The sequence below is a fragment of the Xenopus laevis genome, chromosome 9_10L (assembly GCF_017654675.1).
Source record: "Xenopus laevis strain J_2021 chromosome 9_10L, Xenopus_laevis_v10.1, whole genome shotgun sequence".
NCBI classification, from domain to species: domain Eukaryota; kingdom Metazoa; phylum Chordata; class Amphibia; order Anura; family Pipidae; genus Xenopus; species Xenopus laevis.
In genome coordinates, this window is record NC_054387.1 from 33,678,849 (window position 1) to 33,792,211 (window position 113,363).

A 113,363-nucleotide genomic window follows, 5' to 3' on the forward strand; every position below is an offset into this window, starting at 1 on the left:
CAGGCCTGTTGGCTGGTCACATGCATAAGCCAATAAGATGCCAACTCCGTCCCTGTATGGTCGTAATAAGGGGCAGATCAAAATTTGAATTTGTGCAAACCTTGTGCAACTTTTTCTCTCGATTGCTAAGTTATTTAAGAGAAAAACAAGACAAAATATTACCATATGCATTTTTTCGTGGAAAAAGAACGCCTGCATGCTAGGAAATAAATTGGTCCATTCATTTTCAATGAGACGAAAATCTTGAATGTTTTAATAGACTGGGAAAATAAATTAATAAGTTGTTCCCAGAGAATATTCCCATACTTGCTGAGGTTTTTATGGTGACTTTTTTTTTTTGTTTTTGTTTAATAGATTCCAGCTATTTGGGGTTTCATAAGATACAAATTTTTTCACATCCACTTTTTTTTCTCCAGTCAAGATATATATATATATATATATATATATATATATATATATATATATATATATATATATACGTGTACATGTTATTCAGAATGCTCGTATCCTGGGCTTTTCCACATAACGGATCTCTCCATAATTTGGATCTTCATGCCTTAAGTTTACTAGAAAATCATTTAAACATTAAATAAACCCAATAGGCTGGTTTTGCTTCCAATAAGGATAAATTATATCTTATTACAGAGAAGAAGGAAATCTTTTTTTAAAAATCTGGATTATTTGGAATATATATATACCCAACACAGGTGCACACCAAACAATTCAGAGCACAATTAACCAGGTAAAGAGAAAACAAAAAATAATAAAGAAAAAAAATGTAAATATCTATCTTGATTCTTTTCGAAAGACTTGTAGATTGCAAAATGATAGATAGATATGTTTTATTGGGGACTGAAATGTATATAATAAAATGTTCTGTTATGGGAATTTTATATTTTTCTAGTTTTTTATTGTTTAGCCAGAAACCTGACCAGCTCAGTAGGAGTGAGTTCACAAATATCATTAATATATATATATATATATATAAATATAATTATTTTAATCATCAGAAGTGCTGCTATTTGTAGGGGTCATAGTTGTGCCCGGTGGTTAAAATTCCATTCCAGTTGAAAAACGCATATCTTACAAAGACATGTTCAGAAATAAGTAGGAGATGCAGTGCATCATAAATCACAATGGCAGTCTTTATTGAAACTCCATAAAAGGGTAACGTCTTATCATAGCAAAATAGTCACTTAATTTGAGGATGTTAATATAGTGCAAGCAATCTGTGGTCTCTGCCATCTACTTGTAGGGGCTCATAGGTGAAACCCTCCAGAATGAAACCGATACAGAATTTAAATGACGATATGCAAAAAAAAACATGTTTTCATTTATTCTGAAATACCAGTCCCATTGTCATTTTCAGAGGTACCAGTTACATTCTCATTTAGTTCATGAATGAAAAAATCTATATTCATCTAGAACCAAGGACAACTCTCTTGTGGTAGAAACCCCTGCCTGTAAAGCCAGTTCGTTTGTATATATAAAGAGAGAGAGAGACATAATTATTGATTTGCTGTAGATATGGGTGAATTTGCACTAAAGCTGTGTACAACCATTTTATTTTTATATTTGGAACAGCTAAAACCTTTTGTTGCCCAATATAGTTGCGTACGGAAAACCACCCATGCTTGAAACTGAATGAAAAGCATCTTTCAAGGGATTCTTTCATGATTTTATGTGTATAGTTTTTATTACTAAACTACACCATATACATTGAAAATAATTCATTCTACCATACAATTTTATTCTTGAACTAATGTATTTTTTTTTTTTTTTTTTTTTTAACATTTGCATGTTGGCAGCCATGTCCAGTCATATTGCCGCTTTCAGATAGAGCAAGTGCTGCACTATGGAACTGCTTTCAAATAAGCTATTATTTCTTGCACTCTTGGAGTCATGACTTGGGTGAGCTGGACTTTGGTGATTTACTGTTAAGTGTTAGGGATGGACGAATTTGACCCATTTCGTTTCGCCAAAAATTCGCCGCCGCCAAAATGTCGCAGACGCCCATTAAAGTCTATGGGCGTCAAAAATATTTTGTGCGGTGAAATTGTTTTGACGCGCGTCTTTTTTTTTTTTGACGCACGCCACCATACAAATCTATGGGTGTAATTTTTTCGCCGAAACTCGTGAAAAAATTCGCCCATCCCTAGTGTTATATGTACCACTTGGGCATGGAAGTATTTTTAGCAATGTAGGTGTCAGGTAGCTGTTATCTTGTTACTTTACAATTCTTCTCTTGATAGGCTGCTGGGGGGTAGGGAGGGGGTTATATCACTCGAACTTGCAGCACAGCATTAAAGAGTGATGTTTATCAGAGCACAAGTCACATGACTGTGTGAACTTGGCAAAATAAGAACATGTCTAGCCCCATGATAGATTTCAGTATTCAAAATGTTGTGCCGGATTCTGCTGGAGGAGGGCTATTAGCTTTAAAAAAAAAAAAACATGTTTTCCTTAGATGGAATCCCTTTAAATTACACTAAATCTAATTCACTGGAACCTAAATTAAATTATGAATCTGAAAAAATTGCATAGTTAGTTATTGCACTCGGTTACAAATTACAGAAAATATATTAGGATGTGTGACAGACAATTCTGCAACACCAGCCAAGAAAATGGAAAGCCCTTGGATTAAATATACATTTTGGTTTGATCATTTTTCTTCTGTGGTTCAGAGAGGTAGTTCCAAGGTTCTTGACATGACTCATTTCCTTCTATTTTTGGAGGATCATCCTGCTGGCCCTCAAGAACCAACAGGGTAAAACAGACCAGATCACTTTGAAGATGCTTAGAATCCATGGACTCATCCAAGGATGTTATACAAAATGATTCTACATTAGAGATGGCAAAGTTAATTAGGATTACTGTAAATAAGTCTTTGATTGGTTTGTATTGTGATAATCCACTTTCACCGGCTTTAAAACTTCTCCCAATATGTAAATGGTTAGACCATCAGATAGAGCCATTGTCTCAATGACTGGGTCTCATCTCCAATATTTGGGCATAATCGCTGAGAGTTCTTTTACAACCTATTCATCAACTTGTTTAGTTACACTACAGGTTGCCTTGAGGTGTCAGAATATCACACATTCCAGAAGGATGCTTTTTATATATGTTGTGCTACAGTGCTTATATACCAGTATGTACCATCAAGAATCAATCATAAAACAGGCTTTACTGGATAGGGGGATAGGTGGACAATGGGGAATTTGTGGTTTACAGTATATTTGTTTGCTTTTTAAAATACTTTTTTTTGTTGGCAAAATGGGTGAATTTGATGAATATTTGGAAAAGCTATGCCTCCCCAAACCAACACCAATGAACCTCCTACAACAAACAAGATAGAAGTTATTATATATGCAGTTAGCAATGAATATATCCTGCCATATTGGAGGTATATATAAAACGGGCTTTACATTTATTCTTCCAAGGTGTTCTGGGAGGAATTTTACAAGAAATTGTCTCTGCATTTATCCTGATGTGTTTTTGGTTATTATACATGGATTAGGTCTTGGCTTTCTCTCCCTTAATCAGTCGTACTGGCTGATACATTAATGGAAGAATATTGGAAGTAGATATAAGAAGAATATAAATAGATACAAGAAGAATATAGTAAGAAGATATAAAAGACTAGGAGCATAAAAGAGGTTAAGGAAAGGTGGAATAATAGTTTGGAAAATTGGCCCATAGTCTTCTGTAGTAATAGTCTTCTGGTGGGCCCCTGGTATCCCAGTCCGACACTGATTCAGGGACTTGTCCGATTGCCATATTGGAGTCAGGAAGGAATTTTTCCCCCTCTAAAGCAAATTGGAGAGGCTTCAAATGGGTTTTTGCCTTCTTCTGGATCAACTAGCAGTTAGGCAGATTATAACAGAGTTAAAAGGTTGAACTTGATGGACGTGTGTCTTTTTTCAATCTAACTTACTATGCTACTGTGAAGAAGTGTGTGAAGAAAATGCCTTTAATTAGCCTTCCCAAACACATAGGGGCGAATTCACCAACCTCCGAAAATTCGCCAGCAATGGCTACGTTCACAGTGCAACTCTTCACCACACGTAGATTCGCAAGTACAATGCTAATTCACTAAAATCGCTAGCGTTACTGTGTCAAGCGAAGCTGCGTTAGCGTTGTCTAATTTGCATACGGCGGGAAGTTAAAGTTCAATGGACGTATATGTTGCAGCAAATTCATTACACTACAGAAGCCCAGGAAACCTTAATAAAATAAAATAAAGTTGTTAAATTGCCCTACACATGAGCCCAGTGTATAGTTTATGTGCCATATGTTAGGAAATGTAGGGGGGAAGCCGGTTACCCCAAAACAAAATTTACGCTCTTTTGCAGGCTATCACCCTGAAAAAAGGAAAAGACGCCACCGTTTTTTGGGACTTAGATTTCAGCTATTTTTTTAGGAAGTCCTATCTACTCTATTGCACTTCGCCTGGTCTGAGGTGGCGAAGGCAAGTCTGGCGCAAGAGGTAACGTTCAGTAAAATCCGTATCTTAGTGAATTTGCATAGTTGCGTCCATTCGTCAGAGCGCAAATTCGACTGGCGTTAGGGAGTGAATTACCTCTAGAGTCTATCTCCTTCGCTAGCGAATTTACGCCAGCGACCATTAGTAAATCGGCGAAGTACCAAAATTATGTCACGCTGGCAAATTTTAGCCCACGATAGTCACTTCGCCTTTTAGTAAATTTGTCCCATAGCCTCCACCCATGATAAGCAAACACTCATTATGGATATGGGAGAAAAGAATAATTTTGAATGATGATAAATTCAGTAAAAACATTTCTCTTTACGTTGCTTTGCAGCCAATCATTTATTGAGGAATGGTACAGAAACTGGACCAATTGATATGGTAGAATGTATTAATATACAGTGATTGGAAAAGGTCAGGACTGGACAACTGAATGAAATTGAGACATGTCATAAAATAATTTTCTCCAGAATTGAGAATTTGCCACTAAATCGACAATTTACCCATTGGAGAGTATGACATATGTTGGTAAAGTAACTTTATCAAGACCACAAAAAAAATTAAAATAAAATAAGAGTTTTCATGAAGTTTAGTCTGGGGATCTTATAAAGGCAGAGCAGCCGTTTCTACATCTCATTATCTACAACATCATCTCCTCCATGCTAATATTTGACATATGTCATTTCTTTATATGTGCTGGCGACTTAAAGCAGAGAATTTTCGCCAGCAAAATTGTGGCACAGACAAGGGGAAAATGTGTACTTTTGTATATATGCCCCATAGTATCACATCCCACTAAACGAGAAGAAAGAATGCTGAATACTAAGGGGAAAGTTTCAAAGAAAGGTAATAAAGGATTAGAATTCTACAGTATATGGCCCTGCAGAGAGCAGGGGAATCTTTACCTATTCCAGTAAACAGACAGGAAAAATGGGAAAGCGTTTGTGTCCTAAATACATCATTAATTCCGGAGCAATCAAGTGTATAATTATGGGACACTGGGATATTTTAAGTAATAATATGACTTAATTGGCAGTTTATTTAAGGCTAAGCACTTATTTACTGAATTCAGATTTTAGCAAACTTTAAGCAGTGAAGATCTGTTCATCCTAATATGCCCCAGTAGCTCCCCATCTTCTTTTCAGCTGATTCACTGCACATGCTCTGTGCTGCTGTCGCTTACTGAGCTTAGGGACCCACTCACAATATATTGAATACATATATAGAACATAAAAGTTACGATACAAGGCTAATTATTAATTCAGATTCAATGGCATAACTAGAGTGCGCCGGGCCGGGCGCACTCCAATCTCTATCCTCTTGTCCACTTCCCATCTGGACTCCGCCCACTCCCCACAACGACTCCACCCATTCCACCACCCAGACTCAGAGAGAAGGATACCGGGTAGACTTATTAAAGTGCCCCTATTTGACTACATGTAACATCAGGGTAACGATTTAATATCACTCTGTCACTTTTTTGAAAATGCTTCAATGTTTAATTTGTACAGAATGTTGGTTGACAAGCTGCATTGTATTGCATTGTATTTAACCCCGTTTATTATTATATTTCTGAGCAAGGAAGCTTTGGATAATTTGTAGAAATGCTTGTAATGAATTAATGAGGTGTTTTCTCGTATTTATTTTCTTTTTTGTCTCTTTACAGCACAACTTGGGACACTTTGGATTTTTTTTTTACTGGAACCAAACTGGGTAAAGTCAGAATTTTATTTCTTATGTTTATTTGGTGAACCGAATGTTTAAAATAATTATATTCACCGTTCTCCCATATTAGTGGTGACTGGATTGTAATAAGTATTTTAAATCATTGACTGAAATAAATATATTATGTAAAAATGACTTCATAAACCTACACTCTCGAAGCTATAGGGCTCGTTTATGGCCACAACTGCAATCGTCACTGCACAAAAACTGATGTCCAAACATGCTTGTTGCACTTCTGCGTAGTTGTCCCACCGCCTGTTCGCAAGTTTGCTGAAGTGTTACCTACTGATGCTGAGGAATCTTCTCCCTACAGGCATCTCATGGGTGGCACAGAAACCATTTTGAAAATGAGTGACAAATGAAACAATCTGAACTGCTGCTTTTTTACCCATGATTCCAGCATAATTGTGTCTAAAAGAGCAAAATGTCACCTGCAATTCCACTTTTGAATCGGATGCAATATAGTGAATATTGTATCTGATTCAAAAGCGGAATTGCAGGTGACATTTGGCACATTGGATTTGTACCAGTCACATCTCACTCTTTCAGACACTGATGGAATCATGGGTAAAAAAAGCAGCATTGTGGTAAAAAAACATGGAAACCATGTGTCTGAAATTGCACTTTGCACATTGTAGTTCCTAGATTAGTCTTTATTACTTGAAAATTGCACATAGGTAGGGATAGTATTAAGGAGGGTCAGTATGGTGTTATGCAACGCCACTACAGTAGTCAGTATCATAACTCAAGACAGGTCTCGGCCCAGAAGGTCTATGACTCACTTTTTAGTTGTGCCTTCAGCTTTGCTATTTCTGTTCACAGCTTAGACACACCATCCCTCACATGAGAGGTACTTAGAACTTGAGTCCAGTTTTATGCCCAGAGTCCTTACAACATTTTGGTCTCATTAAAGAAAAAATAAATCCCCTTTTTTGACATGAGCTCATTCAGTTGAACTTTAAGAAACAAATATAAATGTATTTGTCATCTACACAAACACACCGGATTCCACAGATTGAAAGGAATCCATGATACGCCTACTAACAATTTCCCAGCATCCCTTAGACACACAGTGAAATACAACCCTGCCATCACCACTGTGAAGTAATGAATTCTGGGACATGAAGTCCCCCTGCTTTATATTGCAAGTCTGTGCAGCACCTACTATGGAGTCCCAGAATCCATCACTTCACAATGCCACAAAGTGAGGGAAGGATTGCAGTACAGTGTAAGCTCAAGGGAGTCTACAGAGGTAGACTATTATGGTTTCCTTTGAATCATAGGAAATACAGGTTTTGTTTATAACCTCTCCACTATAAACTCAGTCTTACAATTGAGCGCTCTTATTTTGGGCACTTCTGACCAGGTCTGTATCTGAGCCCAATCCTAGGCCTTGATTTGTGGGCTCCTCTTCCATGGCTCTTCTTAGCAGGTTCTCTCCTCCACCTTCTTCTTGATGCTTCTCCTGCTTTTTGGTAGAACCTCTTGCTGCTGTCTTTTAGGAACTACAGGTGGCCAGAACTCTGACTCTGAATCGCTTAAGACCCACATTGCAGATCTCCACAGGAGCAAAATGGCCTGATGCAGTATAGAGATTACTGTTATAAGCAGCTTGAGTTCTGTATCTATGTTAGCATAGGAAAGGATATCACCATGTAAAAAAAATGTTAAAACCGTGTCAAGAATCAAAAGAGTCGATGTTCTCTTGAATAGAGCACATCAGCTTGTGAGATTACTGCTGTGTAAGGAGAAGATTAGATAATGCTCAGAGCTACCATCCTCACACTGCAGAGATATATGTGATATATTAGAATCTTATGCTTCCTCTAAAGTATTTTCTGATGCAGCACACCATTCTTTGCTCACTATGCCAATAAGTCATTGCAAGTTGCTTTGTCATTCATGCTAAAATCAGCAAAATATCACTAGCACCTAAAGGGGTATATGCATGGATTTAATTATGATTATTGATGGTGTATAGTACAATACAACACAAACTGAACCAGAAGGCTCATTTATTAAAACTGTGCAACGTAGAATAAAAAAAAGCTCAATTCTCGATCAACCATTTTCCCCAGCATATCATGCCATGTAAAAAGTGGCATGTGGGTGGTTCATAGTCATCTAAATCCTTTCATTCATAATGTGCTTGCTGCTTCGGTGGGCAAGAGTTGGAGTGGACATTGGAAGCCCTGTACTTGAGAAATAGATAGATAGAGATAAAATGTGATATATTATAGATTAGATAGATAGATAGATAGATAGAGAAAATTAAATTGTTTATAGATAAAATAGACTAATAGATTAGATGGATAGATACAATTGGATTGATTATACTGTAGATAGAATAATATAGATTAGATCAGAGAGTTAGATTATAGATAAAATAAATAGTTTAGATGGATAGATTATAGATAGAATTGGATAGAAAATGGATAGAATTGGGTAGATTATAGATAGAATTATATTGATTAGATTGATAGAATTAGATACGGTAGATAGATAAAATTAGCTAGATATATTACAGTAAGTATCCCAGAAAGCAAATATCCATTCACCCTGAATGTCACCCAAAGTGAACGTCAGCCTTTTGCTGTGTGACCCCACCCTCAATACAGTGGCAACTTATGTCAATGTACATTGCATCTTTCATTTTTTGCCCTCTTTGTGCTGCAGTGCTACTATAGGGGAGCTAATGAGGGTTAGAACTTGTCTAGTACTTAACAACGAATACACCGCCAAAGTCCTGTTATTTTTCTCTTATGCATGTACATTTCAATGTCAGTCTATGCAATGGTTCCCAACCAGTGGCTTTGGAGCAACATGTCACTCACCAGTCCCTTGGATGTTGCTCCCACTAGCCTCAAAGCAGGTGCTTATTTTTCAATCCCTAGCTTGGAGCCACATTTTGGTTGCATTAAAACCATGTGTACTGCCAAACAGAGCGTCCTGTTAGTCTATTTAGATGCTGTCAAATGGCCAATCACATGCCTTATTTTGCACCACTCAGAAACATTGCCCATGCTTGTGTTGCTCCCTGGCTTCTTTTACAACTGAATGTTGCTCATGGGTTAAAAAGGTTGGGGACTATTGATCTATAACTATTTATAATAGATGTTTGGGTTTATTGTAGAAGCAGGTGTTAATTATGCAAAATAAGTGACTGAACACACAGCCTATTATGCATGGTATTCTGACCCTAGCTATACAAAAGATGATGATGAACTATGATGACAAGGTGATGCTAAAAGCATATGGCTTTGCTTAACGGATGGCACCTTGTTAACAGTGTCGTGCCTCTCAGCCACTAAGGTACTTTAGTACAAAGCTCAGCTATAGCCTGAAAAAGCCTCTTCCCATTGTGTGATATGACATGAAAAATCCTGGTGTCCATTCTGTTTTTGTTGCCTGTTTCAGGCTGCAGGAATCTGTTACAGTGTTTTGGAAATTAGATAATCGATTTTACACCGTGGCCACAATAAAAGCCTGTTGGTAATGTCGAGATCTAGGCTGACGAATGGTGAAAAATAGTTTTCTTCGCTGCAGAAGGAGAGGGCTTATTACAGCAGTGGCTGTTTAAAAGCTGTATGGGAATATCTTGAGTCTCTGCCCCGAGGCCCTCTCGGTTTTGATGGTGTTCGCATGTTGCCAGCTGGACCCGGCTGGTGTGAGGTGTGAATTTAGAGCCAGTGGTTTACACTGCAATGTTTATAGTTTTCCTGCTGCAGTTAGAAGACGTCACAACCAGTGGCGTAACTAGTTGTTACTGGGCCCCATAGCAAATTCAATTTAGGGCCCCAAAATATTTATAAGTTGGCCTATTTTACCAAGATATATTAAAATTGCTAATTAATTAGGGTCTCACTGGGCCCCCTACACTCCTGGGCCCCCCTGCAACCTGCTTCCTCCATAGTTACGCCCCTGGTCACAACTCATTTCCCAGCGATGCCTATTGCTCTCTCTCCAGCAACTCTCCGATGCCTGCCTCCCGCCAAATGGAACTCAGGCTCAAATTAAATGTGGCTCAAGGAAGTGGTGGACTGGGAAGAAGCAAGTGGCTCCCCTTAAAATGCAACTCTACAAAACTGCATCCTTTCTTAGTGTTCAGAGCAAAACTGCAGGGATGTTCTCTGCCTCTAGCCATGGCCAGACCTGACGTTCACTATGTATATACTTCCTGACGCTGATGCCGGACAATTACATTTATATAACAAAAACACATCAAGCTTTTATGATCTTTCATCTCAAATGGTGTTCCTAGACGTAGAGAACATGCACAAAAACCCCTGGACCACACTTTGGGGTAACTGGGGTGATTGATAAGATACACAGCTCTTGCAGTAAATGCACTGTACCATTACCTTAAGCCAGTGATCCTCAACCAGTTGCTCGCGGGCAACATGTTGCTCACCAAATCAATGGATTTTGCTCTCAGTTGCCTCAAAGCATAGTAACATAGTAACATAGTAACATAGTAAGTAAGGTTGAAAAAAGACACATGTCCATCGAGTTCAACCTTTTTTTTTTTTTTTTTTTTTATTAACTACCTTTCTGCCAGTTGATCCAGAGGAAGGCAAAAAACCCATCTGAAGCCTTTCCAATTTGCCTTAGAGGGGGAAAAATTCCTTCCTGACTCCAAAATGGCAGTCGGACTAGTCCCTGGATCAACTTGGACTATGAGCTATTTCCCATAACCCTGTATTCCCTTACTTGCTAAAAAGCCAGGTGTTTACTTTTGAATTCCTGGCTTGAAGGTTTTAGTTGCATAAAAAAAACAGATGTACTGCCAAACAGAGCCTCCTGTAGGCTGCCAGTCCACATAGGGGCTAGCACATAACACATCGCAGCCCTTATTTGGCACCCCAAGGATCTCTTTTCATACTTGTGTTGCTCTCCATCTCTTTTTACATTTGAATGTGGCTTACAGGTAAAAAAAAAAAGGTTGAGGATCCCTGCTCTAAGGCCAGACATACCTGAGCATTATACTCTCTATGGGACCCTTACAAAATAATTTTAAAGAAAAAAATTACTAATTGCTCAATCAAAAAAGGAACCTAAATACATAAATAATTATACAGCTCACATTATTGTTTCCTGCTCCTCTCCCCAGCAAAGCATACAGTATAGTTATATCTAGCAATTTATTGTTTGGATAAGATTTAGGCATTTTCTGGCTGTATCAAACCCTGGGACAGTTTCTACAAAGGACAGAAAGATCGAGCCTCCCAGTGGATAACTGGCTCCAGCTGCTAAACTGGACGCAGCAAATAGTCAATAGGTTTAATTTGTGGCATGGATCCGGCTCTCCCCAAAGCCCCCTGGGTGAGCACTTAATTCAATGGTCTTTTTCTTGAGGTGCTTCTTAGGAAACATCAAGCAAATAGGTTACGCACAGACATCAATGATACTGAATATGTTATGGTTCATGGGGAGATGTCATCTTTAATGCTAAATCTGGAAAGCTTATATTTGTACATTTATCAGTTAACCAATAGACAGTATATCCCCACTTCTTTTTTTTCTTTTTCTATGGCAAACACCAGTTACAAGGCCCCACAGCAAATTATATTAGAGCTCCCCTGATCTTTGTCTTCTTCTGGTGCATTCTTCAGGTACTTGCCTATTAGCCAGTTACTTACCCCCCCCAGCAGTCACATGATCTGTCCCTCCTATAATTAAATAGGACAACAACTCCTTTTATAGAAACTTGCTAAACTGTTTATTTGCTGCTTCTCAATTCAGAGCTCTGTGTGGATCGAATGCATGGGGCAGCACAGCTATCAAGCTTAAATAAATGTATTATTGCAGCTACATGCATGTTCTTGCATTAAGAAGATACAATCTATACTCCAGCTGCCCCTGCTTAGCCCTGTGTGTCCCCTCCTGTTTGCCACTATCCATTGCTATGTCTGTAGCTTTCAGCATCTGGACAGCGCACATTTCTCCCAGCCATTTGCCGGCTTTGCGCAATGCATTTACTGCGCTCCTTTTCTTGGCACAGTCATGGTGTATAGTGGAATGAGGGTGCCGCCTGTGATTTTGATTTGGGGTAGCTTGTCCGCAATTGTAGTTTCTGTTTTCTGTTTCTAGCATTTCCAACACTTTTTTCATAGCACCTTAGCAGCAGCTTTTGGTGACAGATGCTCATAGTAGCACTTCATCCAAATGATATGGGGTCACCACTCTGGTAGCAGGACAGGACAGTGTTTGTGTGGCAGATTGTGGGCATGTGTATGAGTGTGACTATTTGTAGGCTGCAGATGGTGGTAGTTGTGAGTGGAAGTGCTGACAAACTGGAGCTGCTGTAACTGCAGTGCGTGCGCTGTCCATGGTTCTGAACCTGCGCCTGCCTGTGTGCTCTGCCGACTTCTATATGCTGACTCTAAAGCACAGCAACGCAAGGCACTTATGTACATTCTCCTGTTCCAGCTGACAGGCGCAATGTTGCTGATATCCCCTGGTGGGATTGCACTGTGCAGATACAGTGCCATAAGAGGAGTGCTTTAACCAACCAGCAGGTACAACTGCTGTATTGGCACTTACAGGGTTTAGGGTTAGTTAAAGGTTATGGGTAGCCCCCCCATTCTAGGGTAGGGCTGTGGGCAGTTAGACTGTCAGCTCAGTTGCTAAAATGGTACACGTGTACTATCCTACAGCAAGTTTGATAACTGATACTAGAAAATTCGGGATATCTATAGCAGGTAAGGGTATCAATGCCAGGGCCTTTTATTGCTCAAAGGGGTAACAAAGTGTCACTAGGCAGCTGCTGGCTGTTACTTCTAGGTCTCGGTTTTTATAGGTCGGAGCAGCCGATGGATATTTGATCATTTATGACACAGGAGCAAGAGTTTAGCCACTGGAGCTGGGGTTGTCTGTACAAGTGTAGATTGACAGTCCATGCAAAGCAGCCCTCCCCAGATGCTGTTTAACTGCAGCTCTCATCATTGCCGTCAACGGGAAGATCTGTCTCTCTTTCTTGGTGACTGGCCGCCTAAACCAAAGCTGACTGTCACTTTCTAATGGCATGAAATGCGTGAGGCTGATGCTGGAGGGAGTTTGCTGTCTGACCCCTTCCTCGTTATTCAAAGCCGGAGGGCTCGGCCGCTGTTGCGTGAGTCCTACTAAATGGTGTAAGGGGTAGTGAAAGGGGTTAAGGAGTTAGATCAGCTTTCCCTGCGCGATTCCTTTCATTTTATACAGTTCTGTGTTTGATGTTTGAATACTCCGGGGACTCCTCCCTCCCCCACCTTTTTTTTGTTTCCTCCAGTATCGACTCTCTCTTTCTACCCCTTCCCTCCCCCTTTTATTGCACTCCCTAACACACACACACACACACACACACTGCTTCTTTCCCTTTCAGTCTGCACAATCCCCCTGCCTTGCCCACTCCTTGTGCTCTGGACTCCGGCAGCCACAGAGAGAGACACTGGGAAGAGACTGAAAGAGAGCATCAGCAGCAGCAGAGAGAGAGTGGGGGGAGCGGGAAAGAGAGAGAGAGAGGAAAATACCTTGACTAACGTAGCGTAGAAGGGGCGGGTGGGGGAGAGACTGGGCTGGAGGGAGGCGCAGAGGTGGAAGACAGACTGGGAGACACGAGGGAGAGAGCAGTGTGTCTGCAAGAGGAAAATCTGACTTGTGAAGAGCAGCTCGTGTGACCTGGCAGTACATGCTGTGCTCTATGGCTAATTCTGGCTGCCTCTTGCTCTCCAGCACTGCCATGATCCCCCACTCTATCTCCGGCCCCCCGGCATTCCTCTACCTCCAGCAGGTAAGACGCCCTCATCAGCTTTTGATTTTTTTTCCCATTGACCCTTCTGCTTCTAGTTCTGAGCCCATTTACCAGGCACATGCCAATAGCGTTTAGAGAGGGTGCCCCTCTTTCACAGGAACAGGGTTTCCCTTTTAGGGTTGGGACTTTTGGGGTTGGGAGGGGGGCAACATCTATTTCTCAGGTGGGATAAGTTAGCCGGGTCTATTTTGCTGCAGTTGGTGCTCTCTTCCTGATGTCAAACTGGGGAGTGGGTTCCAAGCTGCCAGCACTGATTCCCACCAGCAACAAATGGTCCTTTCACTCTCTGGCTGGTGAGATCCTATAGCAAGTTGTTGCAATTGGAAGCTCAGCTGGTTAAGTTTGTTTGCCAGACCTGTGTTTTCCCTTCACTGTCCCTGCACCAGCAAAGCCCTATGTCATACTGTCAGGCAATGTGTCAGTCCAATGCAGTAGCATATAGAGTGCAGGGAGTTGCAAGAATGTATGTACCGTCACATATCTGCTGCAGCATGAGCCGCCAGTGCAGGTGAGAGCACCTCCGTTAGAGAGGCAGGCACTCCCCGCCAGTGTAGAACCACCACCTCAGAGTAAGTGCATTTATGTTGGCATACAATGACATTGCAGTGCAACATGCCAGGGAACTTTCTGCAGTGGGCAGTGATACTGTCAGGACCTGGGGTGCTGGCATGCTTGTTGCAGCACACTAACTGTAAACACACATTGCAATGATACCCTAGGAGGTATAGATAGTGTGTGTGTGTATGTATGTATATATATATATATATATATATCAAGATTTCCTTGATAAAGGTTCCTGTGTGGGACTGAAACGTTGTACGAATTACCCTCATTTGCCTATTTTGTACAAATCCTGTGAGTGCCATCCCTGTATATGCTGTGTGTATATATATATATATATATATATATATATATATATATATATATATATATATACATACATACATGCATACATACATACATACATACATACATACATACATACATACATACATACATACATACATACAGGCATGGGACCTGTTATCCAGAATGCACGGGGCCTGCGGTTTTCTGGATAACAGTAATTTGGTTCTTCATAACTTGTCTACTAGAAAATCATATACACATTAAATAACCCAATAGGCTGCTTCTGCTTCCAATAAGGATTAATTGTATCTTAGTTGGGAGCAATTGCAAGGTACTGATTTATTATTACAGAGAAAAAGGAAATAAGTTTTAAGAATTTTGACTATTAGGATAAAATGGAGTCTATGGGAGATGGCCTTTCCGTAATTCGGAGCTTTCCGGATAACGGGTTTCTGAACATTGAGAGTTGCAAATGGTATACGTCTATATCAGAAATACATAATGTATTCAACATGTAATAAGATTATTTAAACGATGAAATAAAAGATAGAGAAAAGTAGAATAGGCACAAGAAGAAGACATAACGTGACCCCATAATTGCTAGCGACTTAGGGTGCTTTGAGCGAGCTGCCATGCAGTGGATTTTATTGATACATGTTCATTTGTTTCTATACAGTGTGATAAAGTAGGCTCCACCAGGAAGCCAGTAGGGGGGTAACTTGCCCTTTATCTGCTACACTGCATCATATCATGCTGCAAAATATTATTTATTGTCCATTACATTCTGTACATATTGTAATATTGACAGCTATTGAATTTTGGGGCTAATATATGTGAGTATGGATCCATATTCTCTAAATGCTGAGCCAACAGCAATATTCCATGGAGCTGACTTTCAGGAGCAGATGGGCTGAAAACTATATGCTAATCATTTTTCAGTTCAATCGCAGCTAAAGGGGATTTACAGGATACTCTAGATTTAATACATCAATAGTAAAGTATTTTTCGATTGTGCCTGAAAATGCAAATACATTTGATTCCATTCTGGAATTAGGGGTCTTTTTAATTGTTTGACTCAGGATTTTGGGTCATTTTAGTGTTTTTGTGGTTATGGTGTAGCTTTGGATTTGTACAGAATGCAGCCTATTCCTAGCTATTGCTTTCAGCCATTGTAGTGCTCTGGGATCATGCTGCTTGGCAGAATACACACCTCTATCTGAAATGTGTATGTACATCACCTGTTTCCCACAAAATAAGTGTTCCTACGTACTATTTTATTGGCTTTTGATTAATAAGCATAAGTGAAATTATTTCACTATCCGGCGGTATAAAAGCGCAGCTTTGTGAAGGCCATGCTGTAGGGAGACCTTTGACTGCAGATCAAGCCAGGCAATGAGTTAATACTCAGGCAATACCTCTGGTTTTAGTTTGAAAGCCCACAATTAGCCAGCATCACCTCTGTGTGGAGACATAGGCAGCATTTAGTGGTTCTAACCTCTTCTTGAGAACCATTAAAGGGATTTCCAGGAAAAGTCTCCTAATCTCTTCAATTATTCCACTCTACAAACTGTTGAGTTCCCTCAGTCCCACAGGATGGGGAGAGCAAAGTGTGAGGAGAACACTTAGACTCTATCTGCTGGTAGCATCACATTAGCCGCACGGTAGGATTAATGCCAGCAAACCCGTTAATAGTTCCTCTGTCAGTGGCTCTCAGGTCACTTACACTACTTACTGCATTTTGCCTCCATGAAAATAGCAAAAAGCCAGAGTAATTGTCTAATTTACATGATTGGAAATGGCAGATTTCTGTCTGCACAGGCGTGGGAAGCAGGCACAGTCATAGTTCATATCTATCTATCCATATTTATCTATCTATCATCTATCTCTCTATTATCTATCTATGCATCCGTATCTATCTATCTATTTATCTATCCATAGCTGTCTAATTCTATCTATCCATCCATATTGATCAATCTGTCTATCAATTTATCTATCCATCCCTATCTATCTATCTATCTATCTATCTATTTATCCTTCTATCTAATTCTATCAAATTCTATCTATCGATCTATTAATCTATCTATCTTCATTCGCTTTATCAATATACTTATCGTCTATCGTCAGTCTGCCTTTCTATATGACTATCTATCTATCTGTCTGTCTGTCTGTCTGTCCATCTATTATCTATCTATGTATCCGTATCTATCTATCTATCTATCTATCTATCTATCTATCTATCTACTGTATCTATCTATCTATCCATATCTATCTATCCGTCTAATTCTAGCCAACCATATTGATCAATCTGTCTGTCTATCAATTTATCTATCCATCCCTATCTATCCATCTATTACTATCTATCATCTATCTGTCTGTCTGTCTATCTATCCATATCTATCTATCTATCTATCTATCTATCTATCTATCTATCTATCTATCCATATCTATCTATCTATCTATCTATCTATCTATCTATCTATCTATCTATGTGTCCATCTGTGAACCTATTAATTTCCATTTATGTTTATCAAACTATTTATCATCTACCTCAGTAGTTCATTGCTTGTGCAGCTATAGAATGTGCGTTGCTTCCCTCTATACAGTGTGCATTCACAGCTGAAGTGGTTAAAAGTTTGTGCTGTGTGGGATGTATCTTTTGATCTAGTTGCTCCTGGATGTTACTGCAGTAAAGCACTCTAGAGTTTTCTCTCACCCTGAGCTCATCCATCAGTCATCAGTTGCTGAGCTCAGAAGGTGTGTGTGTTTAGAGCCCAAAAGCTGTGCCAGATATGTGTGTGTGATATTCAGAAATCACTAATTCCGTGCCAGGTTAGCCCCGAGCAGCCTTGTAATATGCACAGGAAAGAGCATCCCTCGCAATGACAGCCTCCACCAAACAAATAAACCCAAACAGTCGCACCACAAGATCCGATTTAGTCAGAACAAAGGCCGGGTTACAATAGAATTACTGATAAGTTAATGGTCCCCCGCACACTTGTTGTTCAGTAATTAATATTAGTTAATCATATTAAGCATGAAAGCAAAGCAGCGTATGTATTTCTAATAGGTCTTTATGCTGTAGGTTGTTAATCCACAATCCCAACAACACAGCACATAATTAGCATGGCATTTGCTCCCAACTGTTCTCAATCACGTTACTATGTTGGGCTGATATATATCCTTATCTGCACAGAGATTCATAATTGTGCTGAGAAGTGCTAAGTGAATCCAACAGAACCTATGCCATTGCCTCCATCGGCCTTATAGGAGTGCATCACATTTCTCTCCCAACTGCAAGTTTACATTCTTCCTGATACAGTCATGGAACATGCTACCTGCCTGTTCTACTAACTGTCTGGGCTTAAATGTCATCAATGAAACAAGCTTGGTTTGGAGAGCAGACCTCAAATATTTTAATGGACTTTAATAACATCAAACATAAGTTTGAGGAACCCTTATCTGCTATGCCCATTATACTACCCTCCAAATTTATTACATGAATCACAAGCAATATAACCAAGCCATTGATCTAACTCATCCCATGTAGTTGTTGTAGAGATAGCATCTCTATTAAATGCTCCAGGGCCGTGCAACTGGAGTCCGCCAAAGTCGGTTTTTTGTTGACGCTGTTCGCGGGTTCCATAGACTACTGTGACAAGTCATTGTCTCTTTAATAAGATCATGTTTGTGAGTGTGGGGGTATAGCTGAACGTCACCCGTTGGTAAAGAAGAGGGTTGAAGCCACAGTTTTACATTGAGAGCGAAGCTCAGGTTCAGCAGGGGATTATTTATTACTGATTTAATAAAGTGCAGAAGAACACAAGGCTACCAAGCTAACATAGCTACGCGTGCTCCCTACAGATACACTGGATGTATATTATTTCACTTGCATCTTTGTGCTGTATAAAAATGCATTTTTAATATATTTTTCTTTTACTTTGTGTGCATTGAGCTGATGGTGCTGCCGCTCAAGGACCAGGCGTTGCTGAGCTGCCACTCCTTAAAATTCTGTTTAGGGCAACTGCTTGGATTTAATTTGTAATTGGGAGTCAAAGGGATTATTTTGTATAGGACTCATCCTTTCGGCAGAGAGCCACATACCTCTGACACAACCGCACTGCTTGCTGGGTAAACAAACTGCTGCTCAGAGTTCCCAGCACCCCAGGGCCACTTTATCGTCTTATTCTCCCCTTTTTATTTAGCTCTTTTGAAAAACGCGTTATGTAGACTATCAACAACAGGTGCACTTGTTCTCTAAACGCACAATAACATGACACACCCCTACGCAACAATCCTCCACAACTTTCCTATTTAATAGTGACTTTATGGAGGTAGGGGAACTCATTAAAATCAAAGTTCACATTTGCTCTAGCTACTGTTACTGCATTGTTTCATTTTATTTTTTGCAGACATCAGAATGGTTTCTTTGATTGTCTTTTAATTAATATATGGTATTCTTTGGGTCTGATTTGGGCCTTTCTAACCCACATACGTCAATGAACAATTTGACTGCAGACAAGGCGAGTACTCAGGTGCTGAGAATGTATGGCTAGCTATTTATACAAGTGCTGCGTGTTTGATAATGCCGCCGCTTTGTTTGGGGTTTTTACTTTTATAACAGCAAACCCCCAGGTGCCGAACTCTGATTTCAGGGGCTTTATTGTTCTGGGTTTTGGTATTTTAGTTGGCTGTGATCTCCTGCGGAGCTGAGGAGGTGTATGGTGTCTGCACACACACTGCCTATGTCTGTAAAGCTAATTCTGCCACAAACTCACTATGTTTCCATCCCATATTTTTCTCCAGCAACAAATTCAGCAATGCAGAGCCTGATGCATTTCACGGATGTGTACATCAGAAAGAAGCTGCAAAGACTATTGCACTGGGCAATATTAATACATTAGAGGATGTGCACTTTTTTTTATTACTGATACAGAATACGCTAATGCTATTGAATTGACAGGTGCCATTAGATGTTGCTATAATATAGGTTTCTGGCTACTGTTTGTCGTGTAAATAGCAGAAATTCCTAGTTTTGATAATTAATTTGAATATTTATTGCAACATAACCAACTGTGTAATATAATAATTTCTGTCACGGGGAACAAAATTAAAGATGGTAATATTAAGTGGTAACCAGTGGAAAGGGATTTTTGCCTGCCTCTAGTAGAATGCTTGTGGGCACAGGGGAGCCAATAGGAATAATGTGGTCACACGGCAGACTTCTATTAAGCCCTGAAGATAAGACATTGCAGATTGAAAGAGCACAGGCATGCAGGTTCTGGTGCTGACAGTATGATAGGATGGTGGATACGGCTGCCACTGGGATTTTGTGGAATGTCTTGTATCAAAGCTTCAGTAATACATAGAATTATCTGCTTGTTCTCTGATAGAGAGAGGGCCCCAGGGGACGCAGACAGACATGTTCACTTAAGTGTTTCTGAAGCTCCAGTGCAGGTCAAGGCGATACCGCATCAGAGGCTGATGTCGCAACAAACAGACGTGTGCAGCCATTTAAATATTTACATTTTAATTTTCTTCTAAGTTGTTTGGATACAGGCAGCTTTGTCTCAGGTTATAGCTTCCTCCGTCAAACTTCAACTGCTGCATTTTCACCAGGTTCAAAGCAAACCAGCTTAGGTTCTTCTTCCTCTTCTTTCTTTTCTTTCTTACCAGTACAAAGTACATTTTGGTCTATTTTTGGAAAAGCTTGTATATATATATATATATATATATATATATATATATATATATATATATATATATATATAGGAATAGCAGTTTGTATTATATTTCGGTGTAAAATGTGGGAATACATAAAATGACGCGGATGTAAAATTGAGACTTCACGCAGTAATATATATATATATATGTATTATTATGTGTGTGTGTGTGTGTTTTTAATTAGTTTATTTACAATCTATGTACATTACACAGAACAGAAAGTATGGTACAGCACAGGGGCTCGGTGGTTAACCCTTCTGTTTTTTCATCCTGTCTTGATTCCAACCAGAGAACTGTCTGCAAAGGGTTTTCATATGTTCACCCAGTATTGCTGTTAGTATATACACATTATATACTGGTCATTTAATTGGTTTCTAGTGTGTGTGTGTGTATTTATGTGGCAGGAGTAAGTTCCATAGGGACAGGAGCTAAATGATGAACAATCGCTGTAGAAGAAAAGAAAATTCTGAACAAAAAGTACAAGTATTAGGACAATAATTATACTGTATGTGTGAAAAACAAACACATAGGGGCACATTTACTAAGCTCGGGTGAATGAATAGAGTTTTTTGTGCTCCTCGACTATCGAATTGGCGTAAATTCGCCTGAGTAGAATGATTTGAATAGATCGAGCGAAAAAATGCTGCGACTATTCGCCCATTCGATAGTCGAAGTACTGTCTCTTTTAAAAATCATTAGACTGCCTACTCGCCAGATTAAACCTACCGAATTGCTTTAAAAGCCTATGGGAAAGTCCCATAGGCTTTTTTTCTAAGTTTTTGATCGAATAAAAAGGCATGTGATCGAATGAAAATCCTTCGATCGAATATTCGATCGATCAACTATTCGCCGGGCGAATATTCGCCCATTCTCTGGTTCAGCCCAATAAGCTTAGATTCCCTCATCTTCATCTGTGTAGAGAGGTTACTTAGTATCAGTTTTATTAAGGACTTTTTTAATATTCTTAATCGCATAGTTAGTGGAAGCCATGATGTTTCACATGACAGACAGAAGCAAGAGGGGGGTACGTGTGCAGAAGTCAGAAGGCAAGTTACAGCCGGATTCATTCGACTTAATTTGATTTGCAGTAGGAGGGAAAAAACGAAACTGCCATTCAGATAAAATGTGCTTATAATGCTTACATTTACGCACAGAAATGTCTGTGTATAAGGTTGATCTCTCCTCGAAAGGGGATATATGCCTTACAAAATGGCTTTAGTTGTAACAGATAATAAACACACCCCTCCCAGTAGGCAGCAGTTTCCTTGGGGGCCTGTGATGCAGTTCCAGTAAGTACTTGGCTACCCTGTCAACCTTCAAGAGAGTTTATATCAAAAGATATAGGTCCCAAGGCTTTGAAATAGTTAAAACAGAAATATTTATTTAATTGAATCGACATTCAATGGGGATTAACCCTATATTCTCAATATCTTATTGAGAATATAGGGTTAATCCCCATTGAATGTCGATTGGTTTTAAACTTAATGGGAGGGTTTAACAGGGTACAAATACTAGTTGAAACATGCTGTTAACAGAGACACCTATGATTAAGTGCCGGAGGGTACGAAACGCGTAATTTGGACCATGTGGGGTCAGTATGTATCGCTTTTTTAATGTAACGTAAATAAATATTTCTGTTTTAACTATTTGAAAGCCTTGGGACCTATATGTTTTGATATAAACTCTCTTGTACGTTGATTGCCTATGGAACTGGGGCGAGTCCCTTTGGCTTAATGCATATAGAGATTAATTGTGGACTTCCATTCAAAGATTGAACCTTCCCAACCATTTCACATATAGCGTTGTGACATCACAAGACAGGACAGCGTGGGCTGCTTAGAATAAAAAATAAAAAAATTCACCGACTGTATTGTATGTGGGCAATCACATGTACACTGTATGACGTTATAACTGCAATGTGGGCGGTTCAGAGCTGTCAGTCCAAAAGGCATGATTTTTATATATATATATGCTCCACTCTCTTCCAACTTTCTAAGTGTGGGTGAAAACAGCCATGTTGCTGTAATACTTTATATAGAATAGTAACTGCACATCTTCTAGAAATGCCTCAAAATGTGCAGGAAAATGAATTTACATACTATATATGCCAGCAGTTCTAATATTAACTTGTATTTGCGACCCAAACCCTATTATTATTGCTATACCTGCGCTTGGGAGCATCATGCCTTAAGGCTACTAACAACAGTTAATGAGGCAAACATGGACCGTTTTATAAATGTATAATCATTCAAATACTTCTACACGGGGCCCATTCTTTACTGTTTGGAAAGGGCTGCCTCCTGTTTAAGGGTTTTGATCCCCTTTCTTTAATTAAGGGTAAAGTATATTGTGAGAACACCAGGGCAAATGGTTTACGCTCATCAGACAGGACAATATAATTATGACCCAACGGACTTCACTCTGAGTGTATGCTTCAGACCTAAACACCAGATCAATAGTTAGACATGCTCATCCGCTTCTCTAGGGATATTACACCTTATATATCAAATTGTGTCAAATGTTTAACAAACATTTTCTGCTGCATTCCCTGCAGTCACCTGTTCCTGTAATCTTTGGACCGGCAATCACCCGCTTGTGCATCCCAAACACAAGGGCAGGGCTTTCAGCTTACAACTGCACTGCAGAGGTTACAATTCAAAAGAAAGACATTGCGAATGGTTGCATTTAAGGAAAATAACTGTCAAAGATATTTACATAGGAGGATAGGGGGTATTTACCTATTATCTGATCATTAGGCTGAAAAGGAACAGTGAAAGGTTCTGTTAATGAATCATATACTTGTCTGTACGATATGTCAGAATCCTTCAGCACTGGCCGACTGTTACCACCCGTTTGTATACAACAACTTTTTGGTACATTTCTTCTCCCTTCTCAAGGGATATAGTGGTAGAGATCATAAAACGCCCATATTTTTACGTTTTTATCATTACAGTATATATATTTATGGCATTTACAAAATTAGAGTTGTTCCTAATAAATCTGTCAGTCATTAGCAGCAAATCCCCTTTTTGTACCTGGGAGTTTTTGTTATTCTAGACTTTGACAAGGGCATCTCAGAGAGACAGCTGGCATTTTCTAGCTTTGATGAATGCAGTTTTCTTTCCTCTTTCCCGGCCTCTGTGCACTGCGTGTACACAGTGTGTCTCCTTCCATCAGCACATTATTGTTTTGTTATCCTTTGAAATATACATGAAGTTTAGTGGATGCACTGTTTACAGCATGAATATTTAATTATTGCTCAGCTCTGAACTTGCCAGGGAAGAAGAACAGACCTCACAGGTGAGAGCATAGGATGGGGGGACACTTTTTTTGAGGGTAATTGTTTTTTGTATAGATAAAATTTTCTAGTCAGTGCCTTTCAATATTTTAAAATATTTTAAAATAATTGTCATTGTAAATCACAATTGTGTGGATATGGAGTATGGAGAGCTAGAACTAGAATAATAGGAACAAGGGGATAAAGTAGAAAGACGAGGGGTCATGGAATAAGGAATGTGGTGTGCCGCAAAGAAGTTAATGGAAAGAACATTTACAAAGAATTATAAGTGATGGGTAGAAACAGACATGGCGCCAAGAACAGGAAGAAGATGAGAGACAGGTAGTCATCTGAGTATATAAGTAGGAAAATCAAGTAGGTTAGAAGGTGCAATAAAACTTTATGAAAAACATAGAGAAATTGGAAGATGTGAAAATCTTGGATTTAGCATAAAATGCAAAAATAATTTTTAAAAATCTGGATTATTTGATTAAAATGGAATCTATGGGAGACAGCCTGTCCGTAATTTGTAGCTTTCTGGATAACGGGTTTCCAGGTAACAGATCCCATACCTGTACCACAATTCTTGTTGATAGAAACAATGGCATAATGACCCCTACTTCCCAGTTGTATATTCTAATCATATGGCCTAAGCTTTCTTATTAGTTCAAGAGATTTTTATGAAGATAGTCCATACATAATAACAGATATCATTTTGTATGTTTATTATGAAAGGTCTACTTGAATTCCCTAAAAGGCATCTAGTGGGGTTACTTTTCACATGTCTGCCTGGGCATCTAAAAGATAATGATAATTACGGCAATTAGTATAAAGAGCCTGAGCAACATCCAGTTTGTTTCCATATCTATAAAAATTAGAAACATAATGGTTCCAATAAAGTTTTTTCCTACTCTTTGTTGATGTGTATTGGTTTTGCGACAACAATGAAATCTGTTTTCCTCTGGCCATCACTATACAGAGTCTAGCAGGAGTTCTTAATAGTGATGGGCGAATTTATTTGGCAGGTGTGAATTTGCGAATTTTGCCACTGGCGAATAAATTTGCGAATTTCCTGCAAAAATTCGCTGGCCTCAAAATGTTTGCCAGCGTCAAAGTTTTTTCGACGTTGGTGCCGGCGCCAATTGCGATTAACGGACGCCCATTTACTTTAAGGGGCAGATTTATCAAGGGTCGAATTTCAAAGTGAAAAAACTTCGAAATTTGACCATCGAATTGAAAAATTCGATAGTCCAAGTTTTTTTTTTGTTTAAATTTAGCTCGATCGAATTAAAATCATTTGATCGATCGCAGAAATCGTTCGTGCAATTTAATAGATCGATCAAATGATTTTTTTTAAAAAAACTTTGACTTCTAAAAACTTAGTCAAATGTTGCCTATAGGTTCTAGGAGGTCCCCATAGGCTAAAATAGCAATTTGGCAGGTTTAAGGCGGCGAAGTGTGGAAGTCGAAGTTTTCTAAAGAGACTGTACTTTGATTTTTGAATGGTCGAATATTTTTTTTTAATTAAAAAATTCACTTCTGCAAATTTCTCACCAGTTTCACGAATTTCGCGGGTAATTCACAAAATTCGTGGTGAAGAGGGACAAATTTGCCTATCACTAGTTCTTAGGATAAGTGGGAGTGGGAGTGGTAGGGGAATACTTCCACTATGTTGGTACTCAACCTACCTTAAAGGAGACATATAGGATACATGAAAAAAACCTAATTTGAAGGCAATTATGAGTAACATATGGTGTTGCTTTTACATAGTGCTAGAATTAATATTATCTTTAAAAATAGCCCCTTATTAGAGCTCCCTATAGATGTTCTCTGGTCCCTGTCTGTGTTTCAAATGAGGGGTGGGCGTGCCCTAATGGTGCCTGCCAGAAGCACAGTAGGAGGGGGACAGCCAATCACAGCCCTGCAGTCACACAAGCACGGACAGGCTTCAGTTCCCTATCAGGTCCTGCAGCTAGCTGAGCCTGAGAATTCAGGGAGCAGGAAGTGGAAGGGAGAGATTATTAAGGTTTTTGCGAAATATTCAATAAATCAGCCTGAAACACTACTTTTTTTAAGCACAATTCTTCTATATCTAAATGAGTATAACGCACTGGTACATTCTTATTTTATACACTGAATGTCTCCTTTAAGACCTAATGTGGGGTATTTGTTGGCTGATGACTTCTTTTGGTACTTGTTCCAAAAGTCGTGCCTTTTTTATGACAGTATATATTGAATTGTGCAGACTATGGATAGCAAACACATAAAAAACATTTTTGTATAGCCATTGAAAGTAAGATTGTTATATTTTATTGAGGCCAAAATCCCATTTGATACAGGAAAGAAAAATGTATGCGCCAGCCCTTAAAGTATTGTAGGCCCTAGAATCCTGTGTGCCTGTAAAGCAGAATGAAAGCACACCTTGGATAGCCGTCAGGTTCCGCTGAACATAAAGCCATGCCAAACACTTGAGCTTCATGAGGCAGTGGGAAAATGAAAAGATTATATAGGTCAATCGGCTTTTATCTGCTGTTAAATTCTGTGTGAGTGGATCTTTTGTTTGTGCTTGTTTGATCATAATCTTACAAACCATATAGATTTGGTGCTATCAATTCCAAGCAATCCCATTACCGGTCGATAAATACTAACACAGGCCAGGTCTTGCATCTGATGTATCAAATTAACAATAAAACCAATTTTTTTTCCCTTGCCTGCATGATGCTTATGTGCACGTTAATGAATCCTAGTAGCTGCAAATCTGATCTACATTAACCTTGAGATATTTATTACTTACACTCTCTATCGGTGTTTCGGTTTCTCAAAATCTATTATATAGCTTGGGAAATTTATAAGTGATCCACTTGTTCTTCAGTTTGCTATTGTTTTTGCTTTTACAGGAACATTTGAAAAGCAAATAATGCTGGTCATGCTCAGGTGTAGCCTTTAGACTTTTGTTTGCCTATTTACTAATACAGAAAAGGAGGATTTAATATGGTAATTGTATTCTAGCTTAATTGAAGTTCTTTTATTACAACCTACTTACTGTGCAAGTGTTTGCAGGTGCCACACGCCAACAATATGCTTTGAAACAATTCTAGAACTGTTTTTTGGAATACGTAGCATTTTATCAACAATGATGAAACACTACTGCCTAACTTTTTCCATGCAGTGGACTGAATATTCCCTATACCATTTGTAGTAGGTTTACAAGCTATTTTACCATTAGAATGTCCAATACTGGAATTTTTTAGAAGAAAAGGGGAAACAAATTGAATTTGTTTTAGTAAAATATGGCTACGTTTTTGTCAATCCAATTGGCCCAAATGCCAATTTCTTACAACATAGCCTGCAAGGAGGGTGGCCATTCAACAATCTCAGATGCCAAGGGCCCACCAGAAAAACTAAGGCTTAAGGCCCACTTTGTAAACTATTTTTACTCCTCTCCTGACTTAATCTCTATATTCTGCTTGTTTTTTTACTTTACATTCTATAATCTATCCTTCTATTTTTCCCCTTCGTCCCCTTACAGAAATAAGTAATGGCCATGAAATAGGCCAAATTGTTAGGAGCAGAAGGGCCCACTGACACCTGGGACCACCAGGAGTTATCCTTGTATCCTGGTGGGAACGTCCAACACTGCCATGAAATATACACTAATTAACAGACTGATTCATCAGTTGGTCTGCTTTTCTGTTTTGGCTGATCAGCTTTGATTTGACGAATACAGTATTTATTAGAAAAAGAGGCACCAACTCTTCTCACTTTAATTATTCCTCAGACGAATACAGTGATGATCAAATAGACAGACTAGTCCTCACCAAGCCCTTAAATAAGATAAAGCTAATCTTGCGTGACAAATAATGGACAGTATTTAGTTAACAAGGGATAAGCCAACATAAAGAAGCCATGTGTGAAAAAGCAAGAGCATTAAGTAAATGAAGCCATGTACTGATAATTAAGTGCACTTGATTATTTGGTCATCAGAAAGTGTTACCTCCTCAGCAGAACCTTTGGCAGTTTGGTCTGCAGAATTCAGATCTGTGTTAACACAATAAATTTAAAGATTAAATAACTGAGGAATTGTAAAATTGTAAAAAAACAAAAGCTAAACCATACAATGCACAGGCTTCTGTCAGCTTGTTAATATCAAGAGCAGACAGGACAATATGGGTTTCAACTTCGGGAAGAACTGAGACCAATAGTCACTTGTGTGGTCTTAATTTGTCCCCATTGTCTCCTTTGTCAAAATGAAGTGGTGATGATGTGGTGATGATTTGTTGAGGCTTTGCAGCAAGAGGACCTGATCTCATGATGATTGTCCACTATAAACTCCACCTATTCTAGGTGGGTCCATCTGTACAATACATAAAACCAGTTTTGAAGTTCCAGGCCTCAGACTAAATTAATTGATCTCCTCGAATTGGGTATTAAATAATCCTAAAAATATTGCCCGCAAATAGTTTACTTAAGTTATGGAAATATTGGGTTTGTTTACTCTTTTACAAATGGCTTATCCACGCAGGATTATTTTTGCAGAATACAACAACATTTGTTGTGTTTACGTGATTTTTCAAACCCCCGGTTGTACATTACTAAGTGGCTAACGCTAGCGTCAATTTCCTAGTGTTACTGCCTGCAGGGACATCGCCAATTTACTAATGGGCACAGGCGCCAATTCGCTACCAAAAGAGCCCAGCGCTAGTGGTCATTCTCACTCTATCGGCAGGTGACAATTCACTCTGGCGAATGGACGCTATTCTGCAAATTCACTAAAATGCGGATTTTACTGAACGTTACCTCTTTCGCCAGATTTGCCTTCGCCAGCTCAGACCAGGCGAAGTGCAATGGAGTACATAGATCTTCCTTAATCTTCAGTCACTTACATCATATTCTGTGAGTGGAAAATGCATCAAAGTTCAAAAAACACTGGTGACTTTTCCTTATTTCAGAGTGATAGGCTACAAAAGTCCTTAAAATGGACCTGTCACCAAGACATAAAAATCTGTATAATGAAAGTCCTTTTCAAATTAAACATGAAACCCAAATTCTTTTTTTCTCTAAAACATCCATACATTTTACTAAACTCATTTAAAAATTTCAGCTGTCAATCAAATATTGTCTGCCCCTCCTCTATGTCTCGGGCATAGAGGCGAGGCAGTCACTTACTTTAACTTTCCATTCAGTGCTTCCTAGATGTCACTGCTCTCCTTACATTTCCCCTTCCTTCTCATACTTTATTATTGTGTAGGATACCATGCATGGGCATTAGGTCCCCCATTCTGGCACAAACACAAGATTTTGGGGTGATTCATAACTTGCCTTGTCACAAAATGGCATCTGCCTGCTTACTATGATTGACTTTCAAGACTGAAGGAAACAATTTTTAAATAATAAATATAGTTTGAGTAAAGTTTATTTTGCACAACCAACATGATAGAAAAGAAATTGGATTTATTTCTTAGGGTGACAGGTCCCCTTTAAAAAGTATTTTTTGGTAACCAGATTTCTCCATACATTTTCTAACATTAACTTTACAGTGGGCTCATGTGTAGGGCATTATAACAACTGTATTGTCTTTATTAAGGTTCCTTGGACATGTGTAATAAACAGTGTAAATGTAAAGTATTTGCTGCAGCATATAACATAAAGAAGTCCGTACAACTTTAAATTTCCTGCCATATGCAAATTCGCCTGAGGGCAAGATCTCATTTCGCTATGCAGAAATGAACGCTAGTGTATCTTCGCTTTCAAATGCTTGCATTACTGAAGTGCAGCTAGCGAAAAGTTGCCAGCGTTCGGTGCCCAGTACAAAACTCTGCATGTTAGTGAGTTGGCGTTGCCTGATCGAATTTTCGTCTGGCGAAGTGTTGCGCTGGGTGCGAAGTGGACGCTGTCGAATTTTCTCCGGTTAGTAAATCTGCCCCTATGTATAGAGCGAACTGAATATGGCCCTACCTTATGAAAAGAATATAAGCAAAGAGTGCAAACATCACAAGATCTAGAAGGAATCCTAGATGATCATCTTAGTAAAGTTGTGTAAGGACGTTGTTGTTTTGGAACAGTAATGACTCTTAAAACCAATCATAGCAGCATTCCGGTCTTCCCTCAAATAGTTGTCTGGAGCCAGAAGATGGCAGTCACTGGCATTTTCTGCCGTTCAGGAAGGTTTGAAGAATGATAGTTCGATAGCACTGTTAAAGAACACGCCCAGCCTTCACTGTTGTTAACTTGCTTCTCTCCTTGATATGGAGAAGCCTCAAGCAGGCAGGAATTAATTGCAGTCTGTCCACCTGGGGATGTCTATTAAAAAGGGAGCTCACAGCAGAGAGAACATGTGTCAAACAGGGTCAGTTCCAATGCTAAAGAAGGGCATGCCTCTGTCAGGGAACTTGTATGCGGCATATATTATGCATAACATTTATGAATGAAAGGCTAGGGAATGTATTACAATACAGATAGTATAACTAATAAACCATTTAGGCAAATTCTCTAAAATGTGCATTGAACTATCCATTTAAAATATTTACTATTTAAAGCAAAAATAAAAAAAACAGCGGAATGATTTCAGTTTTTAAATTAGTATATTGGGAAATATCATTTCCATAGTCAGCAGCCCTATACAGGCAGGTCTGTACTGGGCCTGTATACAGGTATGGGATCTCTGATCCGGAATTACAGGCAGGCTGTCTCCCATAGACTCACATTTTAATCAAATAGTCCAAGGGATTTCCTTTTTTTTCTGTAATAATAAAACAGTTTTCAATTAGACAGCACCAAACAGTGACGTTTCTTTAAAAGGCCTTTATTAAAAAAGGGCAACAGCCTTTCCTCAAGCCTTTCCTCAAGCCTTTCCGCAAGCCTTTCCGCTTGAGGAAAGGCTGTTGCTTGCCTGAAACATCGCTGTTTATCTGTGCCTTAAGTATGTAATCCTTGACCTCTTATCCTCAATAATAAAACAGTACCATGTACTTAAACCCCACTAAGAGATAATTAACCTTTATTAGAGACAAAACATGCCTATTGGGTTTAATTAATGTTTTGATATTTCTAGTAGACTTAAGATAAAAAGATTCAAATCATTGAAAGATCCCTTATCCGAAAACCCCAGGTCCAGAGCATTCTGGATAACAGGTCCCATACCTGTACCTTACTGTGACCCAAACAAACCTTCTGATATCCTCATCCCTCCTTTTCTAAGTTCTGGTCTTGCCATAAATCAGTATTAAAGACAGAGGTACTAGTAACAGAGGTTATAAATGTGGTTTTCTCTGTTCTTTTGCAACTGGGAGATTTATTTGATATTAAGTTAAAAGAAATAATGAAGCTAATTATACCAGACCTACACATGCCTATAGTGATGTGCATTTGAATCTCAGCATGAATGCGTACAAAGGAACGAATGGAACCCATATTAGTCTATGTTAGAATGTAGAAGGGTTGCTCTATTTAAACAAACACAGCATGACATTTTACATTTATTTGATGCATATCAAGGTTGTAGTACAGTCTATTAAGGCACATAAAACCCCTTAAATATTATAATATCTAGCCAAAAAGAATTCTGGTGTATTAGCTCCAATACTCTTGTAAAAAAATACCTCCATGACCCAGTGGCCCCAGCAATCTATGACACAGTGAACCCAGAAATATATTAGATAGTGACCCCAGCACTATATGACACAGTGGCCCCAGCACTATATGAGACAGTGACCCCAGCAATATATGACACAGTGGCCCCAGCACTATATGAGACAGTGACCCCAGCAATATATGACACAGTGGCCCCAGCAATATATGAGACAGTGACCCCAGCACTATATGACACAGTGGCCCCAGCACTATATGAGACAGTGACCCCAGCAATATATGACACAGTGGCCCCAGCACTATATGACACAGTGGCCCCAGCACTATATGACACAGTGGCCCCAGCATTTCATAACACATCGGCCCTTAAGGCTGTTCATTGAAAAATAAAATATTTCATCAGGAAGTAATGATTCAGATGTGTAGTGGTGCCCTGCGCTGCTGTTGATTCATTGAAAATGAATGTGAGAACAGTCATATAAATTTACATATTTATCAGTTTCATTGAGATAAATCAGAAAAATGAATGCTTCTGGATTCCCTTATTAGATCTTTCATAAATCTGCCCCTAAATCACATCTATATTGATACTTTTATGGTTGATACAGTTTGAGACTGATACTGTATGTGCTGAAAAGAGTAGGCTAGACATTCATATTTTAATGCAACTGAATAGTGTTTTGCATAATAAATGATATTGACTTTTAGACTGACTTTAGTACCACTTTGTATATTTTCAATGTATATGATATAACTGCATGCATTTGCACTGGATATTAGGGCAAATGTTTCACTTAGTATATCCAAGGAACTATTCTGATATCCTACAGTGTCACTCAGAAAAGTCTTTACAGAATTTGTATCTTGGCTAAATTAACAAGAGACCTACAACTATGCTTTTCTTTTTCTTGTGAGAGGGAGCCTGGCAGCTTTAGTCTCCTTTCCTTGCCCATGTGATTAATGAATTATTTACAGGTCATTGACTGCCAGAGGAATGATAGAGATCAGATTTTTCCTTCCCATTCATTCATTCCACATCATTGACTTTGCTTCATGCCCAAGCTCATTAGCAGAGATGAGTGAGTCAATTCATGTTGAATTCGGATTTAGATTCATGTGCATTTTTTGCAGTTTGGGTGCTTTGAATTATTGTGTGAATTTTAGATAATTTGTGAACATTTAGTCACAGGTCTGCACTGCTTTGCAGAGTAACAGTCAGTTGTCTGACTGTGGCCAGTTAACAATTCTCTGTGCAATGAAGAACTGCAGAAGAACGAAGCTGGTTAGAAAGAGGCGCTCAAGCAGAAGGAGGGATAGAGAATATAACTGGATGGGCAACATTTGTTTATTGCAGTGATATACCCAGCCAAGCAGCTCCTTGCTTTAATCATTTTACTGCATAATGAATGTAAGGTTTTGTTCGGCTGCTATAGGTTGCTGCCTTGGGACATAATTTGAACAGTTTTCGGAAATGGGCCTCACAGTGTCATGATAGATATTTGCAAAATAAAGACTAAAATACAGATTGTCTGGCCATACATGGGCTAATGTTGTCTGGTACTTCAGCCACTCCTGAAAGAGTTGACCATGACTACACCCACAAAAAACAAAAAATCCCTGTATCATATATGTTTGGGGCTCACATAGATGAAGAATGTTGTTGAAGGAAAACTGCACTGGGCCATGGACGCAGTCTTCTCCAGACAGGTCACTATTGACCCCTAATGCCATCTGAAAAAAGGCCAGAAGATAAGATTAGCCAGATACAAAATTGGGCAAAGAGGCTCTCATTTGGCAACCTGCCCAATTGAAATGTAAAAATATACAAGTAGGTTGAAAATCTTTTTCCCCCAAATCAAATATTTTTCTATTTTCTAGATAGTAATAACTAGTATGTAAATGCTAAGTAATAATTTTTCTATTTTGTTTTAATCTTTTTTTTGGTTTAATTTTCACTTTAATGTGCAACAGACTGACTGACAGATTGTTTTGTAAATTGTCAGGTGCCTACACTCCAGTATCCATAGGAAATTCCAGTGTATCACATACATGTGATTTCCTACAGAACAATAAATTGCTCCCACCTTGGATTCAATTGGGCCAGTACAGCATGGTAGAAAATGTGTTTTTTTTTTCCATTATAGAATTTGTGGCATTTCTGTTTCTTTAAAAAGGGCAAATTGAGAATTTTTCAAAAAAATGACATACATCTGGGGGCAAATTTACTTAAGGTCGAATATCGAGGGTTAATTAACCCTCGATATTCGACTGTCGAAGTTAAAAGGATTTAGCGCTATTCGTTCGATCTAACGAAATCCTTTGATTCAAAGGATTTTAATCCATCGATCGAACGATTTTTGTTCGACCTAAAAAAGAAGGACCTTCCCCATAGGCTAACATTGACTTTGGTAGCTTTTAGGTGGCGAACTAGGGGGTCGAAGTTTTTTCTTAAAGAGACAGTACTTCGACTATCGAATAGTCGAACGTTTTTTAGTTCGAATCGTTCGATTCGTAGTCGATGGTCGAAGTAGCCAAAAAAAACATTCGAAATTCAACGTTTTTTTTTATTCATTCCTTCACTCAAGCTAAGTATATGGGCCCCTTAAAAACACACCAAATAATTATTTTTTTTACCATCAACATATTACACAGCAACAAGCAAATTCATCATCCACATCAATCCCTTCCAGTGGAATTATAATCTAAGGTACCAGCCATGGGGGGCAGGTTCATCAGGAGCCAATTGTCCTGCCTCTATGGTTTTGAAGTGGGACGAAATATACAGTACATCGGGAAAACTTGCAAACTCCATGCAGGCACTCCCCCAGCACTGCAAATGCTAAACACTGTCTCACCTTTGGATATACTCATGTTTATTAAGTAGGGAACCTTGAGTTCAAGATTAAGGGCAGAGACAGGTGAGAAGATTCGGGGAGATTAGTCACCTGGTGACAAATCGCCTCTTCTTCGGGCGACTAATCTCCCTGAACTGCCTTCCTGCCGACTAGATTCGAAATAGCCGGCGGGATGGCACTCGGAGCACTTAGTTTTCCGAAGTTGCCCGAAGTTTTCCCCTAGTCTTCTCGTCTGTCTCTGCCCTCAAACTGTCCTTATCTCAGCCAAGAAAACATACATCTGAACTGCTGAGAATAAGGATAAACACTTGTAAAAGTTCACTGCTGATAACTGTGCCCAATAAACATTCTGGATAATTCTGCTGGCAGTCATAAAATCCTTCTCTCTGTGGTTTATTAACACAATTACTTTCTTTCTAAATGCTCATCTGCGTAAATGTTGAAAATATTTCTTTTTTTCGGACCGTAAATGTAAATCGAAATTCACATTTTGCCTGATAAATATCTGGGGAGAAAAATGCAAAAAGTTTTGCCAAAGAAACGCTGTAATTTTTAAAATACATTAGATTCCCGTCTTTGTTAAATTAGATGGAGACGGTGCCGAGCCGAGAATGCTCCTTATTGCGAGCAGAAAAGCAAGCTGCTCGTAAAAGTCAGTGCAAAAGCGGAAAACTCTTGCCCTGATCATAATTCATAAACATTTCTCACACTTGCTGACAGTGCACAGGATAACCAGAAGTACCGGCACAGTATTGGCGCAGTATATTATGTTTTATGGCTGCAGTGCAGATGTTTGCACTTTACCATTATAATATACTGTATATATGTATATATATGTGTGTATATATATATATATATATATATATATATATATATATATATATATATATATATATATTAGATTCACTGGGACTGCTCAAGTTCATTGGATATTTTGCAGAATGGCCAGTGGCGTAACTAGATATTACTGGGCCCCACAGCAAATTATTTTTCAGGCCCCCAAAATGTTTAGAGGTTGACTTGTTTCTCCAATATTTATTGAAATTGTATATGAATTAGGGCCTCATTGGGCCCCTATACCTCCTGGGCCCCCCTGCGGGTCTGCTTCCTCTATAGTTACACCCCTGAGAATGGCTTGCAATTCCAATATCTATCTATCCAATTATTATAGGTGGGCTATGCCTTCGCCCACGTCAGCAAGATAAGTATTGACACACCCACTGTACAAACTTCTTGGTCAAAATGTAGCCATTTAGGAGTTTCTGCATCAAATGAACCTTACAGGAGCAGCTCTTTTTTCTCCAAAGTAGATCCCAAAGCCCTCAAACATTCATCATACACAACCAGTGTCTCACAAACATCCATTACATATAGTGCCTCACAGTGAACCCTAATGCACATCATGGTGACTCCAAATGATGCATGGGGCCATTACAATGGCTAAACCTATTGGAATCTTTTTTTTTAAAAAAGCATCATGTATCTTGCATATGTGATGCCACAAAACACTTTGCCATGCTGCCATTCTTTTATGAAGCAGTTGGGTTGACAGCTTTGAGATACACTCAGTACAAATGAGAAAGTAGAAGGAGCTAAATGCTGAAATTCTAAAGCCCCAACCCAGAGCAAATAAGATCAAGGACGGGGCAAGGTGTCAATAAATACCATTCAAATGCTCAGGTTAATTTAGGAGCTGTGAAGTGCTCTAGAGATCCAGATCCAATATCCATAAAGGCCTTTTAGGTCCTTTCACAGTTTGATTCTGGCATTACCATGAAATTACCGTCATCTGCAGCTGTTAAAAAAAAAAAAAAAAAAACAGCAAAGAGCCTCCTTGCTTAGCGGTGAAGCAGTATCTTTTTGTAAATTGAATCAGTGTGGAAAACAGTGAAGCGAGAAGTTTGGGCACTTGCCAATCTCCTGCAATGACATTTAACGTGCCCATTGTATGATTCTCTATCTTAGTGGCAAAGATTGGCGGGCTCTGCACATTTCTTTAACTCTACAGTATTTTATATTGTTATATAGCAATAATGATGCCACCCTGTATATGCATTGGATGCCTTCATACATGTGAACTTTTAAAGCATATCTTCTATACTGCTTTGTAGCTTACACCATGATTAAATGAATGAATCCATGCCTTACATTGCCGGCCAAAACCCCTATTAACTTAGCAGCAAACTTCTTCTTTACGAGACCAACCATTTATATGCACTGTGCAACTTAAAGGCATACTGTAGTCTTATCCCATTTCTTTATGTTTCCATATGTTTGTAAAGTGTATGCTGAATGGTTTTCCGTCAGGTGTTCGTAAAGTTTTATATTCACAAGTATCTCTGATCTTCTCTGCTTCTAATGAGACCAAGTATCTCTGTAGTGCTTCTATAATAAGGGTGTGTGTATTTGTGTTTCTTTTCCAATGAGGCCAAATATAGCTGTAGTACTTTTGTAATGAGATGTTTTGATGGTGTTTCTACGAGTTCAATAGTGTTCTTATAATGAGCCTGTGTGTGTCTTTAGTGCTTCTACAATGGGACCAGATAACTCTACAGAGCCTGTATAACGATTGCAAGTATGTTTGTAGCGCTTTTTTAATGAGTTAGTATGTCTATACTTCTTGTAAAATAGGGCTGAGTATCTCTATACATAATGAGACAGATTACTTCTATAGTGCTTCTATAATGAGGATTAGTATCACCGACGCGCCCCATTAAGGCTTATAATGAGAAATTCTATGCTACCCATGTATTGAGATTGAGTATACCTATAGTGCGGTCGGGTAAATTTGTACTGCAAATGATTCCATTGCACTTTAATATATTTATAGATACCTGAATTCTGCACCTTATTTGCCAACAGATGCCATGGAGCAAACATGAGTAGTCTGATGGATTCTGGGAAAATCTGCAAAGTGCGTGTGGCCTTTAGAAACGATTGGTAAAATATAAATGCAGTACACCGGCACAGCTGAGTTAGCTTTAATATATGCAGTCTGAATCAGCAGTGTTCAGTGTCGTCATGTACTTTGTTATTACAAGTTATAGAAGATGACCATAGTAGAGTCAAACTGGTAAGTGAATGTTTTTTTTTATAGAGATGGGATATCTCAGCACCTACAAGAGTTGCTTTTGTGTAGCTGTGGTTTGCTTGGTACTAATCCTGATCCATTCATCCATTTTGGAAAGAGCCATACCTTTTCTCATCTGTCCAGTGAAGTAGCTTCATCATGATCTGCCAGACCTCAACTGATTCCTACTGAAAATTAATTAACTGAAAGGGGCAGATATGGACGGCAGTAGTTCTGTACCATTTACTCACAGTATACAACTGGTTGCTGGAGGCGTCATCGTTTTTCTTTCTTATACTAGAATTTTTTTCTAAGGGTTCTACAGAAATGAGAGACCATTTGCCTCTTTGTTTTGTAAGCTTTATATCCATAACATATTGGAATCAAGAAGCCATGAGGGGTATAGCTTGATAATAAGCAGTAATGGAAAAATGCAGGTATAGCTGCAAATCCCCAACTCCTTGGGGCATATTTGTCTGGTTAAATTGTTTTTCGCACTCAGCTAACCATTTAGGGACCATTCATACTATGGTTGAGTGGGTGGGTGGGTTGGGGGGGGACTGTCATGATATAAATCAATCTCTGTAGGATTAGTTGCAGATTTACATCTAGAAATCAATATACAACAGCGAAAGACCAGGGAAAAGTAACCCTCCCACACACAAAATGAGAAATGCTTTGCACCATATTCCATCTGTATTCCATTGTTTTACTGTACATCTTTCTATTCATGTTTCTCTTCTGTTGTGACCTCTTTTCTACATTATGCTCAGGCTCATTTCATTCAGATCCCTACATCATATTGCCAGTGCCAGAATGACACAGTGAAAGACCTCATGCAGGAACATTTGTGGCCCACTCATGTTTTAAAAATGACTAAAAATCTATGTTTGCCTATTTAGAACTCAATGAGACCCTAAAAGTGAAGCTGCATCTCTACTCCTCCTGTATCCCGACCTATAGAACTTAAACTTGAGTTACATTTGGTCGCATTTCAGTTTTGATTTTCAGGAGACCTTGTTATTGTTCTCTTTTTTGGCTGCCACATTCTCTCTACCTTTCTAGCAATCCAGCAACTTGTGATATTCTAGGTATTTATATTTGTTTGCTCATTGGCTTTGTTTATGCTTCCTTTATATTTTTTACATCATTCTGCCATGATGTTGTACACCTTGGGGGCCTGTTATTCAGAGAGCTCGAGACCTGGGGTTTCCAGATAAAGGATTTTACCATAATTTGGATCCTCATAATCTACTAAAAAAATGTAAACATCAAATAAACTTCAACAAGGAATTATTTGATTACAATGGAGTCTATGGGAGATGTCCTTCCAGTAACTCGGAGCTTTCTGGAATCTGGATGACACATTTCCAGATAACGGATCCCATACCTGTAGTTCTTATCTGTCCCAACAGCAAGTTCCTCTAGTCCGTTAAACCATTTGCCTTGCAGGGGACCATGAATACATTGGGCTTTTATGCTGGATGAATCACTTCTGCATCTTCTGCTTTTTCCTGGTGCCTAAATGTAATTATCCCATAATAGTGATTTTAGCTCTTTTTTCACACACGTCAGCATTATTTAAAGTCAGTTCCTGAGGTTTTCTCTGCCGGTTTTCAAATGAGCTAATGTTTCTACATTTATAAGGGCATGTTTTTTTTTCCCTTTGGTGCAGAGGTTAAACTCTATTCTTATTGTCGGGTGTTTTAATGTAGTTATATCCAAACCCTTCTCACTAAGCTTTGCTGGCTGATCTATCTGCCACTTTCTTATTTGTAAATTTAGGTTAATTTAACCTAGGCTTATTCACTGTTGGAGAGAACCCCTCTCACCCACCCAAGTATTTTGGGGTTTAAGGCATTCATAAGATATTGGGTGCCTTGATTGAGTTGTTTAATATGGATGTTCAAGTGCAATGTCAATACTTATATTGTTTTTGTAGAAAGGCTACAGGCATATATATCTATATAATTAGATTTTCAGCCGTTCTTGGTTGTGCAATTGTGATATCAGTCTATAACCCCTGTATGCATGAAGACCAGCGAGAAGAAGAGGCATATTCATGACATATACATGTCTGTATTCAACGACCATTCTGTCTGTATCAATCACACAGCTTAAATGAAAAGCAATTGTCTGCAAAAGGGAACCCTATCTAGATATAAGGAACACCTCAAAACTAGGAATGGAGACTTGGTTGTATACAGAATGTATGGAAATCTGGAGTGATTGAGCACCCTACATGAAGCCTACTATTTAAACATGAATCGAAACCACTACTATTGTTTTGCAGCAAATCAGGCAAGAAAGAAGAATTGTTGATTTAAACTGTAGACTATGCCATTGCCAGAGCTCTCTGGATAAAAGCGTTTCCAGATAATATACAGCATCCCAGACCGGCACAAAGCAGCAGGAGCTGAAATAACTAAGGGGTGGGTTTTGTAACTTATTTCAGTCAGGAAGAACATTGAATGATCACCAAGTCTTGCCTTATCCTTATGTGCCCATTCATATGTATAAAAACAGCTTTGCGATAGCTGTCTTACTCTGCTTCACAGATGCCACTGGCAGCCGCATAAGAGTGTTAAAGCACAATTATGTCTTGCGCTGATTCAGAAGCCAACTGCAGTTTTGCTACTATTAGGCAGTGCCTGTCAAAACAGATGAATTGCTGAGCAACACACATGATAAATAGCTACCACCAAAAAGGGAGAGAAACTATTTCCAATGCAAAATATGCAGAGATTAATGCTGAAGAAGCAGAGCATCCGGGAGAAGGCTTGGCCCGCTCCCCATGAACGTTTTCTGACTTCAGGACGTTGGTTATCGTAGTCAGTTGCTTTTAAGGTTGTGTTATTTTTGTATGACGAGTGACCAGACTTGTGCACATCCTAGGTACAGAATTTTTTTTTTTTCAAATCCTAAATCCTGATGAGATAAGGGAGAACATTTGCATAAACTAACTGCAGTTATTGTAGTCCCCTAAATATATTTGGCAGCTGATTATCAATTTTCCCAAATGAGTAGGTTCCAAATCAAACAGTTGACCACTGTGAGAATCACCTAAAAGCTGCTGACTTGTGTGGATAACGGGTGTCCAGGTAATAGATGCCATACCTGTACAAGATAATGATGGGTGTCAGGGTTATACATCCCATACCTGTACAAGATGACACGTCAGGATAATAGTACCCATACCTGCACAAGATAATGCAAGTGTCAGGGTAGCTGATAACATACCTGTAAAAGATAATGACGGGGTCAGGGTAATATATCCCGTACCTGTACAAGATAAAGGGGGCAAATTTTCGCCTGCGAAGGATTCACCACACTTCGCACCTCTTCGCCAGGTTCAAATTTACTAGCACTACTCTAATTGACTAAAATTCAAAGTTGCGTCTCTGCAGCCAAACACTAGTAAAGTTTTGCGAGAGTAAATTCGTCGGTGTGAGCATTTCATAGCAAACTTTCACTAACGTCCATCTCTGCCTAGGGAAACTTTTGGTACACTTACTCAACTTGAATAGGACTGGAAAATATAGGTCATATTTATGTCTTTATTAGTGATGTTGGTGCAAATGCTTGAAGGGATCACTTGTTAAAAATGTTCAAGGAAGTAAAATAATAATAAAAATAAGCCCTCCCTAAAACAAGTGTGGCATGCCCCTCAAATGGTTAAAACAAACATTTTTAACATTTACAACTTATAAATATTTTAAAAATTTTTATAACTTTCCAGCATACAGGATATGATGTCACTGACATAAGGGCAGGGGCACACGGGCAGATTTGGGGAGATTTAGTCTCCTCGCAACTAATTGCCTCGACAATGTATTTGCAGCGCTTCGATTTCCGAAGTTGCCCGAAGTTTCCTCATGAGGCAACTTCGGGAATTGAAGTGCTGCAAGTGCCCGTTGCACTGGCGTTTTCTCATTATAGCTGGGGGAAGGCAGTTTGGGGAGATTGTCACCCTGAAGAAGAGGCGATTAGTCACCAGATGACTAAATCTCCCACGAATCTGCCCGTGTGCACCTGCCCTAAGATTGAGGAGGATGTAGCTTCATCTTATCAGTTCACTAGATCTAAGCTGGTGAAGGAAACTCTGTGGAAAGAGGTTACGTAATGGAAAATTCGCACTTTAGTGAATTTCTGGCAAAACGATTGTTCACCTGAACGAAAATTCGCCTGGTGAAACTTTGTTAGCGTTGTTCTCTTTCGCTAGCGAATTGTCCTCTACGACTGCTAGTAAATTGCCAATGTCCCTATGGATCGGAATACTGGCAAGTTTTCACTAGCGACGGGCGCTTTGCCCTATAGTGAATTTGCCACAATGACAGGTATTAGGGTGATATATATAATATACAAGTTAATGGCTGGTGTCAGTGTAATAGTTCCCATACCTGCATAAAGCAATGAAACTGCCTTTATAAATTGTAAAACAAACAAAGCAAAAAAAAAAAAAAAATATGGGAATGTTCCTGGATGGCCTTAAAAAAAACATGTAGAGTGTATGTACATGTAAGCATGGTGCGCATGGAGATGGGACATTTCTGGATTCTCTCATGCATGTTAGGCCATTGTTTTTATCTTCATAATTTCCAATAAATATGTAGTAGTTTTTTTAATACAGTGGCAGAATGCAGAGATATCCTTGCACATACCCAAAACCTATTCTGCCGTGCTTATCTTTCTCTTTTTGGTTGCTTTTCCAGGTCTAAGAGCTAGTTAAGCTACCTGATCTGTGTCTTGCGGTACTTACACAGGTTAGAAAGCTACATCTTGCAAGAAGGGGGGATGGAGCATGTGCTCATAAAGCCTGCAGTGCTGAAAAAACACTGAACATATTTAAATTGGCTGAAATACAATAAATTGCTATTCCTTTGGGTAGCGCAGTAGTTGATATCCATCTGCAACCATGCACTGCACAAAAACGGATTTCTCTCTCGCTATAGCTCATTTTGAAGCTTGCTGGTCAGACATGAATGCATTCTTTCTGTGTGCCCAAAATGAACACTGAAATGAGAATGTTTTATAGATCCAATTTTACATTTCTCCCTGATATATATATATATATATATATATATATATATAGAGATATAGAGATATATATATATATATATATATATATATATATATATATATATATATATATATATATATATATATATAGATAGATATATATATCATTAAACAAACAGGTATAACAAGGCTCTAAAGAGCCACCTGGCTGTTCTGCAGCTTGTTACCTATCTATTTAGCTACTATGTTATATATACTTGAAAATACCTAGCGTAAATATTACCGACCCATGAAAATAGAAATAAAATGTGGCTCGGCAGGTGTAGATACTGAACTGAATTACTAGACGGATGTTCTAGTTTCAGTCCAGTGTCAGCTTATTGGGCTAGTGTCCACGTCACCTTATTTGACTCTGCCTCAGGCACCAGACACTAAATTTGAAGGTATTTTGGGACATGGTTTGACTGTGGCTATAACATACTGGAAGTAAAGCTGAAAGGTTGTAGCCCCTCTAAGGCATCGGCGCTCTCTATGATAAATGAGGGTTAGTGGGTTTAGTTATTATCAGTGCTAAGAATAATGTAATTATAAACAACCTTACAGGCAAGTAATAACAATTCTCTGCCTCTCCAGACATAGAAATAAACCGTTGCAGATCTCTATCCTTCCCTAGATTATATGTTCCCACATGTAGAATACTGTATGTCGATTAACCTGACAGTTGCTCGGCTGACGGTATGAGAAGATGCTAGGCAGAGAACGGGTGCTAATAATCTGACAAGACGTTAGCCAAGGAAGGTAATGTGGGTTTAAAAAAGAATAAATCTCTTAAAGGAGGACTGAAGCCTAAAAAATAGCAACTAGAAATGCTGTATTTTATATACCATATACTTACTGTACTAACCCAATTGCCCCTATTACAGTAATAATCCATGTCTTCAGTGTTGTACATATCCAATTACCATCTTCTGATCCATCTTTTTGAGTGTCAGCGACTCTGCACATGCTCAGTACACTCTAGGCTGCTGTTAAGAAATGAGTTCAGGGGTTGTTCAGAATCATCATCACAATAGCAGAAAGTGGGGTCGCAAAACGAATTCTGCAAGCGCTAGTTTTTGTACTGTCCTGTTATTACTAAGCAAGCCTTGTGTTGTGAATTTTATATTGTGAGTCGGTCCCTAAGCTCAAGTAAGTGACCAGCCCAGAGCATGTGCTGGGTATTAGCAGAAAAGAAGATGAGGCGATACTGGGGGCATATTCGGAGGCACAGATCTTCACTACACTATTCGGGATGGTACAAAGGCTTGTAATATAAGGTATAGCATTTCTAGCCAGGTTCATTGGTTTGATTTCATTGTTCCTTTAAATTTAGCTTTTATTTGCTAATTATATAGGATAAATCATGCATTATTATGATCATCCTTTATTTACAGAACACAGATCTTTACAGAGATTATTCAGTAGGCACACTGTAGCAGGCAGTTCAGTATAGCAGCTATAATAATGCCTGTGTGTGTATAAATATATAGAATGTATATTTATTTTTGGCAGTTCAGACAGTATTTATGCACCTGTTTTTTTACATAAGCCCAACGGAATGAGCTCATGTCAAAAAGGGGGTTGTTTTTTTCCCTTGACTTTATCGATTTTAAGCTCCAATCTGAATGTGAATTCTAATTTTCGTAAAGTGCTGCATAATAGCTAAATAAATAAAGGATAATCGTAATTACCGTCTCAGAGATTCATGAACGTGGAAAGACCCGAGCGCAACTTTATAAATAAGTATATGCAGTCCATTTATACACAACCGACGCCACACTGCATAAGACCGTAGTTTAATACTGCTTACTGCAGAGCTTAAGTTACTGTGTATCCAGTAAAGCAAATCATACGTATTACTTCCAATTTCAGCCACCAGTCCTAAAATAAAAAATGAAATCACTTAATGCTGAAAAAAAAAAGATTTGTTGTCGAGGCTCAAACCCAATCATTGTTCATTCAATGCACACACAGTTGTTGCCCCTATAGACAGTTATAGACGATTAGGGAGCGTCAGGAGGCCACAGTGGGGTTCTGCTGCCTTTTCTGGTGCTGGCACTCAATGCAGAAAGCAGCATTCCCTGGGGAACAAGTTCGCACTACGGGATGTTCTCTTGTGCCCCTTAGCGCTCTTGCACTTATACCCCCGGGAATGAAAAATGAACCCTTTTGTATGCTCTTACCTCCCAACATTTTAGAAATTGAAAGAGGGACAAAACATTTTGGCCATGCCCATTTTTGTGACCACACCCCCTAATTACCATGTTTATTTAACAAAATTTGGAAGGTTATGAAAGTTTGAACACATTTCTGCGGTTTTTATGTGCTATTACAGTTTCGCTAATGAAGGTGAATTGCCCTTTAAGCTGCAGGTCAGTTTCCCCAACAGACCTGCTTATCTTAAATTGTTACACTTGTTTCTTTGCTTATCTTAATTTGTTACAAATAAGTGCACCTACAACATATTCTGGGCTCTCTGCCAAAAGCCAATTAGGTTTTAGAAAAATATCTTTTTCTGGCTGTTCAGTGCAGTAGATCAAAGAGAAAGTCCTATTCACCGATATGAGGAGCCCAACCTCTACATTTTGGCCCAACGTCATCTTAACACCCACCATTGAAATGACCTATAAACCTCCCACAATTTAGAGGCAGAGGGGTGTGGCCAGAGGCGGAGCAGACCGAAACACACCCACATAAACATTGTGTTGAGTTAATATCTCTTTAGTGTTGCTGTAGCTCTGGAATATATATATATATATATATATATATATATATATATATATATATATCTCCTTCTTTGAAAACCTTTTCTTTTATACTTTCAGCATCTTTCCTGAAGCCCAGTACTATTGTCATAATTCTGTTATATAAAATACATTCCAACACAGAGCACATTAAGTCCTTGGCCTATAAAGTTTCCAAATCTGCCACTAGATGAGTCACCATAGGGAAATTCTTCATAACGCTACTCTTCAAACCATCCCTTTATCATTTCAAAGAGGCCATTAGCTCCCTAATTCCTCAGCCTTTATATGCTGCGGCCTTCACTCATCACCTTTCTCTATAATGGAGCATTTATGTCACTGTTCTCTTATCTATTAAATAAAGGTGGCCTTCATCAAATATTGAACTGGGGAGTCCTGATAGATTCCCAGCAATTTACTATTTTCACCATTTATGGACTTTCCTGACTGTCGTGAACATTTGGAACTGCTAATTAAAGGGCGCTTTATTTGGTTCTGTGCTTTTTGCTCAGAATGGTGGGGTGTGAAGCATTTAAAGGGAAAATTAAGATATTTACAGTTCAAAGTTCAAATCTGCCATTTTTATTCTCTAGTTATAGGACATATGCACAGGCTAGAGTGATCTTACAGCTGATTGGACAAGAGGGGCTGCTGGGAAGTTGATTCAAAGTGTATTGACGTTGCAGTATGGTATAGATTGATGGTCTTCTCACATGGCGTTGCTTAAAATATCTTCTCACCATATTATTTGAAGTTGAATTTAAATGGTTAAGTGTTAAGCAGCGAAAGCCCTGAATAGCTGATAACCCAACAGACTTTATTAGAATAACTCTTTGTAGCAAAACAATTCTGACATGTCTCCTACAAGCAGGAATATGGAATCAAGCAATGCAACCAGATAGAATTAAGCCCAGTGATTCATATTCTCATGCCAGTAAGTATGCGACTACATTAAAAGACGCGGGAATAACAGCCTTAATGTCCTAACAAAAGTCTTGAGCAAACAGAGATTGCTTAGAAATGTTAGTGAATTGACCCATGACCTTGAATAACTGGCAATTAGCATTATACATCAATTGAGTGCAGTATGTGAATACAAAACTTGACCTTTAATCCATCTAAAATACAGTGCTACTACCACTGTCTAACTATATGAAGTATGACCTCAGATGGCCAGCAATTGGTTCTAAAATGACAGATTAATGAACGAGTAGAGGGCCTGAAGGTTATGATAAAATGGCTGTTATGGTAGTAAGGGACACAGAAGATGATACATGATGAGAAAGTTACAGTAGGACGAGGAGTGGCTGAATGGATGTTTAAGGACTAATGTAATGGGATACAAGCGTGTGGTTAGTAGTCAAGCAGTAATGGAAGGCAACATTAATAATGGAGGGAAATGAAAATGTATATTACATAGAAAAGGCCTTTACTGGGAAAGGCCAACCTGAAGAAGAGAAACATGTTTCAGCAACTGCAAATTAACTTCAAAGAATCAGTCTTGGGAAGATAAAAATATAGGGAACTAGAGAAACCAAACAAAACCGACTGTATAATTGTACGTTGAGTGGAATGGAGTACATGGAACAGAACCTCCAATAGACAGGCACATTCATAAAGTGTTATTGACTAACGTTCGCTGTTGCAGAACCCTGGTCCTCCGCTTGAGTCTCTCACACTCCAGGCGATCATATATAAATGAACACGCAAAAGGGATCATATCTAAATAAGTATTCACAAGGTATGGCTGTATACCCATTAGCATCGATCATTACTACAGGCAATGAACTTCTGTGACACGCCATTAACTTGTTTGTTAGATCAGATGTCAGAGATTCAAGCAGAGTGATGAACTAGAACCTTCTGCTCTAGGTTATTAAGGTCGGACCAGGGAGAATAATATACAAGGAACTGGCATTCATTTTAAATAGATTCTAAACCCAAATGTAAAATTTTGAGCCTAATGAAAGTATGTTCTCCAATATACATTTGTTACACAATTTAAATTCTGATTACATGAAATTTGGGGTTTTTTATCCCCTTTTAAATTAATATACTTAGCCAGGAGACAGTCTGTTTATTTATGAACAGTGCAGAGGGAGTATATTGAAACCTTCATTGTGGCCTTTGTTTATTGCAGGTCTGGCTCCAAAACAGTTGCATTATGTAAGATCTTTAAACCGACTACATTTAGAACCACATTCTTCTCATGTTTATGCCACTTAACATTAAAACACACATCTGTTTTCCTTCTTTACATGACAAGTAAAGGCCAAATTAAATAAAGGTAATTAGATTAGTATTAGGGCCTAGGGCTGCTGTGCATCTTCTCATAGCCTGCAGGCACGTCTGTTATTTTATAGTTTCATTCAAGCAGAAGTTCCCCTTCTGTGCTCCTCCATCATGGCCCATCTCCTTCACTTCTGCACATGCGCCACACCTGGGACTTGGGAAAGGAGGGATATGCCAAAGGAGCCTGGAAGGTAAGATCTGTGTGCCTTGGTGGCTTCGACTGAACTATACCAACCAGTCAACAGTTCGTAAGAGTAGAGTAGAAGTGTCTCAGAATGAAAACAATTTAAAAAATCACTGACGTACATATATCCCTTAAAGGAGAACTAAAGCTTAACTAAAGAAGTAGCTAGAAATGTTGTAAGTTATGTTTTGGGGGTCTGTACCAGCCCAAGGCAACCACAGCCCTTTAGCAGTAAAGATCTGTGTCTCCAAAGATGCCCCAGTAGCTCCCCATCTTCTTTTCTGCTGATTCACTGCACATGCACATCTGTGCTGCTGTCACTTACTGAGCTTAGGGACCCACTCACAATATACAGTACACATAGAATAGAAATGTCACAATATAAGGCTGATTAGTAATTAATACAGATAATTACTACATGGCAGCACAGAAACCAGTGCAATTAGCATCAGAATCGAATAATCAGCCCTGTAGCATCATCTTATATTACATACAAGCCAACCTCATTTTCTGCTTGATAATTTGCGATGACTCTAAGCTTAGCTTCTCAAATCATAAGGAGCATGTGAGAGTCGCAGACACTTTCCAAGATGGTGACACAAGTTTGAAGTCCTGGATCATGGCTGCTATTGAGAAGCTGAAACTTTAGGCTGGTGCAATAAGTTTAGTGTGTAAAATATGGCCTGTTTAACCATATTCACTTTTAGGGTTTAGTTCTCCTTTAAGAAGTCGTTTTGGCAGAAAGTCCTGCATACCCTGCAGATAGCTTGTCCAGACAAGAGTTTACAGTCTTCCCTTGCCCTCCATTGGTGAATGTGGGGATGATTGGCTGACCCAAAACATACTTCTCTCTCCAGGCTCCCTTGACATTGTCTTGGTTGGCCCCTACCTAAATTATGAATTAGGGAATATAAATAAAACCTTGTTTTTAGTTCTGCATTTTCAGCTTAGTCTCACTGTTTTGCTAAAAAATGTTACATGTGTTTTTAATCCCAAACCCTATAACGCTATTTAATTAAAAAGGAAAATGACACCAAGACCACATTTAAAAATAAATGCCATCATATAAAACATTTTTACAGCTTTGCTGTACCTTACTTTGTTTTCCTCCTGTGCTCGGAGTTTATGATGCTTTTTGCATATCAGTGGACAGCTGAGATAAAAGTTCCCCTCAGTCTCTTCTCCTGAGATTAGATTGTCTGTATATTCAAAGCAAGACCCATAAGGACAAGTTCACCTTTAATTATGGGCTTAGTCTCCCTTTTGGATTGTGTAGAGCCACTCTCTTGTGTGCTCTACACCAATACGGTTTTATAATACACAATATGGCCAGGTAGACACCTGCCTGTCCAACATCTTATTCCAAAGAGAAGAGTATTAATATCAAGTTGGTCTTTCCTCTGCTGCTTGAACAGCCTTCATCCTCTGCTCTTCTGGAAAGACTTTCCACTAGATGTTGGAGCATTGATGCTGATCTTTACTTAAAAGGTTGGGCACTGATGTTGGGCTTATGTTGGCATTCCAATTCATCCCACAGGTGTTCAGTTGGGTTGATGTCAAGGTGTCTGTGCAGACCTGTCAAGTTCTTCCACTCTCATGTCTGTAAAACTATTCTATATGAAATTGACTTTGTGAATGGGAGTATTATAGTGCTGAAACAGGAAAGAACCTTAGCAAACTGTTGCTGCAAAGTGGAAATCATGGAAGTATCCAGTATGATTGTGTGATGTAATGGCAGCAATGATGGGTTATGCTTAAATAGACAATATTTGTAATTAGGAGAGGTGTCCGCATGCTTTTAGCCATGTAGCGTTTATATTATATATAGATTCCTTTTACTCACAGTGAGCTTGTTTGGTCTCTGCAGAGTTGATTAGCTAATGGGGAAACTTCAAAACAGATCTTACTTTTTGAGTGTTCATGGGAGAGATATTTGATCAGATAATCAAAGCGAGTTAAAAGAAAATTCTAACGTTTTATAGAAGATGCCGCTGATTTTTCTCCGACTGAATGTTTATAGCTGATGAAGTCATACAAAAAGTGGAAAGATCCTTGGTGTTTAATTGCTGAATTGTAGATTTTATTTTAGGCCAAGTCGGTTATAGATATGTACATTCATTTATACAGTAATTATAGTTTAGTTTGTATTAAGTGGTCCTCATCATTTTCATAGTAACAAAACATACTAGGAATGCAGCAAATCCACTATTTGAGATTCAGGTGAATCCCCGAATCCTTTGTGAAAGATTCAGCCACATACCGAATCAAATCCGAACTTGTATATGCAAATTACTGGCGGGAAAGGAAAAAGTGGGGGGAAATTTGAACTTCCTTGTTTTGTGACGAAAAGTCACATGGTTTCCTTCCCAACCCTAATTTGCATATGCAAATTAGTATTGGGGTTCGGCCAGACAAAAAGATTATTTTGTCTGGCCGAATACGAATCCTGCTGAACAAGGCTGAATCTGAATGTAATCCTGGATTGGGTGCATCCCTAAAAAACACATGTCCATCCAGTTCACCTTTTAGGTCTGTATATAACCTGCCTAACTGCTAGTTGATCCTTAAAAAATTTTATATCAGTTGTGTAAGAATGAAATTTTCTCATATATCTCGAAAACCCTTTATTATAGTCTCAGGACTACAGAGGGTATACGTCATTCTGAACCATCTGTTTTTCTGTAGGATGTGTTTAAAACCCACAAAAGGTGCTTGAGGCAAGCTGAAGCAAAGCTCAGGGTTTGTACACAAATAAAATCATTACTACATGGAGAGGAAAGGCACAAAGTCCCTACTTACAGTTCAACATTTTTAAAGCAGGGCTCCCTAGAAGGCAAATGTTTTTCCTTCAGACTGAAGCTGCAGGGATGCATTTTGCAGCCTACAAACTACAATCAATCTATTATTTCCTTCAACTTCTTTGTTGCTATACAGAAATAGGGAATGACCACGAATTAGGCCAAATGGTTAGAAACAGTAGAACCCACTGACTCCTGGGCCTGCTGTGAGTTTTAGTGAAGTGGGCCAGTCCAATAATTCCTTTGTCTTGTTTTGGTTTCCCTACAACTCATTAATGCTCACCCCCTTTATCTTTTTCTTCCCCATTGCAATTTATTTTGTGCTGTCCACATCTGCACCCCATGCAAATCCACCTCTGCACCCCCTTTTCCCCCAATCTTCAAACATATTCTCCTCTTGTCTCCCACTCCTACTCTCCAATTTACTTCTTTACCTCCCTGTTCTCCAACATCTCCCTGCTTCCTGTAGAAGGCCAAATAAAGATCATTTTCAGATGTGAAGGATTTTCATATGAATTGAGCACACCCGTAAATACATAGCTGACTTGTCTATCAAATGGAACAATGGGATGGGAGCACTGTGAGTGATAGATCCGGGAAAACTGTCAGCTTGCAAGAAGGAGGGAGCCTCGAGCAGCTCTTCTCGCATACAGGTCATATTCAAACTGTGAATCCGGAGAACAGGAAACAAGACAGTATACATCTACAGCATGCAGTCAGTATTAATGTCATTATGATAACTGGCAGTATATTCTTTATGTTTGTAGTCTATGCCGTGGTCTACATCCTTACATATACCACCAATGTTTGGCAAGCATTAAAAGCAAATAATAGCTGGACTGCATCAGCTTGAACACTGACTATTTTCTTCTGAAACCTGCAATACTAGTTATACTAGTTCTCCTTTCAAGGCATGATGGGAGAAGAGGATATAGGTCCTCTTGAAAAACAGTATTGGTGGGATGAAATGTCACTAATGTATAGCAGACTGTGTAAAGAATTATTATTAACTCTGTTTTGTTTTCTGGTCACCAGCTAAGGGATCATTTACACCCAAACTGTGAGATATTCATTATGTAAGCAGAAGGTTATGCTAAATTAGACTCCCCCCAATAACCCCACTTCCCGTGAGCTGATAGTGCTGTGCTGGGAACAATGTACCTACATTAGGAGCACACGCAAAGACATTTTCCTTATTAATATTTCAATTATTTTATGGCCGCCTGCACAACATGCTACAATTTCTATTTCTACAAAAGCGTACTTTCTGCTTTTCAGTAATCTGGGGAAAGGCAGTTTAATTTAGTCTCATCCTTACCTGCTGCGTGTGCCATAGATGAATTAGTCTCAACATAAAGAAGAGGGGAGTTCACAGGATAATAGCTTTTTGCGGCAAGCAACTGGGTGTTTTTTTTTTTATCTCAAATTAAAGTTTGATATCATTCACCATAAAAAATACTTACAAACCTATTGAAAATGGGAATAGTGTACAGGTATATTTAATTAGGGGAGAATTGTCTTTTTCAACATATTCTGCAGGAGAAAATGACTCCAGTCCAGAAAATTACGTTATTGTATATATATTATGGAGAGAGAGCATCTTTAATTACCATTTATTTGTTTAATTACAAAAAAAGTCAAATATTTAGCTGGTTTAGTTACAGTCCTCTGTGTATGTACCCAATTGGCGGCCATGGTGGAAAGAAGTTGTTCGCTGAAACAATGACATTGGTTTATGCCAGTTATTTCCAAACATTTCCTCAGTAACCTTCGGCCCCCAAGAGAGCATGTTTGCTGGGTATTCCCAGAGGACCAAAGTTAGATCTGTCAGAATTAATCATCTGTTTATTGATCCACGTATGCTCATTCCGCTATCTATTTACACAAGTAAGTCTGGGTTCATTGCTTGTATTCTGCTCCTTGTGATCTTGGCCGAGTCATTTAATCTGCCAGTGCTTCACGCAGGAAAGGTTAGGTTATCAACTCTAGGGGGCACAGAATTAAATGAAGACAATCTTAGCTACAGGTATGGGCTCTATTACGTGCCAGGCTTGGAGCATGGGGTTTTCCAAATAATGGGTTACCATGCTTTTAAGTCTACTGAAAAAAAAATCCATGCCACCAGCATAAATCTAAGATAGCTTAGTTACTATCAAGTAAAAACTGCTACTTTATTATTATAGAGAAAAGGGAAAAAAATAAGACGAAATCTGCTTAAGTCGGACTGGATAATGGGTTTCTGAATTACAGATTCCATACTTGTATTGGTGTATTATAATACAGAAAGCTGCTGTATGAATACCCACAGACAGCTTTCAAAATGTCCCCTCAAGTCCCCCTGTATTTTCTCCACTTCCCTCCCACCTCTACTCTCCACTTTACTGCTTTACCACCCTGTTCTCCAACATTTCCCTGCTTCCTGCAGAAGCCCAAATAAAATGACATTGTTAGTTTGCAGCCTCCCTTACAAGTGTATGCCGTGCTGACACAACTAGATGGGCACTGGGCAGCTAAGGTGCATAATGCGTTATGATATGTGCAACTGCGAGTGAGTATGGATAAGCAATGGCAAAGGAAGTGGAAGCAGTGTTGGACCTGAGACCCAAGGGTCCATGTGTTGACCTGACCTCCAGGGCCCCTGACCACATCCACCCTCCCCCATACATATACCTGCTACATGGACCTAGTATTTTTCCAGGTGTCCTAGTGGGCCAGTCCGACGCTGATTGAAATGAGCTGAGACGTGTGATGGACATCTTGCAGTGCTGGGTTGTTGTGCAATTCTGCAAAAGATATAGAGCATTAGTTATCCTCTTCACAAGACCAATTAAAACGGCTTATATCTGTATTATAGGGTAGATGTATGCAGTGACTTCTCTGAGCAAACATCATTTATCATGTTAAATTTTAAATGAAACTATAGGAGTGATATGGCATATAACCAAGAACAATTTTCTCAAATCAGTATCTATAAAATACATCCTATAAGGGAAGCTCATGTTAAACCTTTGGGTTTTGGTTCTACAATATGACCCTGTAAAAATGGAACCAGGTTAAACCTTACATTTGCATATTTCCCAGGAAATCCAGAATGTGATTAGGAAATCAGAAGCCAAGGTGCTTTCTGTCTGCTTGTGTTTCGATGTTTTTTTTCCTACGTATGTCCGATTCACATTGTGATCCTTGGGTATGTATTGCTGGAGGACAAAGACACAAAGGAGTAGTGCATGCAGCATTTTTTAATCTGTCATAGCTATAGCTATATTAATACTCTGCCTTCCTGCAATTTATCATCTGCTTCCAGTAAAAGGCCTGCTATCTGACATGTGTTAGGTGAATGCTTGGAGAGAGAAAAAAAAATCAACATATTGCCAAAAGGCCAAAATGCTCCGTGGACAAACCCTAAATAGAGTATATAAGTGTGCAATATTTATGAATATTTAAGCTTCGTGTCCATAGAAAGATAAATGTATTGATGCATATTATGCAATGTTTCAGTGGTTTATGAATGCCTCTTGCTTAGTCTGTACTTCCAAAGGCATTTCTCTTCCAGTTTGATTTTAATCTATCATGTAGAGTTTGCTTATCAGTGTAACCATGTTTTTTATTGGATAGTCAAACCCACTGAATTATTTGGAAATCTGTAGGCTTTGAAGCAGAGCTTTAGAAGAGCTGACCATTGAGCAAGTGCAGTTGAAATGTTGAAGGGGCCACAATGGGGAAGCCAGCAGTTCTGCCTGCGGTCATAACACAGCATGGATTGCCCTTTCATGTACAAGGGACCTCTTTTAAACTCAGAAATCATTTCAACACAAGAAAGTATGAAATAACTTTTGTTCATATTTGATACTTTGGTGGGAAATGTATACCTGTAACTTTTTGCAATCAGTGCAATGTGCCAGAAAGGGTGCGAACCAGCATGTTCCTCAATGCAATATTCGGGAATGGTAGGCATAGGATGGTACGTTGACGCTTCCTTGGTCATAGTCATTTAGACATGCTAGCAAGGGAGTGTCCATGCGCAAGTCACAATAGGGCCCTGTAATGCCTGTCTATGCTCCATGGATGGGTAATTACTCTAGAACTTGTAGTCCAGTATGTTTAAAATATACAGCAAGAACCAAGGGATAGGGATAGGGCTAGGCATACCAAATGGACCCAATTTGAGCCATAGGTAATCCCTTCCACAAGTGGATGACACAGTAACAGCACTAGTCAGGGGATAACCCAACGGCTCAACATTATTTTCAATAAAATAAACCGCAAACCTTACAGATCGAGTTGAAAACAATAAACACAAACAAGAAGCCAAAAGTAAAACGGAGTCCGTTGTGTACAAATTGTCCTTATTATACAAAATCTGTAGCGATTCTCTTCGGGATACAAGCAGAGGTTGCTTCCAAGTATTCATCATTGATGTTCTATTAAGTCATTGTAATTCAGATCATTGATCCCTCTCCTATGACATAATTTCAAACAAGATACAAATAGTTTCTTTGTAATAGTATGAATAAATGATATGTTGTACATTGCAGCTTGATCAATCTCGCTGCGGTTGGGTAAAATAACATGGCCAAGGAAAGAGCAGCTTGTTCTTTGGTGCCAGGGGCCAGCGCTGAAATGGCTGCTTTGTATTAAACAAGAAAAAAATAGAGAAGATGAACCTTGAAGAACTGTCAACTGTTGGTAAATAATAGTCCAGACTTGTAGATCTACATCCGTCTGGCACGTATTACAAATAGCAGGGGGATGGATTGGTATGATACCGCAAAAAGCACTGGCTGAATGTTTTGTCATACCTAACTGAACCCTGCCGTCTATAGTAGAACGTTTTAAGATTAAATATAATCTTCCATTTCACATCACGTTTACAAAGTTGCTTTTGCGCTTTCCGTTGAGTGACAAGCCAAATGGGGCGTGAAAATAAAGGGCAAGTAAGCCTTTAGATTGAAAAACACTGCCGCCAAATCATCTGCTTTTTCTTCCAAATGGTCAAAATTAACATTTTATTAGTGTTTATTAAACAGGAAGTTTTTTTTCTCTAGAACCTACTAAATTGTGCAGTTCTTTCAGCTGATTGTCAGTTAACTCTAGAAGATGCTTCATATAATAGCTATGTACTACCACAATATATTATTGGCAGCTTTGTTCCTAGTAGTACCATTTCTCAGCTGCTCTGCCTGGAGGTGAATTCTCACCATATGTTGCTATACACACACATTATGATCCATTGAACAGGAAAAATACTTATGAGTTGCAGTAATAGTTTAAGATCCCTTATTTTAAGTTTGAAGGGATCAAGCCAGTATCCAGATACGGGATATGGGACCTGTTATCCAGAATGCTCGGGACCTGGGGTTTGCCTGATAACGGATTTTAATTTGGATCTTCATACTGTAACTCTACTATAAGTTATGTAAACATGAAATAACCCCAATAGGCTGGTTTTGCTTCCAATAAGGATTAATTATATCTTTGGATCATATCTTTGATCTTTTGGATCAAGTACAATGTACTGTTTTATTATTACAGAGAAAAAGGAGATCATTCTTAAAAAAAAAATGTCTTATTTGGCTAAATTGGAGTCTACAGATTTTTAAAAAGTTTAAATTATTTAGATAAAACTGAGTCTATGGGAGACGGCCTTTCTGTAATTCAGAGCTTTCTGTATAATGGGTTTCCAGATAGATCCCATACCTAAATATTATCCTGTTCTGCTTGTAATCATGTACTGTTGGCCAGACAAAGTACCCAATCATGACTATAGCAACCAGGAACACTGACACTAAAGGGCATAAGGGCATATTTAGTAATGTCTCTATATACAGTAGATTTGTTTATTTTGCATGCTAACAGCTGTGACAGTGACTCAGCCTGCTAATATTTCCCTGGGAATAAGGACATATTTTCCGATAAAAAAAAAAATAGGGGGAGAACAGTACATAAGCAACTGTGCAGTGGTTCAACACACAAGACATAACAAATGAGAAATTCAGAATCAATAAGATGAAAGTATAAACCTACGGCCTCAGCATTCTGCGTCATAAAGGACAATTTGTTATGAATTCCACAGAGAGGGATGCTGTGATTTCGGTGCATAACCCCTCATTACACAACAGAAAAAAAGTATAAGAAATTAGAGAAAAAGAAATCATGTGATTAGATGAGTCATTCTACACCCATCAGGCAGACAACTATACACATGGCTTGAATTCTTGTTGCCTATGGGGAAGGGAGCAGGCAACTCTGTTTTGTGGCTTTTCTTGCCGTAGTTTAGTAAAGATTAATATATATACAGAATTAGTCCCATATCACCTTAGTCCATATACAGCAGTACTGGTAGTCACCATATTCTTAGAGAAGGAAAACTCTGTAAAACATATGGTATAGCTGTCCATGTCAACTGACCAGTCAAGGGATATCAGCGCTTTAACCACCATCAACAAAAGTAAACTATGTAAACCTTATGGTATAGCTGTCCATGTCAACTGATCTCAACTCAGTTGACTATTTAAGAAAGTTTCTATGAGAGTAGGTTAAAATAGCATCTTACAGTCTCAAAATGCATGCCTAGATTAATTAAAGCTGTACTGTTGGCTCTTGGTTTCCCTATATCCCATCACGGCACTTGTAACGGAGGGGGGGGATGTAATAAAAGTCAGTTACAGAAGAATATGTGCAATGCAAAAAATTATTAATTGCGTGGAAGATATCAAGGTAATAGGAAGCTTGGTCCAAAGCAATTCTCATATTGGATCGCTTCCAAGCCTCTGCTGTGATAGGGATACGATCGATCGATCAATCAATCCAGAGTCAGATGCTTAAGCTCGGAGGAATTTCTAAGGTAGAGTAAGGGGCTGTATAAAATGCAACAAGAAAATGAACTTAAAGGGGACTTAACATCCAGAGAGAAAAAGCTGTGTAATTAAAGCCATTTTGACATAGAAGATAAGGGTTGGGTTTTTTTCCGGGCAAAACCGCTAAACTGGGCAAAAAAGTTAGTTTATCCCTTTTGGTTAGCAGCACCAGCACCGTGTTTGGAAACACATTTTTTGTTGTATGTTGAAAACCATGCTGCAGAAGCCGGCAGTTTCCCCTTTATTTGAGCTTACTAGATCATCTGCAGTCTGTGCGTTGGGAAAGTGTGCTAGTCATCATCTGCAGCTGCTCTGCACAGGAGGATTTGGTTACTCCTGAATGCAACTGGCTTTGATGGATTACCTGCCGAGCACTGCAGATGCACACAGCTAAGCTGGGAGCTAGCAATGGTGCTCCGAATGGATCTTGCCTTTCTTTTCTTGGCGCTCTTTCAATGTGTAAAACATTCCCTTGCAATTAATACTGCCTTCGTTATTTTAGACACGAGGAATATATATATAATAAAAATATATATGGTCAGCTTTTAAATCACTCAGCTGAATCCCAAATAGAGATATAACATTAGGACCAGGTGAAATGTTCTTGACGTAAATTGCTGGAATGAACCGAGTAATATAATAATAGTAATTAAGCCCCTTCAAACATAGATGGACAGTTTACTTATGCCCTTGATTTAAACCATTTTTTTTAAATCATTGATTATTATGAATTAATTTCCTTCCCTTGTGATGGTTGTGCCAGGAATAATAGGAGCAATAGAATGACACTGTCCCCAGCAATGTATGTTCCATGTAATAGCATTCATGAGTTTTGATCACCATGCATAAAAACTGTATGTAATGGGGCTTAATTTGCAGTGGTGCAGCCGCATTGCCACTAATACAAGGGACACAGTCTCATTTGTGAACACAGAGCAAAGTTGCCTTAGTACAGTAACCCGAGCCTCCAATCAACAATAAGCTTTGATTAATCGTTCTGCAGATATACAGAATATTTCATTGGTTGCTATGGGTTAATGCACTAAGGCAAGTGCCATTGTTAGTAAATCAGCCCCATGTGAGTCAGCAGATGTGCTTATATTCTTTCCACAAACACTCTGTTTCAGCTCTGTGTCTCTTTAAGCAGCTCTGGTTAGAGTTAAAAAATAACAAGCCAAATAGTTGGTGGGTGCATTATTTGTGCTGCTGATTTTCCCTCCTCTGGACAGTGGACCAAAAGCAACTTGTGTCATCTCTAGATGCTGTGCAGCTCGGCGCGCTCTGCTTTATATTGATGCCCGGAGAGTGCCGAACTTGAATTTTGTTTTCTGTCTGCGTAATCTGTAACTTCCTACTCGTTGAGCCTTTGCCCAGAATTGCAGGGAATGATATCGGGCACGGTTAAAAATCGATGACTTAGTAGTGCACAGTAGTTTCGAGGTATTGATGTTTACATGCCTCTCCATCAAAGCTTCTCTTGTTCATTGAATCTCACCTAGCGCTTGGACATTCAAGGTCCAAAGGTGTCAAGAACCCTCTGCAACGTATAATGCATTACGTATGCTCTAAACAGGATGCCTGCAAATACACAGAGTCATTAATAAATACATTACAAAACATTAGTTTCTTGTGCACAACATCTGTTCACATAGAAGCTGGGAACACAGTGTAGTATGCAGTGCAGATGGGTGGACTTTTAAGATGGGGATTAGGTCCGGTTGGAATGTTGCCCACGGGACTATGGAAGCTTAGATACCTGTTACAAAAATGCTTAGAAATGGAGCCTAGTTCAGGGGAAACTTGAGTTCAGTTCCACTTATCTATCAGCTAATAACTAACTAAATAGTTGTCACACAAGAGAACCAATCTTTCCCTTATTCATATACACACACACACATAAGATACGTGATCTGCTCTCTAGTTGCAAGCTATACTGTAAATATAGCTAACTTGTGCATTGAGCTGTAATTTTAATTAAGGAAATCCATTTGTGGCTGTTGCTTTGTTTACACAGGTGATAAGTGGCTACAATTGGAGCTACTCATGCTTAAAAATTCCAAGTAGAATAACAATGTAAACTGTTAGGGACTTTGAGAGAGATGATTTATTTTTGGAGTTAGGATAACTGTGACCATATAATTGACTTTTGCAATTGTTTTTTCATGTAAGCTGGGCCTGCAGGCGTTGCCATTACGGTGAGTTCCCTGCTAGCAATATGTTAATCAACAACAGGGGGCAGAAGGGTGTGGGTTGCATATAAACCCCTTACACTTAGAGGGCCTGGCTGTATAGTAGAACACATTGAGCACCAGTAGATATAGTATAAGTATCCAACAGGCTTCAAAAACCTGCACTCTTAGGAGGCTACAACCCACTCTCAAATCGGGGAAACACTACTTCAGAGGCCAGTTTTGGAAGTGGGTTGCGCACCCTCTTACCCCTTCCTCCTCCCTTTGACCAAGATCTATATAAAGAGAAGAAACAGACGAGGCAGGAGTTTTTTCTCTAAAATGTGGACCAATCAGTCTCAAGTTCTAAGACGTCTAGATATGGGATCCTATACTGGTATAGTAACAGATTTATAAGAGAATCACTAATCAGTAGAAAACAATCCACCATTAGTACCAGAGCAGTCAATAATTACTTACAAATATATGGAGTAACTTTTTTCTCCATATACCTCACCCTGCTCTTCATACACACTTGGTGCTCCTGTGATGGTGGCCCTGCCTATGGGGTACTAAATGCACTATAAATCCTGAGTGGGATATAGGCTTCTTGTGTTGCTCACTCTTAACTATCTTATGTGTGTAGAGCATTTCAGCATGTATATGTAAACTTATTCAGGCTAACCCTTTTTCTATTGGTGTCCAAGCTGGCTTTGGAGCTTGTCTACCTTTGGAATCTCAGTACTGAACAACCAAGTGAACAGTCTACACAACCAGCGTTCTTTATGTAATGGATAACACTGTCCTGGTGATATGGGACACCAGACCTTCCCAAAAGTATACACAACAATAATAGGGCTAATTTGTGCCCCTTCGCTACTATTTCTGCTATAGGGAAACACTCATCCAGTCTGGGTTATATGTTCAATTAACCACAGTAATGAGTCTCAGACATCTAGACTACATCACCTTGTTTAAACCCTGTTTATTGTTATTGCACCATTTTGTTTTTTGTTGGTTCTAATTCTACATCTAATTTTATGTGAAAACACTAAAGTTTGCATTGCAGGTAGAATAAGAAGGTCTCTCATTGCCCAGCCAACCAAGAGTCAGAATCTGACTTTGATTCCAATAGCCAACTGGTTCACATTTCCAGCTGTGCTTTTAGTTAACCAGTAAAGTTTATTTTTTTATAACTATAAAGAGAACTGTGATGTTATCAAAGCTACAGAGTACAAACTGATTTGAAAGCCGATGCACGCAAGGAATGCAACTTTTGGAAAGCCTTGTAAACACTAATTTATGTGTAAAAATTCCCTAGTGCATCATTATAGTGTTTCAAAACTTCAGCCAAATATATGACTCTCCAGATGCAGTATGGCTTATTCGGCTTTAAATTAATTAGTGAAAATAGTATTCATTCAAGGATGATTTTTGGATATTAAGGGGCATATTCCAGAAGATTTCATTACTCACAAAAAGTGTATAATTTGGCATTATTGTGTGAGTATAAAACTGTGGAGTTTGAAATAGTGGTTGCCATCTCCTTTTCCTTATAAACACTCTGTGGACAACAGTTATAAGGACAACGACAGTGAGTTTGGTCTCCTGTGGTTGGTCACAGCAGAAGAACGCTCAAATTTCCTATAAGTGTGTATTACAAACTCCGGTCTTTTTCAATATGTGGATAGTGGCCTCATTACAGTAGTCATAGAACATTATACCTTTTAGTCTTGTAGTATATCTTGCAAGCCGAAATTAGGAATTAGGTTTGGTAATTAGGGAGACTTGCACCTCTGTTCCTCCTCACAATGTAAGACTAATGGATGAGCTACAGTAAAGTTCTACTCTTTGACTCTGACCTCAAGCAATACATCACAGATATTGTCAGGGCCGTGAACAAGGATGATAAACAACTTGGTGCTGTGGACAGGTCCCCTGTGGTTAGTGGTAATTCTGCTGACTGTTAACTGTCACTTCATGCTTTTATTGAAGAAACATGGAAATATAAGTAATGTTTTTATTATTAAATAGTCTCATGGGCATTGTTGGTCATCCTGATAAAGGGTACACAATCAGACTCTTACAAAAGCGACTACAGGCCATGGATGCCCTCCTTCAAGATGTAGTTGAAAGTATAATTACCAGGGAAGAGTTGTCAGACAATGCTCCTTAGATACAGCTTTAGAGCTTGTGTCTCCCTATGATCCTCTCAACTGCTGGACAGCCGTTTAGCATAATATGTCTAGAATTGGTGGAGCCACGACAGAACATATAAAAGTTTTTTTACTGGGATATTTCCTAGGATAGTTTTATCGATAAATGAATTCTAAGTCCTAATTTTCTTTGGTGGATCCTTCTATCCCTTAGACCGGGAGTCCCCAACCTTTTTTACCCATGAGCCACATTCAAATGTAAAAAAGAATTGGGGATCAACACAAGAATGCAAAAAGTTCTTTGGGGTGCCAAATATGGGCTGTGATTGACTATTGGTAGCCTCTGTGTGGACTGGCAGCCTACAGGAGGCTCTGTTTGGAAGTACACATGGTTTTTTTGAAATTAAAACTTGCCTTCAAGCCATGAATTCAAATAGAAACACCTGCTTTGATGCAACTGGGAGCAAAATTAAGGGGTCGGAGAGCAACAAGGATCACTGCCTTAGTAGTGGGGCACTTGGTTCTACTAGTTATTCTCGTACTCTTGTTTGTTACGTGGGTTCATGAAGAGTGCTTGGTTCTGTAAAGGGAATATAGTGTGCAGCTTTGAAGCCAGTCACAATTCTCTAGGAACACTGTCCCTATAGAGTCAGTCTTGCAGGTAAACCAGATAACCCTATGTGATTTAAGTGGCCCTTACATGGCTCATAGAAAAACAAGAGCATATCCAATGAACTATTGGTACCAGAACTGAAAAATGTTCCTTAACAGTTAAAGTCAAAGCTCCGTGGTTGGTCCCACCTAATATAACATATTATTACCACCTTCTGTAGGTCTTTCAGCAGGACGGTCTGATGTTATTTGTTAAATGTACACCTAAAAATTGCTTTATAATGAGTACTTAAGGTCTCTAGTAGGAAAATGTTGTGTATATTAATATTATTGTTCCACTTTTATTACCTGAAGTGTTAGGTCACAGAAAGTTTACAAGTATTTTTCCATGGATGAATCTCACTCGTAATTCATTAGATCTTCCTTTGCTCTGCTTATCTGAAAGCTTTGTTAATTACTTAAAGGGATCCTGTCATCAGAAAACATGTTTTTTTTTCAAAACACATCAGTTAATAGTGCTACTCCAGCAGACTTCTGCACTGAAATCCATTTCTCAAAAGAGCAAACACGTTTTTTTATACTCAATTTTGAAATCTGACATGGGGCTAGACATTTTGTCAATTTCCCAGCTGCCCCTGGTCATGTGACTTGTGCCTGCACTTTAGGAGAGAAATGCTTTCTGGCAGGCTGCTATTTTTCCTTCTCAATGTAACTGAATGTGTCTCAGTGGGACATGGGTTTTTACTATTAAGTGTTGTTCTTAGATCTACCAGGCAGCTGTTATCTTGTGTTAGGGAGCTGCTATCTGGTTACCTTCCCATTGTTCTTTTGTTTGGCTACTGGGGGGGGGAGGGAGGGGGTGATATCACTCTAACTTGCAGTACAGCAGTAAAGAGTGATTGAAGTTTATCAGAGCACAAGTCACATGACTTGGGGCAGCTGGGAAATTGACAATATGTCTAGCCCCATGTCAGATTTCAAAATTGAATATAAAAAACTCTGTTTGCTCTTTTGAGAAATGGATTTCAGTGCAGAATTCTGCTGGAGCAGCACTATTAACTGATTCATTTTGGAAAAAAATATTTTTTTTTTCCCATGACAGTATCCCTTTAAAGGGTCTGGCTGTAGCTTGATATAATTAGTCTGCCCCAAACCTTGTACTGAATGAATATTTTTACGTTAATGTATATGTTTTTTTAAAAGGGAAAGTGATAACCTAAGTGTGTCAGTGTCAAGGAAGAACTGAAACTGGTATTATTGTTCCAACCAGTCCTTGGCATGACAGTAGCTCTATGGTCCCCCTGCACCAATGCTTGGTGCAAGTGTGGGGAGCATGCGTAGGCACAAGTACCTTTAATAACTTGGGTGAATAAGTGCAGCAACTGCATACATTTTTTCACAACCACAATTGTTATTAAGGTTATAGGAGCCTACTAATCTGAGATTGATAGTGATTGGACCAGGGTGTATTTACTATACAAATACACCTAGGGTGGCAGCTTTAGGGGGGGTGCACTTGAGTGCCAATATGGTAAATGAAAAATGTGCATTAAAGAAATGCTTCAGTGGAGGGGTAGGGGTGATGGTACTTGAACTCAGTGATTGGCGCATGCACAGTATACTAGCTCCTCTTTCACATGGGCCAATAAAACTTATGGGGGTGTGGCTGAGGTTCAGTGTCTATGGTGGCACCAGACTGATATACAGTAGAACCCCATTTTACGTTTTTCAGGGGACCAGAAAAAAATGGTGTAAAATCCAGGAAAATGTAAAATCAGGGAATGGTATTATGCATAATCTATGACCACCAAACAACAATGTAAAATGAGGGAAAACTTAAAATCAGGGGCTGTAAAATGGGGGTTCTACTGTATAGCCTTAAATAAGACCAATGCAAAATTCGTATTGTACCCTTACCGAAAAAGGTGACTCAGTTATTGTAAGTAGAGCTCCTTATATCTCAGTTCTACATTCAGTCATTTACTTAAAGATTTAATTGAAATATAAATAAAATGAGAACCAGCGCACTCTTTGTAATGTGCATAATAAAATATATATGGGGCATTACACGGCAACATTTTGATCCCCTTTGTCGTTTATTTTAGAAAGGTCCTACTGGGAACAGAAACCTCAAATTTACTGTATCCTTTATATTTATATATATATTTTATTATGTGTTATAGTACTGCAGCACCCTGTGTCGTGGGTGCTACAGTAAGTGGGTGTTGGCTCTGCAGATCTTCTCACTGATGTGCCTAAAAGCTGTTTGGCCTATGGGTATATGGGGTTTGATTCTAGTTTTACTGTACAGACTGAACATTCCAGGGCTACTGATGTCCTGATATATGAACCAAACAGATTAATTTGACCCAAGTCGTAAAGCTACTGGCCTGGGCCTGATTGCAGAAAAGGAAAGAACATTTTTGCAGATTCCTAATTAACCATTTACTTGAAATCACTCTGATGCTAATGAAGAAGCGCAGCTATTCATTAGAGACTTGCCAGCTCTGCTTATTAAAGGTATAGTGCTTCATTACTTCAGGGCTAATTGTATTAAACCTCTTAAATGTATCTCTTTGATTCATGTGGGCAATTTATCACTCTCCCAAGAGACCAGCGGCATCTGAAATCACCTGATCTCCTCGCTGCATCTGTTTGTCCAGCAAATGTGCACCGAGATAAAAAGAAATTGTGCAACCGCTTGAATGCAGCTCTGCACTGCTAAACTATATGGCTTGGGCTGCTTTCATATACAGTTTGTACTGATATAGGGGAAATAGGGTGATTACACATTGGGAGAACATAACAGCGAGAGGAGAAAGATTTATTTTTTTTTGTATCTGAAACACTTAGGATGGAGAGGCAAAGTTGCCCCTGTTCTATAGGAGAAGTTAATTTTTCGGTTGCTTTTGACACATAAACTCATGGCAGTTAACGTTAGTGGAGGCAAAACATGAGATTTTGTTAACGTGCTTTCAAGTGGAACCATGCGACTTATACGTTTGACAGTTCTCCTTGGTGATTACAACAGGGGGTCTAACATGAAAAGGAGATTCTGCATTATTGAATTACCAATGTCACTGTTGGATATAAAGGTTTTCATTAGGTTGTGGCATCATTTTGTTTTATTGCAGCCTGGGAATATGAGAATATAACATTTCACACTAGTATTAAACCGCAGCACATTGCCTTTAATCAGAAGCCAAGGAACTCTATGCTTTTTCCGTGTGGGAACAATCTAAAGTACCGGGAGAAAACCAAAGCAGACACAGAGAAATCACTCCTTATAGGTAGAGGCCAAGCCAGAATCAAACTTAGGAACCCAACGCAGAAGTGCTACCCACTGTGGTGCCCATGCCTTCAGGCTGTTCAAAGGGTGCACACAGTAAGGGTCACTTGCACAGTTTAATGCAGTGTGTGAAGTGCACAAAAGCACACATTCAGGCATTTGTTGTGATATTTTACACACTGCAGCTGACTTGGTTAACCAGTGCTGTATTGGCCAGGGTGAACATGTAGTTGTCCCCCTCCCATCGCCCATCCAAATTAGGGAGTGATAGATGGTGGCACGGTTTGGCTGTTGTGCCCCTTAGCTGTTGTGCCCCTTAGCACTCTAGCAATCTAAATGACCCCCAATATATATTGAGCTCCCCTACCTCTCTGGCACATAGATGAATCCCACCAGCACACAACTAGAAATAACTCCATGAACCAGCGTCCCAATGTAGACGATCTCCAGGGAAATTTGTATTCCGAGCACCTTATTCCAAAGGCACGTGCTTAACAATATACATTTAATGCAGAAAATGGATTCCAAGGAGAAATGAGAAACTCAATTGGCATCTTTTTTGTCTCTAGTAAATTCAATTTCCAGCGTATAGGCAAGTTATATAATGGATGATGTGCATGCAGGGTTTGTTCAATACAAATGCTGGTAGATGATGAAATAGAGAGACGGCTTGTAAAACTGCTCTGAATTGGGCAAATCTTGGACTTTTTAAGCATTAGCGAGGATTTTTAGGTGAATAAGGGTGATTTTAAATGACTGTAATTAAAAGCTATGAGAATACGTGACTCAGTACAGGCGCGAATTTGTATATGTACTTATTATTACAGACATGTCCCTCTGCAGTGGGCAAAATCTCCCAGCATTCATAGCCAAGCAATGCTTAGGATACACTCCTCTACATTGCATATGCACTACTCATGGGCTGAACAATATACGTGCAATTATGCCAAATAAGCAATACTTATTATAGTCACTAGACCGCAGGCCAAATGGAAGCTCACAGGTTGCTTGTGGCCCTCCAAAGGTAATATAATGACCCTCCAAAGGTAATATAATGACCCTCAAGGGTTCCGTAGGCTACTTTTTAATACATCATCATTTTAATAATACAGTCATCAAGCATACGGCTTAAGGAAAAATCAACCCATATAAAAAACAAAAAACGGAACAGCATTGCACTAGGCCATACCTGTATATGTCTGGCTGAGCAGCATGTATTTATAAAAACATAATGCTGATGCATAATGTAAGCTTTTTTTTTCCCAAAGAATCAATAATTTCCTCTTTTTCCTTTTAATGCATGTTTATTACACGCTAGCAAACACATACATTAAATATACATCAATAGGTTGTAGACATAAGAGATGTGTAAGCCTGTCATAAGTAATGTTTGCAATTTTTAAAATGAGAATAAAATGGCTTTTGCTGCTCACAAATGCATCGCAATGGCAAACAGTCAAATTGACTCCCTAGCTCGAAATCTGGATGGGCTGTGCCATATAGTCTATCAGTAGCCTGATTAAATCATCTCATGCCAGATAGTCCTGGCTTTAAAGTAACTTATGTATCTTATATTCTGGAAGTAGCAAAGATTTATCCTTTATGTCAGGGGTGTCCAAACTTTTGGCTCGCAGGGCCACATTGGAAAAAGAAAAAATTTGTCTGGGGCCACACATGATATACACAAACACGTTTGATTTGTAAAAGTAAAGGAAATACACAGAAAAGAAATACAATGCCAGTTGGATAACCAGATGGAGCTATATACTGTAATATGGGACACCTGGATATTAAATAGACTTATTATTATTACTAACTGGACAATGGGCAGAGTCCCCCCCCCCTCCTCCTATATCCTTTGCGACATGACGTTTCCTCGGGAACCAAACTGGGCCGCATTCATATGCATCCTGGGCCGCATTTGGCCCTCGGGCCGCAGTTTGGACACCCCTGCTTTATGTATTTTGAAATACTGAATTGTAGGCTGGATAGGAAAGGTTAGATGCAACAATGTTCCTGCCTCCGTAGCAGTTTCGTTAGATGTTACCCATAGAGAACTGTTCCGTCACCAACTGCACCTCCCTGGCACAAAGTAAAAACTGCATCTTCTATAACATTGTTTTTTTCTTCCAAAGATTGTTTAGTGTTTTGAAACCAAGTGCATTTGAAAGAACTGCAGCTTAGAATGTGGAAGATATATGTTTTGCATTCCTCTTTGATGTTCTAAGAAAATAGAGGAATTGAAACTGATGCATTACTGTCATTTTCCAACCCCAAGTATTAAAAAATATATGTCAAAATGTTTAAAACATGTGCCTTGAAATACCTGCCTTCTCTCACCTAGGGTAACCAGGACACCTCCGCACCTCCAGAAGCAATGGCACAACCATATTCTACCACACAGTACCCACAACCCCCACAGAACGGGCTTCCAGCAGAGTATGCCACCCAGCACCCTCTTCCCACGCCGGATTACTCCGGCCAGACTACAGTATCGGAGCATGCACTGACCCTGTATACAGCAGGACATAGTCATGGAGACAAACCTCAAGGAATGGAATGGTCAGCACACAGTCTGTGCAGGGACCACAAACACCATGTACCCGGTAAGACTTTGGCCACATGGTAATTAACGCCAATTTAGCTGTGATGGTGACTAACCGACGCCAGCTTGTAGTTCAGCTCCAGGTAAAACAAAGCAATGGTGACGAAAGCTAATGGAGCCAAAAAGCTAAAAAAAAAAAAAAAATCCCACGTTCTCCTCTACTTTGGTTTTAGCAATGGATGCCAGCTGTCCATCTGTAACTTTTGCACCATACACAAACCACTTAATGCCCGAGACATCTTCCCATTCCTTCAGCTAACTCCGTGAATGGACAGTGACTGTCACTCTGTCTTTTCTTATAGTCTGCTTGGAAATAACACCATCAAGCAGCTGCTCGGATTGTCTAATCGTCTCTGAATGTGTTTATAAATGTTTTTCTATGTCCTCATAAATTAATACAGATGAGTATCTGCAGGATTAATCTTTCCGAGCAAGTTTTACAAATGGAGTCGGGAAGCGGGTTCTGTCTCCCAATGTATCATTTATTTCCTTTTGCAGATGTTTAAGGATGTTAGACAAGTATTTTACAATAGCGGTATTCCACAGGCCATGTTTTTTATGATATGTTACAGGGCGTCTCTGCACTGTGTTCCGAGTGTTTAACACTACGTGAGATGTTTCTGCATCTGGCTCCTCAACTCATTCTGTGGTTCACAAATGAGACTGAGAAATAGATGAACCATGGAGAGCAAGAGGGGCAGAGAAACATTAACACCTTTTCAGAGAAATATGGCTTCCAGAATTCGGACAAAAGCTAAAAGATCAAGTGACGGGGAGCGTATTGCTGAAATTCATTCCTCTCCAGTATAAATCACAGCCTATTAGGGTCAGTTTTCTCTTTAAAGGGATACTGTCATGGGGAAAAACATTTCTTTCAAAATGAATCCGTTAATAGTGCTACTCCAGCAGAAATTCATTTCTCAAAAGAGCAAACAGATTTTTTTTATATTCAATTTTGAAATCTGACATGGGGCTAGACATTTTGACAATTTCCCAGCTGCCCCTGGTCATGTGACTTGTGCCTGCACTTTAGGAGAGAAATGCTTTCTGGCAGGCTGCTGTTTTTCCTTCTCAATGTAACTGAATTTGTCTCAGTGAGACATGGGTTTTTACTATTGAGTAGGGATCTGTTATCTGGTTACCTTCCCATTGTTCTTTTGTTTGGCTGCTGGGGGGGGAAAAGGGAGGGGGTGATATCACTCCAACTTGCAGTACAGCAGTAAAGAGTGATTGAAGTTTATCAGAGCACAAGTCACATGACTTGGGGCAGCTGGGAAATTGACAATATGTCTAGCCCCATGTCAGAATTCAAAATTGAATATAAAAAAATCTGTTTGCTCTTTTGAGAAATGGATTTCAGTGCAGAATTCTGCTGGAGCAGCACTATTAACTGATACTGTCCAATGACAGTATCCCTTTAAAGTGACTACAAGCTTTGTCCAAATTTCTTTAATAACTGTGATTAACTCAGAGACAGTTTCATAAATGACTTTATATGATAATGATGTTTCTTCTCTCAACAAGGACTCGTGTTGAATCTGTTGGGGGTAAAATTTCTTAAATATTAAAAAAAAAAAAAGTTAGAGCCATAGGCCCATTATGGTTTCCAGATCAAGAAGCCTTTAGCCCAGCATGAGAGTTGGTGGATAAAATACTGGGCAGAATCAAACGCAAATTAAAGAAGGGTGGTTAACTTGAGATTTTAGTATATGTAGACAGTGATATTCTGAGACATTTGGTAATTGTTTTTTCTTTTTTGTGTTCTTTTTTTTTTTAATCATTTAGTCTTTTGTTCAGCAGCAGTCCATTTTGGAATTCCAGCAGCTATATGATGGTTAGGGTTCAGTGTATCCTAGCAAACAGGTAGTGGTTAGAATGAGAGACTGGAATATGAATAGCAGAGCCCTTGAATAGAAAGATAAGTATATAAAATTAACAGCAACAATACAATTGTAGCCTCACTGGGTAGTAGCTTTTTGGCAGGTGGGGGTCAGTGACCCCCTTATTTGCAAGGGTATAATTTAGAAAACAATACAACATAAAGACCTATGGAAAAATTGCCAAGAGTAGGACATTCTATAACATGCCAACAGTTTATATCATGTAATGATCCAGTTGTCCACAGCAGTTCCAGATCTTGTCCGGCCATCTTTGTGGGTGTCAGTGGCACTGCACATACTCATAGTGCTCTGGAGTGAGAAGCTAGATTATGTATGTGTGTATATGTGTATTCTCATACTAAATACATTGAGTCGGTTGCTAAGCTCAGGTAAGTGACTGCAGCAATGCAGATCATGTGCAGTCAATCGGCAGCCAAAAAGATGTGGAGCTACTCTTCAGAGACATAGATATTCACTGTTAAAGTCTTCATAGCCATAATCAGAAGTTAATGTATAACATTAATTTATCAGTTCTGTGAAAACAAGCTAACCTCACATCTCCTTTTATTTGGTGGAGATACCAAGAAAACATTGCATTGCAGATGCATTTCCAACAATGGAATGAACTTATTTGCAAGAGTGATGTAAAACCATGGCATCCTCAGGCAGGAGGTACCCTATTAGCAGCACTTTTTCTCTGCGGGCAGGAGAAGCTCACGGGAGCTATGTGCATGGAGGTTTCCTTATCTGTCTCCGGTTGCAGGCAAGCCTATCTGTTCTAATCGCTTGTAATCGACCTGCTTGGCCGCTCTCCAAACAGATAGCTTCAATTATGTGTATGTACTGCAGCTCAGAGGGGAAAAGTGCTGAGCCCAGCACTGCATAGTCATTGCACAGTAACAAAGCCGGAGCTCTGTGCCAGCCTTACTTTCTCACATTGCCACTTACATTTGACTTCTCGCAGTTAAATGAGGGGGTGATCACCCCCCAACTACAAACAGCACCAGATAAACAACTAACGCAGAGGATTGCTAACCGCTAAATCATTCTCTGTTGCACCAACAGATCGGTTGATTATAAATTGGCACCTCACTCTATAATGTAGACGTTACCTTAATGCAAAACCCAACCAGCTGTATTGATTGGTCCATTTACTCTGTGCTGTTTTCCTATACAAATAAACATGCAGATTAACCAAACAGATGGGATTTATACATCACACCCGTCTTGTTCCTCACCGTTGGGATATATTGTGTCTTGGCAGAGTTTTTGAGAATCTGAGTCCATACCTAGACTCAAGAACGTTTTGTTTTGGTAGGCATAGACTTGCACTTAGTAATTAACATAAGTGATCAACCAGAGATCAAATATTCTCCCTCATAAAGGTACATAATCATCTCTCCCTAACATCATTTCTACTGACAAAGGGGTGTTTATAATGATCATCTATTTAACTTTTTTATTTGCCTGAGATAACTGAATCTACAGCTTGACACTAAAATACCAGCCCCATAAATTATACATTTCCAGGTTTCCTGCTAATTCATGACCCAATCCTGCTGAATAAGGAGTTAATGCATGCTTTCCTTTTTACAATATATTTTATCCCATTCAAGGGCAATATGAGCTACATTCCAACACACATACATTCCTTTCCTAATGTCTTAATCCTATACCCTTGGAAATAAAGTTTTTAGAACCCTGGATCTGTAGCAATGCAAATGGGTTTTTTCTATATGATTTACTACTATGCTACAAATCTCACTGAGCTCCTTGTACTTGAAAGCTTAAAGCATGTGTCTGTTGCAGGGATCCTCAGGACCCAGGCTCCTTATGAGGGACATTCAAACACTCAATTGGAGAAAATGGCTCTCTTTATTAATACAAGTGACAGATATTTTATCATTCAATGTAGAGAATGGGGATTCCAAGAACCCTTAAATCATATCTTGTATGATAGGCATTTCTTCTTACTTCAGCAGTCCATGGATCAGCTATGTTCTGGCATGTAAGAAGTTAACTCTGTTTTGGAGCACTCCAATGGAATCACTTAGGTTCTCCTCTTAAATGGGAGAATTAGCCCTTCCTATAGACAAGTACCCTTCAGGCTGACAGCTGAGCTTGTTGTCTTTTAGCTGTGAAGGAGTTCTGCACCTGGTGACCTCTGCCAATGTTTTCTTTCCCTCACTAGTGATTGTTCCTTTTCTATTTAAAACAACTTAGCAACACTGCTGTGCCCTCCATACACACTCACAACCTTTCGGGGACGTGCCTTCTCTATCGGAGGCACAGCTGTACCTCTTAACGGAGCCTCAATGACAGAAGTTGTACATCTCATTTGGTCTGTCCTATCAGAAACTTCTCCTAGAGATCTCCTGGACATACCACTCTCTTATTAGGCAGCCTGTCTTATGTTTACAGTTCGATCTAGCTATTACATGAAATAAATAGAAGGAAAGGAGCAAATCATTTCTCCCTTTTCCACTTTCGTATTATAACAAATTGAGCCATATGCTATGATGGGGTTATGGCTACTGGCTAACCCTTGTGCACTCGTGAAATTGTCCAAGAAGCATATTTCAACTCAGCATAATCTCACACACTGTCTGTAAATCTCCACTGAGGCTTTATATGAGTAAATGATAGCAAAAGGCCTCCTGGTGTAATTGGATAGGTTATCTATTGCTGCAGCACTTGTATAATGTAACAACATTAAGCAAAGTTGCTAATTCTACAGGATTGATAGTGGATACTTGATGTCTGGATTGGTTTATTAGTAGAAGAGGTGGTAGGAGAAAAATCAATCTCTAAGACATTTTAGAGGCTTGCCGTAAAATGAAACATTGATCTTTCTGAGACAGTTATCATTGATCTCTTTTTAGGTTATCAAATCGGATGGCCCACAAGCCAAACAGTCATTCACTGTGCTCTGTGGTAACACATGGATGTCCAAATTGCATGGCTCTCGTGGGTAATTGGTAGGATGGGTCCCTGTCAAATCCTAGTTGGTCTACACCTCCCATCATTTGCATGGGATGTATCTGCAGGCTTGGACTACCAAACCAGCTGGCTGTCAAATGCCTCCCACCCATACATGCAACATTCTTTGCATAAAGTGCATCCAAAGTTTTAAACAGAAATGACCATTAAGCCTGTTTCCACCCTCACCCTTTCCTTCTAGTCAAGATCTTGTATGGTAGTGCCCAATTCTGGTGACCTATTAGTCATTTGTTCACTATGGGTGCCACTGTGCAAATACAAAGGATTGCTGACCAGGCAGGGATGGCCAGATAGGTGGTTCTATGTTAGAGAGACCAGAGGGCAGAACATCAGCTGCAGGAGGCTAATTTAATTGGGCTAATATACTGCAATCCTGTGTACAGAGGCGAACCTATGGGCAAAGGAGTTTAATAACTGAGATAAAATCAGTTCTTCAGAAACCATGGAGGCTGGCGATTGGTATTTCTGGCAGTAAAAGGATAGCAGCTGATTTGTTTGATAAATGGACACGATTTATTGTATCTTTAAGCTGATAAATGACCCCAATTCTCATCTACTTTACCCGCTTTCCCTTGTTTAGAAATACTTTGAAGAACTGTGAAAGAACATATGTGGTACTTTGTGATAAATGACACCAGGACAGTATGAAATTTGTGTGGGAGGATATTTGTAGCTTGCGGCCCCCACTTAATTTAAACTCACAGCGTTCAGAAAATATCTATTGCACAGAGATGAACAGGCCTTACAATTAGTCACAATGGTTGCCAATAGTGTGCATTCCATCATATGCCAGGGACCCCTTCTGTATGAGCCTTTACAGCGTTCTTTGCCTAGCCTCCTTTTTAAATCTTTTTTTTTCTGATACTGGCACAAATAAATTATGTATGACTCTCCATACGGCAAGCACGAGGCTGGCTGTGAATTATTCGGAATCTTGCAGTGGCTGCTAACAAACGGAGGTAAAGCATGGGCCTCTAATAAAGTTGAGGTTGCACAAAGGCAATATATATATATAATTAGAAATGCCGGCACAACAGGTATACTGGTATAAGGTGCCTAGGTGCAGAGCTATGTATTAGTATTTACAATGGCTCAAAAGAAGGTAGCACACACAGGACTTATGGAGAAAAAAAGGTTTTTATTTTAACAGAAAAAAACTGTTTTTTCTGTTAAAATAAAAACCTTTTTCTCCTTAATTCCTTTTGAGCCATTATATATATATATATATATGTATTTGACTATATATATATATATATATATATATATATATATATATATATATATATTTTTTTTTCCAATGAGTATCCGCACTCCAAAGCTGCTGTTAATGGCGGGGTGCACGATAATTGTGTATGTATCAATTATCTTCAGACCAGCATTCCCTTTAAAAAACTTGGTAATTTTATTGTAGCATAGTATCAAATACCCAACGTTTCGGTCCACATTTGGACCTTTTTCAAGGATATTTATATATATATATATATATATATATATATATATATATATATATATATATATATATATATATATATATATCTCTGCGATCAGCACTGATTGGTCCTTCCCCCTCCTGTTCTGAATTGATCATAGTTGTGCCTTGTAACACAATCTAACAATGGCGTTACCACCACCTCCAAACCAGGGAATAGCTCCAGGGTTCCCACAGTGGAACCATGATGACTGCAGCTGGTATTCTAGGGAAAATGCTGCATTGTGGGAAAATATGGCAATATTATGGCACTCAAAATTATACCCCCCTATGATGTTTATGTAATTATTATCTGGTATTATCCAGAAAAATGTATCCAGAGTTATATCCAGAAAGATCTAAAATACTGCAATGCCATTTCCCATAATGCCCTATTAAAAGGGGAACAACCCCTCCTCCCTACTTTTCTCAGTTGCATCAACCAGATTCTCCACCCAAAGCAAGTCCACCCTATGCCAGTGTCAAATGCTATCTGAGGCTTTACAAACCACGGAAAACATATTGTGTGGATGCTGAGATGTGATGCAGCCAAACATCTTTAAATCTTTAATGCAAATTACAAGTGAGGATTAAGGAGTCAGACAAAAGCAAAACATTGGATTTTGCAGTGGTAATACCATCATTACACTTAGTAAAAATTGCCCAACGTTGGTAAATTGGCCCCTTAGGGTTTTTTTCCCTCCCTATTAGCTATTTAAAAGAAAACACATTTGTCATAGCCGAGCAAATTCTTTGTGAGTCGGTAAATTCAATGCCTTGTAAATAATATTCTGACTTAGAAGTAAATAAGGACATCTATTATTGTAATTACACCTGTACGTATGTATTAAGATAGAGCTGGCCCAAGAGTCAGGGTATTGTATTAGCAAATGTAGCCTTAATAACATGCAGGGCAGTGTAATAACTCACAAGGTAATATAATGTATGTATAGCAATGTTCTGCACACAATGTCCCCCGGGCAATAGCAGGGCTAGCTGCCTATAGTTCACCAGAAACAAACATAAAAACCGTGTTGTTTCAATGCAATTTTATTAAAATGTAAATATCATAAACACCCTCTTGTCTACAAAGGACTCAGTGTGAACTTCTCCTAGCGCTTGGCCGATGACCCTGGAGATATGGGGCATTTTCTAGGGACTCGTATTCAAATGTTGCCTGGTGCTCATACACTTTATTTTTGCTCTTTGCATCACAGACAGATGAAGTATCACAGACAGACAGCAGTCAGCAGCTACAGTGTCCAGAGAGCACAGACAAGCAACAACCCAAGAGATTACATGTGTCTAATATCCCTTTCCGCTTTCGAGATCCTGACCTCCGGCAGATGTTTGGAGTAAGTACCTTTCTCATAGAACTCGTACCTGGCTTTGCAGCCTGAGCATGTAGGCTTCTGCTGCTGCTATACTCTTCCCTTTCCAGCCATGGAAGCTTCTTCCCTTATAAGAGGAATTCATCCATATCTTCTCATCAAACCCCCACCTGCAGAGCCAAAGAAAAATTAATTGTTTAGCTTCAATCAAATGGGAAGTTTATTGTAATTATGAATCGCTGTCCGCAGAGACTGATCAGTGAACTGCTTCTGTTTATTCTCTAAGGAGCTGTTAAGATTTACAGCGCTAATAATCTTCTGTGTGATGCATCTCCACCCCCCCCCCATCCTTTGCTTTCCCCAGGTTTCCCTCTTCTTGCTTTTTTTCTTCTTTGTTTATTCTGTTCCTGCTTAGGGATGTTAGCTGTAAAGCTCTATTCATGTATGGGTATTGTATCTGCCAACGTTAAAAAGGTTACAGTTAAGGACCAAGTCCCAAAATAAAACTAAATACCAGTTTAGTGTTGGACTGCAACACCAACATACCAGCAGAACTCCCAGAGGGCCCAGTCAGTAGCATTTCCTGCTTCTAGCCATTTGGCCTATATCATGGTCATTCCCTATTCCTGCATTGTGAAATAGATGGAAAAATAGATTATAGTATGTATATAAAAGAGACTAATGGGGTTATGTAATAAAATGCGCTAAGTTTGCCCAGGAGCTGGAACCTATAGCAACCAATCAGCAAATAGCATATACTGGTCACCTGTTTAAAAGCAAATATCTTATTGGTTGATACTGGTTACTGCTCCTGGGCAAACTCTTTGCTTTATATTATATAAGGGGGTAAGCGAATAAAGAAATTAGGTGAGGAAAGAAGGAAGATAGTAGGGAAAGTGGGTCTATGCTCTAAGGTGCATCCCAGGCCTGCAACCAGTGTAAGAGGGTTTAATTATAAATTAAGTCTTTTCTTTTTATGGCTTTATGTATTCCCTGGTATACAGCAGCACCCATGTAGCACCTGCAGAAAACTGAGAGGTGTTAACTTGCTGGAACCCGTCTTTCCTCTCAACACAACAAACTGTAGTTACATAGCTCCTTATTGCGAGTTAGCAAATGTTGTTTTGATTAGACCCAGTATTTAATCATTTGTTCTCCAGATGTAACAGAGGTATATCTATGCTGCTATACTCGTAGTATCTTAATGAAGTTAGCATGGGATCATATTCACTATTGTGAAACAGTTATTGTATGACACTACATACTTTAATCTTGTGCCCATACTTTAATCTTGTGTTAACTTCTACTACTGTGCAATTTCTTTCAAAATAGTAAATTATATTGGAAAAAGACACCAACCCATTGCATAGTCTCATCATTTGATACCTATCCCAAGAAACCATCCAGGCAATTCAGCCTCACTAAGTTGAAAAATATTCCTTTCTGGCAGTAAAGAAGCACTGCCCATGGTGATTTTGAAACTTCAATTTCTTAAGTGAAGTTCTTTGGACATTAGGATTTTTATTCTCGGCGTGTTGGTGAAATCTCCTCTAAGTTACTAAGTAACCTTAGTTAATCAAGTTTTTCCTTGTACATTACATTGTTTGAGAAAGAATACTACATCTTTCTGAATGCACCTTCCCTTGTGCTTCTCCTTGCTCTTCCAGCTTAATCTTCCTGCATTTAATGTTTGTGGCAATTCCTTTCCCCTCCCTTACAAATATAGAAGCCATCCTTCTCTTTTTTTTTCCTGCATGTACATCCTTGATTTATTTTCTTTAGAGTTAGACCATTACCCACATTTAGTGGAAACGATGAACGAGAGGCAGGCACCAATCTGGAACACCAAAAGTAGAATCCAGGAGCCTGTAGTTTAAATAGTACAAACATTTTTTATTTGACATTATGTTTAAAAACAAAAGCCAGACGGGTTTCGTGTCACCAAATGACAATTATAGGCATCATATGGGCTCCTGGATTCTTTAGGTGTTCTGGATTAGTGCCTGCCTGTTGTTCATAGTTTCCAGTGATTTACTTACTTACTATAGCGGTAAGTCTACACATTTAGTCCACTGTGCCGAGCTTCCCATACTTTTGAATGTATTTTTCATCCACATTTTCCCAACAAACCTACCCTGGGTGGTCTTCATCATCTCCAGAGCTTCCTATTGTTGTTTTCTTTGGATTGAAGCTAAGCAGCAGCCAATTAAGCTAGACTTGCCCGGGGTGTACCAGTTGCTATAAAGGTTTTTATTGCATTAACACGGAAAGTGGAGTTTTTTTTGGTTAACCTTATATATATATATATATATATATAGATTCCCTCCAGTGACGGCACTCCAGGATCAATCACACTTGAGTCAATAGATGTCAATCGTAAAGGTTTATTTAAAGTGGACCAACGTTTCGATACCACACAGGTATCTTCGTCTGACGAAGATACCTGTGTGGTATCGAAACGTTGGTCCACTTTAAATAAACCTTTACGATTGACATCTATTGACTCAAGTGTGATTGATCCTGGAGTGCCGTCACTGGAGGGAATCTGCATGTGTTTACAGACTGGCACCCGGCCCTTACAGCATTTATGGTTGTGCGTTCCTGCTCGGTTCGGTATATATATATATATATATATATATATATATATATATATATATATATATATATATATATATATATATATATATATATATATATATATATATATGTATATATATATATATATCCTGTTGGCATAGGTTAAAAATGTCTGTTGTCTGATTTCCACACCATATTTCTAATATAATGACAAATGCTATATTTATTTGAATGCAAATGTGTGGAAGGTTTCACTCTGTCTTTCCACCGGCTTTATTTTTACATCACACAAATGATAAACCCCTGTTCACATTGATGCCCCTGTAAATGCCGGTAGTGTTCTTTTCCTGTAACTGCTCTCATTTCCTTGCGAGAACGATACTCTGGCCAGGAGCCTCCCACATGTTCTTTGATATGGCAGGTTGAGAGGTGTGACCCTTCATCTTGATTCTTCACTCATTACTGTAATATAATAGTATCATTTATCACTCTTTGTTCCTAAACGAGCCAGAATTCCTTGGTTTCAGACAGGCAATTAGTATTAATTAAGTAATGCGTCATCTCGCGCCACATATAAGTCTCTTTGCCCCGCTCGTTAGTGTTAATGCTCCCAGCACCTGTGCTAACCATCTCGGGGGGCCCTTTTGTGAGAGCTAGAGTCCTCGTCACCCCCGCCGACAAATGCTCCTCACACTCTCAATGATCTCTTGCTCAACATTTTCCGTTTGTGTCTTTTGCAGCAATTCGGGAAGATTTTAGACGTGGAAATCATTTTTAACGAGCGAGGCTCCAAGGTGAGTGGAGATATCTCATTAGTGCAGTTTGTCCTGAAGATATAAAGGGATTAGCAAATCGTTGCCTGTCACGGTGCCGCTTTCCACATGTCCCATATCTGCATTAGAACGGGGGCAGGAGAACAACTCTCTGACCTGTCACATGGACCTGCTTCCAGTGTTCTCACAATATAGTGGGGAATAGTGGTGGGTAGGATGGCCTTACAGTAATTATATCTCTATCTTGTGCCTGCTGACTGTGTCACGCATCACTCTTCTTAGCAATCGTTCTAGGGGTGTTTGGGGTAGGAGAAAATTCCAGAGAAGCCTATGTGCCCTTCTCTCAGTTGTTTATTATATAATGTATTCCATCTTTCCATCATTCTTAAGACTGCAAACAGAAAGTAGCAATGCTTAACCATCAGATTATGCTATACTGGGATTCCTGTTTCTCTTGAATAACTGCCATTGCATTCCCTTAACTTATTATTATAACGCCCTCTGTGCTTTTATTCTGCTTCATACCTGCTCCCATTTCCATCACAAACACTTTTTCTCTACTTTTCATTCTATTAATTAAATACCTTTTTTTCGTCTTTTAACACTGTTACTATTGGATATCTCTTCCTGCCCCCTCTTCCCTATCCACTTTCCTGTTCTTTAGGGCTTTGGGTTTGTAACTTTTGAAACTAGCATGGATGCAGATCGCGCGCGGGAGAAACTGAACGGGACAATCGTTGAGGGAAGAAAAATAGAGGTGCAGTTCATATAAGTTTGTAACCATAATTCAAAATCAGTCGGTCGCATGCTATATTTATACTGTCTTATGAAAACAATTGCAAATCAGGCATATATCTGTATGTATACTTATCAGTGTTTTAAGGGTTTAACCTTTCAACCGTATAGCTGTTGCAAAGGTCCTGGGGGCAATAAGTGGACTGTGCATAGTGCAGCCAGTCTGAGAGGTCTCTTGCAACTTTCAGGTGGTTTGGTGCAACACAATAGATTTGAATAGAATATGTGACTGCCTTTACAACCATTTAAGATGCACAATCTTTGTCCATGCTTATAATTTAGCTCAGATGGGGTGAAAATTAACACTGTTTTTGAGTACTCCAAGTAAAGGTCCAACAGCTGAAGCACAAAAGAGATCATTTACAAACACAAGGACAATCTTCTCCTGAAAGCCAGCCATTTGTAATCTATAATGCAGCATTTTTCCCCCATAATTTGAGTTGTATCTGCCAACTTGCATTTTGACTTAAATCAGGTTCAAATTGTGTCTATCATTTTCAGAGCAGGTGCTGTGACTGCATAAATCTGGTACACCTATTGATGTGTAATCCCTGGAGCTACTGCTACCTTGCTCCAGGCAGTGGCATACCCTGTAAGGGCCAGAGGAAAGAACTCTTGCACACAGCTGCCCTCTTGCACACAGTTGTCTGCACTCATATGGAGGGGTGGGAAAAATTAAACAGGCAGAAATGGCTGGGAAAAAGTGTTGCAAAGCATTAGACCCCACACTCCAGTCCCCCATTCCCCTATGGTAACAGGGCTTGCTGTATGGTAGTTAGGCCATTAGCTGCAGGTTTCCTCAGCATCAGTAGGTGCAGTTGTGCACCATTCATCGGACGGATGCATTGACAACCACGTGGAAGTGCAGGAGCGCATACTGACGTAAGTACCTAAATGTATCGTGTCAGTATGCGCTCTTCATTGGTGTCCATCTTTCCCGTGCATTTATAAATGGCCCCTAGAAACAGAATTCCTGTTGTCTTTCAGGTTTTCTTGCCTCCTTTCCGCAGTTCAGTTGTGATCTGGGATCAATGGCAACTTTGTTGACTATTATCTTATGTCAAACACATAGAATTGCTAACAAGGTAGAATCTCATTCTAGGAGGCCTCCAAATATTGACTTTTGTTTGGTTTTAAAATGCTGTTTTAAATGTGAAACCTCAGCCTGCATTCACCCTTCCTCTGCAAGCAGCTCAGGCGCCCAGCCACCCCTCTCCCTTACCATTTCTGCAGAGCTGCCCGTTATATGCTGTTTTATTGCTCACATTAGCTCTTTATGGTTACATGAAGCATTTTTCTTCAGCCAAAATATCTCTCTAGCATTTCAGTGTTGGACCGGACTGTAAAATGTGATATTTGGCACAACCCTGCACTGCGGTCTGCTCCCTCTCCAGTCCCACATCCTGCTCGCCCCACTGTGCATCATAACAAAATATATAGCAGCCGTTTGTTTTGCTGACTTGACTTGCCGTGAAACTGAGCCTATCAGGAATGAGGTGGTTTAACTATCCATAAAGCACAATATCACTGAACTACCCATATTAACTGGTCAAGTTTGTAGGAGGAACAAAGCTTTTTCTGGGAAAGGTATCTACTCTTTAGCATGATGCTTTTATAGCTACTGAATTGGGAACAGTCGCAGGTAATACACAGGGGAAGCTGAACAGCATCACATAAATATGTCTGGGTTGCAGGCTGGGAAATTCAGATTTGTCGACGAACACTCTCTCTGCCTCGTTTTTGTGCAGAAGTGTTTATCACAGAAAATGCAAACTGTTGACAACACAATACACATGCCAGACGCGGTTACATCTGTAAGCTGATGTATCAGATATATGACTTTAATATATACTAACGCACGGCTGCCAGGGTTTTATCTGGTTTTAAAGATTCTGAGCCCTAAAATAGGATTGAAGGACATATTATCCAGCCTCAGTATTTCCGAAGCTAGCAAACATCTGTGTTTGATTTATGGTGTGTACTGGGAGCCACGGGCTTCAGTCCTGATTGGCTGCTGGTTGCTCTTTTTGATATGCAAATGGTCTAGATTTGGAAAAGGTATATAATTGGAACACTGTGATGTCATCAGTTATCAGTGTCGCTCATTTGGGGTCAACAGTGACTCTGGGCAGAAGACCAAAAGCACTAAGGGCACAAGATCACCCCTTAATACTCATACAGAGGCAATAGTTACAGGGTCCTGTTGCAATCAGTTTCCATTGCCATGCCCTATTTCTTTTCCATTTTAAATGATGTGCAGGTTAGGCAATGGGTATTGAGCAGGATGCCTATGTGCCTCGCATCCCACGCATTGCTGCATTCATGGGAGTGGTTACAGGTACGGTGCAAACTGCAAATAATTGGTAGATTGTACCTGTTTTTTTGTACTTTGCACCCTGCCCTCTGGTTCATAAATGAGCCCCATTGATTTGTTTACATGAGATTAGAAGACATTAGAAGACACATTGACGATTCATAACCTGTAGAGAAGCTTTGGCATGTGATCTTGTGTCTTTAGATGGCCATGGAACTCCTCTTTGACTTCTAATATGCTCATATATACAACAGGAGCTCCATTATTTGTGGGCCCAACCAGGATTAACGCAACTATTTCGGTGCCAGCCCAAAATGAATATATTACAGTCTATATTCAGATTTGTTTTAATGACTATGAGCATTATTTTCTTGTGGTAAAGGGGTTTCTTTTCTCATCACATGCCAGGTAAATAATGCTACTGCTCGGGTTATGACCAACAAGAAACCAGTCAACCCTTACACAAACGGTAAGTGCCTAAGTACAGCTGGACAGAAACTGAATATTTAACTAGTTGCACATTAGGCTGTATTAGATGAACAGGGACTTTCTCTTTGTTCCTCCTGGACTAGTGGTAACATATCATAATGGGCCAGTGGGTGAAAACTATACTAGCTTAAACAACTACCAAAAAAGTGTGAGATTTAAGCATTTACTATTGAGTGCCTTCCTTTATGGATAACGTATGTTCTTTTTTTAAGACATTGTGTTACTACAGGCTGTTATGGAACCCTTCTATAAACCATGTATAGGGTTACAATGCACTAGTATATTATAACAATGTGCAGATTTGTTGGCCATTTTTGACTGTGCAGTATAAAGCCTTTATAATCATAAGAAAGAAGAGCAGTGACTATTAATGTTATGTTTGCCTCATTAGTCAATAAGAAAAGGTAGATATTTGTAAGTTGAATATTTTCTAATTCCCTTCATATCTATCTTTTTCAGGCTGGAAATTAAACCCAGTGGTTGGAGCAGTATATGGACCTGAGTTCTATGCTGGTATGTTTATTATATATATATATATATATAATATATATATATATATATATATATATATATATTATATATATATATATATATATATATATATATATATATATATATATATATATATATATATTATATATATATATACTGTATATTAGTTGGTAAAAGAAAAATTTTGTAGTATAGACTATATAGCATCAATTGCTACAAGTCCTATTTTGCTCAGTAGGACTTTTTATATTGCATTTTCAGAACTTGGGTCAGGAAGTCCTACAGAGGTTAGAAACATGTACAGGCTTTATATCTATTATACCCAATACTTTCAATTTGCACATTGCCAATTTGCCATATCTTGGAGCCTGTAAAAGGTTTGCATGTAATACATCCCATTTTTAAACATAAAATATATGGTTAAACATTTTAAACATTGAATATAGATATTATACTGAACGTTACATGTGTTAATGCCTATGGGTCATTCCATTTTCTTGTGTTTACTTGAGGGCCTTTCTACAAATATAAATCGTTTTTCTGGAGAAGCAGTTTATTGCCAAAAATCTGCCCCCATTTCCTTAACTCACCAAGCAGAGGAAGGAAGCAGGGTTGGGGGACACGTCTCTCAACGCCAAATATTCTCCTGTAATAGAAAACAGACACTGACCATGCACTTTTTAAGATAATCTGGACTTGGCTTGTGCATGCTCTATGTCTGGGACAGCTCAACAGCGTTAGATGGTGTCCACCAAACCTGCTTCATTACTCTGCTTTTTCTTAACAGGGAAACTAGGGCAGTTTTTAGGGGCAAATTTCAGGAAGTGGAGGGCTCTCCAGAAGTTGAAATATTTATCAAAGGCTTTTGTTCTCCATTAAAGTTTATGCCAAAACAACCATACAAAACTCTCCATAAAATGCACTGCATACTTATGAAGCTTTGGTGAATAAGAGTTCCCCTTCACATGTAAAAGGGTCTGCAGCACCTGTTTATAAAACTGCATACACAAGACTTCTGCTGGAATAACAAAATCTATTAAAAGGAATGGGGATGTAGAAACCTTGTTCTGCCATGCAATATTACTAGCTAGACTTATTTCCTTTGCTAGCCTTCTGCACACGGCTTTGCCAACACTTAAGGGCTTTATAACTCTACTGATTTTTTACAAGGCGAACAGGGCTGTAAAAATCAGCGTTGGAAATGGAACTTCTGCACCACCTTTACAAAGAGGGGCCTTGGTGTGCAGAACGACTGTAAAGTCAGCATTTATATCAGTTATATTTTCCTACTCTTCTGTTGTTAAACTAGTCAGATGTGTCACATGCAATTTATTTTGTTATCTTTTTGACCTCCACATTGCAACAAATGAATGGCCATGCTTTAGATTATATGAGTGTGCCCCTTTCTCTAGAAAGTATGGAATGCTCCGTAAATGCAGCATATTACAGAAGAGACTGGCATATAAAAATGTGAAATAACAGAACAAGGATCCACCATAAATTAATTACAATACAATGATTTTTGTCATCTAGATTTATGTCAGGCCCTTTTTTTTGTTAGTTTTCCGTTGTCCCTGCTTTTTTTTTCAGTCTCCAAAAAAAGGTTGTGAAAAATGTCAGCAAAGACACTTGATCATATTTTTTTGGTCAGCATATTTTCAATAATCAATTTTGTAATAAAATGACTTATTATCTAATGATATCATGAATATTTAGCAAGGAATAACCCCCTAATTAAAGTTTTGTAAGTGGAATTCCTTTTCTCTGTGCTCTAATTCATAGCACATGATTTTCTTAATGCCTTAACAATGAATTAAATAGCGATTTAAATACTGTAACCGTCGATGAAAGGGAAGAATAATTGGAAAGTATCAGCTGTTTCTAATGAAATTAATTGGCATGTTCAGCATTTAAAAAAATGCTATGTATAGAAAGGAGGTGATATTAAAATAGGTGCAAAGGTCATTCCAGTTCTAGTAGCCCATGGCAACCACTCAGCAGATAGCATTTCCCCTACAGAGGGGGAAATATATACCTGCTCATGCATTTCAAGTTTTATATTTGTAAAATATATATATATATATCTATATATATATATATATATATATATATATATATATATATATATATATATATATATATATATATATATATATATATATATATATATATATATATAAATAAAAAAAGACCAGCAACACCAGGATTTTTGTGTGAAAAGTGTTATTGCATATGTAACCTTTTCACATTGGGGAGGTTTAGTTCTCCTTTTACCCAGCAACCTTCAACAACCTGACAAACAAAATCTATAACTGCCCCTACCTTTGCTAGTATGTGTACACACACATTAAATATACTGTTTCTCTCTCTCTCAATAAATCAACAACAATTTGATGTGAACCGGAGTTCTGATCCTTTCTCAAGATTGATATATAATATTTATAGTGTTTGTAAAAAAAAAATCCAAATCAAGTAGGTGAATACTTTTAGACTAAACAAAAGTATTTGATAAAATACTCCAGTAAATTGCAGGAAACAAAATGACGTGGGAAGGTTTTTTTGGAGATTCTTAAACAGAATTTTTTCATATATTGAAAAAGTACTCAGCACTCACAAAATAAATTTCAATTGGTGCTGGAATTCTCATGCGAAAATCATTTGGAATGTTAATAAACAGGCCCCATACATTCCCCATATTTCCCCAGCCTTATAACAGTCTGCGGTCTTGTAGATAATCAGATTTATACCCAAGGCAAGTGCTAACCGTTTTCATGATATTTTGGAAACAGAAATGCTCCAGTGACACCTACTGGTCACACAGTATCTAGCTACTACTGTACATTGTCTATCCAACATCTATCTTGAATATTATTATCCTTTAATTATAGCGCTGACATGTCCCGCAGCATTTACTGAGATTATAAATTATTCACATTATTCCCTGCCCAGTAGATCTTACAGTCTAAAGTTGGCCATAGACGTAGAGTTCGGCTCATTTGGCGATTTTGCCAAATGAGCGGATCTCTCCCCGATTTGCCCACATTGAAGTGGGAGATAGGCTGATCCGATCGTGGGCCAGATATCAATCGGGGAAGCCTGTCAGATGGCCCCACGCACAGGCCGATAAGCTGCTGACAGACCGTGTCGGCAGTTTATTGGCCTGTGTGTGGGGCCATTCGGATATTTTTCCTTCCTTTTGGCCATTTATCGGCCCGTGTATGGGGGCCTTAAATCCCTATCTGATTCATAAAGTAGGGACAATTTTATCAGGAGCCCATATGTTTTTAGGCGTTTGGGAAGAGAAATCCCATGAATACACAAGGAGAACACATGTACCTGATGCTGATAGCGCCCTTTTTAGTATATTTTAAGTCCTCTAATAGGATTCTGTGTAGTCTATATCACTTTTGTCTGTCACTTTGCACTTAATTAGGCTAAGGCCACACTAGGCGATAGCGCCGCGATTTGAAAGTCGCCGCGACTTTTCGTCGCGACTTTTAAGCAATCGCTGGGGAAACTTTTGCGCTGGCGTCTATGGGGAATCGCGTAAAATCGCCAGCGTAAAAACACACGCGGCAAACTTTTCTCTACTGTCGCTCGAAATTGCCTCGCTAGGCGATTTCGAGCGACAATAGAAAAAAGATCGCCGCGTGTGTTTTTACGCTGGCGATTTTACGCGATTCCCCATAGACGCCAGCGCAAAAGTTTCCCCAGCGATTGCGGCTTAAAAGTCGCGGCGCTATCGCCTAGTGTGGCCTTAGCCTAAAACATAATGTTGTTGTTTGGACTATGGATATTTTTACCATGAGGGAAGATGAGAACCTTAACTTAATAAATACATTACCAGTGGCAAAAAAAAACTATTCTAGATAAACTGACAATTTGTTTTTGCCTTGTCTTGACAGTAACTGGCTTCCCATACCCTCCTGCAGGAGCAACAATTGCATACCGAGGGGCACAATTACGGGGAAGGGGCCGAGCGGTGTACAACACATTCCGTGCCGCCCCTCCTCCCCCACCTATTCCTACGTATGGGGCGTAAGTATCACAAAATGATAACGTAGTGGTTGAGGAGCTTGTCCATAGGGCTAGCAGCACTGTCATTCTCCTTGGTGCATATTTTGTAAATAATAGATATTTATCCATTTATTACAAGAATTATGTGACAAAATAGTTTTTACAGTCACAGAATTAAACAGTTTTATTTCAGCAATATAACTATGGATTTGTTGTTGTATATGTGTTATATTCTAATAACTCAACATCTCATTAATGGGAGAGAGTAGCTGTTCTGAAATTGGGTCATTAAAAATTATTGAAAATAAACGTCATTTTTTATCAGCCAAGGAATCTTTTATATGGTCTGGATATTACCGGACCTTCAGAGATATAGTTGTAATGCAACATTAAGCTGATTTTTATCATGACAGTAGATTAAGGGACACTAATAATTGATTGCTCAGCCATTGTATCATTCTGGAATTTACTGGAGTTTTTGTGTTTCTAAGCCTAAAATGCTATTTATTAATGCAAACTCATCAGTTCTTCTGTGCACATTATTTGATATGGTTTTGTTATAGCCAGCTTTTCCTTGTAGCGCTTGCTATTTACAGTATTCTTTTCCTTTGGATCTAAATGGGCATTTAGTGTAAAGTGAATATGGGCCCGATTTGGCCACTGATCAAATTTGTGAAGGTGGAAGGCATTGGGTTTAAACACCCCTCTCGTATATGTATAACAGTACAGTTTCAGCACACATTTGCAAAATACTTTTTTTTTCATGATGGAATTCTGCAGCCTCTCGGCATATAACATATGTCACACGTCCATGGTTGCTAGAGTGTTCTTGAGCTCCAGCATCACGTGCAAGATCTATGGGTGTCAGTGGAGCTATTATTTGGCTGGATCAATGTTTACATCTAGATTGACCATCATTCAGAGGGTGAGCACAAAGGGGTCAGAGCTTGTTATTATGATCCTTTATTTATACTGACAAGTTACACTATACTTTCAGAGATTGCTCATCCTCATGCCTTAGAGCAGCTTATCACTTGAACACAAAACATACAAAACACTACGGTTAGATTCTTCTGGAGCCAGTTAACATACCTGTATGGCATGTTGGAGGAAGCTGGAATAATCCTTACAGACTATGCAATTAAACTCAGGACCCAAAGAAGTAGTGCTAAACCATGTCACAGTGCCCTGTACTAACCAACATTAACAGTAGGGATTAGGGTAATTAGGGTAAAACCCCAAGTGAGTTATTTAGCAAATGTTTCAGAAAACAAATAGTGAGCCATGCTGGCAGTTTAAGAGGAACTTCTTTTAGCAACTGGCATGCAAAAAATATTATGTAACTCAATATAGAGATGTCATTGTCTCTATGACGCCTAGATGAATGAGCCCCACAGGTTCTGAAGCAACAAAGAACTAAGTAAAATAAAAGATGACCAAATTTGTTTGCTTATATCAACTAATATCAAGCATTCAGCCTGCCTAACAGCTCAACTTTATACCAAGGTACCCTTCCAAATCCACCTCTCCTAGATTAGGCACATGCAGGCTATACTACCCAGGAGTGTGAGTACTGGTGCACATACCCATCATGAACACTGCACTTCTATTTTAGTACAGTAAAAATGAGGGTAACTTCCTGTGGGTATGTTTTGTCAGTAGAGAGGGCTGCATTTCATTTAGGCTACAAGTAGGCAGGACAGATTTAGAGTACAAGCCTTTACTCTGAATATGGGTTTATTATTGTGTCATATTACATTGTTTATTAGCATTTAACCATAGCCATCTAATTTCTATTTCTTCTCTCAGTGTCGTTTACCAAGATGGCTTCTACGGAGCAGAAATCTACGTAAGTCCTAAGCGTCTTTTTAAAACATGTTCTTTGTTATAATATAAATGCAAGTTATACACTAAATGGCAGTGTGTTGGGAGTTTCCTTAAATGAGAAGGATCTAGGGGTCTTTGTAGATAACAAGTTGTCTAATTCTGGGCAGTGTCATTCTGTGGCTACTAAAGCAAATAAAGTTCTGTCTTGCATAAAAAAGGGCATTAACTCAAGGGATGAAAACATAATTATGCCTCTTTATAGGTCCCTGGTAAGGCCTCATCTGGAGTATGCAGTGCAGTTTTGGACTCCAGTCCTTAAGAAGGATATAAATGAGCTGGAGAGAGTGCAGAGACTAAGTGCAACTAAATTGGTTAGAGGGATGGAAGACTTAAATTATGAGGGGAGACTGTCAAGGTTGGAGTTGTTTTCTCTGGAAAAAGGTGCTTGAGAGGGGACATGATTACACTTTACAAGTACATTAGAGGACATTATAGACAAATAGTAGGGGATCTTTCTACCCATAAAGAGGATCACCGTACCAGAGGCCTCTCCTTTAGACTAGAAGAAAAGAACTTTCATTTGAAGCAACGTAGAGGGTTCTTCACAGTCAGGATAGTGAGGTTGTGGAATGCACTGCCGGGTGATGTTGTGATGGCTGATTCAGTTAATGCCTTTAAGAATGGCTTGGATGATTTTTTGGACAGACATAATATCAAAGGCTATTGTGATACTAAGCGCTATAGTTAGTATAGATATGGGTATATAGAATTTAATTAAAAGTAGGGAGGGGTTTGTGTATGGATGCTGGGTTTTCATTTGGAGGGGTTGAACTTGATGGAACTTGACTCAACCCAATTTAACTATGTAACTATGTTATTCGTTAGATGATATTTTGCTGTGGTCAGTCTACAATGAGATTGCCATATTCCCTGCCATTTTCTGCTGCTTGGACTAAAACAAATGCACATCACATAGTGCCCAGGTTTCACAAAACTTCTGCTATATATAAGATAAAACATTTGCATGATAATTATACATATCTGCAATGGACACTAACCTTGGAAAAGATGAGGTCTTTCTCACTGATGCTAATAAGGGTGGGCTGACAAAAGGGGTATGACACAGAGAGCAGAACAGGACACACGCACAAGATGATTGGGTTGTTATCTTGAGGTTCTGTTCAACGTAGGTCACTAGATAATACACAACAGAAGAGCTGGAAGAAAGGAGGATAGGCACGGTGCTTTTGATATGTTAACAGACCCTTTCAGGTACAGGCGAGATATAGAAGATAAAAAAGACTATTTTTAATAGAGGAATTAGCCTTAATACTGTGCCACTGGAATGGGGTGCTTGGTTTTGTTTTTTAAATGTAAGAATTGTTTGACCTCAAAATATTAAGAGACTCAGTGTTATTTAACAGGCCTTTTAACGATTTTCAAAACTATTTTTATCTATTTAACTCTTTAAAACTATTTTTATCTATTTAACTCTTTAAAACTTTTTAAGGCGCACTCTGACAGAATTATGGAATGGGACTACCAGTAGGGAGATTACCCTCCCTAAATACTCACCTTAACTGTTATCATTTTTATTCTCTTTACAGGGGGGATATGCAGCCTACAGATATGCCCAACCAGCAGCAGCAGCAGCTGCGGCCTATAGTGACAGGTGAGACAAAGAGATTGGTTAAAATATAAAGGGGCAACAAATAAAAATTGCATAGGTATAGTCTAATAACCCATTGCAACCCATAGTCCGTAGGGATTATTGTGCAAATGGTCTGAGTTCTATTACATTACCCTTATGCTAAATCTGCAAGAAAACGCAAAGCCATATGGAACGGCAGTCAAGCTCTACCCTGATAAATTTCCCAGGCCTCTGTATGTCAATGGTTAATACAAAACCATAGTGACTTCAACTTGATTGTGATGTTTTGCCATTGTAACAGCTGCACATCAAATTGGAATTTATAGAAATACTGTATTTAATGTCTGCTATAGCCGGGCCACTCTGACAGTACTGGTGTCAGCTGATAAGATGAGGTTCACTCATACTGATTTGTGCAGAGTATCAGCATTTTACCCAGGACCATAAGCCCATTTTACCTTGTTTGTGTGAAATGTATCTCTGAATTTGTATGTGCAGTTGGGTTTTGGAGATAGACTGAATGAGGTGATTATATGAGCTGCGGATATCAGTATGCTCACAGTTTTCTCTGGTATATCCAGTAATTAACAGGCCTCCACAACCATTCTTTAATCCTCAGTTTAGTAATACTGTTACAGTATGATTCAAGTCATGGGTAATGACATGTTTTTGTTGTGGATCTCTTGGCAGTTATGGAAGAGTGTATGCAGCAGCAGATCCATATCACCACACCATTGGCCCTGCAGCTACATACAGCATAGGAACAATGGTAAGTAAGCTTTGGAATAACACTTGCACTGTTTTTGTACTTTTTTTCATTGGATAATCTTATTATACAGGAATCTGTTAAAATTAGGCAAACATACATATCTACAGAACTTGAATAAGTCTATACTTTATGACCAAAAATATGTGGACACTCGTTCTAATTATTGAAATTGGCTATTTGAGTCATAGTCATCATTGCGAACACAGCTTTCACTACGTCATACAATGACATTCTTGACCATTCAGTGCTTCCTACTTGTGGGGAAGGCCTATTCTTCTTCCACTAGTATAATAACCCCTTGCACAAATTATTTACATACAGAATAGGGTTTCAAAGTTCGGAGGAGAAGAATTTGGCTGCCCTAACTTCAACCCAACCAAACACCTCTGGGCTGAATTGGAATGCTGATATGTGTCAGGCCTGATCCCCAACATCAGTGGCCTGCCTGTGGCTGAATTAAAGCAAATTTCACCAGGGATGTCCAACATCTAGTACAAAGCTGAAGATGAGGAGTTTTAGCAGCAAAGAAAGGAACAACTTCTTAATAATATCCTTGGTTTTGGAATGAGATGTTGGACAAACAGGTGTCCACATACTTTTTGCCATGTAGTGTTGGTTTCACAGTGCCATGAAAACCTTGTAATTCCTAAAAATAGAACCAACCATCTTTAACTACTCCAATTGTCCATAAAGAACAGTCTTTTTCAAGCCAATTCTAATTTTGTAAATTACCTAATGATACTTCAGATATTGGACCTGTTATCCAGAATGCTCAGGACCTGGGGTTATCCGGATAGCGTATTGCTGTAATTTAACATCTCTAGAAAATTTGGATCTTCATACCTTACATCTACAGGAAAATCATGTAAACATTAACAAACCCAATTGGCTAGATTTGCTTCCAATAAGGATTAATTATATCTTATTTTGGATCAAGTACAACGTACTGTTTTATTATTACAGAAAAAATTGGATTATATGGATAAAATGGACACTGCCTTAACAGATAACAGATTTCCGGATAACGGATCCTGTATCTGTACCTTCTTTCCGTTGTAACATGCTTTCCAAAGTGAAAATCATGCTCTATATAAGACTGGTTGCCCACCAAGTCTTATTATTTGTCCAGTTTTACAATGTAAAATGTGGACAATTCAATATCAGCCTATGATCAAATGCCAATATAGGCATTAAAGAAGCCTAGCAGTAATAATTATTCCCTGGTAATGTTAGCTTAGCAAACTTTCTTTATCAATAGTTTTCCACTTGTCCTACTGTTCTTTCCATTGGACGTACATTAGTAGCCAGTTGACTGCCAGTATTTCCCTTGGACCTACATTAGAAGCCAACTGACTGCCAGTATTTTCTAAGTACAAAAGTGGAGTTCCAGAAATAAACCTCTTTGGTAGGCCGTGTCTTCGGTTTTGCATTTACTACTGTTGCACATTTTTATTATTGGAAATCAGTAACCTCTACAGTAGATCAACTGACAATTTCAGGAATGTTAATTGGAAGAGCCGGCTGCCTTAATGCTTGTTTTTAGCTAGCCTGGTAACAGCATCAAAGATGAAAAAAAAAAAACACACATCATTTCATGTCAAAGCAAAACATATTTTTCACTTGCCAATTCATCTTCTGATTCATGCACACACAAAAAAACACCAAAACAAATCAAATCAGAATGAAAAATGCAACTGCAAGAGGGAGATTCCCCAGTTACCCCAATTACTAAATCCTCATTTTGCTCTCCAGTGCAGCTGCTAGCTAAAAGCCATCATTAACCGTACATACCCTCTCTCTATAGTGTAATGCTCTGCTCCCTCCTACCTCCTGATACCATTCTTCTTTCTTATGTTCCTCCCCCTATTCATGCTCAAAGTTCTGCTCTTATATATTTCGGAGTGCTTTTTTTTTTTGGTTCTTTTTCTTCAATTTTGCTTCTCCACCATTCTCTTCTCTTGCAAAGCATACAAGTGTTTAACTGGCTAGAGCCTAAATTTCATTATTCCTGCCAATCAGAAATATGTGAAGGGTAATGGGGGGAGTAAAACTAAACAGGAGAAGACAAGACAAAAGCCCTTCTAATAAGGGAGTGATTTTTTAAACCAGCGAGCAAGGCACAACTGGAAACGACTCAAATTTATCATAAAACGGTCAATACATATTCTGAGGCCCCAAGAGCCAATTAAACCTATTATCTCCAAGCAAGAGAAGAGCAGAGAGTGAAAATGTCTTTTTTTCCCACTACTGATTGGCTGTTTTTCATCTTTGATGTTGCAGGCTAGCCTGTACAGAGGGACTTACAGTCGATTCACCCCCTACTAGCAAGTGATCAGTCACCCTAAACATGAGACCTAGACAAAAACAATAAATCAAACACAAAAACATCTGGGGCGATGGGTCCACAGAACATGAAAGGAACGGCCAGTGCTGCCCCTTTGACCTAATCCATGGAAGGACAAACCTTTACCTCAACCCTGCTGACCCCCTTGTGTGTGTGTGTATATATATATGTATATATATATATATATATATATATATATATATATATGTGTATATATATATATATATATATATATCTGTGCAAGATGTACCTGTGATCATTTTGTAACTTTACCTTCTGTAATGACTTTTTGTAACTGTTTAATCTATGCCTGATTCTGCTCTTTCCATAACGTCGTGGGCACAGGTTGTATTTTATTTTTGCCCATTTGTAATAGCCCTTAATTTCATGGATTCAAGTTTAAATTTTTTTACGTCTGTCAGGCACATCTAATGTATATTTACATTTAAAAAAAAATATATATATATATATATATATATATATATGAATATATATGGGTTACCAAACCAGTTAATATTACTCTGCTTAATCGTTTGGGTTGTATTATTTGGCAGTAACCTGCTGTATAATGAAACGGCTCGTCAAGTCCACTTAATAGAAAGGAGGCGGCAAGCTGAAATGTTTTATGCAAGCTCTTTATATAACTTGAACTCCCTGCAGTTCCTGCTGAATAGCAGAGCAATAGTACACCTACCAGAATTTCTTACTGGCCATAGTGCTCCCTGCCTAGCTGAATTATATTCATTATGATCAGAAACCATGAGGGTTTGTTGTAATAAACCAGAGCTAATGTTAAAATAAGAGCTCGCAAGAGGCTAAATTTGACATAAACTGTACAAGAAAGGTTTAAAGGGGACGTAAACCTAAAAAGGAATGTTGCCTAATGAATCAAAATGTAATTCTAAGCAAATCCAACATGTATATGAAGTACAAAATGGCAATGTTTTTAAAGTTATGTCATTGCTTTGGAAATATTGTTATGGCCATTTCTGAACTTCTGAATTGGTCGGCTTTATGGAAAAATGTAGCCATAGCTCACTGCTCACCACCTCTTCCCTCGAAATCCAACCCCTCTGCTCCTTTCACCCCTGCAAATCCCCCACTACATCTTCCACTGGCACTTTTTGCCCTGTAAGCCACTTGTCTGTAGATCCTGATACCCAGGACAGAATTAAAGGAAGCAACAGAGGTAAATGCCTATGATCATAACATACCACTGCCTATGATTAGTTCCGACCCTGAGTATAGCAGAAGCCATGCTTCATCACCTGTGCTGTGGGACCAAGGTTGAGGGTGCCCAAGGCGAGCCCCTTCCTCTATCACCTGATAGTAGGGGAAGAAATAACATACCCACAGGGCTTGTCTCCTCGGCACGAATCAGCCAAACCCCATCCACTCAGCTTGCATGCCTGTAACTTGCACACCTGACTTACAGAATGGCTGAAACTAAGGAAGGCAAGCAGAATATGTATGTCCCACTCAGTTACGGCTAAGGCATGTGCCTCTTCTGCCTACCCCTAGTTCTAGCCCTATCCTTCACGGTTAACTAGGTAGCTTGTGCTACGTTGTTTCTAACAGCAGATCCACCATGGCAGAGAACAGAACTTTAAAATCATTGATTTTTGTAATAAACGTATACTGAAAAGGTGAAAAGATTACAATTTATATTTACTGGGCAATATTTCATGTTTATATTCCTTTACGTTTAACTTGCAATGTGTTATTGAACGTGGCTACACAAGTTTAAATGATTCGGGGTAAAAAAACAAATACTTTTAGCAGCTAAAAGCTATAGATATATATATATATATATATATATATATATATATATATATAAAAGCTATAGAGATATATATATATATATAGATAGATAGATAGATAGATATATATATATATATATATATATATATATATATATATATATATATATATATATATATATATATATATATATATATATATATATATAAAAGCTATATATATCTAGTCTCACAAGAGTGATTCAGCATTCTCTGTAAAGAGCTGTATAATATGTTGTTATAATATATAAAATATATAATAATTGAATATACTTTTTAAGTTTTTAGAGTTGCCGGTTCCAGCAAGCACAAGGCAGTTCTGGACTGGAGATGGGCAGAATAGAAAAGGGAAATGACAAAAAAAAAATATTCTATAATGGTAGTACTCAATGCTTTGATTAAATTAGCAGTACAGAAATTACTTACCAATTGGAATGTACTATTCTAGCCCTTAAGCTTCCATGTAAATCAAATCAGCAGTAGAATTGGAAGCAATGTTGCCCTCACAATCCCCATTGTGTGCAATATACTAAGAGTTCATAGTATGGAACATCTATTGTATATAAATGCAGTTTTAGGCAGAGACAAGCGATTGGTATTTAGAATATAAGAGCGATAGCTATAATTTATTCTATGCCATTAATATCAGTATTGACTCATTTGTACTACTATTTAGAATATAAGAGCGATAGCTATAACTTATTCTATGCCATTAATATCAGTATTGACTCATTTGTACTACTTGAGGGAACTGCTTGCGTCTGCAACATTGAGCAGTTCCCATTTTGCCAAACTACCATGAATTCGGTAGACCTTTTTTTTATAGTTTCACTTTTTTGCGGGTTATTATTGAAAAGGTGTTTGTAAGGTTGTCTTTTTAACTTTGTAAAACCGGTATTTGCTTTACAAGTTTAACACAATGTCAGTTCTCCCAAGTCTGTATTTATTCAAGGGGCAATTGTGCTGGGGACCTGGGTTTATTTCTCTGTTTCCTACCCCGGCATTGTAAAGTGACACAGCAGTCTCTAGGACAAACAGTGCAGCAACAGAATTGCCTCAAAGAAAGTTGTTAGCAGAGGCACTGCCATGTAAACCACTGACTTGCAACCAGTTACCTTCTAACTGCAAAAGACTTTGGGCATTTCTGGGATATTGTTTGCAGTGGAGTATGGATTTTGTCTTTGTTGATTCCGTTACTACTGTTTAGTTGAGCTTTAATGGTTTTTTCTGGGGTAACCAACAGATTCTGAAGCCTGGCTTTATGAATGTAAGTTTATGGGACTTACAGCATTTAAACCTCATTATATTGTGTTTGCAGTTTCCTATCTTACTCTAAGGATGAACCATACAAGGTCCTGTAAACTTGAATAAAGCATTGCTTCTCTTAATTACACTGACTTCAAGTCTCTTTTACTTAATTGTTGTACTGCATCGTGACTTTAAGCCATTCCACCAGCCATCTAGAAGTGAGATTAAGTTAAATAGAATATTTTTGGAAATTGTGGTTTGCTGATTAGTATCTTCCATGGCAACACTAATTGCACCAGGACCATTTAACAGGACCGTGAGCAGCGGAAGCCATAATTGGAATAGCAGAATAGGTAACTTCTAGCTTTTGTCACAGGTTTTCTTGTCCCATGGGGCAATGGGAACTCCTATTAAGCTAAAAAATTCAGCATTGTGTACTTTTGATACAAAGTCTGGCACTTGTCAATTGCCATGAAGTCTGAATAGGGTCATTTATACAATTTTTACCCCCTCTAAGAGTGAGAGACAATGCACTAGAAATCACCCAGTCTGCCACCCTAAAGCCTTATATTTAAAGTTTGTATCCTGCACCCCTACAAAACCACTTCATGGCAAAAACAGTCCTATTCTGTATGAGAGCTGTTCTGTAGAGAGCCGTGGATGGAATTTGACCCCTCTTTTTCTTCCTGTGTAAGAACTAACCCCATTGTATTCTACAGATCATATTTGTTATCTGCAATGTAAAAGATTTTAACACGCAGCTTTTTAGCTTTGGGGCAGAGACACGCAGTCAGATTTAGGGAGATTTGTCGCCCGGCGACAAATCTCCTCCTCTTCAGGCTGACTAATCTCCCCGATCTGCCTTTCCCTGCCTTCCCCCCACCCCCCCCGGCTAGAATGAAAATCGCCAGCAGGATGGCACTTGGAGCACTTCATTTTCCAAAGTCGCCCGAAGTTGTCTCATGAGGAAACTTTGGGCGACTTAAGAAAACGAAGTGCTCCGATTGTCATCCCGCCGTCGATTCTCATTTTTGCCGGCAGGGGGCAGTTCGGGGAGATTAGCTGCTCTGAAGAAGAGGAGATTTGTTGCGTGATGACTAATCTCCCCGAATCTGACCGAGTGTCTCTGCCCTTGGAAGACAAAGTATCCAAAAATACCCTAGGTGGCAGCTACTTTTAATTACTTATCTTTCTGTTCAGACCCTCTCCTCTTTCCATGCTAGGGTTATTTATGGCAAAAAAAGCCACTCCTGGTAACTTTAAGAGTCCATTTTTTGATTATTAAACTTTGAGATTTGTTTTTTCGAGTGCAGTTGCTCTCTCTGCACTAGTGATACAGCCCCTCGAGACCCCCTCTGGTGCTGTAAATGTAAGCAAAAGCCATCTCAGGCAACTTAAGGGTTAAAAAGCATTTATCGCAATCATAACACTGCTTTTCTTTAGGACAGTTGTGGATAGCTGCGTCTCCTGTCACTCCCTAATAAAGCACAAGTTAGGGTGCAGGAGAAAACATCTACCACCAGCCCCTCAGCAATACAGCCCTGACTAATGCAATGGAACACAGAAGCCTGCAGCAAGTTACACAGTGCAGGACACAGCCTGAAAAGTGCAAAAAAGAACACCAGATTGTTGCCTTTGTTTGCACTTTGTAGGCTGTGTCCAGCATTGCATCAACATTGATGAACCCCTGCAAAAATGGTGACAGAATTATGGAAAGGAAACCAAGCCATTGCATTTTCACCTTTAACCTTAGATCTATCGGTCTAATTAGCTTGCTGCCTTTAAGGTAATGACAATTACCCAGCTGCATACTAAGTAAAATGTAAATTTTGTTGTAAATAAAAAAAAAACAATAGTATCAGCATTTCTACACACAGTAGTTTATACACAGAGATAGATATAGATTGTAGGATAGATACCTACAGTAGACAGTTAAGCATTGAACTGTAATTATAATGTATTAGACATATCGCATCTGTGTAGTTTTCATTGGATTTCTTTATTTCATATTCTCTAAAGTAACTTACACTCCCCTCTATATTTGAACGCAGTCCATAACTACAAATGTTAATGACAGATTGTGGATTCTGCAGAGAAGAATCTAAGTTAAAATCATTGGCAAATGACATTGCTGCAAAGCTTCCAGCTAATGAAACAGCCAGCTCAGCGTTCTTCTCATTCCCCTCTAGATAAACTAGATGACCTATGAGCAGATTGCCTCCACAGACTTCTTAAAAGACCAGAAACGTCAAAAAAAGTGAATTATTAATGTGACAGAACGTATTATTTAGTTCTATTCCGTGCAGTAATCATTTTTTGGAAAGAAGCTTGGAGTCCTGGCTTTTATTACTACATGTCTGCTATTGACTCTTGCTGTGTTCAGCCATCTTTTATGTATATTGTTTCGACAAAGCCGTCACTGGTCTGTTGGTACAGGCTAAAGCAGGGGCGTAACTAGATATTATGGGGCCCCACAGCAAATTATTTTTCATGCACGCAAAATGTCTAGAGGCTGACCTGTTTTACCAATGTTTATTGAAATTGTATATGAATTAGGGCCTCATGGGGCCCCTATACCTCCTGGACCCCCCTGCAGCTGGGTTATAGTGGATTTTAGCCCAAAAGTCAATCCTTAGGCTACTGTCGCCAGGTGGCACCTCCTATCCATTGGACCTGATAGTGTCTATGTAAAGAATAAAATTCCTACAATATGTCTAAGGCAACTGCTACTTGGAGACTGTAATCAGTGCTTTCTTGCAAAAGCTGTACTGATATAATAAACATGAATTACGTTTTTCTGTGGCGAATCTGGCTTAAGATAAACCCCTTACCAGGCTTTTAGGAGATGAAAAAATCAAGTCAATTTTCTGTAGATTATTATGTGGATAGTAGAACAGCAGTAGTTGATATACACAATAGGCTAACCATCTGTGTAGCAGTGTACAGGTCTGATAGGATGACAGGAAGAATTCTGAAGCCTACGCGCTATAGCTTACTTACTATGCCTTTGTCACATCGTGGGAGATAGTCTATCATCGTATGTCCCATAATGTAATTGGTATGGAAGCTTAACCGAGTAAAAGCCTGAATCGATCTATTGTCAGAAAGCTTCCCAGTAAATGTGGTAAGGTGCACTAGCATGCTCCTATATGATATTATTGTGCTGGCAAAGCATTAAATCCCTGTAGTGGAGTCTCCAAACCTTCACTTATTTAATGCCCTAGATATAACTTAACACAAGATAATACTTTACTTCTGTAGCACACTTTCTAAATAATTCACTCATTCTCCTATGTTTAATACTTGTATAAGCAGTAAATTGGCAATATGTTATTGTTTTGACCCTCTTATTATCTAGTAGAAAAAATGAAGAGCAGAGCCATTTCCAACCAAATAAATAGACCAATATTGTAATTCATAGTAGCACAGTGCTATAGGATTGTTTAATAGTCTATAGTTATATTAGCTTTTACTATAATACTGTATGGTAGGGAAACCCGACCTTGGACGATCCCATATTGGATCTAGTGATGTCTAACAAACCAAACATTTGGCTCCATTAAAAGATGGAAATATTTTGGCTAATTGGGACTTGAAAAAATATGCATTACAGGACCCACTCTGTATAGGGAGTCTTCCTTTCCTGTCAGATATATTAGAGCTCATTCAAATAACTGATTCCAGTACAAACAAAATCTAACAAAATAACTGCCATTTGCACAAATTCTGCATGTAGAGAGACTGGTGATTTGAATAGAGAGTGAGCTCTAATACATCTTCTAGGCAAAAAGAGCCCCCCTATCCGATATATTGGATATAACTGACAACGAACTCCAGCATGAAGATAGAATGAAGAGAAACAAATGCTCAGAGAGGAATAGGGAAGATAAACTTGATTATTTCAGAAACAGTACAGAATTTTTAATGGGTTGTCTTTGCAATGTTTCTTATTTCAGTATGCTACAGCTTATATTAAATATTCATTTTCGTGCTTGCTCCCCTTTAATAAAGTACAGTTGAAGGCACAAAAAGGAATAGTAACTGTATTAAACCCGTTCTTATTTCACAGTGAAATAAAAAGTGGATTAATGAGGACGTTACATTTCAAGCATGCTTATTTTAGCAAACCCTGAATATCACTCTTATCACATATTGGTATGACACCTTCCCACACGACAGCAATGAGCGAGCGCGGATGATGATATTAAAATATTTTCAGTTTAAGAAATATTTTTTTTGTGAAATAAAGCATAAAGTCAAAACCTTATTAAAAAGTAATCAAAGGAATACAAAAGCAACAAGGCATGTAAGATTAATAACAGAAAATTAATTTAGCAGGTACAATGACTGCTTCCATTTGGGGAAAACAGCCTAGAGGCTGCTCGGTTGAAAATAGAAATTGAGAAATCAAAATTACAATGCACCAAATTTTTCAAATGGATAAATAGCCAGAAAAATAAAAAACGCTGTACTTTTTCAAAACAGTTATAACCAGTGACCTGTTTCCTGGTACTTTATTCATGTAGTTTGTCAGCTTAATATCAGACACGTCCATCAAGTTCAGATCTTTTTATAAAATAAACTTCTTACTCAATTACGGAGAAGTTAAATAAAGAAGAAGGGAAAGAGTAGAGAACCCTCCTTCATGTAAAAACTGATCCAATTGATTTGGTGCTCGTGTAGGGGCCACATTTACTCAGATAAATGGTAGAACATTTACTCAAGATTTTTTAACAAATTCAGTTGCTTTATAATTATGACTACAGCTATTGGATCCATTATCCGGAAGCCCGTTATCCAGAAATATTACGGAAAGACCATCTCACATAGACACCAATTTAGCCAAATAATCCAATTTTTTTGAAAATGTTTTCCTTTTCTCTGTAATAATAAAACAGTACTTTGTACTTGATCCTAACTGAGATATAATTAATCCTTATTGGAAGCAAAACCAGCCAATTGGGTTTATTTACTGTTTACATGATTTTCTAGAAGACTTATGGTATAAATATCCAAATTACGGAAAGATACATTTTCCAGAAAATCCCAGGTCCCAAGCATTTTGGATAACTGGTCCCATACCTGTACTAGATTCTGTATATCATGGCCTGGATGAATGGAAACCTTCCTTATGAGCGGTTGCTCTTTCAATAATGGATAACTGCTGTTAATATAGAGTGTTTTCTTACTCTTTAAAACAATGTAGTAGTTTGTAGAGTAGGTTGGCAAGACACTGATTAAATGACAGCTACTTTTATTGCTAACAAGGTACTTTATGGCTAATAAAAGTCAAGCTCTGAGTGGCGGTGGACAACTTCTCTGGCGTTACATTTCATCTAGGGGGTTATTTATCAAGGTCCGAATTTATTTCAATATCGGCCACTCGGGTTTTTAATGCTTATTTATTTTTACATTTTCCCGAAAATTTGCTTTGCAGGAAAATCTCAGATTTTCACGATTTTTTCGTGAATTTTCCGTGAAATCTCTGAATTTTTCGGAGTTTTCACCCCAAAAGCTCAGAAAACATCGTGAAATTACCCGAAACCCCCGACACAACCAAAAATCAATGGCACTGTTCCCATTGACTTTTATGCAACCTCGACAGGTTTGAGATGCCGTATTTTTGTATTCAGCCTTTTTTATAATAAAAATCACAAATTTTTCGGATTCCGGGTATTCAGAGCTTAGTAAATAACCCCCCTAGTGTCGTATCCACGTAGGGTTGCCACCTTTTCTGGAAAGAAATACCGGCCTTCCTATATATTTATCTTTTTTCCCTATTAATGACATTGGGATCAACCATCATTTTTACCAGCCAGCCAGATGGCAACCATGTATCCACCACCCCCTTTCCCCATAATGTACAGTAGTAACAGTGGATTAAACAATGCATACTGTATACACAAGAATAGAAACTTGGGAACTTTGCACATTTTATATTATTATTTCTGATATGGTTCAAAAGTATGTGTTAATTTCAAACCAGGCCCCCTCTCTACATGTATGTGTGCTTCGCCCAGCACCCTCGTTTCCTCCCACACTCCAAACACAGGCAGTCTGTCTCCTGATGACTGTAAGCTCCACTGGGGGGCAGGGACAGATGTGATTGATGAAAGTGCTGCGTAAGATGTCAGGGCAATATTAATAAATAATAATAATACAACTACAAGGCAATTAGTGAATAGAGAATCCATATATTCATTAATCATCTTCAGATGTGTGTTATGCATAATATATCCATGCTGCCTGGTGCAGTGCCCTCCCAACTTCTGAGCACGGGCTGCTTATTAGATAGACAGGTAATGAGGCTTTTTGATGAATCTATTCACATCCCCTGGGATGTGGACAACAGTTTCACAGTGACGATAAACAGAGATGAGATTGGGGACAAACATAGTTAAAAAAAAAGGTGTGACTGACCCTAAATGAGTAGGTGCTGCCTGTATATTCAACTTTCCCTTGGTCCACTGACGCTGTTCTATTCTCAAGGAGCCCTTAACATCAAAAAATGAAAATGTTTAAAGTAATATAAATATAATGCAGCTTTGCCCTGCACTTATAAAACTGCTGTGTTTGCTTCAGAAACACGACTATTGTTTGTATAAATAAGCTGCTGTGTAGCAATGGGGGCAGCCATTTAAAGGAGAAAAGGCTCAGATTACACAGCAGATAAGCTCTTTAGAACGTAATGGTATTATTTGTTATCCACTATTTAACCTGTGCCATATAGCCTTTTTCAATGTCCTCCATTGCTACACAGCAGCTTGTTTATATGAACTATAGTAGTGTTTCTTTTAAAACACTTTTTTTGGTGTTACTGCTCCTTTAACAATGCACGTACGGGACCTGTTGTGCAGATTGCTTGGGACCTGGAGTTTTCCGTATAAGGGGTATTTCCAAAATGTAACACGCCATACCTTAAATCTGCTAAAAAATCAATTAAACATTAAAGACACCTAATAAGATTACTTTGTCTCCAATAAGGATCAATTATAGCCTATTGCATTTATTTAATGTTTCCATGATTTTTCCAAATTACAGAAATATCCACTATCTAGAAAACCCCATGTCCCGAGCATTCTGGACAGAAAACTATATATATACCGTATAAATGAATCCTTGCTTGGCACACATGAAATATCCTACACACCATTGCCATCTAGTGTCAATATATCATAAAACACACACCTGACACGTCATAAAAAAACAAAAGTTTTTAAAAACTCTCAGGTTTTAAAAAGTAAAAAAATATATATATATTTATTAAAGAAGACTAATGTTTCGGCTACCAATCTAGCTTTTATCGAAGTGATAAAGACTTTGTTAAAGGCTAGATTGCTAGCCGTAACATTAGTCTTCTTTAATAAAGAGCTTTGATGGTATTAATGGAGAAATTGATGTACCAAGTTTAAGCACATTTTGGAGAGTTGTTTTTATAGGTGATATGAAAGTAATTGGAGCATCAAGCTGTGCTAGACTCACATTTGAATAAAACATAGCTAGAAGCTTTACTTGACTCTGCAATCCTGGATAAACAAAGAAAGGCTTATATTCAAACAGAGGGACAAGAAGCACCACTTTCTTTAACCTTGATACCTCTGCTTTTTTGCTTCTGCAAGGGACAAATCTTTGCACATCACTATTTAATATGTAACACCCCATGAGGCTGGCTGGGAGACAGGCAATCATAAGTTAACAACAAATGCAACAGAACAAACAAAAGAGGCAGGGACAGGGCGGGTTAATCCAAGGTAGGCACTGGTACTTTAAAGGGTTGGTTCACCTTTTAGTTAACTTTTAACATGTTATAGAATGGCCAATGCTAAGCAACTTTTCAATTGGTATGCATTATTTATTTCCTATACTTCCTATGCCTTCTTCTTCTTCTTCTGACACTTTCCAGTTTTCATATGGGGGTCACTGACCCCCATCTGAAAAACAAATACTCTGTAAGGCTACATATTTGTTGTTGTTGCTACTTTTGATTACTCGTCTTTCTAGTCAGGACCTCTCCTATTCATATTCTCTTATTCAAATCAATGCATGGTTGCTAGGGTCATTTGGATCCTAGTAGCCAGTTTGCTAAAATTGCTGAATAAAAAGCCAAATAAACCCAAACCCACAAAAAACAATTGTAAATTGTCTCAGAATATCGCTCTCCATATCATACTAAAAGTTCATTTAAAGGTGAACAACCTTTTCAAATTTAAAGCATAGCAGTTGCAAGGCATACTTACAAGGAACAGCAGTAGCAGCAGGGCAGAGATAGTAGAGTTCAACAAGATCAGGCAGGCAAGGGTTAATGCAGAAACAAGTCAGGGAGCACAAACCATGGGCAGAGAGACCTGCAGGAATGAATAGTATTGGCATCAGCAGCCTTTATGGATTAGAATTTTCCTGCCAAAATCATGCGGACGATACACCTGGAATTCCCTGTGAATCTCTGGTGTCTATTGCACATGTGCAATTCTCAAGCCGTTCTGCAGGTCCAACAACAATTCTATAAAAGGACAAGGCCATTGTTAATTTACATGATTCAGTAAATGTATATACCAGATGATCCGTTAATACTTGAGCTAATGGGAAGAACTTACCCAAGAGCATCCGAGTTTGCCTGTTATGTTGGAAAATGTATATGATTTTTATGCCTTGTGTGTGGTCCGGCCATTTCTTTTGCTTTTTTTTTATTTTAGTAGTGAGAAAATCATCGGATCATCGTCATATCATACAGTGCTCAACTATACAATGGACTTCAGTCAAGAAAACAAAGAACAAGCAAAGAGGCATTTATCAACCTGTTCACACTTCACCTTCCTTCGCACCTGCTCAGATATGTTAAGCCTTCCCCCCCACCCCCGAGGAGAGGGAACCGGGCACGACATTGAACAAGCTGATAAAAACTAACGAAAAAAAAATGGGTTGACGGCTTTGTTGCAGCATCGACTCCATAGCTCCCAACGATCCACCAATCCTGCTTCCCAAACTCTGCAAAATGAGCTTCCATCTTCCCTGCTGTATGGAGTGATTCTCATTACAGGCTCAGGCAGCAGAGAAGGCTATGAAGGATGCACGTTGCAGGTCACAGCTCTGCTGCCTGTAATAAATGTCACTATGCACCCAACCTTTTATAAGTCTATCCCCAAGTACCCAACTCTGGGAAGGAGGCGACTGAACTCTCCAGATCCTGATAGCTTGTGGCAGCTCTCTGCTCCGGCTGCGGGGTGCTTGGTAAAGTCTATGTTCAGTAGAAGGTGCAATGTCTTTTACTTCAAGAGGAGTCGCCAGTGGAAGCGTTTAACTGCTTTAGTGCAGCTTTTTGTTGTTGTTTTTTTTTTTTTTTTTCCAAAGGGCTTCCTCTTTTGTATATTTATACGTACACCAAGAAAACAAAATATTTCCACAGCACTTTAATAAAAAAACAAACAAACAAAAACATAACGGAATTCTCCTTTGCCCTTTGTCCTAAGAGACGCTATTGGTGTTTCTGCTAATCTGAGGAGGATCGTCGAAAATTGTTGACTGGCAGGGCCGTTGCGTTGCTCTAACGTGATACGCGTAGAACCCTTGTCAGGAACGAGAGGACATTTTTGATGACTCTGGCAACAGTCGCAGGGATAAGTTTGTATACTTTTGTTCTGAGAAGTGGGATAGTCCATATCCAAGAAGAGTATTATCCATAGATGTAGTTGGTGGAAGTGGTCACTATTCTACACTTTCCTTCCCCGCCCTCCCCTGCAAATGACCTTCTTAGAAAGTTCTAATCTCTGCCTATGAAGGACGCTAATGTGGATTCCTTAATATACAATCCCTTTCTGGACTCATTTGGGGAACAAGGGTACACCAGCCCAATCCAACCTCTGTTTAGAGATCCCACACTGGGCACCAAGATGTGCACATTCAGGCAGGTATTTCAATTCTCTGAAGCCCCTTTTTTGTATCCAGCACACCACAAAAAAGACTGGGATGACAAGACGAATTCATAAGAGACTGGTGAAAGAAAAGGGCGATGGTCTTGGCTTTAAGGAGCAGAGAAGATCCCTGTATATATAGTATAACATAGAGTATCTGTACTCCAACTACTATCTCCTCGAAATGGCTTGTCCCATAAACCATTTAATGCTCACGTTATACTATGTGTGCTATGAAAACTATAAGATGCATAAAAAAAACTGAAGCAAAAGAAAACGGCAAAACAAACTTTTCTACATCAGGTGTGTGTGTGTATAAAAATATATTTATTATGATTAAAGCCTAGTCTATGCGTCTACTCTTGCTTCTACGAGTCACTACTAGAACGCAGTTTGCACCTGGTTGTGTTTATTCATTAATATGAACTGGAAATTGCTCATTCTAGTATTGGCTCGTGAAAAGGAGAATATACAGATAATTGAGCTTTAACCGTAACATATATATATACATATATATATATATATAAATATATATGTGTATATAAAATATATATATATATATAATCCCTTGCAGCTGTACATTAAATTATTTTGCTCAGAGGTCCCGCTGTTCTCTATCTCACCAGCCTACTCTCTCTCACTCTGTATGCTTTAAAGGTGTTATTCAGATTAACAGTATATTATTATTAATATTATTATTATTACTATTCAGATTAATAAAGAGTTCTTTCTTCAACAACGTTGTGTGCTATAACCTTTAAGAAAATGTCTATCCCTTTGTAAAGGGTGTTTTTTTTTTTTTCCACTTTGCTTTAATTACTCAGATAAATTGGTATTAGCTGCTACAGAACAATGCTAATTTGATGTTCAAAAGCTAGTTATTACCAGGCCAGACCATCAATCTGTAGATTCTGTTACATGCCAGAGATGATGCTGTATGGTGAAACTATTTATTAGGCCAGTGGGAGGGGGGCTCTTTTGCAAAATTTTATGCTAATTCTATTGTAGTCTGCTAGTCCCAGTTTGTCTCAAAAAGTCCTGGGCCAGTGCTCCGGCTAGCAGAAGATTGCACCCACCCGAGGTGTTTCTGTATGAGCACCCCATCAGAATCTTCATTCTTCTGTTGCCCTGGGCTACCTAGTAAAAAGATGGATTTTTGCTTAAAGTTTGGATTTTCACTCTACTGCACCTGTTCACCGGCTAACAAGAAGCAAAGAAGATTGTGATGTGGTGCTCACACATTAGTATCCCTGGTCTGTGCAGTTTTCTGCTTACAGGAGAACCAATCCCGGGCATCAGGTAAGTAATTATAATACACGAGTCATGAATATCTTGTAAATGATATCCTTATAAACAGTGAGTTCACATGACTCACTGAAACTTGTATGTTATATAGTGAATAAAGTACCCCCAGTTGCAAAATATGAGGATATTAGAAGTTACCTCGGAGTTCCATGACCTGTATAAAAACACTCGGCCTTCGGCCTCGTGTTTTTATATGGTCATGAAAATCCTCTGTAACTTATAATATCCTTATATTTTACAAGAGAGGGTACTTTATTCACTATATAATATACAAACGGGATTTTTTGCCCACAGGTGGAATTCTCCTTTAAAGAGGTTGTTCACCTTTGCATTAACTTTTAGTATGATGTAGAGAGTGATATTCTGAGCCAATTTTCGATTGGTTTTCATTTTTTATTATTTGTGGGTTTTGAGTTAATTAGCTTTTTAAATTAACAGCTCTCTAGTTTGCACTTTCTGCGGTCACACACAGCATATCGGTGTATTATAGCCATGAGTTGTGTATCAGTGCTGAAATATGCCCATGGAGAAACAATATGTGGTATATTTATAAATATTCATGTGCATATTCAGAATTTTGGATTTTTTTTTTTTATTAAAATTTTTAAGGTGAACCGTAACTTGCTCGACTTCTGAAGAGAGACTTTCTATTTATGGTATGAATTCTCTGCCAAATTTCACCATGGTATTTTCCCCATACAGTGGTAGTAGGGAGAGTTCAGTAGAAAATTTATACAGGTATTGGACCTATTATCCGGAATCATCGGGACCTCGGGTTTCCAGATAACGGGTCTTTCTGTAATTTGGATCTTCACACCTTAAGACTACTAGAAAATCACATAAACATTAAATACACCCAATAAGCTGGTTTTACTTCCAATAAGGGTTAATTAAATCTTAGTTGGGATCAAGTACAAGTTACTGTTTTCTTACTACAGAGAAAAAGGAAATCATTTTTAAAAATTTGGATTATTTGATTATAATGGAGTCTATGGGAGACGGCCTTTCCGTAATTCGGAACTTTCTGGATAACGGGTTTCCGGATAACGGATACCATACCTGTACCATAAAGAAATTACATCTGTGAGATACAGGTTTAGGATACATTATCCGGAAAGCTCCAAATTACAGGAATGCCATCTCCCATAGACTCCATTTTAGCAATATAATACACATTTTAAAAATGATTTCCTTTATAATAATAAAACAGTAGCTTGTACTTGATCCAAACTAAGATATTAATCCTTATTGGAGGTGTTTATTTTTTTTCTAGTAGATTTAAGGTAAGAAGATCTAAATTATGGAAAGATCCATTATTTGGATCATTCTGAATAACATGTCCCATACCTGTATTAGCCTGGAGGAGATGATGTCAATAATGAGATGCAAAAGTGTCTGCTCTATCTATATATGGCAGTTTGCCAGCTGGAACTTGTTCCTCTTGGCAAAAAAATCATTCTTACTCTCTTGCTATATTGGTGAAAATGTAATGTCAGGGTTTTTTGAACATTTTGTGTTCTCTCTCAATTTTAAGGGCATTTTTCCTGAGTAAAATGTTAAGCTTACATAGGAAAACTGTACATCTTTTTTTTTCAGGAGAATCTGAGATTTCTAAATCTGAGTTTTTGTGTATTTCCACTTCTGGAATAAGATTTAGAGCTCTAACTTGCAATTTTTCATGATAGAGGAATGTATTCAGAAATAATATTTTATTCAACTGATTTGGAATGCCTTGTGTCTCTGGAACGTGCCAATACCAGACATGTATCGTTTTATGGAGATGTATGACTTCTATAGATCAAAAACGACAGCGGAATGCGGCATACTTTAGATTTCAAAGCCAAAAAATCCTGGAACAGTAAGTTTACTTCAGGAAACCATATATTTTTATAAGTGCACATTCTGCTGACCATGTCTTTCTACTCCTAATTACCAAACAACAAAGCTTTTCTGAACACAGCGATTTCTATAGAAATGTATGAAAGCTCTGAAAAATCACCTTAAAACTTGAACTCCAACACATCATTAGTAACCAAGAAAAAACATCTGAATGCCAGGGGTCATCTGAACAGTTTGATGCCCATTGTGTATAGGATTATTTGTCGTTTAGAGACCCCTCAAAGTTTGTTCATCTACTGAAAAATCAACACATTTGCTGAATTTTTTGTGGGCTAAAGCCACAAAAACAAGTTACCTCCCAAAATCTTATACATTTGGAAAGTACACATTCTGCTGAATCCAAAATGGGTAACCATGGCTTTCTACTCCAAACTACTAAGTTGCAAGACTTTCCCAAAATTAGCAGTTTTGCTGAAATACCTGAAAATTGCCTCAAAGCTTCCGTTTTCCAGCATATCTCCCTCATAGCATTATGTATATATTATGCATATAATGCCAAGACAAATAATCTTAAATATGAATGCCAGGGGTCCACTGAACAGTTTGATGCCCATTGTACATAGAATTACAAAAATATCTGGCAAGCAAAGACCCCAAAACTGACGTTAGTGCATACTATTGTCCCGAAGGTCACTTCAGCTACTGAAAAATCAACACAGTTACTGCATTTTTTATAATGTATGTGGGAGTTTCACAAAGATGGTAGCCACAGCAACAACAGTGGAATGCCAATGACATCCAGGTAATTCCACGGAACAGTAACATGTAACAAAAGTACAGTGACTTACAGTTCTTTTCCAGTAGTCACAACAGCCTGTTCATTGGGGTAGCACAGGTTCCTGCTCTTTAGTACAAAGTTTTAGGCAGTTGTCCATATCTCAAGTCTTCTCATATCTCATGTCTTCTCATATCTCATATCTCTAGTGGTCTCTGGATCATCCTCAGGGCAATCGCCTCTCCCGATTCCCTCTCAGTTTGGATCCCTATACTACAGGCAATATGGCCTGTGAGAGATACCTCCAATCTATCACTCCTATGTTGGAGCTCAGAACTGCTCTTATTTAGCTGAACCCTGACTACATTACACTCCTAGAGTGTACGAGTAATGGGAGCTCACTTGACACTTTCTATTCCTTATTCACGGGGTTGTCTGGTCCCCAACTTGGGCACATGACTTTCTGGGCATTGCTGTACCCAGGCTCCCCTGGGCACACCCAGCTGGATCAGCAGCCAAAGAGGAAGAGGTCACTCCTTACACACACTATAGTGCAGTGTGGCAGGAAGTTGTCATATCACCTCTTGGCCAATAACACTGAGCAAAGGGTGGGGCCTTAAAGCCATAGGGGCAGATTAACCCCCTATAGGCCCCTACATTATCTTACATGTATTGTTAGACTATCCTAAATATGAACGCCAGGGGTACACTAAACAGTTTGAAGCCCATTGTACATAGGATTACCTGAGTATCTGGCAAGTAGAGATCCACGACATGCATATTGTGCAAACATATTTCATGCACATTTCTACTACTAAAAACAGATACTGCCTGATGTCTGCTAAGTGTGACAAATAAGTCATTCAAAGCAATTCCAAAAAGTACACAATCTGTTGAACCCAAAGCTAATCTAAAGGTAATGGTTTTGTTATGATATTTCTGAAAATCAGGGAGAGAATTTCTCGAATCAAGCAATTTTCTTTTTGCAAGAAAAAGGAACCAAATAACAGGTATGCTATATGCTATATCTATCTATATCTATCTATTATCCCTCCCTGTATCTATCTATCTATTCGTCTATCTATCCCTCTATCTGATTATCTCTCCCTCGATCTGTCTGTCTTTGGCGAGAGGGTTGGAGGAGATTTTAAACTAGGTTAGAGACAGGTTAGATGAGGTAGTGGACAAAGGAAGGGGGAAATGGGGGAGGAGATTTGGTTGTGGTACTGTTAAAGACATATGTTAAATATGGTACCAGTATTAAATGTATGTTTGCAAATACAAGGAGTCTGACTGGTAAAATGGGAGAGCGGGAGGTGCTGGTGTTGGAGGGAAAATATGATGTGATTGGTGTTGCCAAAACATGGCTGAATGAGTCACATGACTGGGCAGTTAATATCAGTGGCTATACTTTGTTTCAGAGGAACAGAGGCAATAGAAAAGGAGAAGGGGTATGTCTTGCAGGATTTTAAAGCTTATATAAAGGAGGAGGTTATGTTAGAAAGAAGTCTTATGGGTAGAGTTCTTCACCAATTGTAAAGAGTCTAGCAAATTAATTGTAGGAGTATGCTATAGACCCCCTAATGAAAGTGACAAAGAGGAGGTGAAGCTCCTGATGCAAATAGTTTGCTAGTTTGGGGAAAGTAATGATAATGAGGGATTTTAATTACCCAGATATTGAATGGAGCAACAGTACTGCCTGGACAGTTAATGGGAATAAGTTTATAAACGTGTTGCATGACAACACAAGTTGTTGAGGAGCCAACCAGATCTAGTGATCTCTAATGACTCAGAACATGTAGCAAATGTGCAAGTAATTGAACCCCTGGGTAGTATGCTATTTAATGTCTGCTGCAAAAAAACAAATATACACTGGGACAACAAAACATTTTTTGGGTATATTGATAGTAAAAAGATGTGGGTTGAGAGTGTTGCTCCTTTAAATAATGGTACCAGTGTGGTTGTAACAGATGCAGAAAAGGCAAATGTGCTAAATCACTTCTTTTCTTCAGTGTATACAATAGAGAAGTCAGTGTTCCCAGGCTGACTTCATAGCTGCACTGTTGGCTCAGCTCAATCTAGTCAGTGGCTGACTCAGGATATAATTCATAAAGCTTTATTAAAAATGAATGTAAACAAGGTGCCAGGGCCTGGTGGCATACACTCCCGGGTTCTAAGAGAGCTTAGTTCAGCTTTAGAAATGCCTCTTTTTCTGATTTTATCAGATTCTCTTTCATCTTATATGGTACCTATGGATTGGAGAAAAGCTGATGTCATACCAATATTTAAAAAGGGATTATGATCTTTGCCTGGCAATTATATGCCAGTAAATTTGACATTGCCAAAGTGTTTCATACTGTGCCCCACAAACCACTGCTTTCTAAACTAATGTCTGTTGGGTTTAATGAAGTCATTTGCACATGGATAGGAAACTGGCTACAGGATCGGGTACAGAGTAGTGGGGTCCCTCAGGGCTCGGGTATTGGGTCCACTTTTATTTAACTTGTTCATTAATTACTTAGGGGAGGGTGCTGTAAGTAATGTGTCAGTGTTTGCAGATGACACAAAATTATCCAGCCCAATTAATTCCATCCAGGATGTGGCATCCTTGCAACATGATCTTGACAAACTGGCAATCTG

The 113,363-nt window shown here is 38.7% G+C and overlaps 1 protein-coding gene across 1 annotated transcript; it reads left to right on the plus strand.

Moving 5' to 3' along the window:
* Positions 1-13,751: 13,751 nt before the first annotated feature.
* On the plus strand, positions 13,752-95,497 carry LOC108701018 (RNA binding protein fox-1 homolog 3). The gene is made up of 12 exons (XM_041577348.1): positions 13,752-13,979; positions 67,862-68,113; positions 75,682-75,825; positions 79,119-79,172; positions 79,816-79,908; positions 82,669-82,729; positions 83,209-83,262; positions 87,147-87,279; positions 89,068-89,107; positions 90,693-90,757; positions 91,427-91,505; positions 93,786-95,497. Exons 1-12 carry the CDS (start codon positions 13,878-13,880, stop codon positions 93,828-93,830), a joined length of 1,122 nt encoding a protein of 373 aa, XP_041433282.1. The 5' UTR covers positions 13,752-13,877; the 3' UTR covers positions 93,831-95,497.
* The last annotated feature ends 17,866 nt before the right edge of the window (positions 95,498-113,363 follow it).

What these genes read in the sequence shown, in the direction of transcription:
- LOC108701018 (XM_041577348.1), top strand. Translation starts at nt 13,878, where the DNA reads ATGCTGTGCTCTATGGCTAATTCTGGCTGCCTCTTGCTCTCCAGCACT. An exon ending in AGTCAACCCTTACACAAACG is followed by an intron (nt 82,730 to 83,208) that starts GTAAGTGCCTAA and finishes TATCTTTTTCAG; the next exon opens with GCTGGAAATTAAACCCAGTG. An exon ending in GCTGCGGCCTATAGTGACAG is followed by an intron (nt 90,758 to 91,426) that starts GTGAGACAAAGA and finishes ATCTCTTGGCAG; the next exon opens with TTATGGAAGAGTGTATGCAG.